Genomic DNA, 144,179 nt, shown 5'->3' with positions numbered 1-144,179 from the left:
AATACACCATTTTTGGCTATGGACAGTATCACAAGCCTTCCCTTAACACTTTAAACCCCTAAATTACCATTTCCCATTCCCTTAACAACCATTTACTCACCATTATTACTGGTACTCACCATTGAATAAGACTTAGTGATCCTGATATTTGTAAACATAATTATTCATTAACAATAATTATTTTTTGTTATTTATTTGCAAAAATTATTAGTTTGGCGATGACGTATGACATCATCGGATGGGAAAAACCATGGTATAGAAAAAACCCCGCAAAGTATTTTTTTAATTAATATTTTTTGAAAAAACATGGTATAGGCTCTTCGCGAAGTTCGAACCCGCGAAAATCGAGGGAACACTGTATACCTTCTCATGCTGTAAATATATTCAAGAATGATTTGTCAAGATTTACTACTGACTAGCATCTCCCTTAGTGTTGTTCTTTGGTATCTGTCCTGCAAATTTTAAATTGTCAATGCACAAATTAATGGCAACATATTTTTAAACTGCTGTTACTTTCACTTGCTTTTACCCCATATCAAGGGAGGGAGGGGAAAAAACACAGTTTCCTTCATCTGAAGGCAGTAGCAAAAAGTAAAGAAAGTTGACGTAAAATTGTAAACAGTCACATTCACATGATTTTTACTTAGCAAACTTTGTTGAACAACCAAGTTGTCAGAGCCATTTGTGATTACTGAAAGAGGACTACTCATACAGTCTGATTTGCACATTTTGAAAATTGCTTCAGAACGCAAGTCAATGCAGTATTTTTTTGCTATTTACATATAGTCATGCAAGTGACGGACACTTGTGCTCCCATGTGGCCAGTTCTAATTGGTAGTGGGACGCAGCCTGGGAGTTGGGGACCCATGGTTTATTCCCCCCCCCCTATGTGTGTGTGTGTGTGTAAGTGAGTGAGAGGGAGGGAGGGAGACAATATCATACAATGAGTCAAAAATGTTGTGTAAAACAATGTACCAAACATCTCATATAGAGGTAAGATAGGTAAACAAAATATTACTTCAGGCTAATAACATTGAGAGCAGCTTTGCAGTAATACATATAGCAATCTTATTTTCTCAATCATGTATACTATCATACCTATCTGCCCATATTCATGAAAAAGCCCATTTGAACATAAATTATTTTCTTTCTCCCCCTCTTTTTAAATTCTGTCTCCTGAGATTTGCATTATTGAAGGGAAAAAAAATCTCAAATTCAATTAATGAAATGAGTCTTAGTTGCTTTTAAATTCTTGATTGCACTAGTCCACTGTAAAATCAATTACTCTGTAATAAATAATCAGAAAACTAACAGCAGGACAAATGTGATAAAAAAACAGAATATTTTTTCCATGTCCAGAAAAAAATCAGGTAAAGGTTCCTGAAAAAATATATGACTTTCCTGCAAGCAAACTTTGTGTGTTCCCCATACCGTAACAGTTTTTTTTTTAAAAAAAAAAAGATGTATGAATAAATTCAGTGTAACTGTTGCTTTCAAACTTTTCAAAGGAATTTACATATGCATAATGTGTATTTTGGGGATGGCAGAAAAAAAGATATTTTTTTCTGAACAGTTATAGAAAATTTTATAAAGCCTTAAAAGTATAGGCATAATGTTTGTACAGTATATTTGATCTAAGTTCGTTACAGGGATGAAAGAGAAATGTTTGATATTTATGTCAAATGCGACATAAATGTATGAGCATTTATAGTGTGAACATATTAATCTTCTGATTGCATGAAAATTCCTTTTCATTCCTACGATACTTAAATATGTTTATCATGTTATGCTGCTATACTCTGCCTTTTTTGCTAACATTTTCAAAGAGTGGTTTAGATTTTCATTTACTAGTGATGAATAGAAGTGTGAGCAAGCTGACAATCTCCCGTACACGCTGAATGCACAGTGACAGTCACACAGAGAGCTCTTTTCATTTGCAGCTTTCTAGAGTCATTTTAAGTTGATGTCGGTAGCCAATCAGCTTTCTCATCTCTGCTGACATCACTAACTAGCCAGTTCCCTCCAGCTGCAGAGAGCTTCAGTTTCTTTTTTTTTTTAAACTAAAATGGAGGCTGGTTTCTTGCCTTAAGGAGTACATCGCTTTCTCTGCTGAAGCCTAAATGTTGACATGTAATAAAGCTGGCAACAGAATGGTGGTAGAAGCAGCCAATTCAAATGGGCCGTTCCAGCCCGTGGCCCTTTTACATATTAGAGGTGAGTTATTTGTGTTTGAATGAATTGTAACCTTCTGTGAATAGCTATTGTGATTCTCGGGTAAGGAAAGCAGGAAGTCTTTTGTGGAAGAATCCATTTTTGTTTTGATGCAGATTTATTAAAGTTGCAAAATTAGACAGCAGGTTTATACTTTTATTTTTAAACGATTGAACAATTGGTTGGGCTGCTTGCAATGTTAAACAGGTTTTACTGCTTTCGACCCTGGTGCTCCCCTCCCCTCTTTCAAGCTCTGCTGATGTCAAAGGATGTGAAGTCACTATCTCTGTTTCTGAGGAGTGGATGAAAGAGAAGCTTGGACTCTTTAAGTTACATTACAGATTTTTCAGAAAATAGCACTTCTTTAAGACAAGCAAGTCATAATATACATAATAAAAATTATCTTTGTGTGTGCAATGACACTTTCTTTTTAACCAGCAATAGAGTTTGTCAAAGTGCTGAAAGACACTTTCCATTACATTATCAAAAAGATATAAAAGAAATCTCTTACGTGCAATTTGTCATTGATGGTGATTTTGTATTCTAGTCTATTATGCTGATTAGTAAAGGATGAGGATACATGTTGCTATTTTGGAATCTTAGCTATAGAACGCTGCATGTGGCAGAGTTACTAAATTTTCTTAGAATTATTTCCCATTTATTCTATTTAAAATACGAGATCAGGGATAGTTTTTGAAGATATGAGACGTTATAACAGTTCTCTGTTATAAATGTATACATTTACAGCATTGTTTATAGATGTTGTATAGATGTATACATTTACAGCATTGTTTTATAGATGTTTGAATTAATTAGAACAATGTTGTATTTATTTATTTATTTATTTATTTATTTATTATTTAGATTTGTATGCCGCCCCTCTCCGCAGATTGTTACTTTTTTGTTCCTTATATTTTCGATGTGTTCTGAAAAGGGAAGCTTTTAAAATGCTGGATATAAGGCTTATAGTGTGGAGTTTTCAAGAACTAAATTTACAATTTGAGTTCTGGATATTTTAATCCTATATTAAATTTTGAATGCCCATAATATGAAAATGCAAAAGGCAGTAATATTTCTGATATCCTGATCTTCAGATTTTAGTTTTCATTATTCATTTTCATGGAAAAATATATGTTTATATGTGATTCTGCTGAAGAAAACTAGTTATTCATGTTTATTTATTAACAAAGTTAATTCCAAATTTTAATGTGGTAGATATTTTTAAAAACCTTTGATGTCGGATTTTTATTTTAAAATCTGCAACACAGTATAAAACATTTTTCGAGAAGATAAAGTGTATTTTTGTTCCACTTCCCTAATAAGTTTCAAATACTTAATTTGAATTTCTTTCATAAACCTATTCTTTTAACCCTCTCCACCAGAATATGTACTATATTGTAATATGACCCTACAATTATAGTTAGCTTACTAAATTATTTTCTACATGTAGAATAATTGCTGCTGCACAAGTAGACCCACCCTCTTCTACTTGCAGCACAGAGGTATGACCTCAGATTCTACTCTCTAGTGAGTTTGGGGAGATAACATCTCGTAACAGTGTGAGGGAGCATGGTCACTGCTTATAGTGTCCATGTGGATACAGTTAGATTTCATCCACAGGTTGAAGTTAGCTGAAATAACCAAAATGCTGATGATATGAGATTAAAAAGTTGATCAAATTGTTGCCCAGGGAAAGGGCTTCATTTTTATTACCCAAGAATATGTAACTGCAGAGAAATTACTTTCTTTAAAGCAAATAAGCTATAAATTTTAGGTATTAAAAATATGGTTTGTTGATTCAAAAAATCTTTATTGTTTCCTGTTTCTATCCTACCATGTATTATGTAAATAAAATGTTTAACATAGAAAATATCTTGTTACAAGCATGTAATTTGTCACTAACAAATTTTCTCTGTAGTAACAGAATAGTTAACAGACAGACAAAAGCATATTTTTAAAAATAAGGAATTTTGCAGAATTTTGTGGATTGCTTGAAATGGATGTCTTTGTAATGGTTCATTTTAGGATTGGTAACTTTAGAAACAAACCCTGTGTGATGTGTCTGCTATGAATCTATTCTAGACAGATCCAATCCTCATGTAGATTTTCAGTTTGTGTACTGGGATAGAAGGAGAAAACACAATAATTGAAAATGCAGTTCTTTTGGAAGATAAACATCACTGATACATTTTGTACAATTTCTCATGTTTCTGCCATATTATAAAATAAGTAATGTCTACTGTTAATTAAGATTAATGGGATTTAATATATTAGAAGGACACTTTGGTTATACCTATGTAGATAGGGATAGTTTGGAGCAGAGGTCTTCAAACTTGGCAACTTGTAGACTTGTAGACTTCAATTCTGGGAGTTGTAGTCCACAAGTCTTAAAATTGCCAAGTTTGGAGACCCACCCGTTTAGAGAGCTATCAAGCCTCTATATTCATTGCTTGAAAGAAGGAGGAAAGCTTTGCTTCTAAATTTCCCACTTTTTGGGGGGGGGGGGATGTCCTGTAGAAGAAATGTTTATTCACTCGGGCGGGGGGAGTACTTATTATTAGGCTGGCATTTAAAGTAGACCCTTGGCAATCCTAACTACTGAGAATCAAGCTGCTTTCATATTCAGTATAGTTTTTAAAATTATTCCTCATCAAATGCTTCCTTTTTATTGCAGAAAAGCTTTTTTGTGATTGATTTTAAGTTTACTACGATTATATTTTTATTTTATATAAAATGCAGTACATTTAGACTCCACACACAACTATTCATAAATATTCTTATGGTTAGTGTTACTGAATTCTGATTTCTGCCATGCTGTGTTTGGTCCTGTGCCTTTTTCTATTCCAAAGTAACACACATTTAAACAAAAATACATTTTTGAATGAATAAACTACATAAAATAAATACAAAAATAAACATCTCACATACATATTTGGCAATAGCTTATATTAGAAAAAATACAAATGTCACAAAAAAGTGTACAGATTATCAAGTTTCTTAGAATGCTTCATGAAATAAGAAAGGGTGTTGATAGCTTTATCTATGAAGGGTAAGATTCTCTGGAAGTAAAATACGTGCACATGTACACACACACAGCGTCACATTCAACCATTGAAATGTAAACACATAGTTCAAATGTATATTTAATGAAATTGATGAAGATTACTATACTTGTAGGAAGTAGAGTGGGAAAAATAGCTTGTTCCTAGTTGCTTACAGAGGATTGGTATCAATTAAACTTACTGGTCATTTATCAGTTTGTGGTAATGTCAACTGTAGAATAGTCTGTATCAATGAGCTTGCTGAACTACATTGAAAAGGAATTTCATAAGCAATGTACATGATGCAATATTAATTGGGGAGCAAAGATGAAATTGCATCCTTATAGTAGTGGCAATTTAAAAATGAAAAACCAAATGCTACATAAAAAGCACTCACGTGACATTGGAAAACAAGGGATTTAAGTATTAAAAAGATAAGTATAAATACTTCTAAAATTGTTATAAGGTATTAAAATTTGTTTACTGTAAATTACAATTTGGTATTTTTATAAAATATTGTCCAATACAAGAATTCTTAATAGATTTAAATATCAGGTGTTATGTTCTATGCATGTTTTAATAAAACAATTTATCATGCCCTTTTGAAAATGTCTATTAAAAATGGGAAACATATTTACATAGGATGGTACAATCGGAAGGAAATTGCAAACAGTTTGCATTGCAGTTAAAGATGTTCCATTAATTTTGAATGTGTGTGTTTTTGTATTGGTAATAGTACATGGATTTGGTTGTGTATGGGTTTTTCCCCTTGGCCAGAAAATCATTACCATGGTAGGATGCTTTAAAAAGATCATACATATTCTGTCCCTTCCTCTCTCCATGATTAAGAAAAAAATAAAACAGATATCATTCTATGATTTATCATTAGCCAATTCTTTTTAAAGCAGTATAGTAAACTGGCAACATGCAGCTCACAGACTGAGTCTGCGGAGAGGTGCGGCATACAAATCTAAATAATAATAATAATAATAATAATAATAATAATAATAATAATAATAATGGTATACCAAGACCAGTTGAAGCTTCCAGGTTCTATTCAAGGGCAGGTCTATTTTTGTGGTAGTTAAGCCATGAAGTGACCTTCAGTATCTATCTAGAGAACTTCCTCAATGTAGGAGAGGGTGCAACTGGTATACCAGTTGAAACTGGCCACAGTTGACACCTGCTCATTGAGCAGAACTGTTAGTTCAGAAAGACACCCAGCTAGTGCTCTACTCTTGGATAGGGAAGTGGTATTCCATCCAGGATTAAAGATGGAATGTCACAAATCTGGGTGGCCCAAACACCTGTAAGCTACTCACTCAAGAGAACTAAGTGGGAGGAGAGTCCTGCCCATCTACACCATCTCATAGGCTTAAGGCAGTGTTTCCCAACCTTGGTAACTTGAAGATATTTGGACTTCAACTCCCAGAATTCCTCAGCCAGCATTCGCTGGCTGTGGAATTCTGGGAGTTGAAGTCCAAATATCTTCAAGTTACCAAGGTTGGGAAACACTGGCTTAAGGTATTAAGACAGAAAACTTCATGGTCTCACACTCTCTCCCCCTATGCTTTCAAACAACTGCTAATATTTTTAAGATTATTGCTAAAATATATTTTTTCTGAGCTTTTTTAGATTTCCCTTTGGACTTAAATAAATATTTTTATGACTTCAATAAATTTAGGATTTTACCAAGAACAAAGCCTTGGTTTGTACCCTAATAAGTAAATTGAAAAGAAAATAAATAGAAAGGGGATGATTGAATAACTGTTACAAACATCATGCTATTTAAATACAGATGAGATGGGTACTAGATGTATATATCAAAGATTAATAGGAATCGTGTTCAGGTTCCACAAATGGAGAGGCAAACAGTACGAAGATTTAAGGGAAAGTACTGTATGAGGGGAAAATATGCTTTTTCAAACAATGTATAAATACATTTAAAAGACAGATATGAAACTAAGAGAAGATCAGGAAATAAAATTTTAATTATCAAATGGAAACCAATAAGAGCAGTAATTTTAATATTTATTGTAATGTAGGAAAGAACTACTATGATTTTTAATGGGCTATTATTACTTGTTATTAGCAAATGGCATTGTTACAGAAGTCAGGAGACCAGAATATTATTGAAAAGTAATAGTTTGGCTTGCCTAGGCACCAGATTTTTTATAGGACATGTTTGTGTGGTTCCCAAGGTACACTGCAGGAGGGCGACCTGGCTTTGCACCAGAGGGAAACACCAGTTTCTCTTCCTGCAAGGTCACCCAAGGCCCATCTCATCCCACAGCTACCACACAAATGCGAAGGGTCAGAGCTATCAGGAATTGGATTGCCTGCCCAGAACACCCATTAGCTCCCCACTGAAGTGCTATCTAGTTATCTACTCGCATAGAACATGCTTTCTAACTGTTAGGTGGACAGAAGCTGAGGTGAGTGACGGGAGCTCACCCTGCCAGACAGTCTTAGGGCTTGAACCACCAAAGCTGAGATCTTCTCCAGCATCATTAAGCCACCACGCCTCTTTTAATAGGCTGAAATCAGGGGTGAAATTATTTTTCCCTACCGGTTCTGTGGGCGTGGCTTGGTGGGTGTGGCAGGGAAAGGATATTGCAAAATGTCCATTCCCACCCCATTCTGGGGCCAGCCAGAGGCGGCCAAATTACTCAAAGTTTCCACTACTGGTTCTCCAGAACCTGCTGAATTTCACCCCGGCTGAAATACATGGCAAAAATCATCAAAGATATAAGGCTGATGCATGAGAATAAAATATGTGGGGAAGTTCAAGAATCTTACAACATTATTATTATTATTATTATTATTATTATTATTATTATTATTATTTAGATTTATATGCTGCCCTTCTCCGAAGACTCGGGGGGGGGGGCTGACAAGATACAAAAACAATACGACAACAAATCTAATTAATTAAAAAATTACTACTAAAGTCCCATATATATTAAAATCAGTCAGCCAATTCTTTCACAACCACACATCACATTTCATAAATGGGGGGGGAGGGGGCTTGATCTAATTGCCCCATGTCTGGCGACATAAATGAGTCTTAAGACCTTTGCAAAAGGCGAGGGGGGGGGACAGTTCGAATCTCTGGAGAGAGCTGATTCCAGAGGGCCAGGGCCGCCACAGAGAAGGCTCTTCCCCTAGGCCCCACCAGATGACATTGTCTGGCCAACGGGACTTGGAGAAAGCCAACTCTGGGACCTAACCGGTCGCTGGGATTCATGCGGCAGAAGGCGCCCCGAGTCTTCGGAGAGGGGCGGCATACAAATCTAAGTAATAATAAATAAAATAAAATAATCTGGTTCAATGCCATGTAGGGCTTTATTTGTCATCACCAACACTTTGAATTGTGTCCGGAAACCAATTGGCAACCAGTGCAGTCCGTGGAGTGTTGGAGAAACATGGGTGTATCTAGGAAGACCCACGCTATGACCACTTGCGTGGCTGCATTCTGCACAATTTGAAGTTTCCGAACACTCTTAAGAGGTAGCGCCATGTAGAGAGCATTGCAGTAGTCAAATCTTTGTTATGAAAGGATGAGATTTTAAAAGTTCACAGGCTTTGAAGGAACACAACAATTATAAAATCAAACTAATCTGTGAGATGAAAATAATACAAGGCATTTCAAAATGCATGTTTAGATAGAGAATATTTTGAAGCAAAAAATTGTGATATAATTTAGAATATGCAGGTTGTGCTGAAATCATTAGTGTGATATTATGTAAAATTGAGAGAAGCATTCATTGCACTGTGATTTGATAAGACAGTTTAATGAAAAGTAATATCCCCAACATTATAAATTGCCAACCGACAGCAATACAGATGCACTTAAAGCTTCAGCATCTGCTCTTTCACTGCAGTTGGAAAGTTGTTATAAAAGTAAATTCAGGTAATGAAAAAAACTTTTTTCAAGAATTATTTTGATGTGCTCATTATTAAAACAATTTAATTTAATAAATAAAATACAGTGGTACCTCGGTACTCGACCACAATTCGTTCCAGAAGTGTGGTCGAGAACCGATTTGGTCGAGTACCAAATTTATTTATCCCATAGGAAATAATGGAAATGGATTTAATTGGTTCCCAGCCCCTGTTAACTCGCTGGGAACCAATTAAATCTATTTTCTTTATTTCCAATGGGATAAATAAATTCGCTACTCCAAGCTGCAGGAAAGGTGGGGGCTGCTGCAATCCCGGCAGCTTTGGGGGGCTCTTTTCCTCATTGCTTCCTTTTATTACCTATAAGCAGCTTCAAAAACTTTCTCCTTCCCTGTGGCTGCAACAGCGGCAGCTTCCCTTCCAGTAGTAACAGCGCCGGGAAGTCACGTAATGAAGGGAAGCTGCTAGAGCGGCAGCAACTGCTGAGATCGATCCGGCAGCTTCCCTTCATCACGTGACGTTCCCGGCGCTGTTGCTACTCAAAGGGAAGCCGCCGCTGTTGCAGCCACAGGGAAGGAGAAAGTTTTTGAAGCTGCTTACAGGTAAGAAGAGGAAGCAATGAGGAAAGGAGTCCCCAGAAGCTGCCAAGATTGCAGCAGCCCCCACCCTTCCTGCAGCTTGGAGCTCTTAGAGAGCTCCTCAGCCCCCTGAAGCTGCCGGGATTACAGCAGCCCCCACCCTTCCTGCAGCTTGGAGCTCTTAGAGAGCTCCTCAGCCCCCTGAAGCTGTCGGGATTACATTTCGGATAATGAACAAAATTTTCTCTGGCTGTTCGGTATCTGAATTTTTGTTCAGATACCGAAGCAAATTTTTGCCGAAAATTTTGTTCGTTATCCGAAATGTACGAGAAACGAAGCGTTCGAGTACCGAGGTATCACTGTATATTGAGGTGGTTTTCATTCATTTCCCATGGTATGCAATTTTTGTAGAACAGAGTTCCACCCCTAGAATCACACTGTAAAGAGGCCTCTTATACCATTAAATCCAACCAATATGCAAAAATGAAAATTGAAATCTCAACAGGTGGTTGCTCAGTTTTTGTTTAAATACATTTGATGAATAGGAGCTCACTAATACCCTTAGTAATATCTATGCAGATATTCACCAGGAATGATTGTCTCGAGTGTTTACTAAAAATTCTGGTCGTTCTAACTTGTTTTATCTTAAATTGTTATTTTCAGATCAATCTGATTTTATTTCTTTGGCTACAGCTAAGTAATATTCTAAGGCACAATTCCCAACCTTTCTGAATTGCAGACTGGCGGCTGCGGGGTGGGGGGGGCTGAGGGAAATGATCCAGTGCAAAGGGTGGGCAAGCGTGTGCATGTGCCCAATTCCATTTGCTGAAGCAGAAGGCACATGTGCCCAGCATGGATTTAAATTAAGTCGATTTAAATCGTAATTTTTAAAGAGAAACTGTCATCTCTGCTACTCCTCTGACCTACTGTTGACTTACCGACAGTCCCAAAGTTACAATAGAATATACACCCTCATGCTACATAGCTAAACTCCATTTTGTGCTGAATAAAATTATTTATGTACCTTAAATGGAAAACTATCTTTAGGTAGATTTTTACTTCAATAGCATTTTATTAAAATAAATTTGATAAAAAAATTTAAAAGTCCGATTTACATTTTTTTAAAATCCCAATTTTTTAATTTTAAAAAAGCATCCATTTTTATCCACCCTGCATGTACCTGCAAACGGAGCATGTGTGCATGTGCTCACCTGATATGCAAGTGGGGATGCACACTCTCACCACTTCAGGTGCCCCGGTTTTGAACAACTCCCAGCCTGGTAGTAGAGTGGGGGTTGGGGACCTCTGCTCTACAGTTTGCACATTATGCGATAGTATCTCTTCTAATCTTTCTTGTCTATTTTTGAACTACAATTTATTTTCTTTTTTATCCTAACTAATTGTGACCTTATTGTTTTATTTGGTGCTCAATGACTAAATAAAAACAGATTGATTGACACGCAGATAAAATTAATATAGAATTAAAAAAAGAATAATAATATTAAAATATAGTAAATAGAAAAATATAGAAAGAAAGATTAGATCTGTGATGGTTAGAATGCAGTGTTGCAGGCTAACTGCTGACTGCCAGCAGTTTGTCTCAAAGTTGATTCAGCCTTCCATCTTTCCAAGGTCGGTAAAATGAGGCCCAGGTTTTGGGGGGCAATGTGCTGTTTCTGTAAACTGCTTAGAGAGGGCTGTAAAGCATTATATATAGAAATATATTAAAAAGAAATATATATAAAGTAAAAGAGTTTATCTAGCAAAGAAAATGAAAATAAATTGCTATGCCATCTAGCTCATACTGTGCTTAAAGGATACTTCAGGGTACTTTATCAAATGTTTTGCTAAATTCAAAATGCATTTTGTCCACAGCTTTCCCACAGTTTGCTAAGGAAGTTACCAATCAAAATGAAGTAAGGCTTGACCAGCAAAATTTTGTCTTCATATTATTTTCAAGACACTTACAAATCCTACAAATCAATCACTTTGTTAATTGCTTAACGTAGTATTCATACTTATTTAATTACATACATATTAAGTTATTTCAAGTTTTTGGGCTATTAAGCCTTGGTTTGTTTTAATAGCCAGAGTTCCAGAGTTGATCAGTAATTACTAAATGTTCTGTTGCAGATATGTATTATAATTTATTAGGTATTTATTGAGATTGAATCTATCCTCCCACAGATTATGTTTTGTAAAGGCTTTAACAGTTGTTAATGGTTTAATGGTCTTTCATTGTTATGAGTTTGATCATTTTTATTTTTTTGTTTATTTAACTCTAACCTATCCGAAGTCACCTATATGAAATGGTTAGCTTTATTAATCAATATTTATTAGATATTCTTAGATTTTCCTTTGATGGCTCATTAAAATAATTAGATATTACCCTGCTTAGCTTCCAAGGCTACGTGGGGTCAGACAAGTGTTCATCAGCTGATGTGAAATGGCTTTAAAAAATTGGACTAAGTTGCAAGCTTTTAAAAATTTGTAGATGATTTTTTTGCCCATGATCTGTTAAATAAGAAATAAATGATAACTTTTGTTACATTGTATATTAAACTTTTATATTTTTTGTATTTTTAAAATCACAGTAGCCTAGTAAACATTTGCTAGATATTTTCCCTGTTCTTCTGAAATCACTAAAAATTTGTTTCTATACCAATCCAATTTGTTTACTTTGAAAAAGCAAGCCATTGTAGCGGTAGCATTCTGTCATGTAAAAGTAAAATGATCCTTCTTAGTATTTCTTATTGGAGAACTACGGGTTCTTATAATTCTAATATAAGAAAAGAAAATAGTTTTCTTATTTTATACATCTTAGGATTTCCACACTTGTAGACCATAGAAATATTTTGAAACAATATTGTCACCAGTTAGTATAAACACAAACATGTCCTTTTTTCCATGAATTGTCCCAAGTTCTATTCACTAGTAGTTTTTTCACATTTTCTTCCATTTAAAAACAATACAACCATCAGGTGGTAGCAACTTTAGATAATGCAGAAATGTTTTTTCTAACTAAATTTATATAAATTGAAAAACATTTAGTGGAATTTTTTTTAAAGTTTAATTTATTAATTCATGTATGGAATAAATAGTCCAGAGGAGAGGAGAGGAGAGCCAATTTGGGGTAGTGGTTAAAAAATGTTGATAGAAACTGAAAGACTATGAGATTTCCTTGCCTTAGTCGTAAAGCCAGCAGGTGGCTTTGGGCCATTCATTATTTCAGTCCTAAGAAGGAGGCAATAGCAAACCACTTCCAAAATCTTGCCAAGAAATCTGCAGTCAGTTGGCTAGGTCAGGGGTCGGCAGCCTACAGCTCTGGAACTGCATGGGGTTCTTTGGGCCCCCTGCTGTAGCTCCCTGTCCCATCATGGCTGGCCTCGACCTCTGCTCTTTCATCTGGCTTGAGAAGGTAAGGGCTACAGCGGGAATGGAGAAGCAGCCGGGGCTGCTGGTTGAGGAACATAGCCACTCTTGGCGGAGGCTCCTCTTCAGGCGATCCTCCTGCCCCTCTCGCAACTCCCTGGCTGGCTGTGGTGGAGCCAGGAGAAAGTGCATGCACAGGGAGGCTCTCCTCAAGTGAGGGCCAAAGCCTAGCAAAAGTGTGTGCGGAGAGTGGGCAGCTGCTCACTTTAAGGAGGGTCTTTGGATCCGGCTTCCTTCCTGTCCTGAGGATCTCGCCGTTGTCTTGCCATGTCCACCACCACCATGCAGTTCTTCGGTCGAGTAGGGAAGGTATAAGCTCCAACCCAAAGTGACAGAAAGTGAAGGCTGTCTTTGCTCCAGCGACCCTCCTCCCCCTCCTTCTCCTCTCATGCAGGGTGGGCTGGAGGGCACAGCAAGGCAATGGCCAGATACTTAGGGCAGGAGAAAAGCGGCCCTGTAGCTGCCTTCACACCACATTTGCATATAAGGCAGCCTTTGCTTCCTGCTGCTTCAGGCTGGAGCTTATGCCCTCCCCGCTCAGCTGAAAAGCTACATGGGGGACGGGACATGGCAAGGCAATCGCTGGATCCTTAGGCAGGAAAGAAGCCGTGTCCAAAGACCTTCCTTAAGCAAGCAGCCGCCCACCCTCTGTGTGCATCTTTGATGCTCTGGTGCTTGCTTGAGGGTCTCCCTTTACCTGCCAAAGCCAGATAGGGAGCCACAATAGGGGTACAAGGAGTGCCCAAAGGGAAGTCTCCGCCAGGGGTCCAGAGAGAAAAAAAGATGAGAGAGGGAGAGGCAAATGGGTGGGGAGGAAGGGGGAGAGATCGAAAGAAATATGAGAGGGAGGAGAGAGATTGGAGAAGGAGAAAGAGATAGAAACATAGAAGACTGATGGCAGAAAAAGACCTCATGGTCCATCTAGTCTGCCCTTATACTATTTCCTGTATTTTATCTTACAATGGATATATGTTTATCCCAGGCATTTTTAAATTCAGTTACTGTGGATTTACCAACCACGTCTGCTAGAAGTTTGTTCCAAGGATCTACTACTCTTTCAGTGAAATAATATTTTCTCACGTTGCTTTTGATCTTTCCCCCAACTAACTTCAGATTGTGTCCCCTTGTTCTTGTGTCCACTTTCCTATTAAAAACACTTCCCTCCTGAACCTTATTTAACCCTTTAACATATTTAAATGTTTCGATCATGTCCCCCCTTTTCCTTCTGTCCTCCAGACCAGCGTTTCCCAACCGCGAGACATCGTCAGGTGTGCCGCGGCGAGAGGCGGCGGAGGAGAGTGGGCGGATCGGGCGGGCAATGGGGCAGGGCGGAGAAGCCAGGGGTGCGTTTGGCCAGAGGCACCTACTGCCGCACCTCCCTGCCCCTGCCTCCCCACGGTGCCTCCGGCCAAACGCGCCCCTGGCTTCTCCGCCCTGCCCCATTGCCCGCCCGATCCGCCCACTCTCCTCCGCCGCCGCCTCCTGCCTTGGGGCGAGCAATCCGGGAGTCCGGGACTGTGTGGCTTTGCGCCATGAAGAGAAAATGGCCGACTTTTCCCTGCTGCCGTTTTCTCTTCATGGCGCAAAGCCACACAGTCCCAGACTCCCGGATCGCTCGCTTCTCCGGTCAGCAAAGCCATCTGCCCAGGAAAGCGCCGCGCTGGCTGGAGAAGCGAGCGATCCAGGAGTCCGGGACTGTGTGGCTTTGCGCCATGAAGAGAAAACGGCAGCAGGGAAAAGTCGGCCGTTTTCTCTTCATGGCGCAAAGCCACACAGTCCCGGACTCCCGGATCGCTCGCTTCTCCGGTCAGCAAAGCCATCTGCCCAGGAAAGCGCCGCGCTGGCCGGAGAAGCGAGCGATCCGGGAGTCCGGGACTGTGTGGCTTTGCGCCATGAAGAGAAAACGGCCGACTTTTCCCTGCTGCCGTTTTCTCTTCATGGCGCAAAGCCACACAGTCCCGGACTCCCAGATCGCTCGCTTCTCCGGTCAGCAAAACCATCTGCCCAGGAAAGCGCCGCGCTGGCCAGAGAAGCAAGCGATCCGGGAGTCCGGGACTGTGTGGCTTTCGGCCGGGCTAACGGGAGGCGGCGTGAGGCCGGGCGCTGGGGACGTCTGGGAGGGCGAGGAGGCTGATGGCTGCTGCGCACTCCACTCTCTCTCTGGCTCTCTCTCGCTCTTTCTTTTTCTCTCTGTTGCTGGCGTGGTGAACGAGAGAAAGAGAGAGAGAAAAAGGAGGGGAGAGAGAATGAGAGAAAGAAAGCAAGAGAAAGAGAGGGAAAGAAAGCAAGAGAGAGAGAGAAAGAAAGGGGGGAAGGAGGGAGAGAGAGGGAAAGACATAGAGGGAGGGAAGGAGGGAGAGAGAAAGAGAGCAAAAAAGAGAGGAAGAAAGAAAGAGGGATGGAGAGAAAGAAGGGAAGGAAGGAAGAGAGAGAAAGAGGGAGGGAGAAATAGAGTGAAATGGAGGAAGAGATTTTTTTTTGTCCAAACTTTTCTTTAGCCCCCCCGCCCCCCCCTTCAGTGTTCCCCAGAATTTTGAAAACATGAATAATGTGCCGCGGCTCAAAAAAGGTTGGGAAACACTGCTCCAGACTATACAGATTGAGTTCATTAAGTCTTTCCTGATACGTTTTATGCTTAAGACCTTCCACCATTCTTGTAGCCCATCTTTGGACCCGTTCAATTTTGTCAATATCTTTTTGTAGGTGAGGTCTCCAGAACTGAACACAGTATTCCAAATGTGGTCTCACCAGTGCTCTATATAAGGGGATCACAATCTCCCTCTTCCTGCTTGTTATACCTCTAGCTATGCAGCCAAGATGGAGAGAGATACTTGTTTCACATAGAAAAGAAATAAAACCACATGACTGGAGTAACTTGGAGCTGAACTTAAGTTGTTGGAATCTTTATTTTTTCATTTTTTGCTACATATACAATTCCTTTAAAGGACAATGCTGGCTCTACTGCTGTCTTCTAGTAATTAACCTTACTTAAAATAGTACAATGAGGATTATTCAATATTATTTACACAGAATTCAATGCAACTGAGGAACCCAAAGAGCGATGGAGCCCATGAAATGGCTTGTGTGATTTTTCATTGGGGTGAGGTGGGGTGGGTGTGATTTTATTATGTTAATTTCTTTGATTTTGTTTCTTAGTTTGATTGTTTTAAATGTGGTTTTATATTCTGTAAGCTGCTACTTGAATAGAGTGAGGGTGGCTATATAAATTCAATAAATAAATAAAGCAGGGGGTTGGACTAGAAGACCTCTGAGGTCCCTTCCAACTCCTATTCTCACATATATAATTGAAAGAGTAGAATTGATTGCACAATGTATCTTTTTGTCATCCTGGCAAAAGCAGTTAGTCCTGGAAAAACTGCTGAGTAGTCATTTTGTTCTATCCATTTTGCCATTCTTTTAGTAAAACAGTTGTTTAAAGAAAACATTTATTTGTGGAGTGATGTTTTTAATTAATATTAAATTAGACCATCTTATATACAGATGCTATACAATAGAAGTTGTTCTGGGATTGGGCGCAACATAAATTATATTCATAATAGACAGCCATAAGCACAAAAACAAAGCATAATGTATGGTACAGTAAATCTGATATTGTAATAATTTTCCATGATTATGTTTTATTATTATAATTGACAACGCTACCCTTATAGTTTTTATATTTCCTAAAATTGAATATGGAAACTTAACTTTAGTAATTTATGTTATAAAAATAGTATTTGTATTAAACAAGGTTTAGAAAGATGTGAAGAATACTCTTTAATTTCATTTTACATTTCTGTAAAATAAAGTTGTTAATTTTGTCTAAAACCTAGATTATTTGATCAAATATATATTGAATAAAACACAGTGGGTTCACAAAACAAGCTAGAAAATCAACAATACAATTTAAAGTGATTTGTTAACACTAGTTTCTCTTTATACTTAAGGATCTCAGAGCAAGCCAATTGTCATAAGAATGGTATTCTGTTCATAAATAGCTATCATTTAGCACCTTCTCTGTGATTACTAAACTCTTTGCTATCACTGGTCTCTTAGTAACAATGACGAAAGCAGCAACTGAATTTCACTTAGCATTGTATCTCCCACTTGTCTGTGCTTCTATGTTAAATTACTCTCAGACATTTTAAGCCACATCAAATATCTAAAATCTGAACAAACAGTAACAAAACCCTTTTAATGTAATGTTTAATTGACTTATAAATGTTTAATCATTTAATATTAATCTTAAAGTCATCAGTTACCAGTTACCCACTATAGTTTTGTCTTCTATTTATGCTTGAAGCCGTCAGTGTAGGAAGTATATTTCCTGCAATTTGAAGAAAATATGTTTTTTCAAATCTTTTCATTTTAAGCATGCAAAGCAGAATAGAATTTTCATGTTTACTTCTTATTAATATACAGTATTCTTATACAATAGTTATCTCTTACTTAAAGCCCTATTCATGACTATTTAAAAGTAATGTAAAGGTGTATTGTAAAAGATATTTTTACTTATTGGAATAAATTAGTAAATTGCATTTGTAGACTACGAATTCAAAGCAATGATGTAATTTCTATAAATGTCAGTTGCATAAAAATCTATTCCTAGCTTTTAAAAAAAAGAAATGGATCAAAACCTTAGGAATTCCTTTGAGGAGGTTTTTGCAAATGTATTAGTGATATAATTTTTAACTGATCTCCCTTCAAAAAAATAATGTTTATACAGCATATTCTTGTAGTTCCAAGATGCATTAGGAATACTGCCTTATGGCTAGAGACAGAGTTGGCTTCTATGAATGACAGAGCCTTGTATTATCTCATTAATACCTGGTTAACATTATTTTTTTCCCTTTAGTTCTAGTCTGAATGTTCTTAAAGACCATTTTAAATGAACTTGGCTTAACAAAATTTTAGATTCCATGTCTTCTACTGGAGACTATTTGCCCATTACAATTTGAAAATGCCAGGAATTACCTTAAGCAGTGTTGCCAGATTATTGATTTCCAAACTAGTTAAATCTAATCCTCCCAGTCTGTAGATTTTTATCACATGGGCATGTGCCATCAACTTATCATTCCTCCATTCTAATTCTGAAATTTTCCAGGTCTTCATGATAGTCAGTTTTAATGAACTACTTTCCATACATCCATGGGGGCTTTTTAAAAACATCCCTGTACATCTGTGCCTAATACCACATAGGGACAACTCCATAGAGCCCCTGAACCACATATTCTTTTTTTGTTCTTTTTTTTACAGAGAATGTCTGATGTCGTTTTTATTCTAAATAAATACTTGCCAGAGACTACAATGCTTACGTCTTGTTGTTTCTTCTTCCTCCTCTTTCTTTTTCTTCATCCTTCTTTCTCCTCCCTTCTCCTCCTGATACTTTAACACTTAAGCTTCATGTCTGAGTGATGTATGACAATTAAAACAATAGCAACTCCATTTTTTCTCCCATGGATAGAACAGATCATCATAACTGAGCTCTTCCATAATATTGCCACAGCATTTTGCAGCTGATTTCAATGAAAGTCCTAATATTTTGTTAGGGGGGAACACAATAGCAGTATTCTAGTATTTGAGAGGCTGCCACAAAGGGGTTGGGGATCAATTTATTTTCCAAAGTACCAGAGAGCAGGACAAGAAATAATGGGTGAAAATTAATCAGGAAAGAAGCAACCTGGAATGAAGGAGAAATTTCTTAACTACAGTTAACCAGTGGAACCACTTGCCTTCAAAAATTGTGGGTGCTTCATCACTGGAAGTTTTTAAGAAGAGACTGGTATAGGGTAGTGATGGCTAACCTTTTTTTCCTCGGGTACCGAAATAGTGCACGTAAGCGCTATTGCATGGGTACATGTGCCCGCACCAAGTCTCCCATTTCCTGACTTCCAGTGGGCCCGGTAGACCCATTTTTCACCCTCCCCAGGCTCCAGAGGCTTCCATGAAGCCTCCTGCCTCCCTGGAGGCCCTCCGGAAGCCAAAAAGGCCCTCCCAGAGCCTCCATGCAAGCCAAAAATCAGCTGGTAAGGCACCCACATGTGCGCTGGAGCTGAGCTAGGGCAACGACTCAGATGCCAGCAGATATGGCTCTGCGTGCCACCTGTGGCACACATGCCATAGATTAGCCATCATGGGTATAACATTTAACATTTTGTCTATCATGAGGAAGAGAGAGAGAGGTGAGAAAAGTAAAAATAAGGAAAAGACTTACATAAAATCAAAACAACAAATCACCCAACAAGAAGAAAAGATACAAGACAAGGAACTAGAAGGAGCAACAGCTATGGAGTTAACAGATCCAAGGGATATGAGGATACAGTGGTACCTCGTCTTACAAACTTAATTCGTTCCGTGATGAGGTACGTAAGAAGAAAAGTTTGTAAGATGAAACAATGTTTCCCATAGGAATCAATGTAAAGGTGAATAATGCATGCAAGCCTATTAGGAAAATCCAAAACATTAAGGCTTTTTTTTTTTTTTTTTAAAGGCCGGCAGACGAAGCTGAGGCGAACGGAGTGGGGGGAGGGACAGCGAGAGGTGGCAAAAGTTGGCAGTCCCAACAAAGCAAGGCAAAAAGAGCCTCTCTTGAGCTCCATGAGTCTTTGCCTCCTGTTTCTGTCCACTCCACTGTGCTCATCTCCCCCATACCTTTCTCCTCTCTTGAGCTCCATGAGTCCCTGCCTCCCGTTTTTGACCCCCCACTGTACTCATCTCCCCCACACCTTTCCCCTCTCTTGAGCTCCATGAGTCCCTGCCTCCTGTTTTTGGTCCCCCCACCACTCCGCTCATCTCCCCCACACCTTTCTCCTCTCTTGAGCTCCATGAGTCCCTGCCTCCCGTTTTTGACCCCCCACTGTACTCATCTCCCCCACACCTTTCCCCTCTCTTGAGCTCCATGAGTCCCTGCCTCCTGTTTTTGGTCCCCCCACCACTCCGCTCATCTCCCCCACACCTTTCTCCTCTCTTGAGCTCCATGAGTCCCTGCCTCCCGTTTTTGACCCCCCACTGTGCTCATCTCCCCCATACCTTTCTCCTCTCTTGAGCTCCATAAGTCCCTGCCTCCCGTTTTTGACCCCCCACTGTACTCATCTCCCCCACACCTTTCCCCTCTCTTGAGCTCCATGAGTCCCTGCCTCCTGTTTTTGGTCCCCCCACCACTCCGCTCATCTCCCCCACACCTTACTCCTCTCTTGAGCTCCATGAGTCCCTGTCTCCCGTTTTTGTCCACCCCACTGTGCTCATTTCCCCCATACCTTTCTCCTCTCTTGAGCTCCATGAGTCCCTGCCTCCCGTTTTTGTTTCCCCCCACTGTGCTCATTTCCCCCATACCTTTCTCCTCTCTTGAGCTCCATGAGTCCCTGCCTCCCGTTTTTGTTTCCCCCCACTGTGCTCATTTCCCCCACACCTTTCTCCTCTCTTGAGCTCTGTGAGTCCCTGCCTCCCGTTTTTGTTTCCCCCCACTGTGCTCATTTCCCCCACACCTTTCTCCTCTCTTGAGCTCCATGAGTCCCTGCCTCCCGTTTTTGTCCACCCCACTGTGCTCATTTCCCCCATACTGTTTGGAAGGGGGGAGTTTGTTGCTGGGATTCAAAGCAGCACTGGCAAAAATGAAGGGGAGCCTCAGGGAAATCCCAGCAATGCAAGAACAGGCGCTTTGGGTGGCAACGGAAGTCCAGAGGCAGGGATTCCCAGGGAAATCCCAGCGCTTCGGGGTATCCCAGCGGCGGCAGCTCAGGTTCGTAAGGTGAAAATAGTTCGGAAGAAGAGGCAAAAAAATCTTAAGCTTATCACAAAAAGTTTGTATGAAGAGTGGTTCGTAAGATGAGGTATCACTGTAACTAGATCAGCTAAGACTTTAAAATAAAATGGAAACTATGGATGGCAAGATCAAGATGATTTCTATGAATATAAATCGATTGAATTTAGCTACAAAAAGGAAGATAATTTTTAATAAATTAAGGAAAACAAAAATGGACATTATTTGCTTGCAAAAGTACATATTAGAAAGCAACACAAAAAATTATTAGAATGCGAGAGACTGGGAGAACTATATTCAACTTTAGCAGACCAAAGCAAAAAAGGAGTTGTACTGTATATACAAAAAAAAGTCATTGCACTTTTTATGGAGTGTTCTATGTGATGGGTATAACAAGTATCAACTTTCTAGGTCATGTAATAGAATTTTAAATTGGTCAAATTTCAGATTAGGTGAGGTATACTGTAAATGATGAATATTTCATCTAAATACCAATTAAAATTAGATAAATATACCCAGGGAAAGAAGACTATAGTGTGTATTTATAAGCATTAAACAAAATGTCAAGAACTGAATGAGTTTGTCTTCAGTAAATCTTGTTATATTTACTATAATGCAAAGATTTACAAGCAAAAATTTAACAATTTTAAAATCTTTTCAGATGTTCCCCCCGCTGAGCAAGAAAAACTTTTTATTCAGAAATTGCGACAATGTTGTGTCCTTTTCGACTTCGTTTCCGATCCACTAAGTGACCTAAAGTGGAAAGAAGTAAAGCGAGCAGCTTTAAGTGAAATGGTAGAGTACATCACACATAATCGCAATGTAATTACTGAGCCCATTTACCCAGAAGTAGTACATATGGTAAGTTATTTAAACTTAAATAAACATTTTTAAAAACCGTTCCTTTTGACTTACTGTATTCTGCTAAACAGATTTCTCACATGTAACAATAACAGAAGAGGCTGGGCTTTTGGAAACATATAGTATTATACATTCAAATAGGTACTAAATAATTAACTTCCAATAACAGTTTATGTTCAATTATTAGTACCAGTATGAAGAGTGGAGTGTTTGTTTTGGTCCTGTAGATCCTATTGTTAATTTCATTAGAATTTGTGTGGTACATAGATTCCTCTGGGAGGGGCAATTTAATTAATTAATTTTCTAAATTTATCATAAATGCAAAGTCAGTGTTTAAGTTTATCATTGACCCTGCTCTTGTTAGATAGATAGATAGATAGATAGATAGATAGATAGATAGATAGATAGATAGATAGATAGATAGATAGATAGATAGATAGATTAGATAGATAATCTGCATTTATTACAGGACTATTATAACACAGCTTTAACACTAGCATAATGGCATTGAAATCCCACTTCAGAAATTATGGCCAAGAGATTGATCCCAAACTTAAAAACAGGTCCTTGAATTTCGGTTATCTCCAATAGCAGTCTGGCACACTATTTTGAATAATTTTTGAACAGTTTTCATAGGCAATCTCATGCAGGGCACTTTTAAAGAACTTGTGTATTACAACAACTAGAATTTATTTTGGTATCACTGCAGCCAGATGCTCTTTGTCTAGAAAGTGGTGAGATGCTATCCAGAGTTAGCAGATAAAAGTTTTTCATACTACCACTGCTTTGGCACATTGCTATTCTCCGTCTTCCAGAGTGGTTCTTAAGTGGACAATATAGTTCAATTCAATTTAAATTATATATCAGGAACGAACAATCTGGAAACCACATACAGTATTGATCTTCCTGTTAATGCCCCCATAGAGATCTACTGATCATATTGCCAAAATAGTGTGACTTTTCTTTAGAGGAAATGACACTGGAACAAAAAGATGGAATCCATTCATTTAGTCTGAATAGAAACATAGAAGTCTGACGGCAGAAAAAGACCTCATGGTCCATCTAGTCTGCCCTTATACTATTTTCTGTATTTTATCTTAGGATGGATATATGTTTATCCCAGGCATGTTTAAATTCAGTTACTGTGGATTTATCTACCACGTTTGCTGGAAGTTTATTCCAAGGATCTACTACTCTTTCAGTAAAATAATATTTTCTCATGAATGAACTAAACAAATGGATTAAACTCCGAAGACCCTCAAGATGCTCATTATCTCTTCGGAAGTTGATGCACAGTAGAAAGCCAGTACTAAGGCACTGATATACTGCAGTTCAAAACTTAGTAAATTTTATTAGGAAGATGATCTGCTATGGATAATTTTTGAAGATTATGGATCTTCATCTGCCATTTTTAATCTAATTATTACCTACAAATTCATATTAAAATGAGATTTTAACCAGGGAGTTTCCATATTTCAGCTTAGGATGAAGTGCTGCTCTCAATGAATGCTATTCTAATGAGCACAAGAATAATTCTTAATACGAATTAACTTTAGTGGAGAAAGAGATATTTTGTGCAACAAAAATTAAAACAGATCATTAACAAAATCTTTCAATTTTCTTTTAAAGCAAATCGATGTAGCTTCGTCACTTCTAAATTATGCTTTTCTTCTAGTTAACTGTGTTCTGAACTGACATTTAATTTCTTTTTTTTCTAAATAGACGTTTTCTTCTTAAGGTTCTGGGTTCTTTAATAAATTAGAATTTTCTCATAAACTTAAAAGTTTCTGTAATAGAGAAGCTATCATACATTTGTATTTGCTTAGTTGTTTTAAAAAATATTTATGCAATAAAATATTTTTTTTAATTGGGGTTTTTTAAATTACTTTTGCTTAATCAAATGTGATTTTAGTTTGCAGTTAACATGTTTCGTACACTACCCCCTTCATCCAATCCAACGGGAGCAGAATTTGACCCAGAGGAAGATGAACCAACTTTAGAAGCTGCCTGGCCTCACTTACAGGTAGAACTGAAATACATACTTTCATTCTAACTCAGGAATGACAAAATTAGTACAAATTGTGGAATGAACATGTAAATCTAGATATTGAATTTTTTCATCTGGTTGGGTCTAAAGTCTGCATATAAACACTGCTGTTTCATTATGCAGTTAGATTAATGTTTAAATAAGTAAAATATTAGCATGTTTTAATGCCGTGTTATATCTTAATGACATAATTTTGAGATTTAAGCTTTAAACATAGGTAAGATTTATGGTACCTGTGCTTCATTGGACAGATGGTATAAATGCAAGTGTAAACATTCCTATAATTTTAAGTAAAATAGTACTTTGGGTTTCACGTCAAACTCATTGATCCACTGTGATAACCCATGATTAAAAGGTCAACCTTTTTTCTCTTCCAGTCTCATAGTTACTTTCCCTTTTAAATAAATTTTCCTAAAGTGGCATCTCCCAGATTGTTTAAATTCAGTTTCCATAGGTTTTAAACTTCATAATGAATACCCTTTCTAGTGCTGAATTCTGGAATTTCTAATCCCAAAATCTCTGGCAAGTGTTAAGTACCCTTAAGTCTTAAGTGCAGCAAAGTAGTAAATTCACACCAACTACAGTAGCAATAACATTTTTACATTAAAATACATTGGGAAATCCATCTAGCTTTTATTTATATATAATTTTTATCCTCACATAATATTTGTTAAAACCAATTCCAGCATATCCCAGATACATGTATTGCCCCTAGTTAAATCTCTGTTGGAGAATGTACATTTTGACATTCATCTTCCAACATTTTATCTATAATTCAGAGTAGTCACTTCATGTTAATTGGCTCATAACTGCAAACATCATGAAATTAATATGGTAAATATTTATTGGGAAATGGAATGGCTCAATTTACTATGAACAACTTCCTGCCAAGCCTGAGGAAAATGAATAGTTCAAGATCGTTTATGATCTAAAAACAAAACAAAACGGAAGAACATAGAAAGTTGAAGGAATTAATCTTGCACATACAGATAGTCCTCAACTTATGACCATAACTGAGCCCAAAATTTATATCGCTAAGTGAAAAAAATTTTAAGTAAGTTTTGCTCCATTTTTTTTACTTTTCTTGCCACATTAGTTAAGTGAATCACTGCAGTTGTTAAATTAGTAACATGGTTGTTAAGTGATTATGGTTTTTCCATTGACTTTGCTTGTCAGAAAGTCACAAAAGGGGATCTCCTAAGCCAGGGTCACTGCAACCGTCATAAATGTGAGTCAGTTGTCAAGCATTCAACTGTAAATCATATGACCATGGGGATAAGTGTAAAATGGTCATAAGTGTGAAAAATGGTGATGTCACTTTTTTCAGTGCCATTGTGACTAAAGGAACTGTTGTAAGTCGAGGACTACTTGTATTAATCTTGATATGATTTTCAGTCTTTCTTGGAAAGTGTTTAAAACTTAGTATTGTCTTAACAGTTTTTCAAAATTCAAGTTGATTTATATTGTAAAACTAATTTTTATTTTTGTGAATCTTTTTCAGCTTGTATATGAATTTTTCTTAAGATTTTTAGAATCTCCAGATTTCCAAGCTAATATAGCTAAGAAATATATTGATCAGAAGTTTGTATTGCAGGTGAGGTTAAAAAAGAATATATCTTCAAACTTTAAGTTCCATTTAATTTGAAATGGATTAAGCAAATAAATGTTCATCTTTTGCAGCTTTTAGAGCTTTTTGACAGTGAGGATCCTCGTGAAAGAGATTTTCTTAAGACTACTCTGCACAGAATATATGGAAAATTCTTAGGCCTAAGAGCTTACATCAGGAAGCAAATTAACAACATATTTTATAGGTATGTCTATATTCTGTGCTGATGCTCAGTAATAAATAAAGCATTTTAATCATATTACAACTTTTTTGGTAAAAAAACAAAAATGTTCTTAAAATCAAACAAGTATAAAATTCAGTAAATGTCTGGTCAATTCTATAGGTAGTAATGTAATTTTCTTTCTAAAAGGCAGGCTAAAGCACTTATTTACTTAAAATTCCATTACTTTTAATAATACAGTGGTACCTCAAGATACGAACCCCTCGTCTTACGAACAACTCGTGATACTAACCCGGGGTTCAGAAAAAATTTGCCTCTTCTTACGAACTTTTTTCGAGTTACGAACCGGCGTTCGGAGACTGCTGGGAAGCCGCGCGGCTGTTTTAAAAGGTGACAGCCGGGCGGCGGGGCTTCCCAGAAGCCTCCCGAACGCCGGTTCGTAACTCGAACTAAGTTCGTAAGAAGAGGCAAAATTTTTCTGAACCCCGGGTTCGGTTCGGGAGGTTGCTGGGAAGCCCCCCAGCCCGGCTGTCACCTTTTAAAACAGCCGCGCCGCTTCCCAGCTGTCTCCCGAAGCCGAACGCGGAAGTTCGGGCTTTGGCGTTCGGCTACTGGAGACAGCTGGGAAGCGGCGCGGCTGTTTTAAAAGGTGACAGCCGGGCGGCGGGGCTTCCCAGAAGCCTCCCGAACGCCGGTTCGTAACTCGAACAAAGTTTGTAAGAAGAGGCAAAAATTTTCTGAACCCCGGGTTCGGTTCGGGGGGGTGCTGGGAAGCCCCCCAGGCCGGCTGCGACCTTTTAAAAGAGCCGCGCCGCTTCCCAGCTGTCTCCTGAAGCCGAACGCGGAAGTTCGGCTTTGCCGTTCGGCTTCAGGAGACAGATGGGAAGCGGCGCGGCTCTTTTAAAAGGTCGCAGCCGGCCTGGGGGGCTTCCCAGCACCACCCCGAACCCCGAACAGGCCGGCTGTCACCTTTTAAAACAGCCGCGCGGCTTCCCAGCAGTCGCCGAAAGCCGGTTTTTTGGTTGCACAGATTAATTGACTTTACATTGTTTCCTATGGGAAACAATGTTTCATCTTACGAACCTTTCATCTTACGAACCTCCTCCTTGCACCAATTAAGTTCGTATCATGAGGTATTACTGTATTGCATTACATTTTGGTATGTGAATTAATAGAAGGATAATTTTTAATGTATAGAAGATATGTATAGACCATGCATTGCAGAACACTTTACAAACAGTTGTTCATTCAAAGCTGTAGAAGCACTATATTTTATCATTTTTCTTTTGTACATTTTCCCCATTCCCAAAGTTTTTCCAAAATAGAACATATGGCAGAACCCTTTTAAAGAAAGTAGTTCCAGCTGTGCCACAGCTTTTGCCAGTCATCTATAAAACACAGAGGTACCAGCTGCAGTTAAATGAGATAGAAATGATAAAGTGTTCTTTCTGTGAGCCAGCTTTTGTCTATGTATGAAAGACAGAAGTAAAGATTTCTACTGAAAGAAGGAATGTCAGTTGTAATTATGACAATAATGCTTGAATATACAATGTCTTCCCATCAATGTCCTTGTTTGAAGAAAGATTTAAACTGAAATGGGATATACAACTAACTAAAGATAATAATCACATGATTAGGAGGCTAGGTTCTAGAAAGCTAATGCTTCAATTATAAGATTTGATTAGGTTAAATCTTCTCAAACTTTTACTTTGGAATGGCTTTTACCTGTCTGGTTCCAGTGTCTTCAAATGAGTACTCTGGTATTTTAAAAGCTGCAGAAAGAAGGAAAATGTACTAAACTTGTCATCACATAAAAATTGTTGGACTCTATTTACAAATTATTAATACACTCACTCAAAGCAAACTAAATACTGCATTAAATCAATGCAGAATGTAAATGTTGTAATAGTATGCCACAATGGGACTTTCAGTGGAAGAAATTACATCAAATATCATAGAGAAAACTAATGTTTTTTCACTGATATATTGCTCCAATTCTGATTGTTAAAGTAGACCGTTTTCTAACAAATTTATTTATTTATTTATTTATTTATTATTTAGATTTGTATGCCGCCCCTCTCCGCAGACTCGGGGCGGCTCACAGCAAAATACAGCAAATCATGACAAATCCAAATAAATTTAAAATATTTAAAAATATTTAAAAAGAACCCCATTTACTAACAAACACACACACAAACATACCATGCATAAATTAAACATGCCCGGGGGAGGTGTTTCAGTTCCCCCATGCCTGACGGCAAAGGTGGATTTTAAGGAGTTTACAGAAGGCAGGGAGAGTAGGGGCAGTTCTAATCTCAGGGGGGAGTTGGTTCCAGAGAGTCGGGGCCGCCACAGAGAAGGCTCTTCCCCTGGGGCCCGCCAACCGACATTGTTTAGTTGACGGGACCCGGAGAAGGCCCACTCTGTGGGACCTAATCGGTCGCTGGGATTCATGCGGCAGAAGGCAGTCTCGGAGATATATAATGATCACTTCAGATTATTCTTCCATCTTGGCAACAATTTTTCAGCAATTTTAGAAAATTATATATACTAGACTGAAGCAAATGTTAGAAGTTATATTCCTTTTTCAAACTGCAATATTAAATTTTTCCCATATATTCCCACAAAATACTCTGACTTTTAAAGCTAACTACTGATTTAGCCTTTGTTTTATGGGGAAAAAATTAGTTCAACAGTTGAAAAAAAATCTTAAGTCAAATAGCATCTCCTATAGTAAAATTTGCCACAGATATGTATCAGCATGTTACCAAAAATGTTTTCATAAAGAAAACACTATTTTTGAAGTAATAACAGAAAAAACTACTTAGGTTTTAACAGAAAAAAATAACTTTTAATTTGTTTTAAAAATTATCTTCTTTGATATATACACTTTAGATCAGATCTGGGCAAGGGGCGGCCACCGCTGTCTGTGACCGGTCCGCGGAGGTCGGGGTCCACTCCAGTGTGAGGATGAAAGAGCTCACCGTGTCTGCCAAGACTCCTCCGGTTCCTGCTTTCCTGATGAATCATGAAGAAAGCAGGAACCGGAGGAGTCCCAGCAGACATTCATCCTCGCACTGGAGCAGACCCCGACCTCCTACTGAGAGCAGCCGAGCACAGAAACCACGCAAACACTCCAGCGTAGTGACTGTAGTGCACCATGTTGCCGTAAAGCAAACAGTTAGGGGTCTGTAGAGTGGGTCTGGATGTTTAGGTTAGGTCAGGCCAGGGTCTGGGTCTTTACAGTATTGGGTAGAACTGAGTTAATTATATTAGTTCGGCCTTCTAAAACCATCCCAATTTCTCATGCGGCCCCATGGCAAAATTAATTGCCCACCCCTGCTTTAGATCTTAACTTTCCATGAAATAATTAAAATTGTTCAAAATAATGAGAGGACTCAGGATGACTTAGGTCAAGAAAAAGAAAAAAAAACTATATTCAGTGACTCAAAGCATACTTATGTATATTAAGAATAAAAATGGAAATAAAAATAAGAAACTTAGACATAGCCATACAAATAAAGAAAAAACCTAAAAGGTAAAAGAAAAATAATAAACCCTCCCAAAAATTACTTGTGGAAAAGATGAACTTACAGTATGTTAATTACATTTATTTTCTCTTTCTTATTGAGCTGCTAAAAAACAATAGAATAGAATAGAATTCTTGATTGGCCAAATGTGATTGGACACACAAGGAATTTGTCTTTGGTGCATATGTGTACATAAAAGATACTGTACATTTGTCAAGAATCATGAGGTACAACACTTAATCTCCAACCTACCCTTTGTGGGAAAGGTTGTAGAGAAAGTGGTGGTACTCCAGCCCCTACGGTCATTGGATGATACGTGCTTCAGACTTGGCTTTGGTCACTGTAATGGATGATCTCTGGTGAGCCTGAGATGCGGGTCATTCCTCTTTCTTAGTGCTACTTGACTTCTCAGCTGCTTTCAATACCGTTGACCATGGTATCCTTTTTCAGGATAGGAGTTGAAACAATTTATGTCCAGGATGCAAGGGGTCAGTAAATATTTTCACCGCCCTCTTTTTGACTCGTGCAGTGTGCAGGTCCTCAACGGAAGGCAGGTTGGCACCAATTGTTTTTTCTGCAGTTCTGATTATCCTCTGAAGTCTTTGTTGATCTCATTGGATTGCAGAACAGAACCAGACAATTAAGGTGCAGATGAAAGAACTGTTCATTAAAAATGGCAAACAAAAATGATATTTATATCTTCTAGTGAGTTTTTATGTTTGGGGAGGAAATTGCCTCATGGGGGGGGCACCCTCCCCCTTCTATCTTGCCTGTCAGGGAAGAATTATCCCCATCAGTGTAAGTTAATTCCCAGTTTCTGGTTGTTACAAGGCTAGTTCCTGAGAAATCTGCTCCATCTGAAGAGGTTATTGACTCAGCTGATAGATTATGATTTATGTGGTTCACATACAGTTATTAACTCCAGAGCTTCCATTAGAGCAGTGTTTCCCAACCGGTGTGCCGCGGCACACTGGTGTGCTGCGAGACATGGTCAGGTGTGCCGCGAGGCGGAGGCCAGCAAAGGTTGTTTTGAAAGTCGCCCCCCTCGCGCGCATGGCTTCTCCTCGCTAATAGCGGCGGGCAATAGCCGGGGGAGGGGCGGCTTCTGCAAATGGGAGCTCCAGGGCTGAGGCTTCCACTTGTGGCTGTTCCCGCCCGATCCGTCCTTCTCTCCGGCTTTCTTGGGGCGCGGCTCCTCCCACAGCTGTGGCTGCAGCGGCGCTGGCGATCCGTCCGCTAGCCGCTCCGAGCGCTGTGGGAACGCCCACCCCTCTCACAGTCCCGCTCGGTCTTCTCAGCCACCTACATGCTGCGGGAAGCCCGGGAAAACCAAGCAGAGCGCCCAGGCCAGGCAGAAGAATGCCACCGCCTTGCTATCCCGCTTCTCTCTGGCCATGCGGTTGCAGAAGCAAGCTCTCCCCCCTCACACGCACACTTTCGGCTGGGCAGGGGGCGAAGCCGACCCCCCCGGCTGCCGGCGAAGGAGGCTCGCTCGAGCCTCATAAAGGAGGCAGATTCAGGCAAAGAGCCCGGCGCAACGGGCGCAGCGTTGGAAAGCGAGCAGGCGGTGGGGGCGCTTCGCTTCTGCCTTCCTCAGGCGCTTTTTTTGGGCTCCGCGTCCGGTGAGTTTCTGCCTGGCCTTGCCTACTTAATGCGGCGGGAGAGATGCTAATTCCCATCCCAAACAGTCCGTATTTTCCCTCAGGAGTGGGTGGGCGTTTTGTCCCTGGCACCACGTCAGCAGCATCAGGAGGACAACAGATGACTAATCCCGCCAGAGAACAAGAGAGAGAAAGCATGAGAGAGAAAGAAAATAAGAGAGAGAACGAGAGAGAGCAAAAGAGAGAGAGAGGTGCTTCTTGAAGCATATGGTAAAAAGCACCCAAATAATAAGAAAAAACCCCCAGCCCACACCTGTTTTTGAAAAGAATAAAAGAGGAAAAAAACCCAGCCCTCAACTGGTTTTGGAAATGGTTCGAGTGTGTATACACACACACGCATAAAGGGGGGAGAGAGACAGGGATGGAAAAAGAGGAGAAGTGAGAGGGAGAAGGAATGAGGGGAAAAGGGAGGAAGAGAGAGAAATGAGAAACATGAGAGAGAAAAGGGGGAAAGACAGGAGAAGTACCCAGAAATGAGAGAGCGGTATAAATTTGAGGAGGGATGATTGATGATTGACTGTATTTATAAGAGGATGTTACATGGGATTGTATATATGAGGGGGTTATTTATGTATGTGTTTGTTTGTTTGTTTATTTGTTTGTTTGTTTATTTATTTATTTATTTATTTATTTATTTGTTTATTTATTAGATTTGTGTCATTTTGGTTGGTGGTGTGCCCCAGGATTTTGTAAATGTAAAAAATGTGCCGCGGCTCAAAAAAGGTTGAAAATCACTGCATTAGAGGAAGAGAGCCAAGAGAGTTATCAAACATTGAATGATTACTTTAATGCAATAAGCAGAAGTTACAATATAGGTGCTTAACACTGATACTATTTGTATACCCACTAAAACCCTCATTGTGTATTGGACAAAATCAATCAATCAATAAATATACTCCAACAAAAGTTAATTATCAGTTAAAAGGAAATGAAAAATGGAATATACAAGTAAAAAGCCTAATGAACTTCCCTGATTTGCCTTCCAAACTAGTTAGCAAATATAAAGAATTTAATCAAATTTGTGAGACAAAACAATTTTTTTCTTTATCCTATGATTTTTTTTTGCTTGCCTTTGTTGGAAACCAATCTTAATGCAGCTGCCAAATATTTAAAGATAACAGTTGAAATGCATTCTGATGCCAAAATGCAATAATAGACATCAATAACTATGTAAGTTTAAAACTCCCCCTTCCCCCCAATGTATTTGAAAGAAGATAATCAGTTCAGCAGCAACAGCAAAGAGAGGTTAAATATGTCTCCGGTGATTGTAGTTTTGGGGATTTATTTTTTTCCCTTTTTAGGAATTTAAAATTGTATTTGAGATTGCTAGAAGCCTTACCTTCCTTAAATCATTGCCCCAAATGTCTGCTTCTAGACCTATATGCAAAGAAATGGCAGCAGATATAAAATAAATACAATCATGAAATAGTATCTCTGCTTTCCTCTATTTTTCAGTTTATTCTTTTAAAAAAGGAAATACAGGTAGTCCTCTTTTATTTCCATTTTTATTAGTTTATAGAACAAAATACAAAGATAAAATACAGAAATATGAAAGCAAATAATAGGACACCATGGGGACAAAAAGGAGGGGGAAAGGTGAGGGGGAGGGAGGGAGAAAATAAAAGTGTTGACTTGCTACTCCCTCTGTTGTAGTAGAATAAAGCATTAGCATCAAAACTTTTTACTTTTCCAAAACTACATAGTCATGTCTATAACAACAAATCAGTAACACCCCCCCCCCAAAATAATTCCCACCTCAAAACACAAAATCCAGAAGCAGTCTCCATGTAGTCTTCGATTTACAACCATTCAAAGTTACAACAGCACTGACAAAAGTGAGTTTTGGCATGACCATTGCAGCATCCCATGGTCATGTGATCAAAATCCAGCCGCTCGGCAACCAAGTCACATTTATGACCATTGCATTGTCCTGGGGTCATATGATAACTTTTGCAAACTTCTGACATGCAAAGTCAGTGGGGGAACCAGAATCGCTTAACAATCTTAACTGCAATGATTCTTCTCCCACTTAACTGTGGAAAGAAAGGTCATAAAATGGGGCAAAGCTCATTTAACAAATGTCTCACTTAACAAAAACTTTGGATTCAGTTGTGGTTGTAAGTCGAGGACTACCGGTATAAGCCAGCCAGGTATACATCAATGTATGTCTGCATTTAGCACATGCTTTATTTTTGCAAAAAGGGTGAGTAGTTAATCCTATTTAAGATGCTAATTTTTATTACATTTTGAGCCTTGAAAGTCGAGGCATTACATATGCACTCATGTATTTTTTTTCTGTTCAAATCCTGGTTCATAATTTTTAAAAAAATTTCCTAATTAGGACCAAATCCATTTTTAGTGCCTCTTCCTTGTATTTTACTAGTAGTGGTATTTCCCACACTGGTTCTATTCTTGGCTATTATCATCTGGTGGAATTTGATTCAAATTATTCTGTTTTAATTTTGAGCTCTGAAAATAACACTTAATTTCTTCCACACTAAGTGTTATATCTTTTTATTCTTAATGAATTTATTTTATTCTCCTTGTCTACACTGAGAGCATATACACTTAAGACAAATTCCTTATGTGTCCAATCACACTTGGCCAATAAACAATTCTACGTAGTCTGCATAGTATTCATTATTTGTATTAAAGATTTTTATTTTATTTTTCCTAATGCTCTTTGGATGCTCCTCAAAAAGGAGCTGGTCCTTCAATTATCTTTTCAAAAATATAGCATTTTTATTTACTATAGCTATATATTCAGATTATGATTTGATAATACGTAATTATGTCCTTGCACTCCAAAATCTATTTCCATTAATGTTATAACTATCAGAAATCTTTGATTTCTAATCTAGAAACAATTTCCATTGTGTTCAGAGTGTTTTATTCAAAACAAATTAGTACTGGATTATAATCTAACTTCTATTCTCTAATTCCATTTTAGTCAGACAAATTGAAAAATCTAGTTTATTGATATCCCTTGTTTTCCTTGAATTTAAGATAACCTTATGTAACACTGTGTATATTTGTCTGATACCTTTCCCTTTGTTTTCCTAACTCTCCTCAATTATAATTTTAAAAAATAATACAAAATTCAATTGAATAAACATTCTGAATCTACAAATATGCACAATATTGTTTTAAATTGATGAAAGTAAGTTGTGTTTGTGCCTTTCATCCAACTAAGCATATTGTTGAATACATTGCACCATTGATGATAATGAATTTGTTTTCTCAGGTTTATTTATGAGACAGAACATCACAACGGCATAGCAGAATTACTGGAAATATTGGGAAGGTAAACTGCTTAATAGTTATGCTTCATAATAAGTATTGCTGCTTAAATGTAAAGATTTCTGGGTTGTATAAAGGGTAACAATGGATCTTGGACTGAACAAAACAATAAACAGTTTGCATAGTTTGCCCAGTCAACGAAGCGGTGGAAGTGATGTGCCGGTGCCTGGAGGCTGTTGGGGCCTGGATGGGTGTCAACAGACTCAAACTCAACCCGGATAAGACGGAGTGGCTGTGGGTTCTGCCTCCCAAGGACAATCCCATCTGTCCGTCCATCACCCTGGGGGGGGAATCATTGCCCCCCTCAGAGAGGGTCCGCAACTTGGGCGTCCTCCTCGATCCACAGCTCACATTAGAAAACCATCTCTCAGCTGTGGCGAGGGGGGCGTTTGCCCAGGTTCGCCTGGTGCACCAGTTGCGGCCCTATCTGGACCAGGACTCATTGCTCACAGTCACTCATGCCCTCATCACCTCGAGGTTCGACTACTGTAATGCTCTCTACATGGGGCTACCTCTGAAAAGTGTTCGGAAACTTCAGATCGTGCAGAATGCAGCTGCGAGAGCAGTCATGGGCTTACCTAGGTATGCCCATGTTTCACCATCACTCCGCAGTCTGCATTGGCTGCCGATCAGTTTCCGGTCACAATTCAAAGTGTTGGTTATGACCTTTAAAGCCCTTCATGGCATTGGACCAGAATATCTCCGAGACCGCCTCCTGCCGCACGAATCCCAGCGACCGATTAGGTCCCACAGAGTGGGCCTTCTCCGGGTCCTGTCAACGAAACAATGTCAGTTGGCGGGCCCCAGGGGAAGAGCCTTCTCTGTGGCGGCACCGGCCCTCTGGAACCAACTCCCCCCGGAGATTAGAACTGCCCCTACTCTTCCTGCCTTCCGTAAACTCCTTAAAACCCACCTTTGCCGTCAGGCATGGGGGAACTGAAACATCTCCCCTGGGCATGTTTAATTTATATATGGTATGCTTGTGTGTATGTCTGTTAGTATATGGGGTCTTTCTTAAATCTTTAAATATTTTAAATTGTCAGATTATTTATGATTTGTTTCCACGTGTTGTGAGCCGTCCCGAGTCTTCAGAGAGGGGCGGCATACAAATCTAAGTAATAAATAAATAAATAAATAGTTTCTGTCAGTTGTAACTGAAAAAGTCTGTCGCTGAGGGTAGTGCATTAGCAAATAATTCCTGTCGCTGAGGGTAGTGCACTAGCAAATAATTCCTAAATTGTTGTCGTTATTTGGATAGCTATATTGTAAGCTATTTGAGAAGTCTAACAAAGGCACTTGAACAGAAGCACATCTTAAAGCTAATGAATGAAAGGAATATGTTTTTCTTTTTAAAAAATGAAATTGAAATGCAGCAACACAATAGATTTTCTAATTCTAAAATACTTTTTTCTTCTTCAGTATAATCAATGGATTTGCCTTACCATTAAAAGAAGAGCACAAAATTTTCCTTCTCAAGGTATTACTACCTTTGCACAAAGTAAAATCACTCAGTGTCTATCATCCACAGGTAAATAGTTTGATGTGTGCTTGTTTTCGTATTATTGATAAATTACAAAACTGCAAATTTTAAGTAAGAAACTATGAAATAAAATGATTTTTCATTCTGAAAATGTGTGTTTTCTTATGGTGGTTTTTTCACTTAATTATTAAATTGCTTTGTTTAAGCTGAAGATTTTTTAAATTTTTAAGCATTTGAAACTTTCTCAAGAAAACTATGCATATGCACTTGGATAAGTAGTAAAATGCTTCTTACTGGGTGTTTTCTCTGTCTTTGGTCCTTAAAAATAAAAAAAACAGGAGTGGTGCAGTAATCGAGAGCTAAAGATCCTTGCTTCCCACTCGGAATGTTAAAAGTTCAATCTTAGGCAGCGACTAGGGCAGTGATGGCGAACCTTTTTCCCCCTCTGGTGCCAAAAGTGCGTGTGCGTGTGTTATCGCGCATGTATGAGTGTTCACACCCATAATTCAATGCCTGGGGATGGCAAAAAGGGAGGCCCTCTGGAGGCCTGAAACAGCCCATTTCCCAAACTCTGGTGGGCCCATCTTTTGCTCTCCCCAGGGTCCAGGGGCAAAAATGCTCTCCCTCATCCCCCCCAGAGACTCTTCGGAAGCTGAAATACCCTCCCAGAGCCTCTGGGTAAGCTGAAAAGCAGCTGGCTGGCACGCACATACATAATGGAGCTGAGATAGGGTAACAGCTTGCATGCCAGCATATATGCCCACATTATTATTGTTGTTGTTATTGTTATTATTGTTGTTATTATTATTTATTAGATTTGTATGCCGCCCCTCTCCGGAGTCTCGGAGCGGCTTACAACAATATATAGTACAAATCTAATGGTTAAAAAAGGACAGTTTAAAACCCTTATTATAAAAACAGTCATGCATCCCAAACAAACCATACGTAAAATGAAACGGCCCGGGGGAATCAATTTCCCCATGCCTGACGGCAGAGATGGGTTTTTAGGAGTTTGCGAAAGGCTAGGAGGGTAGGGGCAGTTCTGCTCTCTGGAGGGAGTTGGTTCCAGAGGGTCAGGGCCACCACAGAAAAGGCTCTTCCCGTGGGCCCCGCCAGATGACATTGTTTCATCGACTGGACCCGGAGAAGGCCAACTCTGTGGGACCTAATCGGTTGCTGGGATTCGTGTGGCAGAAGGGGAACCTGTGTCCGCCGTGCCATAGGTGCACCATCACTGGACTAGGGCGCAAAGAGAACATACCTGCTTTGATGTCAGGAGAAGCATCTGGCCAGTTAACACTCAACTCCATTTCAGTCACCCTGACTCCATCCTGGTAAAAGGGATTAAAGTCATAAAAAGAAAAAAAACCTGCAATAACAAGCATTGCATTTTTCTAACAAGAAGCAAAGTGATCTGCATATTTCTACAGCCATAGTTTCACATACTAATGATTACCTGTAGAATATAATTGAGATCTAAATTTCTCAATTTCGAGCTTTAATTGCTAATGCGGAACATTGAAATGTCTAGAACCTGGAATATTAAATGAGTTCTGTTGTTGAGGTCTGACATATACACTCATAATCCCAGAAAAAGAGGAGGCCACAGCATCACTACATGAGCAGAATAAAGTTTCTTACTTTACTATCCTTATCTGGGGCCTCAAAAATATTACTTTAGAAAAATCTATGCAGTTACAATATATGTTATTTGTACATGCCATTACTTTTTTGATAGTCATTTTTTTTATTTTTCCCAGGCATTTTTAAAGAGTAATTAGTTGTTTGTGGTTTTAGATTTTTTCTCCACTGATGACTTTACTTCTATTTTTCAGATATTTTTAGTGTTATATTTTTCAAACATTCACTAAAAATTTATCTGAACTATAGATGATTTTTTTGTCTTTTGGGTTTGAAATTCTGTTTTTTATATATTCACCCTAGATAAACGTTCTATATTAATATGTTAGATTGAGCCACAACTTGATAACATTATTATCTTCTCTCAATTTAGCTGGCTTACTGCGTAGTTCAGTTTTTAGAAAAGGACAGCACACTTACTGAGCCAGTAAGTCTAGTTTTTCTTCTTCTTATTAAAATATTATCTAATTATTTAAACAACGTATTTTTAAAATTGTGATCTTATTACTTTGGCATCTGCAACAGCTAACTTGCACAGTGCACTATTTGTATCATATGTTCGGAATGTTACACCTTGAACAATTTAAACAGAAAGACAATGTGCCTTTAAATAATTTAAAATTGAATAATTTGTGGACTGTTTACAGTTAGAATTTACAGAATAATATTTGTATATATAGTTCTGTTTTTAATCTACTATAAAAGTGGTCATATTAATTAGCAAATATAGAGACATATTTCATTTTAAAATTCCTTATTCTGGATTGTATTGTTTCAGAAGAAAATGTAAATTAAAAAGGACAGCAGAATAATAAAAGTATTTTTATTATTTCATAATAACTTACCTTAGAGAAATTTCATATTATTTTAAATCATGAATATATTGTTTTAATTTCTTATTAAGCATTGAAGGTCTAAATGGCAACATAACCTAAAGCAGCAACAATGCTTTATTCTTTGGCTTTGTTGTTTATGTTTCTGCATGGAAGCTATACTGTATTATTATTATGAGTTTTTACTTCACTGTTGAGCCAGTTTTGTCTAATGGTTAGGGCAGTAGACTAGAAATTATGAAACCATGCAGTCTAGTTCTGCCTTAAGCCTGAAAGCTGGCTAGGTGATCTTGGAGCAGTAACCCTTTCTCACAGTTTTGTTGTAGAAAAAATGGAGGATGGAATATTATATACAGTATATTCATCATCTTAAGTTATTTCTAAATCTAATAAAGACATAATACAAATAAATATACATAGAAATAAGTATTGTTTACACAAGCAATAAGCCATTGAGTATTTCTTGAATTATTAGTTATTATTAATTACTGATTTTAAATACTGTACTATTTGGAGATTTTAAAAGAATTAATAGAATCTCAATCTCAAGAAGCCCCACTCACTATGATATACAGTGTTCCCTCGGTTTCCACGGGGGATGCGTTCCGAGATCGCCCGCGAAAGTTGAATTTCCGCGAAGTAGAGATGCGGAAGTAAATACACTATTTTTGGCTATGAACAGTATCACAAGCCTTCCCTTAACACTTTAAACCCCTAAATTACAATTTCCCATTCCCTTAGCAACCATTTAGATTATTACTCACCATGTTTCTTTATTAAAGTTTATTAAAAATAATATTTATTAAAGGTGGACGAAAGTTTGGTGATGACATATGATGTCATCGGGCGGGAAAAACCGTGGAATAGGGGAAAAACAGCAAAGTATTTTTTAATTAATATTTTTGAAAAACCGTGGTATAGACTTTTCGCGAAGTTCGAACCCGTGAAAATCGAGGGAACACTGTATTTCGTTTAACTGCACATACACAGAAAAGTTCTACATAAGAAAATATTAATTTCTCACTTGAATAAAGAATACTCTTTCTTTGACATCACTCTTTAAAAATTTCAAAACTTTGTTCAGTCATGTTAGCTGAAGTTTGTACTACAACCTAACTCAGTCAAAAGATAAAAGTTTCCTTGTCATGCCCTATTCGCTGGTTATAGGAATATGTATTATATATAACATTAATTATATATAAGAGTAATATTTGAAGCAAGCAAATAAAAACCTAGATATTTGCATATTTTATTTTCAGGTGGTGATGGCACTACTCAAATACTGGCCAAAGACTCATAGTCCAAAAGAAGTTATGTTTTTAAATGAATTAGAAGAAATTTTAGATGTTATTGAACCAACTGAATTTGTGAAGGTTATGGAACCTCTTTTCAGGCAGCTAGCAAAGTGCGTCTCGAGTCCACACTTTCAGGTTGGTCATTTTAATACATTTAATTCTGAGGTGTTTTTTTTTAATTAACATGGCATGCCAATAGTGAGTTATTGTCACTTTGAATTACAGGTAGTCCACCGATAGTAACTTGTTCAATGACTGTTTGAACTTGCAACAGTGATGCATGACTGGTCGTTACAACTGACCCTTAATGTTCTTGGTGGTGTATTAGGCCTGCAGTCACATGATTATGATCTGTGTGCTCAGGAACCAGCTCAGATCTCTGACCAGAACAGCCATCTTGCAGGCAAAGAATCATGATTTGTGTTATATCTGGCCGGTTTCCCACAAGTAAAGGACAATGGGGAAGCTGGCAGGAAGTCTGAGGTCATGATCACGTGAGACCTTGCTTAAAGCAGGTAACTGGAGGTTGCTGAAACTGCTGTCACTAAGTGGCATGATCACATTATAAAGTGCTTTATGACTACAACACCTAGTGACAGAAATACTGATCCCAATTATTATAGTTAACTGAGAACTACCTGTAATCTTTATAAATATATTGCAATATAGCATGATGCAGCTTTTCCAAGACAACTCATGGCAGAAAAGGTGTTAGATCGGATGTTATAAGTTGTGAAGGCCTCTTCTGTGACATTAGCAAAAGGATATTGTCAAAATATAGTTCTGATATTTCTGTGAGCATTAAATAGTTGAGTAGTGGTAGTTCTAGCAACTACCAATCACATTATCTAGGCCCTCAACAGTCAGGATTCAGGCCTGGCTACAGCAGGGAAACTGCTTTGGTTGTGCTGACGGGTGATCTCTGGCAGGTCCGGGACAGGGGCTTGTCCTCTGTCCTGGTGTTTCTTGACCTCTCAGCAGCTTTCGATACCATCGGCCATGGTATCCTTCTACGCTGGCTGCAGGGGTTGGGGATGGGAGGCACTGTTCTGCAGTGGTTCTCCTCCTACCTCTCCGGTCGGTCGCAGTTGGTGTTAGTGGGGAGGTCAGAGGTCAACCTCTAGGTCTCTCCCTTGCGGGGTGCCTCAGGGGTCGGTCCTCTCCCCCCTGCTCTTTAATATCTACATGAAACCGCTGGATGAGATCATCCAAGGGCATGGGGGTGAGGTATCATCAGTATGCTGATGATACCCAGTTATACATCTCCACCCCATGTCCAGTCAGCGAAGCAGTGGAAGTGATGTGCCGGTGCATGGAGGCTGTTATGGTCTGGATGGGTGTCAACAGGCTCAAGCTCAACCCTGACAAGACAGAGTGGCTGTGGGTTTTACCTCCCCAGGATAATTCCATCTGTCCATCCATTACCCTGGGGGGGGGGTTATTGACCCCCCTCAGAGAGGGTCCGCAACTTGGGCGTCCTCCTTGATCCACAGCTAACATTAGAACACCATCTTTCGGCTATGGCAAGGAGGGCATTTTCACAGGTTCGCCTGGTGCACCAGTTGAAGACCCATCTATGTCACCAGGCATGGGGGAATTGAGTTTATGTATGGTTTGATTGTGTTGTATGGTTTTAATGATGGGTTTTAGATGTTTTTAAATATTGGATTTGTTATGTTATCATTGTTGTGAGCCACCCCGAGTCTGTGGAGAGGGGCGGCATACAAATCTAATAAATTATTAAATTATTATTATTATTATTATTATTATTATTATTATTATTATTATTATTATTATTATTATATCACCACATATACAGTAAAAGTTGCATGCAGAGAACAGATGAGCTGCAAGAAATGCAGAAATCTTAAATAAGATTAAAGCACAATTGCATCATCAAAAAGATAATAGACATTCTGTGGTTTGTGTAAATTGCTAAATGGCTATCTCATTATCTTAGGTGGCAGAACGAGCACTATACTACTGGAATAATGAATATATTATGAGCTTAATCAGTGACAATGCAGCTAAGATTTTACCTATCATGTTTCCATCCTTGTATCGAAATTCAAAGACTCACTGGAACAAGTAAGAATCTTTCTGTTTTATATTTCTTGATACCTAAATCTAACACAGCTCAGTTGGAAGACTTTTTATAAATTATGGTAGTGTTTGCATAGTGCCCTAGAATTTCCCATGTATATACAATCAGTGAAACTATATATTACATCTTATAAAGGACTGAACAAATGTGCAGATCCTTCCATGTGAAATTTGTTCTGAATTTTCAGCTCACCTTTTTCAAGAGCTGACAGATTAAAACAGACAGATTAACAAGGGTTGGAAGGGACTTGATGGATCTAGTCCAAATTCTTGCCCAAGTTTGACATCGGTACAATATACAAAAGACTTAAGTATTAGATTAACATGAGAGCATTTCTATACCACTATCTGCCAAATCTCAATATACATAGGTAATACAAATGTGCGCTTGTGCAACCTAACCCCCAAATCCAAATACACTATTTAAAAAATATTATATTTATTAATTTTATTTAAAGGTTTTTAGGCCATTCCATCAATCAACTCTGGCATACAACCCCTCAGATCTATAATTTGTTTTACAGTATAACAAAGGAATTATTTTTTGGTGGATAATAGGTTATGTGGATAAGAATGTAGATAGAATTTTCAGCCATAAAATAATGTTTTATGTAGAAGAGAGGAAATAAAATAGTTTTCCCCTATAAGCTTCAAATAAACTTAAGAATTACCTATAGGATAATCAAGGATACTGAATAAATCTACCATTAGAAAATACAAAGTAAGTAAGCAGTATAATTATTACAGGTTTGCTTTTGCGACTATATGGGATTATTTGATCAAAATGATTTAACTTCTCTGAAGTGATTGTAGTCCGACTTTTATATTTTCAACATCAGTTCCTAAATTTCTATATTATTTTGATATATGAGTTGATGAAGCAACTTAATTCTTTCCCCCCAAATATGTTTATAATGGAATATAGACTTACAGATTGTATAGTTGTGTTCTTTGAGAATTTTTATCTTGACGTATTTATAATGTATATTTCAGTTAGTTATTTTTACATTGTCAGTATAATCAAGTTACACGACAACTAATTTGTTGGGGTTGAATATATCTTTTCTGCAAAAGTTACTGTGTGGAATTTTGCTTTATGCAAAATTATGCCAGATGTCAATTTTAAACTTATCTGCATGTTAATATGGGGTAAAAATAGGAGTTTGTTTTACTAATAAAAATAATAGATTGCTTTGTTCTCTGTGATCCACACCAATAGATTATGTGTCTGCTCAAATCACCATTTGAACTTCCCAGAGTTTGAACTTCTTGTGGTAGCTTCATCTTCCTGTCCAATTCCATAGAGTAATCATATTTCACATTAATCTTTTATATTCTTTTTTCTTAAACATAAGATCAATATGTATCATGCAGTGATTTTTTCATACAATGGATATAAAAAAATCTAAACACCCCTGTTAAAATACTTTTTGAGATATAAAAAAAAGAGACCAAGATAAATCACCTCAAATTTTTTTCTACATTTAATATAACATGTAAGCTGTGCAATTCAATTGAAAAACAAACTGGAAATCTTTTGGGAGGAAAATAATAATAAAAACATACAACAACATAGTTGCTTAAGTGTGTATACCCAAACTAGTATTTTCATTAAAACACATTTTGATTTTATGTCAGAATTCAGTCTCTTGGACTGGTAGGTAGGGACCTTTCAACCTTGGGAATCTTTGCCCATTTTTACTTGCAAAAATGGTCAAATCTGTCAGATTGTGAGGACATCTCCTATGCCCAATTTTCTTCAGCTCACAGATTTTTAATTCCCTAAGTTTGATCTTCTGGTAAACCATTCTTTTGTTGATTTGGAGGTATGGTTTAGGTCAGGGATAGGCAAAGTTGGCTCTTCTATGATTTGTGGACTTCAACTCAAAGAATTACTGAGCCAATCATGCAAGCTGAGGAATTCTGGGAGTTGAAGTCCACATGTCATAGAAGAGCCCACTTTGCCTACCCTTGTTAGGTCATTGTTGTGTTGTATTCACGTTCAACATCCTAGCAGAGGCCTAAGGATTTTGTGCCAGAATTGACTGATATATGGATCTGATCATAATTCCTTTCACCTTGACTAAAGCCCTACTTCCATCTGAAAAAAGCAGCCTCAAAACATTATACCGTTACCACCATGCTTCACTGTGGGTGTGGTGTACTTTTGGTGATGTGCAATGTTGTTTTTGCACCAAACACACTTTTTGCAATAATGGCCAACCTTGGTTTCATCAAATCACAACATATTTTTCTATCTGCTTTTGTCAGACTTTGTACAGGTTTTTGCAAAATGTAAGCAAGCATAGATGTTTTTCTTTGTAAGCAGATGTTCCCATCTTGCCACCCTACCCCACAGCCCAGACATATGAAGAAGATGGGAGATTGTTTCACATATGGTACACAACCAGTATTTGCCAGATTTTTCTGTAGCTACTTTAATGTTGTTGTAGGCCTCTTAGCACTCTCTCAGTCTTCCTCTTTTTTTCATCAATAATGGAGGGACATTCAGTTCTTGGTAATGTCACTGTTGCATATTTTCTCACTTGTTCATGTCTGTTTTCATTGTGTCCCATGGTATATCCAATACCCTGGAAAAAAAATTGTATCCTTCTGACTAACACCTTCCAACATTGAGATCTCTTTGATGCTTTCTAAAGACTTTGCAGACTCTAGCTTTTGTACATCTTCTGATATACTACATATGTTTTAATCCTCATACTTGATGTATTCCTTCTATGAGAGCCAATTTAGTTAAAGGCACTGAATTAAGGATCACTAGCAGACTACAGGTTCTAGTCCTGCCTTAGACACAGTAGTCAACCGAATGTCTTTGGACCAGTCATTTACTTTCAGTCCTAGAAAGATGGCATACTATTTCCAGAAAGATTTGGCAGAAAAACTTCATGGACGTCTATTTTTATTAAAAGTGAAAAAAGCCAGTTTGACTTTTGTTTCATTAATAATTTTCCTAATTTTGATTGCTGAATACTACTTCTATGAATATGGTAGTTCTATATTTTCTGGTATGTTAGCCAAATTTTTATAAAATTGTTCTTTTTTCTTGCTATTTACCACTTATAATTTATCTAGAATTTATCCTAAGAAACGTTTAACCATCCACATGAATAAGTGAGTTCTGTATCACATGTTCAGACCCATCTTATTTTATCTTTTATAGCAAGCTACGTAAATCTTGAGTCAGAATTTTCTTGCAAAGTCAATCTCAAAATTAAATTTGTTTTAGATAATTATTTGACTGTCCTTTCCATTCTCAGTCATTATTTTAGAACATCACTCCACATCCTGAATGTCCTTCGAGGATTTGCTTCTAACTTTTGAGAGGTTTCAAGGAGCCTCATGTCAATTCTTTTGTTATTAGAAAGCAGACAAAAGTTTACTATTGCCTCTTTAAATTAGTCATAGACATGATGAGGCATATTGGTATAAAAATCTTTCCTCTGAAAGGGAGGTTGAATTTGAAAACGTGTTTTTTTTAATCTACAAATCTCTGAACCACTTCCCATATTCAGAGATGCAGCTTACTATTCCCCCACTGGTGTGAATTTCAGAGACCATGACGAAGAAGATCTAGTTACTGATCTGAATTGTGGTTCTTCAAGTGGTCTTCTGTGAATTCACACAGCCTACTATCCATCCCTGTTAGGTGCTGTGCATCACTGATTCTGAGGATATCTCCACAGCAACTAACAGAATCAGCAGAAACCATTCCCAGTGCATATGTAGTGGGCAAGATGGCAGTTTCCTGCCAAACATTCTAACTCTGGGATATGTTCAACTGCACAGATGCAGAACACATTGGTGTGTATTCACAGAATTCGTAAGTATTATATTCCTCATTGAATCTTTAGTTTCTGTGTGCCACTTTTAGCTAATAGAAATACCCACTTGCTTTGGGGGCTTTTAGTGAATATATGCACTGCAAATCCTGAATCTGTTTTGAATCTCTCGTTTTCCTTTGTAGGACAATACATGGCTTGATTTACAATGCTCTGAAACTCTTCATGGAAATGAACCAAAAATTGTTTGATGATTGCACTCAGCAATTTAAAGCAGAAAAACTTAAGTGAGTTTCTTCTTAACGTGTTCTCATCTTGTGAAAACTTTCTGCTGTGTTTGTTATAAATTTTGTATTGCATTTCTGTGGATATAGGTAGTCCTCAACTTACGATCACAATTGAACCCCAAATTTCTGTTGCTAAGCAAAACATTTGTTAAGTGAGTTTTGCCCATTTTATGACTTTCTTGCCACAATTGTTAAGTGAATCACTGCAGTTGCTAAGTTAATAACATGGTTGTTAGGTGAATCTGGCTTCTTCTTTGACTGTGCTTGTCAGAAGAATACAAAAGGGGATCACATGACCCTGAGAGACTGCAACCATCATGAATATAAGTCCGTTGGCAAGCATCTGAATTTTAATCAAGTGACCACAAGAGTGTTGCAAAGGTCATAAATGTGAAAAATAGTCATAAGTCACTTTTTCAAGTGCTGTAAGTTTGATTGGTCATTAAATGTACTGCTGTAAGTCGAGGACTATCTGTGCACACTATTTACTCAATGGTAAGTAAAACTAGTCTTGATTCAAAATGGAATGCCTTTGAGATAAAATTCTTTTTTAAAAGGTGAAGTTATATTTTTAACATCTTATTTTCACATCAGAATCCCTCTGTGAGATGGTCCCTAAATGTCAAATAAATAAACAAATAGATAAAAGTGTGAGATTTTTTTCTTATTAATTTCCAAAATCCAAAAAAAATACATTGTGAGAAAACATCTAATCTGTCACCAGGATTGCCAGGATTCTAGTTTGCCAAACAATCTCATCTGCTTTTTTATGCTTTCCCATATTAAAAATAGTAGTAAAACAAGCAATCCATTTGCAAAAAGTATTACTCTTCTTGGCTTCCAAGTTCAAAATCTTTGGAGAATAGAATTCAAATAATTTGTTATGCTATATGAATAAAGAATAAAGTAATACATTCTTCAGAATCTTCAAAGAAAATTTTGAGCGTATTCAGAATGAATCAGAATAGAGTTGTAAATATTTCTTAAATATATTGATTTATTATATAATATAAATATTGCTTAAAACTAAACAAAGTTTTGCTTGAAAGATATAGCCAATGGCTTGATACTATAAGCGTCAGTTTTTGTTCAAAAGTAAAGAGGAATTTAACAATAGAAACAGCAAAAGCACTTAAACCTGTATACCGCTTCCCAGTGCTTTACAGCCCTCTCTAAGCGGTTTTACAGTGTCATCATATTGCCCTCAACAATCTGGGTCCTCATTTTACCAACCTTGGAAGGATGGAAGGCTGAGTCAACCTTGAGCCAGTGAGATTTGAACTGTCAAATTGCAGACAGCTGGCAGGCAGCAGAAGTATCTGTAAAAATATAAACTTGTCGAAGAATGTCTTTTAAAAATTCAGATTAATATGAATTGTTGTATTTTTTTTTCATTTTCCTGGCTTCGCATGCTTCATACTTTTAAGTTATGAAAATATGGAAAGTGGAGAGGAAGCAACAAATCAGAGCAATTGTATAGCTGATTATAAGAATGGTTTCTCTCTCTGCTCCCCCACATATGTGTTTATGTGTTTTGTATTTGTATTTGTATTTATTTAGATTTGTATGCCGCCCCTCTCCGCAGACTCGTTTTGTTTGTAATCTCTGCTTCTTGCCCTTTTTTCTCTGGGATTATTGTCTATCCATAATTCTATTATCTATTGCCGCCTTGTTCTATTTATAATGTATGCAACATTTCAAAAAGAATAAATGGAAAAGTTTCCATATTTCCTATCATGTTTAATGTTAATTTAATTCCTTTATATTCATTAAACATTGCCTAGTATATGTGAATGTTCCTTTTCTCTCCTAGGGAAAAGCTAAAAATGAAGGAAAGGGAAGAAGCGTGGGTCAAAATAGAAAATCTAGCCAAATCACATCCTCAGGTAAGGCACTCTGAGGATGAATAACATTTATTTACTCTTTTTTAATGTACAAATATAGCTTCATATTTATATACTTTAATGACTTCCATTGACCATAGGAACCATATGATACCCTAGAATCCCACCCCCCAAAAACTCCATAAAGACATATTTCACCATTCTGGCTCTGCAGCATCTGGAATTCCAAATATCATTTGATCCTAGCTGCACATAGGATAAATCTATAACCATAGCAATTCTTAGTTATTTTCCATTATTTCTTTATTGTCCTAATTAGTAATGACTAACAAAATCATTTTCCATTATTAAATAACCTTTAAAAGCCATCAGAGTTGATGGCAATGAAATTCCATAAATTAAATGCTCTTTGCATTTCTTCCTTTTAATCTCTTACATTTTATTTCTGATTTGAAGCTAAAATCCTCTGTTAACATTTCTGGCAATGAAGTGCCTGAATTGTAGCTTCTAACAATTTTAAGGATCTGAGATATTCTATTTAAAAAAATCTGATATAACTTTTTGTATTTGGTTAGTACTCAGTATATAGTGACACCTCTCTAGTGAGCAGTCCTGTTGCAATGGAAACAGATGGGCCTTTAATTGAAGACTTGCAGGTGCTGAAAAAGGGAGTGAAGGAAGATACTTGTCTGGTAAGCATATACAGGTAGTCCTCCAGTTAAGATAGCATTTGGAACTGGAATTTCTGTAACTAAGCAATGCACTTGTAAAGTGTGACATCACCTGACCACTTCACTTAGCTATGGTAATCCCTGTATTATTGCCATTATTAAAGGAGGGTTATGGGTCATTCAGTGAACACCTCCCTGCAACTTCCTACTGGCTTCCAAGGACCAGAGTCAGTGGAAAAGCCAGCAGGAAGGTGCAAGTCTGAGCTAGTTTGCAAAAAGGCTAGCAAAGAAGTAAGTGGCTGCTGCGGGGTAAGAAAGGATGGGCAAATGGTGGGGGAGGCGTGGCGCAAGCACAGCAGGGTTTGAATGGCTATTGGCAGGTGGAAGAAGATGCAAAGTGAAAGGAGCAGTGGGCATGGGGTGGCTGCTGCTGGATGTGTGCAGATAGTGGAGGGCGGGAAAACACGCATGCAAGGCTTGCGGTGGCTGCTGCTGGGTGTGTGAGTATAGCAGGGAGGTGCAGCATGAGCTCAGCAAGACTTGGGATGCTACTGTCAGATAGGGGATGCTTACCAGTGCATGAGGGTGCATGAGTAACTGGGAAAGGGTGCCCAAGTGACCAGGAAAGTGTAGTGGAAATGTGTTAAAGTTCAGGGAGGATGCATGGATGGGGGAGATTTACCCATGTAACTTGCGACATTTCCTGCCAGTTTTCCTTCTGACTTTGCATGTGGGGAAGACTGCAGGAAAGTCGCAAATCGTGATCAGGTGACTTATGGGATGCTGCAATTGTTATAAGTGCAAACTGGTTGCCATGTCCCTGGACCACGATCAGGTGACTGCAAGGGTGATCAGATGGCTGGAACTTTTAGGATCAGTCATAATTACCGCTCTTTCAACACAGTTATAACTAAATGAGCGGTTGTTAACTGAGGACTACCTGTAGAGAGAGAGAAATAGCTAGCTTCTTCCAAGTATGATTAAGAAATATTTACTCATGAATTGTACAATTTGTCTCAGAAATTGCAAGAAATTGAAATGAGCAGAATAATTTTAGTAATTTGTAAATTATCACTTCGTTTGCTTGTTAGCAAAATGGTTTTAATACATGCTAAATTTGATCCCACTTTTGTATTTGAATTGAATAATTGTATATTTATGCTATTGCTTTGCCATCTTTTCTTTTTAGTAGTAGTATGTTAATTTATAACATACTATTTCTAAGAAGAAAAGATGGCAAACATCATCATATTAGCTGAACTTTTAACAAATAAGTACTAAAATAAATGCTTCTAATGGGTATATGGTGTTCCCTCGATTTTCACGGGTTAGAACTTCGCGAATAGCCTATAGCACGGTTTTTCAAAAAATATTAATTAAAAAATACTTCACGGGTTTTTTTCTATACCACGGTTTTTCCTGCCCGATGACATCATACGTCATCGCCAAACTAATAATTTTTGCAAATAAATAACAAAAAAAATAATTATTGTTAATAAATAATTATGTTTATAAATATCAGGATCACTAAGTGTCTTATTCAATGGTGAGTACCAGTATTAATGATGAGTAAATGGTTGTTAAGGGAATGGGAAATGGTAATTTAGGGGTTTAAAGTGTTAAGGGAAGGCTTGTGATACTGTCCATAGCCAAAAATTGTGTATTTACTTCCGCATCTCTACTTCGCGAAAATTCGACTTTCGCAGGCGGTCTCGGAACGCATCCCCCGCAGAAATCGAGGGAACACTGTAACCTTACTTAAAGGCTTGTCAAACAATAGCAAAACAAAAAAACCCAGTCAAGAATTCCAGGCCTGGGGCCTTGGTAATATTCATGTCTCTTAAAATTCTTAGAGGCAAAAAAAGGTTAAAAATACACCCATAACTACTGAAACATGACTGTTATGTGTACATGGGGCTATTGAATAAATCATTATTTTAAAGCACTTCAAAACTCTAGTTTGTGTTTCACTTGTTGACTGATTGTAAATGTGATATCTGAACATGAATATGTGGTTTGATTTTCTCAGGAGGCAGGGGATATCATTAGATTTGTACTTTGTCATCACAGGTATATGTGTTACCTGTTTTTCACCATGCTTATTGATTGTTCAAAAACAATCAGTTAAAGAGTTAAAGAGCATGCAACTAAAACACATTCTTAAATTATGGTTTTTAATGCTATAAGACTTTGTGAGTCTTATTGGAGTGCAGCTTTATAACAATATTTATTGAAAGAATATTAAATATTAAAGAGCCATAGTGGGGCTGTGGTTAGAATGCAGTACTGCAGGCTACTTCTGCCAACTGCCAGCTGCCAGTCATTTGACTGGCATTCAAGGTTGACTCAGCCTTCCATCCTTCCGTGGTCAGTAAAATATGCTGACTCTGTAAACTGTTTAGAGAAGGCTGTGAAGCAGTATATCAGTCTAAGTGCTATTGCTATTTAAATATTTATTTAACATTTGGTAAATGGGAAATAAAACTTAGATGTGTGGTGGCTCAGGCTAAGACACTGAGCTTGTCGATCAGAACTAAACAATGTCGCTTGGCGGGACCCAGGGGAAGAGCCTTCTCTGTGGCAGCCCCGGCCCTCACAACTCCCCCCCAGAGATTAGAATTGCTCCCACCCTCCTTGCCTTTCGTAAACTTCGTAAAACCCACCTCTGCCGCCAGGCATGGGGGAATTGAGATACTATTTCCCCCTAGGCCTTTACAATTTTATGCATGGTATGTCTGTATGTATGTTTGGTTTTACAATAAGGGTTTTAAACTGTTTTAATATTGGATTTTCATATGCTGTTTACTACTGTTGTTAGCCGCCCCGAGTCTTCGGAGAGGGGCAGCATACAAATCCAATAAAATCAAAATCAAATGATAACGCATTATGAGGTGACCTTCCATTACTTGTCCCAGCTTCTGCCAACCTAGCAGTCCGAAAGCGTGTAAAATATGCAAGTAGAAAAATAGGGACCACTTTGATGGGAAGGTAACAGTACTCCCTGTGTCTTTGACATTGAGTCATGCCAACCACATGACTACTGAGATGTCTTCGGACAGCGCTGGCTATTCGGCTTACAAACTGAGATGAGCACACACACACAGAGCCGGAAACTACTAGCACACATACGCGGGGGAACCTTTACCTTTTAAATAAAACTTGTGAGTGCAACTTCATGCAAGTTACACTTGTATGTAGCCAACAAACAGAATACCAGTGCAGAGCATGAGAATAAAGATTTAAGTATAGGAGAGAAGAAACAGATGCTTGTAATCTCTGTTGCTTGGGCGCATTGGCTCAAATAGTTCCTATTGAGAGGATCTGATAACGTATCTGCCACCACTTTAGTTACCGGGCCTTGAATTTGCACTCCCCTGCCCTCTTCAGTCATTTCATGTATTTTGTGGCTATCATGAGACTAGGAAAAGTCCCAGCTGACAGATATAGCAAATGCTCCATCCTAAACCTGAACGACTTATACTACTTTGTGACCAAATGCTACACAATTCTGGCCATAATATATACTGCTCAAAAAAATAAAGGGAATACTCAAATAACGCATCCAAGATCTGAATGAATGAAATATTCTCATTGAATACTTTGTTCTGCAGAAAGTTGAATGTGCACAATAACATGTGAAATTGATTGTCGATCAGTGTTGCTTCCTAAGTGGACAGTTTGATTTCACAGGAGTTTGATTTACCTGGAGTTATATTGTGTTGTTTAAGTGTTCCCTTTATTTTTTTGAGCAGTGTATCTCACTATAGTCCTGCTAAATGTACCAGAGTCATTCGGGGCATCCATTACCTCTCAAAAGTTTACATCATCTACATCACAGATCTTCCAACTTGGCCACTTTAAGACTCGTGGACTTCAACTCCCAGAATTCTCCAGCCAGGTATGCTGGCTAGAGAATTCTGGAAGTTGAAGTCCACGAGTTTTAAAGTTGTCAAGTTTGGGGACCCCTGATCTACATTATATAGGTACATATAAGTAGTCCTTGCTTAGCAACCACAATTGGGGCCAGCAACATGGGTATAAACTAAATCATAGTCTGTAATTGTATCATGATAATAGTGTGAATGTACCCCAAGGACTTGCGTTCATACAGTATGGATTCCTGGTTAATATAATCAGTGCTTCATTGGGAAAGGCGTAAGATCCCTTTGCTTGCAGACCATGCCCTCCATATATCTTGACAGAAGATTTTGTAAACTGTCTGTTGGACAACACCTCTATCCTTGTGCTTTTGTTCAGGCGGAGGACATTATCCATAATGATAATGATAATCTCATTTAAGATTACTGACAGCAGGTGAATTCAAGTGATTGAACCTTGGAAAATTCAACTATCTTCTTGCAGTGATGTTTCCAACTATCAGCAACAGAGTTGTGAAACCTTAGAAATAAATATTTAAATTCGTAATTGTAGCTTTGGCTTTGTTTTGTTGTGATCATCTTATATCTAATACTCTCATTCAACAGTATTTTACTGTTTTATTGTATTTTATGACACACTGTATAGTATTACCTGTGGCTACAACAATAAGCTTACTTTATATGGCATAGATAGAGCAAATAAACTTTGTACTGAAGGGCTTTCTGGAGAATCAATCTCAGAAACAATTTCAGGGGAATGCCATAGAAGGTATGGCAAAATCCAAAAATTACAGGAGACCAAGTCTTTTTGTTCTACTGAAATCTGCGTTCTTTTACTGCTTTCTCATTCTTGTTTAAAACAAAACAAGTTTCAATGTTTGATTTTAACTTTTTATGTTTTAACTTAGATGTAACTGTAAGCCACCCAGAATTACCCTATGGTGGCCCATACATTTTATTAATAAATAAATAAAAACCAGGCACTTTTTCGTGTAGGAAATTTGTTTAAACATTGCTTTTTTGATTTCAGGAACACACTGAGCAAAAAAGGGAACGTGCTGTAGTACGGCGCAAGTCTGAATTGCCTCAGGATATCTATACCATGAAAGCCTTGGAGTCTCATTGCCGAGCTGAGGATCTACTATCACAGGATGGGCATTAGACTAGTCAAGTGATATCTTATTTGGAGAAAAACAATTTTTTTCTGGACTCTGTTCCGCAGTAGAGAACTTACCTTTTTTTGTGCCATACTGATCAGTTACACACAAGTCAAAGCTTTTGTTCAACCCCATTCTGTTAGGCAATAATTTCAATACAGTGTAAACAGCTCAAGATAAGTAGTTCAAACAATGGTGAATTACCTAATTCTGTAATCAGAAACTTGAGTTGATTAGTATTAAAAGACATTTTCTTGGTGCTGTTGGCATAGTACCAACCAGTGGGAAGCATGCATTTTCTCCAGTTATTGTTGAAAGGAGAGCAAATGATCAAGCACTGCTGCTGAGCAACCATTCAGATATTTCAGGCCTCTTCAAACATAATTATTTGTTTGTATATTAAAAGCAGCTCTATATAGAAAAAGGCATGAAACGATAATGTCTATCATATTTCATATCCGTACATGTGCTAGTAAATTTAAATCGGTTGCAGTTTCAGGTTTTTGTCCATAATATCCATGTGCATACAATGAAATGCATGTGTGACAATCGACACAGAAGTTCCATGTTTTTTCCTATTTCGATCAGCTTATAATGAGGATACAATGAAGTGACCTTGCATGGCTTTTCTTATGTAAGTCCACTGAAATAATGAAGGTTGCACAAGACCAGTGCCAGATGATTGGAGCCTATTTTCTTTCTCTCTTTCCTCTGTCCATCTCTGCCTGCCATTAGTACCATGGCAATGGTCAAATTTCACAATTCATATATAACTATTGAGCATTTTATAAATCTGGGGACAAAAATATCCGAAGAGAAAAAAAATTGCATTACTACCTTGACATATTCTGGCAGTTTGGAAAGTTATTAATTCTTTATTACAGAATGGTAATATTCATGACAATCTTAATCACGTCTAATTTCTAGAGAAATGGTTAAATCCAAATTTGGTTCCAGATAAAAGACACTGTTGGTCGAGTACTTTGTATGGATTGAAGCCATATTTGCTGGTCCGTTAGCATGAAGTACAAAATTAATATTTTGAAACTGAGCTGATAGAGATGTTTTGCTCCTAAAAATAAAAATATGTCTGCCTTGGCTAAAAGTAAATAGCATTTTTAAAGTAATTGCATATATTATTTTTTTTGTTTCAGAATTATTATTTATGAAAATGGCTTTCCAGTTTTTATTCTTTTTAAAAATATATTTAGTGTATGGAATATGTTAGCTGCTAGGAATCGTTACAGACAACAGGACATAGATTATTTTGGATACATTTCCCTGGATGTTAATGTTTAGAAAGATGCATCTTAGAAAATTTAGCATAGACAAATTCCCTCTAATGGCATTCCAACATTTGCATATACCTATTTTAAAAGCTGAGAAGTTATCTATAGTAATTCTGCTGTCGGTATATATTTTTATGAAATAAAGATCTAGAACATGCACACCTCAAGAAAAAAAGAAAACCCATCTGCATTACTGCTGATCTTCCACTGCTGCTATGTATTCCAAAACATTGCTTGCATGTTATGAGTTTTCTTTTATCTCTTCTAGATGGGAAAGCACAAATAAATTTTCAAAAAAATGTATTGTGCTTTGTCTTTAATATTTGATTGCTCTCAGGGTAGCCAGTATTTTAGACTTTAGTATCTCAAGAGCAGTTTCAGATCAATTTGAATTAGTTTTTTCCCCCCTTATTTCTATCACTAACAAAAGTTGCAATTTCTTTAAAATAGTTATTTTACCTAATATATCTTGATCCATGACAAATACTTTACAAAGCAGACATTTTGGGACCAGGGCCTGGTTGGTCTCAAATATGAAATGTCCAAGGTATATTGTGAAAATTAAGAATAGATCATATCAGGTGAGAATGATGGGAATTAGTGATAAGAAAAAAAAAACAATGTAAAGACCACTCCAAGCTTCAGACAAAATACCTATTTTTTGTGAAAATAATACCTGTTAAACTTGAAAATAAGTAATATGCTTTGCCATAATGAAATACAAATAATTAAAAGCAGTTTAAATGTGTCTTCTCCATTTTGATGAGGGGAAGAGTGCTTTTATAATTGCATAAAGCAATGTCTGTATGTATTTTGATATGCCATTGTTTGAACTTCCCATCTTTAGCTGATAATTTATCAAATATCTTCTTTATAATTTGGCTGTTCAGTAGGCTCACGAAAGAGGGTTTTGAAAAGAAGCAGTCTAATTTTAACCTGGGGAATGGGGGATTGAGAAAATATTGTATATCAATGTTTGGTTGACCGTGTAACGCTCAGCATATAAGATCTTTCACTGTCTAAATTTTACTTTTGCTCTTTACTGAAGATAAACATTCACCAAAAATTAACTATTCTGGAGCAGGTAGCATTATTGCCATCATAATTTGTTCTAGAAATATCAGGCTAGTTCACAAACTTGCCTAAGCAATACTAAGATTTAGTAGTATTCATTTGTTTGGCTTCCTTCTTATCACCATGTTATGCTCTATACAAGTTATGTATTAAATTATTGTTAAAATAAATACATCCCAAATGAAGTGTACAAATAAAAAAGGTTTTGGTGATTGTTACTCTTCATAAAGTTCAGTGTTACCTATCTTCCCATGTTCTCCAGAATCTTATGCCTGTACATCAGGAATGTCAAAAGAATATTACAAGTGTCTTCTTTTGTGTGGCTTTAGTATGGTTTCATTTTAATATTGTACATACATTGTACTTTGTTTTATTGTAATGAGTAATAAAAATGTAGACTTCATATTTTGTACAGAATGGTCCTATGTACAGAATAAAACATTCCTAGAAATATTTAAAAAATAGGTAAGTGGCACAATTTTTCTTTATACCTGTATCTTTATGCTTTAGTGGAATGCTATGTTAATGTACCAACATATTTTTAATATTTTGTAATTTGGATTTTTTTGTTCAGACATTGTTTATGGAAAAACTTCATACACCTGCCATTTAATATGCTTTTTATCTAGTTTTTAAATTCTACAAATGGTGTATTCTATGGATTAAATAAAGAAGATATGGAATTTTACCTGCTCATCATAACACTGCTTTTAGCTGTAATATAGAACATTGTAAAGTGAATGTGGATTACATAAGCGTCTAAGACATACTGAGCAAACATCCAATTTTATAGAATATCCACTCAAACTTCCATATGTTCTTACAGCAGTGGACAAATCTGTACAGGTGGTAGCCATAAGAAAATTATTCTTAGAAATAAATAAAATATAAACTGACAGCAAACCACACTCCTTACTAGCACTGATGACATTACCTAGTTTGGGTAATAAAATGTTTGCAAGAAAACAAGCAAGTCAGAGAGCACCACGGACTCCTCATTTCAACTCTGAGCTACAAATATTCTGCTTTACTAGAATAATATTCCGCATAATAAAGTAAACGAGACAACTTTCCAGACAACTTTCTATCAGGTTTCTCCTATAGCCCCAATATTGACTGCAAAAAAAAAATACTATTATCCTGATCCCACTGAATTGATCCACTGGTAATTCTGGAAGATGAGGAAATTTGTTCCATCAACTAACAGAAAAATTTTGACTGGCATCCTGTCTGATTAATACCGCTTACCCACCTCTGTTGTCAGCCATGGGGGAATTGAGATACTCCTTTCCCCCCCAGGCCTATACAATTTATGCATGGTATGTTTGTGTGTATGTTTGGTTTTTTAATAAGAGTTTTTAGTTATTTTAAATATTAGATTTGTCATATGCTGTTTTATTATTGTTGTTAGCCGCCCCGAGTCTACAGAGAGGGGTGGCATACAAATCTAATTAATTAATAAATGTGAGCCATATAAACCATTGTCTGAAAAATATGGAATGCATTTTTCTTCAGTTAAACTCAAGATAGCTGACATAAATTTTTCTGTCAAGGTTTCAGGCGCATCCGAAGAAACAATGTTAAATAGAGACTATTGATTGTTACCTATTGCAATTTTTATTCTTCTAACCCTTCTCAAATTGTCTGAGACTTATAGGGTTTCTAGCAGCTATTCAGTATTTTTGTATAAACACAATATGTTTATATACCTTAGTTTAAAATATGATCTGTCTTCTACTTCCCAGAATTAGATAAAGAGAACCAAATTAAGCAAATGTCAAAATTATACACCACTATATCTTGAGGACATCAAATTGTAAAAAACTAGTAATAAACCAATATTCAAATAGACAAATTATTTGTCATATACTTTAGAGGTAAAAAATGGCCATCTGTTAATGTCTACAGTGACTTAGATGATGTATGCACTGCTTCTATAAAATAGTATATTGAAGTCTTCAGACTTAGCATATTCCCCAAGTTTTGGAAAACCTAATGTGGGTTATAGGGTCATGGATACTATTTTATGAAACTTTGCACACTAAAATTTCAGTTTTTCACTATTTTCGTACAAAGAGAATATGAAGCATTTTCATAACTGCCTTTATAGTATGTCTTCCTCTATTAAGAGGAAATGCATGATGGGTTATACCCTCCAGCTTTTGAAATGCAGCATCACTTAATTTTCCTATTCCTATCTTCCCCTCCCACCCAAACACAACAGGTTGTCAAGGCTCTAGATTATCTTTACAGAAGAAAACTGCAGTAGCTGTTGAATGGAGAGTAAATAAATACTGCTCCTCTGTCTGAGTGAAGTGCTATTATACGTAACCAATGACCTGAATAGCAAGTAAATTCTCAGGACATTTATTGTCATAATTTGTGCATTTCAGGATAGCAGTATACAGTGATCCCTCGAGTATCGCGAGGGTTACGTTCCAAGACCCCTCGCGCTATTCGATTTTTCGCAATATAGTGGTGCGGAAGTAAAAACACCATCTGCGCATGCGCGCCCTTTTTCCATGGCCGCGCATGCGCAGATGGTGTTTTTACTTCCGCACCTGGGAAGACCCAGGGAAGGTTCCTTCCGCCCCCCAGCAGCTGATCTGCTCGGCAGCGCCGCAGCAGCGAGGAGCCGAAGATCGGGGTTTCCCCGCCGCCCACGCAAAGGGGAAACCCCGATCTTCGGTTCCTCGCTGCTGCCGCACCCGCCACTTGTCCGCCCGCCGCTTGTCCGCCGCCTGCCCGCCCGCCCGCTGCTTGTCCGCCCGCCGCCTGCCCGCCGCTTGTCCGCCGCCTCGCTTGTCCGCCCGCCGCTTGTCCGCCGCCTGCCCGCCCGCCTCGCTTGTCCGCCCGCCGCTTGTCCGCTGCCTGCCTGCCTGCAGCAGCAGCGAGCAGATGAAGATCGGGGTTTCCCCGCCGCCCACGCAAAGGGGAAAGCCCGATTCGGCTCCTCGCTGCTGCCGCCGAGCAGATCAGCTGCTGGGCGGCCGCAGCAAGCAGACGAAGATCCGGGTTTCCCTGCCGCCCACGCAAAGGGGAAAGCCCGATTCAGCTCCTCGCTGCTGCCGCCGAGCAGATCAGCTGCTGGGCGGCCGCAGCAGCAGCGAGCAGATGAAGATCCGGATTTCCCAGCCGCCCACGCAAAGGGGAAATCCTGGCTCCTCGCTGATGCGCCCGCCCGCCCGCCCACCGCCCGCCTGCAAGAGGGGGAGAGATAGAGAAAGAGAGAGAAGGAAAGAAAGAGATGAGAGAGGGAGGAAGAGAATGTGAGAGAGGAAGAAGCAAGATAGAGAAAGAGAGAAAGAAAGATGAGAAAGGAAGGAAGAGAGTGACGTCATCGGGTGGAAAAATCGCGATATAGCGTTTCGCGAAGTACGAGATCGCGAAAATCGAGGGATCACTATTTTTATTATTGCATTGGTGTACCACACCATGTACAGTGGTACCTCTACTTAAGAACCGTGACCAGGTTCTTAAGTAGAAAAGTTTGTAAGTAGAAGCAATTTTTCCCATAGGAATCAATGTAAAAGCAAATAATGTGTGCAAACCTATTAGAAAAGAAATAAAAGCTCAGAATTTGGGTGGGAGGAGGAGGAGGAGGAAGAGGAGGAGGACAGTCGCCGCCCAGAGCGAAGGAAGTGTTTTCTCTGGGCGTTGGTAGAGGTTTATTCCCTCTTCAAGCTCCCAGAGAAAGGAAAATGCTTCGTTCACTCTGGACTGCCAAAACCTCTTTAAGCGCCACCAAAAGGCTCCTCTGGCAGCTGAGAAAAGCCCAAGATGGCCAGGATTAAAGGGGGAATGGCAAGAAACTGGCTGGGCCTTCGTGCCGCTCTCAAATTTCCTGGGAAAATTTTCTGGGCTTGAATTCTTAAGAAGAAAATGGTTAAGAAGAGGCAAAAAAATCTTGAACACCCGGTTCTTATCTAGAAAAGTTCTTAAGTAGAGGCGTTCTTAAGTATAGGTATCACTGTACTACAGAGAAGGCTTATGCAGTGGCATCTTGGTACTCAACTGCTTTGAAACTCAGAATTTGGCACTCAATTTGTTTGTTTATTTTTATTTGTTTATTTATTTGACTTCTATGCTGCCCAGTCCCAAAGGATTCATTTTGACATGAAAATGTTGTCCCTACGCTCATTATCTATTTGGTACTCAATGCATAAGCTAGAGCTTGTCGGTGTTGGCTGCCTTGTGACTCCCTACATTATTCCTTATAAGAAAAAACTGCTTGGTACTCATCATTTTTGGTATTCATCATGCCTCCCAGAACCACCTAATGATAAGTACTTAGCTAGGTAGCACTGTATGTATGCTTAAACTGATAAAAATTATTAGATTACTATAAAAGATTAAACAAAAGCCAAGGGTAGTGATTCTACATGAATAAGATGGGCTAGTGTCCCACCTAAAAATAATTAAAAGTGACAATGAATTAGGAGAGTCAAATGAAAGAAAAAGTATAAAAAACAATCACACTGTTTTGAGTGTGGAGAGTTTCCAACTACTGGAATTGTCGTATTGCAAAATCTTGATGGCACAGAAAAAGTCAAATGGTACTTTAGCTTGTAACATACATGAACCATTATTCAGAAAATATATATTTGAAAATATTTTCTATGTGAATTAAAATCCTTTTCTGAAATCCTGTCTATTGATAACAAGCTGTGCAATTTTTCATACAATGGGTTTATTATGCTACTGTTTCTTCACATAATATTTTATTGAACTTGTATGCTGCCTGACTCCAAACAACTTATGGCTAACATTGAAACAATTTTCAACAATTTAAAAAAGAAAAACAATAGCAACGATTCTCTGCCACTGGGCCCATAACCAATGTTGGCTTGTCTCAGCTAGTCTATGAAACCTTCGACAACACCAAGCAGATAATTTTAACAGAGCGTGGATGTGTGATAAAGCCAAGACACAGACTTAGTTAAATAAGTATTATTTACATATATACAAAATATAAACAATCCAGAATACGCACGAAGCAAATACAGAATAATACGCACAGAGCAATTACAAGATTAGCACAAAGCAAAACACAATATAAATAAGCACAAAGCTAAAATACAAGCACGAAAACAACTGCCCCTTCTCTCAGGCAAAAGTAAAGTAAAGGACCAAGCAAAATAATGAGCTTTTATAGCCTCAATGAGGAAGTGACGAAACAGCCTTGAAGAGTAACTCTTCAAGTACAAGTTAACTCTTTAAGTGCACATTAACCCTTTAAATACAAGTTTGGTACAGTTTACAATATGCAGTTTACAATGGCAATCCCTAACACATATGTACTCCTGTACTAACAGGCTGGAATCACACATCATTGTAAAACAAGAAGGAAAACGGCTCAGCACAATGAATAAACCTCAATTTTGTGATTTATAAACCAAAATTTACAACTTATATTACTGGGTTGATCCAGCCAATAGGTATTTATAGTATTTAGAAAAAGTTTTTCATTTAGCATTATATATAGATGTGACGTTCCTTCAATATACCAGGGTGATCCAACAGAAAAAACATAGCCCCTCCCTGGTACAAAGTTGAAGGGATCAGATCTGGTGGCCTAGAGGTTAATTCAAGGCAGAAGGCCCAGGATCAAACCCCAGTAAGGGTGTGGCTAGCTGATGAGGCCAGAACAAGGTCGAAATAGCGCTATCCTAGTCTCCCTTAATTTTATTTTACAGTATACATATATAAACATGTATATATATATGTGTGTGTATGTATGTATGTGTGTGTGTGTGTATATATTGCTCAAAAACACATTTTCAGTGGTGATAAGGTCAACAGTAGATGATAGAAAGAACATACTGAATATTTCAGTGGTGGGTTCTGAATAAGTTTGCCACCAGTTCGAGTGGGTGTGCAACACTTCTGCACATGCACAAAAGCATCCCTGGTGGGTGGGCGGAGCCTCCTGCCGCCAGCACTACCAGTTCTAAGAACTGATCCGAACCGGGAGCAACCCACCACTAGATATATGGATTGGAGCCACCATAAAAGCTTTTATTAACTTAATAGAATATTACTATAGATTAATTTATTCAAGCCAACCAATGAATGTCGAAGAACAAGTTCTCCACTCTTCTTTTCTGCGGAAGTTATAAGATGATAATCCATGTTTATTTCTATTCCTGATCATATATTTACAACATGAAATGTAAAGAAAATGGGTATCTTACCTGTTGCTAGGACATCGTGCAAAGCATTTATTTTTATTTTCAGGCAATAATGTGTTTGTTTTAAAGATGTTTGAAATATTAAACACCCATAACATATGTAGAGGAGAAAAATGAGTAAGCAGCTGTGCAGAACTAAAACAATTTGTGTAAAAAATGCAACTGGTTTGCAAACTGCACATGAATTATTGATGTCGTTTTATTCTTGGATTTGCAAATCAGACCTCAAGGGAACTCTGGATAATGGATACAGAGATTTCTGTCTCTAAGTAACTAGCTTATGAAACTGACTTTATGACAGCAGGACTTGTAAAATTAACTATCTGTGACAGCTTCATTCACAACTGCGGTGGAATTTCATACTGACGTATAGAAGGTATAAATCTGTTACAACACAATATATAATATACTGTATAAGAGTTAAATATAAATATACTGTTCAAAAAAATAAAGGGAACACTCAAATAACACATCCTAGATCTGAATGAATGGAATATTCTCATTTAATACTTTGTTCTGTACAAAGTTGAATGTGCACAACAGCATATGAAATTGTCAATCAGTGTTGCTTCCTAAGTGAACAGCTTGATTTCACAGAAGCTTGATCTACTTGGAGTTATACTGTGTTGTTTAAGTGTTCCCTTTATTTTTTTGAGCAGTGTATATATGAAAATCTAATGGATGTGTGTATGTACAGTATGTTCCAGCATAACCATAACTCTGGAATACCTTGAACAATTTTAACCAAACACTGGGTTATCAGCGAGTGCTGTATAAAAGTCCAATGAGAGTTCCCAAATGATGCTCCCAAGTATGAATTAAGTGTCACAAATAATTGTGCTACAAGTTAATTCAGAAATATGTTCCACCTTTAATGAAGTTCTCTAATCAGTGGTTAATTACTATTTGATAGTTGCAAGAATATCTGGTGCTCTTCCAGTCATTATATTGCAGTTCAGGAAGAAACTAAAGGCTTCTCCACATACAGCAAGCAAGTTCCAAAGCTTTTCCTAGCTTGTTAACCTTCACTGTGATATTGAGCAATTGCTATGAATTAGGGGGGACCGGTCATTTGTGGAGAAGGACTTCCTTCATCTTCATCAAGTTATCTCAAGGAATACTACATGAAGATTGTGTGCTAGGACCACACAACTGTCCCAACCTTAAGTGATGCAATTACATTTTTCAAAATCCATTAAGGGTTAACCCTTGTTTTAGCCTATTCAGCATATGAATGAACTTAAGGAACTTACTGTGAGATGTGAGTTTGGCTGAAGTTAAAAGCTAACAGGTACAGCTGCCTGATCTACAGGGCGTAAGTGTTTCTCCTACAACCCATAGGAAAGTCCAGAATACAGTGGAACCCCGACATAAGAGCTGCTCTACTTAAGAGCAACTCGAGATAAGAGCTGGGAGGGGAGAGATATTTTTGTTCTACTTACAAGCCCAAATTCGAGATACAAGCGCCAAGGAGCTGTCTCCTGAAGCCAAACGCTAACTTCCGCGTTCGGCTTCAGGAGACAGCTGCGAAGCGGCGCGCGTGTTTTAAAAGGTTGCAGCCGGCCTGGGGGGCTCGGGGGGGTGCTTGCAGCTTTCTTTCTTGCTCTTTTTCTTTCTCTCTTTTACCTTCCCTTCCTCTATTTCTTCTTTTCTTTCTCCTTCCCACCTTCTTCCCTCCCTCCCTTCACTCATTCCTCTCTTACTCTTCCCTTTCATAAGTTTCCTTGCTTCCTTCCTCTGTTCCTGTCCCTTCCCCCTTTCTTTCTTTCTTTCTTGCTCTTTTTCTTTCTCTCTTTTACCTTCCCTTCCTCTATTTCTTCTTTTCTTTCTCCTTCCCACCTTCTTCCCTCCCTCCCTCCCTCCCTTCACTCATTCCTCTCTTACTCTCCCCTTTCATAAGTTTCCTTGCTTCCTTCCTCTGTTCCTGTCCCTTCCCTCTTTCCTTCCTTCCTTCCCACCCTCCGTCCATTCATTCACCCATTCCTCTCTTGATCGCTTAAAGCCGGTCCCTGGTGCAAAAAGGGTTGGGGACCTCTGTCCTACAGGATTGGGTGGCAGAGAAGTTGAACATATGTAAATTTAAAAGTTTAAGAAAGTTTACAAGTTAAGTGAAAGAAACTTCATTATTCATTTATATGTACATGTACATTTCTTCATTAAAAACATGTCTTTCTGCATAATTTAGACTAACTTTGTGAGTTTTTTGAGGGCTGGAACCAATTAAAATTATTTACATTAATTCCTATGGGGAAAAGTCGTTCAAGATAAGAGCTGCTCGACTTAAGAGCCCAGGTCCGGAACGAATTAAACTCGTATCTCGAGGTACCACTGTATAAAAGAAACAGTTGCGACATAAGTGGAAACTGAAGCGATTCCCACATTCCTATAACTAAAATGCAGACTTGAAAAACTAGCATGCTAAGCATTTTGCAATATTTCCCTTAGCATGGTTTTATTATGTCATCGGAAACAAATTAAATAATGCCTCGGGAAGAATTAATGTGTTATATGTCTTACTATGTTTTATTAAAATTTTATTTTGTTAATATATAATATATATTATAAAATAATATATGTTATAATATAATAAAATTCGTTTGTTTGTTTGTTTGTACTTATATACTATCCAACTCCCGAAGGACTCTGGCCAGCTCACAGCAAAATACAAATAATGCAATATAAAACCACTAAAAACAATTCAGAATAATTTAAAATCAACAATTAAAACAGTTAAAAAACGATTCATGTCTCTAGAGGCTTAAAGAGACATATTAAAAACAATGTCCAGTAATTAAGAAATGTTGGAACACAATTAGCAACTGGAGTCTACAGAGAGGGGCGGCATACAAATCTAATAAATATAATAATAATAATAGTAAATATAATAATAATAATAATAATAATAATAATAATAATAATAATAATAATAATAATAATAATAATAAAGGAAATGTTAGGATACAAGTTAGAACTAAAGCCAGAAACTTACCTTCTAGGAATAATGAGAGGACAACATACAAAAATGAACTACTACTTTATAACACATATTAACGGCCGATAGGTTAGCACTTGCACAAACATAGAAGAATGAAAACCCCACAGAGACAATAGTTATAAAGAAAATGTTGGATTGTGCAGAAATGAGCAGGCTTACTATAGAATTGCAGAACGAGCAAAGGAAAGAATTTTATACCGTGTGGGGAAAAATGTATACATGGCTTGAAAATAAATTAATAGTTACAAGAGTTTTGTGTAAATATTACAAAAAGACCAATACTTAAATAAACTAGTGATGAGATACATTGAAATGGTTATGTTGATGCTACAGAAATGCAAGTGAACAGTTACTTGAAAGATTTATTAATGTCTTTCATGTGTTTGTATTGTTTATTATTGGTTTAAAAATTAATTAAAAATTAAAAACAATGTCTTATTATACATTACAATTAGGATTTTACAAATCCTATGAAATGCTATATATACTGCTCAAAAAATAATAATAAAGGAACACTTAAACAACACAATATAACTCCAAGTAAATCAAATTTATGTGAAATCAAACTGTCCACTTAGGAAGCAACACTAATTGACAATCAATTTCACATGCTGTTATGCGCATTCAACTTTGTACAGAACAAAGTATTTAATGAGAATATTTCATTCATTCAGACGTAGGATGTGTTATTTAAGCGTTCCCTTTATTTTTTTTGAGCAGTATACAGTACAGTATATACAAATACAAACTCGCTCGCCAAGGAGCCAATCGAACTACGCCGCAGAGAAATCCCGGTCTTCCGAGCCGCAATCATTTCCGACTACACTTCCCAGGATCCTCCGGGCGGGGCTGCCGCGAGGAAGGCGTGGTTAAAAGAGCGGCGTCGTGGACGAGGCGGTGCTCAGTGCGAAGTTTCCGAACTCCGCTGCAGGGAGACTCGGGCAGCGCTTCTAGAAGTGCCCTCTGCCCATCTTCTCTTACAGCCCAGGAAGCTCAGCGGCCATGTCCGATTCGGGTGGCGGCGGCGGGGAGGACGGCGGCGGCTTAGAAGCGGCCGGCTCGGCGGTGCAAAATGTGGCGGACGTGTCGGTGCTGCAGAAGCACCTGCGCAAGCTGGTGCCGCTTCTGCTGGAAGACGGCGGGGAGGCCCCGGCCGCCCTCGAAGCGGCTCTGGAGGAGAAGGGCGCCGTGGAACAGATGCGAAAGTTCCTCTCGGACCCGCAAGTCCACGCAGTCTTGGTGGAGCGCTCCACCCTCAAGGGTGAGTCAACCCGCGGCGGGGAGGCCGCACTGCGTCCAGATGGGCTGCCGAAGGAACGGGCGGAAGAGAGCGGGGAAAGAAGCGACGAGCGGGGGGTCTCGGCCGGCCAGCGGTGAAGCCGCAGCTGCGCGGGGTCGAAAAGGATGGAGAGGGTGTGGCCGCGGGCTGTCAAAATGGCGGCCCGGCTTGTTTGCTCCTTTGTCTGAATCGTCGGCCGGGGAGCTACTTCCACCCGGTCAGCAGCCGCTTCCCTTGAGAGGCTCTCGTGTGGTGGTGCTGCTCCCTTTAATTAGTGGCCGTTCGGCTTTTTGCAGCCCTGACATCCATATTAGCACTAAGAAGAAGCCCGTCGCCGCCCTGGCCTGAAAGAAAAGTGTCTCTGCTTCTCCCAGTTCTCGCCCCGGCCTTGAAAGATTGGCAAAAGTGTGTGTGTGTGTGTGTGTGTGTGTGTGTGTGTGTGTGTGTGTGTGTGTGTGTCTGCCGCTTCGATCCATGGATAATTAAATATTTCCCAAGGCCTTAAGTGATTGAGCCCAGCTGACATAATAATCAGGGGTGGACAAATCGGCCATGTTTGTTTTATCAATTACTATAAATCAATATTTTATCAGATCCTAAGAAGCTGATTTATCCGCCAGGTTATTTTCACCTCCCACTGTGGAAATACACTGCTAAAAAAAATAAAGGGTACACTTAAACAACACAATATAATTCCAGGCAAATCAAACTGTCCACTTGGGAAGCAACACTGATTGACAATCAATTTCACATGCTGTTGTACACATTCAGCTTTGTACAGAACGAACTATTCCATGAGAATATTCCATTCATTCAGATCTAGGATGAGTGTTCCCTTTATTTTTTGAGCAGTATATTTGCTCTGTATGGCAGTAACGTTTTGCCATTGGCTGACAATCCATTGCCATCTTCTTTATAATGCTTCATACATGGAAACAGGTTGTTTTCCCTGTAAATTTGGGGCACAAAACCATCCAGGAGAGTTACTTTGATTTGCCAAACCTGAGACCAAGCAATCTGCTCATCACTTACTTTTAGGTGTGTCAAAGGATTCTGCCTTCCTTGAAGGAGAATGAAATCCTTGAAGTAGAATGATTCTGCCTTCCTTGGAGGCAGAATGAGTATAACAATTGGATCAATGTGTGAGTAGCTAAGGTGCAAGAGAAAAAGGACAATAGTTCCTATTTTGGAATGAACTTTTAATAAACCACTCAGTATTATATTCCTTACAGTGAGAATAGTGTCATCAAATAGCTAGCAAAGGAAACAATTTGATTTGCTTTATGAATGTAATACAGTATAATGTAATCAATGTAATAATAATAATAATTTATTAGATTTGTATGCCACCCCTCTCCGAAGACTAATATGCTAGAATCAGTCACTGACCATTCCACTGTAACACTTCTTTAATAGATGAGTTGAAATACCTGTATTTTGCACAATAATCTCCATTATATATATAGATAGATATATGTATATATATGTAACATTTTTGATGAATTGAAAATGAAGGGAGACTAGTATAGCTATTTCAAGACAAAAGGAAGCATTAAGTTCCTCCAATATTTGGGTATGCCAGGGTGATTCAACAGAAATGTATATGTGTGTGTGCATGCGTGCGTATTTTCATTGTAAATTATTTAACTTCAAGATCAAGAAATGTTTGGGAAAACATACTGTTTTCTTAATAATATTTTGCATTTCCTAATAAATACAAAAATGTTCACAAGATGGAACACCAATAAGGCCCCACAGCATTATTGAATATGTACTTAGCAGTTTAAATGTAGATTTCCATGGCTTACAGATAATTAAAAGTATATAACTATAGTATAAACACAAAACTTCCATAGGTGAAATTCAATTTCTTTGTCAAAAAAATTATTAGTTTTATAAAAGGTAAGATTAAAAATAATATAAATCTAAATTCACACATTGTCACAGAATAGTATGGAAGCTTAGTTGAAGAGGTGAATTTTAAACTTTCTAAAAATGAAAATATTAATGAGCAAATACAATTACTAATTGATTAAATTTGATACCTTGGGAGTGGCAAGGAAGAATGCCATCCAAATATCTCCAACTTCTTTAAGCAGGTTTAGAAGTCATTCAACAATACCTAATCATTTGCAATATTTAAAATACTGATAGGTATTATTGGAATTTCAGGAAATAATTTAGAATATTTTTGCTTTATATAAAAATACTAATTACTTCAGTAAACACATGGTTTCTTCTAATGTTCTTTATAGTCTAAGAATTGTACAACTCTTTGTAAACACTTATTCAATTCCATTCCATTCATTGTTAATTCTGCAAAACCTCTAAATTAGTGGTAGGATTCATTTTGTGGCTAAGTATATTTGAAAGATATTTGGGTATTTTCCAAAGTGAGTGGTAGATTCTTTATGGTCTTTTACAAATAAAATAAATTTGATAAAGTTATTATAGATCTTGTAAGTAGATTTACAGATTTTGTTGGAACTGTCTTGTGCACTACATTTTAAAATCATTGTAATAATACAACTTGATTATTTGTGTTACTAAGACACCCTTCTCATTTCCATTTGAATGAAAAGTAAGGAATTTTTAGCTTTAGGTCCTTTTTGATAATTGAGAACTAGCCCTTTTTGAGATATGTTGTGCAGTAATTGCTAATATCACTTAAGTGATATCAACTAGCATTTAATGATAATCAAAACAGTGCATTTTAATTGATAATTCTGTTCATTACACTACTGACAAATAGCTATACAAAAAGTCTTGACTGTGTTTTTTTCTTTTTTGCAATTTAATAAAATTTATAATTTGAAAATGCTGCAGAATAAGTTAAGAATAATATCTTGCAAATATCTTAAGTTTATCAAGCAATTCTAAATTGTATGAACCAAATTACTGACTTGAGATATAAACCAATTATGTAAAGTTTAAGTTACAAATTCTGGTATTATATTCACTCAGTGTTGTATTTTCAAAGGGACAGTCATGGTAGCTAACAAATACAGTGTTCCCTCGATTTTCGCGGGTTCGAACTTTGCGAAAAGTCTATACCACGGTTTTTCAAAAATATTAATTAAAAAATACTTCGCCGGTTTTTTCCCTATACCACGGTTTTTCCCACCCGATGACGTCATATGTCATCACCAAACTTTCGTCTGCTTTTAATAAATATTTTTTTAAATAAACTTTAATAAATAAACATGGTGAGTAATAATCTAAATGGTTGCTAAGGGAATAGAAAATTGCAATTTAGGGGTTTAAAATGTTAAGGGAAGGTTTGTGATACTGTTCATAGCCAAAAATAGTGTATTTACTTCCGCATCTCTACTTCGCGGAAATTCGACTTTCGCGGACGGTCTCGGAACGCATCCCCCGTGGAAATCGAGGGAACCCTGTATTTAGAAGTTATTACATCAGTTAAAAACTGAAATATTTTGTCAGTAATTAGAGCATTTAGGCCAATCATGAAACCCTTTGTAGCAGTTTTCCTAGTCTGGGAACAATATAGGAAAAGAGTCTTCTCTTTTAACCCAGATAGATGCTACCGTATTCTGATAAAAGCATTTTAATGTCCACAAAGGATCATAATCGGACATAGTTCCTCAAATAACCAGGCTTAAACCGTTTTGTGTATTAAAAATTAATGACCACACCTTAAGTTATGACCAGTAAGCAATTAGTATGCATTGCAAATACTTCACTACTAGAGACTCATGTAATCCTTATTTATAATAGTTAAACCAGTCCCTGCATTTTGCAGTCATTGTGGTTTTCTGAGACTTTTCAGGAGTAATCTGATAATCAAGATGGTATTTTTGGAAAAATAATATTTTTTTTATCTGAATGACACCAGAATTTATTTCTCTTTTTAAATAAATTTCATCATTTATTTTATTTCATTAAAAATAAAAATTTGATTTAGAATAAGTTATAAAGCAGAAATAATAGCAAATTATATTGGAGCACTTTAAAGAACAGTCTGTTTTTAGACACAAAGTATGTTGATTTCTGACCAAAAGATGATAACATTTTGAGCAAAACAATGGAGACTCCTTATACTCCCTGGAAAGGTTATGTCCTTGATCTTACAAGAATTGGTTTGTTTGTTTGTTTTTCTCCTTTCTAAAACACAAAAGTCCAGTAAATCTTGCTAAAAGTATTTTAGCTTTTTAATAAAAGAATAAGAACATTTGTCAATTATGTCAACTAAATCCTAGATACTATGAAAAATGCTGACAGTTCACAAGTATCAATTTTCTATAGAGATGTATTTGTTCAAACTCATTACTCTTTCTTTCTGTTTCCCATTTGGGTGTGTCTCTCAGAGAGCACGTCACTGTGCTGCATTGCAGTGGTGTCATTACTACAGCATTGTCAGCTAAGAAATAGATAATCGAGTCCCATTTTTCTTAAGATACTGTATATTGTTTCCCTGTATGTTTATAAAGAATCCTCTAATGTTTGGGAGAATTATAGTTTCTTTTAAGTGTAAATGTTATTTGTATTGAATCTAATTAGAGTTAGAATTCTGCAGAAAATTCTTTATTTGTAAACTGTCATAGTTCAGATGCAAAAATGTTTAGTGAAAAGCCAATGTATGTAAAATAGTATAAATAACAGCAATAAACAATTCTAATTTTAGGAATCTTCATTTCCGGAGCCTTGCCTCCCCCCCCCCCCCCCAAACTTCCCAATCTCTTTTAGCACTTTCCTGACTTTTACACTTTTCTGAATTTAAGCCAGTACAAAGCAAGAAAAAATATTAGTCTTCAGTTTTGAAGAGATAGTATGACCCCAAGTTTTAAATTTTAAAATTACTGATACATACTTGCTTTCTATGTATGAGGTAATCGAAAGTGTTGTTTTCTGCAGTGGGTGTTCAATGATCTTTTTTAAAAAAAAAAATCACATGACTTCCTGTATTTTTTTGTTTTCTAATGTTTCCTTTTCTCCTTTGTTTTCGTTTTCATATATCATAATAAAAATGTATTAGTGGAGAATCTGATGCTAGTAAGGTTTCTTAATTCTTTGCAGAGGATGTTGGCGATGAAGGAGAAGAAGAAAAAGAATGTATTTCTTATGGAATAAGCACTGATATTCATTATGGTATAAAATCAAACAGGTCAGTAAATATGTCCTGTAAATAGGCTGGTCAGTATGAAGTCTGTGCCTTTAAATATGTCTAACATACATGCCTACTTGAAAAGGAGAAATCAGTACTCGACACAGATCATAAATAAATGGAATTAAATTTTAAAAATCAGGATTATTCTCCTCCTTTCCCATTTGAAGAGTGAATTTACAGATTGGTTGTACTCTCATCACTTAGCCTTAAATTTAGATTTCTCATGCCAGTATTGTAGTTAGATGATTCTATGAAGCATATTTCACTTTCTGACAAAAAAAGGTTGAAAGTGCCAGTCATTACAGACAGTATGTCATATGAGTAATGTTCTTAATTTCCCGTAAGGCCTGAATTGAAAAGAGATAAGTGTCCTGTAATCAGAAACTACATTTATTTGGGTTGTTTGGTTTTGGGTCCAAGGCTGAAAGGAATTATATAGTCACTGGAAAGAATAGGGACAGGATGCTCAATCCCCTCCTTTTTCAATGGGAGTCAATTGCTTAGTAAAACAGTTAAGCACATCAAAGGCTTACATAACTATTTAAGGGTTTTATTTTTCTCAGAAATTGAAATTTTGCAACTTACTAATAATTTGATGCTGAATTGTGCTATTATAGTATAATCTTAGGTTGCAGCACATGCATCGTGTGGAAATTCATGTTAGGATAGCTTTCTTGCCTGATCCTGGTTTAAATACTCTTTTAATAGTTTAATTTTTATGTCCAGACTACCAGAAAATACTAGAAACATAGAAGATTGACTGCAGAAAAAGACCTCACGGTCCATCTAGTCTGCCCTTATACTATTTCTTGTATTTTATCTTAGGATGGATATATGTTTATCCCAGGCATGTTTAAATTCAGTTATTGTGGATTTACCAACCACGTCTGCTGGAAGTTTGTTCCAAGGATCTACTACTCTTTCAGTTAAAATAGTATTTTCTCAGGTTGCTTCTGGTCTTTCCCCCAACTAACCTCAGATTGTGCCCTCTTGTTCTTGTGTTCACTTTCCTATTGAAAACACTTCCCTCCTGAACCTTATTTAACTCTTTAACATATTTAAATGTTTCGATCATGTCCCCCCTTTCCCTTCTGTCCTCCACACTATACAGGTTGAGTTCATTAAGTCTTTCCTGATAAGTTTTATGCTTAAGACCTTCCACCATTTTTGTAGCCAGCGCTCTATACAACGGGATCACCATCTCCCTCTTCCTGCTTGTTATACCTCTAGCTATGCAGCCAAGCATCCTACTTGCTTTTCCTACTGCCCGACCACACTGCTCACCCATTTTGAGACTGTCAGAAATCACTACCCCTAAATCCTTCTCTTCTGAAGTTTTTGCTAGCACAGAACTGCCAATACAATACTCAGATTGAGGATTCCTTTTCCCCAAGTGCATTATTTTACATTTGGAAACATTAAACTGCAGTTTCCATTGCTTTGAACACTTATCTAGTAAAGCTAAATCATTTGCCATATTACAGACACCTCCAGGAATATCAACCCTATTGCACACTTTAGAGTCATCAGCAAACAGGCAAACCTTCCCTACCAAACCTTCCCCTATGTCACTCACAAAGATATTAAAAAGAATAGGACCCAGAACAGACCCTTGTGGCACACCGCTTGTACTATGGTTCTAAAATAGGTGGGAAGTCAAAACCTCCCCAGAAGGCAGTGACAAACCACTTCTATACTATGGCCAAGAAAATTGCATGAACCTGTTCATGGAATCAGTAGATTAGACATGGATTTGAGTCTAAATTACTTATCATCAGGCAAAATGTTGTCATTAGACCTGTGGCCTTTCAGGTAATTTGGTAGGATTTTATTGTTTCAGTTTTGTTGAATGCCACCCGGTCACTTGCTTGTGAGCTGGGCATACATATAAATTGATTGATTGATTGATTGATTGACAGACAGATAGACAGACTGACAATATAAAAATAAGTTCTGTACTACTATAAAAGTATTTAACCTATGTTTAGGTTTTGATAATATATTTGGTATTGTTATTAGCTAATTAAGTACTTGTTTGCAGGGGAAACAATTTTTTAAAAAAATTTAAACTGCCAAGAAATTGAAAGTCCTCATGTTAAACTAAGTAAATGCTCACTAATTTTTATTTTTTATTTGTAATCTATATAGTTTGGCTTTCATTAAGCGGACACCAGTAATTGATGCGGACAAGCCTGTGTCATGCCAGCTCAGAGTTCTCACTCTTAGCGAAGATTCTCCCTATGAAACTTTGCATTCCTTCATTAGCAATGCTGTTGCTCCGTTCTTCAAGTCCTACATCAGAGAATCTGGCAAAGCAGATAGGTAACTACTTTAGTTGGTACAATTTGTATTTCTATTTATTCATTCATTCATTCCTTTATTTATTTATTTTGTCAAGCATACATATGTGATTATGTATATGATATACAGTATGTATATGATATGTGTATATGATATGATTTTTTTGGTATTGTGTTTTTATATGCTGTAAGCCGCCCTGAATCCCCGGAGAGGGGCGGCATATTATTATTATTATTATTATTATTATTATTATTATTATATAAATCCAATTAATTAATTATATAAAAAGTATAAATATGGTTGTGAATATATAAAATGTATAAACATAGTTATGAATGCATGAGATGTTTACAAGTACATGGGGACATTAGGACAGAAATGGTAGGCATGTTGGTGCGCTTATGCACACCCCTTACACATCTCTTAGGAATGGGGTGAGGTCAATAGTAGACTGTTTAAGGTTAACATTTAGAGGATTTGGGGGAAAAACCACAGTCAAATAGTGCATTCCAAGCATTGACCATTCTGTTGTTGAAGTTGTAACGTCTGCAATCAATTTTGGAGCAGTTTACCTTAAGTTTTTATCTATTGTATGCTTGTGTATTGTTGCGGTTGAAGCTGAAATAGTCATTGATAGCTAGGATATTGTAGCAGACAATTTTGTGTGCTACACTTAGGTCAGATCGAAGGTGGTGTAGTTCTAAATTGTCCAAGCCTAGAACTTCAAGTCTTGTGACATAAGGTATTCTCTTGCGAACGGAGGAGTATTCTTCTTGTGAAATGAGTGGATTTTTAAAAAATACAGTAAGGTAATGTGGAAAATTTGATAGTGAAGGTCCTAATTGTTAGAAGACATTTTAAGAGTATATTTGAAAGATTGATGCTTCGAGCTGCATTTAATGTTCCTCCCGTGGGTTCTTTTAGGAAAGCGATAACTTTTTGAAGTGTGTGATTCCCTGTGGAAACATTGTAACAGTAGTTAATTAAGTGGCACATCTCATTCCTTTATCAAGTTTATTTTAAATTGTAGTAATATCTTACCTTACGTTTGTGTTGGTGGCAAATGTATTCTGAATTGTGTGCAAATGTCTGGGCTAGCGCAGGAGTTCATGGCCACCATAACAGCCATGGACCTGACTCAAGTAGTACAGGGTCCGGCTCATGAGAGAGGACACGCACTCGACATGGTATTCCTCTCTGAGCAACTGAGTAATGGTCTAAGGAGCTTAGAACTAACGTGGCCTCCAGGAAGGACGTCTTCGTGATGTCAAAGCTCCACCCATGGAATTCCCTATTGGGATTCCCCACCTCCGTTTGAGCCTCCAGATCAGCCGAAAACGCTGCCGCTGATCGCAAAAACAGTGCTCCGCTGGGCGGCGGCGCCCGGCTGTAACCTTCTGAAATAGTCGGGCGCTTCTCGGCAGCCTCCAGAACCCGAACCCGAACTTTTGCTGAACTTCTGTGTTCGGCATTCAGGAGAACACCCAGAAGCGCCTGGCTTTTTCAGAAGGTGACAGACGGGCGGCGGCGCTTCTCCCGAACGCCAAACCCGGACGTTCGGCAAAAGTTTGGGTCTGGAGGCCGCCGAGAAGCGCCCGGCTATTTCAGAAGGTTACAACTGGGCAGTGCTGCCCAGCGGAGCGCCATTTTTGCGATTGGCGGCGGGTTTGTAAGGCGAAAAAAGTTCATAAGAGGAGGCAAAAAATTTCTGAACCCGGGGTTCGTATCTCCAAAAGTTCATATCACGAGGGGTTCGTATCACGAGGTACCACTGTACTGGGCTTTTTGGGCTTTTTAATGTAAAATTGTTATTTTAAACTTTAATATTAGATTTGTTACTGTATATTGTTTTTATCACTGCTGTGAGCCGCCCCGAGTCTGCGGAGAGGGGCGGCATACAAATCTTAATAATAATAATAATAATAATAATAATAATAATAATAATAATAATAATAATAAATGTATATGTCTTAATTACATATGTAGATTTTCATTTACCCTGCTTTGTATTTATCTTAAGGGATGGGGATAAAATGGCTCCCTCAGTTGAGAAAAAAATCGCAGAACTTGAAATGGGACTTCTGCATTTGCAGCAGAATATTGAAATACCAGAGATTAGTTTACCAATTCATCCAATTATCACTAATGTTGCCAAGCAATGCTATGAACGTGGCGAAAAACCAAAGGTTACAGATTTTGGTGATAAAGTTGAAGACCCAACTTTTCTCAACCAACTACAATCTGGAGTTAACCGCTGGATTAGAGAAATCCAAAAGGTAAATTGGAAAATGTATTAGTATTATACTTTATTCATTAAACATAAAGCTCAGTCAACTGAACATTCAAAAATGTATCACAAATACCATTGACTGGTGCTAATGTTTGATACGGGTTGCTGCCAGCATCCTAGGTATTAACCAAGTATCTTAAAATATATGATGTTCCAAGTAGTGCAGTACTTTGCAGTTCCGCTGGTGTTATTGCAGGAAGTGCCCGATGACAATGGGTATCACAGATACTTGTATCATCCATAGCCTTCTAGTTTTAGTGGCCAGCTCACGATATTTCTTGATTTTTTCCCCAGTTCTTTTTCTTGGACTCTGGCGTCTCCTAGTATAGCGATATCAATAAACTGTACTCTTTGGCCCTCGTTGTTGTTGTTGTTGTGTAAAAATGTGAAAATACAGTTGCCACTTCTTTAGCTGGTGTTGGTCTTCATGCTAATCAACTTTCCCCCCCAAGAACCTAGGATAGCATAATATATTAGTGTAGTTTATATAGAGAGCCAAGCAGTGTGAGGTTTTTTTGTAATTTACAGAAATTTTGTCAATGTGTATAATTTCCAAAATTGCCATCCAATATATTTTAGTATGGCACCTAGTGTGCCAATAGACAGTGAGATCACCATGGCCAATTTGTGCTATAATATTTCAGTTTTCGGACCTTGATACTTTGTGATCTTATCCTATTCTTTGTCTTCTATTCTACTAAATTCTGATATTGCCACATTAACTCTCCACACTGTGTACTTTTCAGCCACAGTTAAATCTAGTGTGTTACCGGCCAAGATTTTATCAGTTTGTATTAATATATCCCACAATATTTTAACCACTTCATTTTAACTACTTTTTGAATTCTAGCAAATTTTTATTACTTGCATATAAGAAGTAAGTAAAGTTTTCTGCTATAATTGCTTTTCTGTTGGTATTCACAAGTTGATATTGTTCTGTTCACTATTTATATATTAAAGTGACTGAAGCAGAATAAGGAAAAGTATATCCATCACATAAAATTATGGGTTAATTCATTAAATATGCTTCTTCATTTTGTCTTTCTAGGTGACCAAATTAGATAGGGATCCTGCATCTGGTACCGCATTGCAAGAAATCAGCTTTTGGTTAAATTTGGAACGTGCACTTTACCGTATTCAGGAGAAGCGTGAAAGCCCTGAAGTTCTATTAACATTAGATATTTTGAAACATGGAAAACGTTTCCATGCTACTGTTAGCTTTGATACAGACACGGGTAAGAGCTACCCAGAAACAATTTGGCAGAAGTATTTTTTTTTACTGCTTTAGCACTTAAAAATATAAATCCAATCTTCATACTCGTGAATAGCATCCATGCAAGGGTTAATTCGATCTATTATCCAATCAGAATTGAGCCTGCAAATTAGATGACACACCTCGGCTGTGACTTCTGCTTTTAAGACTCAGTCGGTCGTTGGACATGGCTTTCAAAAGCTCCCATACTGATTGTTTTTTTGTTTGCTTGTCCCTTTAAAGGATTTATTTATTTTTTTGCTAAAGAGTGCTTGCCTTTTAATTCCAGTGAGAAGGACTTGCCTAATACTTCAGAAGACAGTTGTAGCGGTGGCAAGGCTAATAGTCCTAGCAGGAAAGCTTGCACAAGCGGCTCCTCCGCCCCACTGATCCTTTAATGAGCTGACCTTGAATTTTTTTGCTGCTGATTCAGCCCTCCGCCCATGGCTCTGCAGCTTTTGAAGCTCCCTGGGAACTCTGCACTTCTGAAGCTGAATTGATCCTGGAACGGTGAATCCGTTCCAATCCGCTGACCTTTTTTGACTGGCAAGGTGGCAGCACTCCTGGGGGCAGGGGGGGCAGGGTAAGTGCACAAGCTCGGTTCCTTGGTCGCCATTTTGTTTTTGGCTGCCATTTTATTTTTGGCCTTGTCAGTCAAGTTTGCTAACTGTTTGTAGGAACTAGATTAGCCTGCCAGATGAATTCTCCCCACAGTTTGTTTAGCCTCTGCCTGCTTCTACAGCTGGCTCATGACTCTTTTTCCCCTCCTTCCGCCCTCCTTTTTATTTTTGCTGCCTTATTTGCCTGTGCCACGTGAAGGGAGTCAAGATGGCATATGCCACTTCTTCCAGGGCAGCCATTCTGAGAGGGGATTTGGATCCTCGTTAAAGGATTTAAAGACACCTAAATCCTACCCAAATGGGGCTCAATAGGGCAGGGTGGGGGAATCACCCTTAAAAATAAAAAATAAAATAAAAAATCCTCAAGAAAGAAACTGGAGCTTCACCATCGAAGTGATGCTTGTCTTCTATGAAAGTAGCAGAAGTGGTGCTGTTTGACGCCACTGATGCTAATGCAATTGAGGAAGTAACGGAACTTTTTTTGCAAAACTTTTATTGGGTGGCTTCCTGGTCTTCGCCTTCTCTGTTCATACAACATTATAAGCTGGCTTCGTATGCTTTGGTGGAGGCAGCTTTTAGTCAGCAAGTTCTTCAGTGGGTTCGCTCAGACCGGGAATTGCAAGACAGGGCTGCTCCCTCCCATTAGGACAGCCAACTTTGGTATGTCCCTTGCATGGATGCTGTCTCCAGGGGCATGGATATGAGGCGTTGCTCTTACCTGATACGCTCCATCGTAGCCATGGAGACAGCATCCATCCCCTTCCATGTAGCAGCCAGCCTTGCCCTTCGATGGTTTTCTCAGCAACAGGAGCATCATGTCTGTCTGCATTAACACCTTCATCGAAAAGCAGAAGTCACAGAATAAGGAGGTGTGTCATCTAATTTTCAGACTCAGTCCTGATTGGATACTAGACAAGTTAACCCTTGCATGAATGCTATGAGATGGAGGGTATTAGGTAAGACAAATATCCATTTTCTCCTTTTTTTAACACCCAGGTCTGAAACAGGCATTGGAGACAGTTAATGATTATAATCCATTAATGAAAGACTTCCCTCTAAATGATTTGTTGTCTGCAACTGAACTGGATAAAATACGACAGGCATTGGTGGCAATATTCACTCACCTGAGAAAAATCAGAAATACAAAATATCCTATTCAAAGAGCTCTGCGCTTAGTGGAAGCCATTTCAAGAGACTTAAGTTCCCAGTTACTCAAAGTATTGGGCACACGAAAACTGATGCACGTTGCCTATGAAGAATTTGAGAAGGTAAGTCTTGCTTATATGCAGATACAATGAGGGAATAGGCAAAACATTAGGACAGAATATTAGCTTCATCTCAGAAGACTCACAGCTTATTTCCCATTGCACAAAAACCGTAGCATTGAAGCAAATTACTCATATTGACAGCGTGGTGATTCTGCATAACTTTTTGAAGGTAGCTTTCTCATAGATTTCAATTTAAAACATTCTGAAATTTTGGAGACATAATCAAACAGCCCTGAAATAATATTTGTTTCATAATGACTGATTACTTGTTGTGTCTCTCTGTAAATCAAGGAGACGGATTTTAAGTAAACTATGTAGTATATAATAAGCTAAAAAAAATACAAGATATATAAACTTCCTTTATTCAATATTATTTCAGGTCATGGTGGCATGCTTTGAAGTCTTCCAATCTTGGGATGATGAATATGAGAAACTTCAGGTCCTACTAAGAGACATTGTGAAAAGAAAGCGAGAAGAGAACTTGAAGATGGTATGGCGTATCAATCCTGCCCACAGAAAGCTGCAGGCTCGTCTTGACCAAATGAGGAAGTTTCGGAGACAACATGAACAACTAAGAGCAGTCATTGTCAGAGTCCTACGGCCTCAGGTAATTCATGTTGCCATTTTTGTTAAAATATTGATAGGTTTTCCAAATCATAAGCATGCATTTAATCTTGCAGATGTTTGTTTCATAGGCTTCTGTGAAGGCTCTTTTTAATTGAAAAGGGTATTACAAACCAGCTTTCCAAAAAATGGTTTGAATGGCCAAAAAAATAGGGATAAATATTGCAAAAATATAGTAAAATAGATGGTGAAAACTGACAGCAAACATGCTGGCATCTTGAATTTAAATGAATAGGACTTGGGGTTATCTTAAGAAACCTTGTTGAATATTAAGACCCATATTTATTTTGAGTATTAAAAGCCTACTTTTATGAATACTGGATGATAAATATTCTATTAATTGCTAGGTTACCGCTGTGGCCCAGCAAAATCAGGGAGACGTGCCTGAGCCTCAAGATATGAAAGTAGCAGAAGTGCTGTTTGATGCCGCTGATGCTAATGCAATTGAGGAAGTAAATCTTGCTTATGAGAACGTGAAAGAAGTAGATGGCTTGGATGTTTCCAAAGAAGGTACAGAAGCCTGGGAAGCTGCAATGAAGCGATATGATGAAAGAATCGATAGGGTTGAAACCCGCATTACTGCTCGTCTCAGAGATCAGCTTGGCACAGCCAAGAATGCCAATGAAATGTTCAGAATCTTCTCCAGATTTAATGCTCTATTTGTTCGGCCACATATTAGAGGTGCCATCCGTGAATACCAAACACAGTTAATCCAACGTGTGAAAGACGACATAGAATCACTTCATGACAAATTCAAAGTTCAGTATCCTCAAAGTCAAGCTTGTAAAATGAGTCACGTTCGAGATTTGCCTCCTGTCGCAGGATCTATAATCTGGGCTAAACAGATTGACAGGCAACTTACAGCTTACATGAAGCGTGTTGAAGATGTTCTTGGAAAGGGCTGGGAGAACCATGTAGAAGGACAGAAGCTGAAGCAAGATGGAGACAGTTTCCGTATGAAGCTCAACACTCAAGAAATATTTGATGATTGGGCTCGGAAGGTTCAGCAGCGAAACCTTGGTGTCTCTGGTCGCATTTTTACCATTGAGAGTACTCGTGTGAGAGGCAGAACAGGAAATGTCCTCAAGCTGAAGGTTAACTTCCTCCCAGAAATTATTACACTATCCAAAGAAGTCCGTAACCTCAAGTGGCTTGGATTTCGGGTCCCTCTTGCAATAGTCAACAAAGCTCACCAAGCCAATCAGCTCTATCCTTTCGCCATCTCTTTGATTGAGAGTGTTCGCACATACGAACGTACTTGTGAAAAAGTAGAAGAGCGAAATACCATTTCTCTCTTGGTTGCGGGTCTTAAAAAAGAAGTGCAGGCTTTGATTGCAGAGGGCATTGCACTGGTGTGGGAATCTTACAAGCTTGATCCTTACGTTCAGCGATTGGCAGAGACAGTCTTCAACTTCCAGGAAAAGGTTAGTTTATTGTCATAGTTGTTTGAAGTTTTGGGTTTTAAATGGATGAGTGACCCATTAATGTTTCAACAAGAGCAAAATGTAAGATTGAGAGCAGGAAATAATCTTTTATAAAACCTCATTCCATGTTTTGTTTCTGCAGGCATTTCTCTAGAGACCAAAAAAATAGATATATCAATTCCTAAATATACTAAAAAAGCTAGATGACTTAGCTGATACAATTTATGCTACTTTTTTTTCCTTCCTGTAACTGCAGGATCCACTTTTTAGATTAACAAAGTGTTGTCATGATAGCCTGGCGTCATGGGCTGGTAGAGGGCCAAAATCATCCAGCCGGCTTTCATGCCTAAAGTAGGACTTAGAATTAGTCTCCTGGTTTCTACCCCAGTGCCTTAACCACTAGATCAGTGGTTCCCAACCTTTTTTTGGCTATACCCTACCTAAGTATCTCTAAACTCCTGATCCCCCCCACGCGCAACATGATTCTTACTATTCAAAAAGTGAACTCCTACTCACATGGAGAAAGTCTAAAAAGCCATTAACTTGGTTTAGAGAAGGTTCCAATTGCCCCCATTAAAAAGAAAATTGCCCCTCTGTGGGGTGTGGGCCCCACTTTGGGAACCAGGGCACTAGACCAAATTAGGTCTGTAAATTATGATGATGTTATCCATTCAGTCAACTCTTGGCGATTCTATAGGCCAGATCTCTGCACACCACCTGATCTTGCACCGTGTCTATTGAGTTTTTCTATACTCTATAGTGTCAGCTTTGATGGTGACAAGCCACCATGTTCTTTGACAGCCTGGTTTCCTTTTACCGCTTACTCTTCCAAACATAATTGCTTTGTCCTATGACTATAAAATTGTTATGTAATTACCAAGTTTGGGGGTGGGGGAAGGTTTGTTAAATACTAAGTGCTTATTTTCTATCTTCTAGGTGGATGACTTGCTTATCATTGAAGAGAAAATAGACCTGGAAGTCAGATCCTTGGAAACATGCATGTATGACAACAAAACATTCTCTGAAATTTTGAACAGAGTTCAGAAGGCTGTGGATGATCTGAATCTTCATTCCTATTCCAATTTGCCCATTTGGGTGAATAAGTTAGATATGGAGGTAAGCTTCCTAAACTCTCTGGCTTATATGTTGGGAAGGAATCTGAAAAGCTGGTTGAAGTACACATTTCTTTTTATTTCCTTTCTATTCAGTTGCTAAATTCCAAGTTGATACACTTACCTGAAAATAGCCCTCAATATAGCTCAATAAAGCGTATCTGCAAACATACGTAATAGTACAATGTTACTTAAGCTTAAATCTTTTAAAAATCCAATCTGTTTTCGTATGATAATACTATTTTTATCAGTTTTTCTGTTCAGATGATAACATGCTTAAATGCATATTGAAAAATGACAAGGTTCTACGAGATAAAAGACAATAGGAATTGAACAAACAATTGATTCTAGAAATATGCTTTTCCTTGGTTATTAAGCACTCTACTAAAACTGTTAAGCTATGTGATCCAGCATAGCAATGGGAAGGATATATTGTGCTGGTGGTAAATGGAGGTTCCTAAAATTATTTTGAATGGAGAAGCTGAAAAATTATTATACTGTCACAAACAAGCAGAGCACCCAGATCTTGATCACACGACCATGGGGATGCTGCAGTGGTGGTAAATGTGAGGACTGGCTATAGAATTACTTTTTTTGTACCATCATAACTTCAAACAGTTGTTAAAAATGGCAGTCACAGACCTAAGTCTTCATGACACCATGTATTATATGAACTCTGTCTAACTCGCCCTTCTGTTGCATATTCTGTAACCTTTCAGTGGAACCATTGGCAAACAAGTTTCATTTAAAATATGAATAAAAATAAGCACTGTTGTCAAGTGATACAATTGTTGGACATATTTGCATCGTAGATTGAGAGAATACTAGGCGTTCGTCTGCAAGCTGGCTTGAGAGCGTGGACACAAGTACTCCTTGGTCAAGCTGATGACAAAGCTGAAGTAGATATGGATACAGATGCTCCACAAGTCAGTCATAAACCAGGTGGAGAACCTAAAATCAAAGTAAGTGAAGTTTTCACTTGAAACTATATCTGTGCAGTTTTAATAATATTGGTATCTGTTGAAGAACACCAGTAGTGATTTTGTTGAAGTGTATTCATATTTGCAGAAATGCAGTAAATATAATTCAGAGAAGCTATCTTCTAGAGTTTTACTAAAAAAATTCTACCTTATGAGCGTCACATTGGCAATTTATTAAAGTTTGGGGATTAGTGAAAAATGGGATGCCCATGTTCTTCTATGACTAATCAGTAGTTAATGATTTTAATAGTTTTTTCCCCAACTTTTAATCTGGTTTCCAGCATGTGGATTATGTTTATTTCTTTTTGTGTACCTCCTATTTATTCTCTTGTTGTCTTTATCTCACTGAACTTCCAGAGTTCAGTTTTTCTATTGGAACATCAGACAAATAAGATAAATGAATATATGTTTCATAGTCAAAAAAGACAGGTCTCTGTCCTAAAGTCCTTTTCATGTGAATATTTGCAATTTGTGAAAGAATAGAAGAATAAAGTGGTGGGATAAGTAAAAAAAACAAGTTGACTCTAGTTCTTAGGCTTTGCACACATTAAACAGTTAATGAAATAATTTCATATATCAGTTTTGAGATAGTTTGAAGTAATTTATCTGGGCAACGTGGTCTATCACATTGTAACAGAGGAGGGTTCAAACTGGTTCTCCGGAACTGGTAGTGACCCGCTGGTGATGTCATAATGTCATCACATAATCTGTTTAGTCAGTGCAGGTCTGTGGGCGCTGCCATCTTTTTTAAAATTTAATTTTTAAATTTTTATTTATTTTGTCTTCTGAGTATGTGCAGAAGCCATGTTTCTGGCACTGTGCATACTTTTGCCATCTTGTTTTTGGCTTCCCCACCCTACCCGACCCCCCCGGATTTTTCGGCACTGCACACGCACACCCATGAGGCATGCCCACATAGCATGCCCATGTAGCATAGGAGGAAGCGAAGCAGCACTGAGTTAAGTTAGAACCCACCTCTGATGGTAACCTCTTCTCCAACTACAGTGATCCCTCATTTTTCACGGGGGATGTGCTCCAAGACCACCCGTGAAAAACAAATTTCTGTGAAGTAGAGGAAATATATTTTTTAATGTATTTAACAAGTATTTGGACTTTTAAAACCCACCATTTGCATTAAACAGTCATTCTATAATGTTTCTAAGCTGGAACTACATGTGATATCCTACCAGTAGTACTGTAGAAGAGTTTTATTAATTTTTAATTTAAAAATTAAGTTTAACATTTTTAATGGATTTAAACCCCCTTTGAAAACCCATAAAATAGCAAATCCGCAAAAGATGAACCGTGAAGTAGCGAGGGATTACTGTTTAACATTGGAAAGGTTTTAAAATGAATATTATATCTTTTACCTATTATAGCAAAACTGAACATGGCTTTATACTTTTACAGAATGTTGTACATGAACTACGAATAACCAATCAGGTTAACATTGGAAAGGTTTTAAAATGAATATTATATCTTTTACCTATTATAGCAAAACTGAACATGGCTTTATACTTTTACAGAATGTTGTACATGAACTACGAATAACCAATCAGGTGATCTACTTGAATCCACCAATTGAAGACTGCCGATACAAACTCTTCCAAGAATTGTTTGCTTGGAAGACAATAATACTCTCACTTCCTAGAATCCAAAGTCAAAGATACCAGGTAAAACACATGAAGACATACACATACATTTCAATCAAAGAATTCAAAGAATTCGTGAGACATTCAAGAATTTTGGTGAAATTGCTAATTGTTCTAAATTGTTCTGTATTTAATTCTGGATCTGCTTAGGTTGGTGTGCACTATGAGTTATCAGAAGAAGAAAAGTTTTATCGTAATGCTTTGACAAGGATGCCAGATGGTCCTTCAGCTCTGGAGGAAGCTTATTCTGCTGTCAAGGGAATTGTAACAGAGGTGGAGCAATATGTTAAGGTAGGATTGTAGTTTGTTTCTCGGTAGTTCATTTTGAGATAATGTATTAGTATTCTGTGTGATTGACTGATGTCTAGATTGATTATTTATTGCTGAATGTTCTGCCTTTATGCTCTTATCATATACATTAATTTTATAGGTTTGAGAATTTATATTTTGTTTTTGAAAGACTTTAAATTCATAAAAGTAGTTTTCTAATTTCAGAAATTATGACTTCTTTCTTAAAATTGCTTAAGTTTTCTTTCTGTGTGTGCTTGGTTTGTAGGTTTGGCTGCAGTACCAGTGTTTATGGGACATGCAAGCTGAAAATATCTATAACAGACTTGGAGAAGATTTAAACAAGTGGCAAGCGCTGTTGGTTCAAATCAGAAAAGCCAGAGGAACCTTTGACAATGCAGAAACTAGAAAAGAATTTGGGCCTGTTATCATAGATTATGGAAAGGTAAACAGTTCCAAACATGCTATTGAGTAATATTGTTCTTTTGTTAATTTAGTAGCTAATGAGACTATAAAGTAAATTTTGAAAGTCAAAAACATAAATATTGCTGGGTATTTTTAGTTACTTTCCCTTAACGTATGCCAAAAAAATGGGAATAAGGAAATGCAATATAAATATAAAAGTAGATTTTTTGCTATAGAGATAGAACCATATAGAATAAAAGTATCATTATCTTCATTGTGTAGGTTCAATCTAAAGTGAACTTGAAGTATGACTCCTGGCATAAAGAAGTTCTCAGCAAATTTGGTCAAATGCTGGGCCAAAACATGACAGAATTCCATTCTCAGATTTCCAAGGTAAGAATATTCTATAATAAATATGTTTGTGATTTATTATATTAAGTTACCCTATACAAAAACAAAAAGAATAGGTAAACTAATTGATCTCATGTAATACTCTACTTACAGGTAGAGTTGTCTTTTTCCATAGTTTTTATTGCATTAGGAATCTTAGGGTGGGAGAAACATTAGCAACAGTGGCATCCCCTTTCTGAGCTATCAATTTTTAGAGCAGGCTTCACTGTTGTAAATTACTCTGTTTCCTGATATAATGATAGCTTTGTGCTTTATTCCATTTCTTGTAGTCACGTCAAGAATTGGAGCAACATTCAGTGGATACAGCTAGCACATCTGATGCTGTCACTTTTATCACATATGTTCAGTCCCTGAAACGCAAAATCAAGCAATTTGAGAAACAAGTTGAGGTAAGCTTGTTTGGCATATTTTTTTTAAAAAAAAGTTTTGAAAGGATACATCCTGATTATAAATTCTTTGTCAATTTAGACTTTAAAAATATACCTTTTCAACTAATTAAAATGATTAAGTGCTTTAAATTATAGTAGCAGCTGCGAATTTAAAATAACAGCTTAGGTATCTTTTGATCTTATCATATATCTTCTTTTTTCTGACCATATAGCTGTACCGTAATGGCCAGCGCTTGCTTGAGAAGCAGAGATTCCAGTTTCCTTCATCCTGGTTGTATATTGACAACATTGAAGGAGAATGGGGTGCTTTCAATGATATTATGCGACGAAAGGATTCTGCCATTCAGCAACAAGTAGCAAATTTGCAGATGAAGATTGTTCAAGAAGATCGAGCTGTGGAAACCCGCACTGTGGACTTATTGACAGACTGGGAGAAAACAAAGCCTGTAACAGTAAGTTTCCATTAATTCAAGCAGTTCTTTTTATCTTTTAGCTGAAATATATGCATTTGGAGATCTATTTATTATTTTCACTCCATATATTTTCATGGATTTAATATTGTTTTGGTGATACTTCTTATGATATCACAAACCTATAATTAATTTTGCTGATCTGGTTGAACATGGTGATTGAAACAATAGACCTAATACAATGTTCTTACTACCTGAGAAGTATGCATTATTTCAAATACACACCACGTTCCCTGTGTAGAATTCCACAATACTTAATAGTATCCTAGGAATACATAAGATATATCCCGAAATTAGTTAAGGGTGTTTTATAGCAGCTGTAAGGCTAAAATATGATAGAAAGTGCCAATGTCAAATTATGCAATAGTGACTTCTAAAGTAGCATATTTTAAATTTTGTATTAAGAAGTTTTGTAACTTCTTTCTTAAGGGCAACCTACGTCCAGAAGAAGCTCTCCAAGCACTTACCATCTATGAAGGAAAATTTGGAAGATTGAAAGATGACCGTGAAAAATGCGCCAAAGCCAAAGAAGCTCTGGAGCTTACTGATACAGGACTTCTCAGTGGCAGTGAAGAACGTGTCCAGGTAAGAAAAATCACAGTTTGAATTCCAAGAATTAGAACATGAATGTTTTACAGTTAATAAGATTCAAACTAGAAACACATATAAATATATGCCCTGCTATAATTACGGTGGTTCTTCAGAAATCATATATTTTATCACTGAATATATACCTATTTTAATGTATGCTTATGTTTAACTTTTTCATCACAGGTTGCCTTAGAAGAGCTACAGGACCTTAAAGGAGTCTGGTCTGAACTTTCAAAAGTTTGGGAACAGATTGATCAAATGAAGGAACAACCTTGGGTTTCTGTACAACCCCGAAAGGTATTACTTCAGCTATTCATGTGTGGGAAAACATTCATTAGAACAAATTGGATAATATCTAGGAACTTTACTATGCCTATTAAGAGTCCACAAGAATAAATCACTGAACTTAAAATATTTTATTAAAAATAAATAAAACTTCAGTAACTTTTTTTCTATTATTCAACCACATTAGAAACTAAGAATCTCTGGAGATAACCTATTGTTGCATGTCTCCATGCTAGTTTATTTTAAGTTCCTTCTTCCATCAAAATTGTATTTTTTAGTATAGTGTTATACATATTTAATATGAATATTAGTTGGGAATGGTATTGAACATTGCACCCATTTTTCGTGGTTACACCCTTCTATTAATTTTTACTACATCGCTTATTGCCTATCATTTTCTTTTTTCTTTTTAATATTTTCATTACTATGAACTGTTCTGATCATTGAATGAAATGTGGCATATCCATGTCAAAATAATGTTTAAACAAGCACAGGCTGGAGCCAGGACATTGATGGGTATGGTTTTGTTTGATGTGTTGATAATATATTTTAGGGGCCTTGACTCAGTTTTTTTTAATTGAATTGCTGTAGTTTGGTTATGTTCACCTATCTTCCCAGAGTTATATGGGTAGTTGAATGATTATAATAATTTGTTAAATGAAATTAAATAAAATAAAAAAATAGAAGTGGCACTACAGTGATCCCCCGCTCGTTGCGAGGGTTCCGTTCCAGGACCCCCCGCAACGAGCGGGTTTTCGCGAAGTAGCGCTGCGGAAGTAAAAACACCATCTGCGCATGTGCAGATGGTGTTTTTAACTTCCGCAGCGCTAGTGAGGAGCCGAAGATTGGGGGCGGCGGGGCTGTTTTAAAACATCGCTGCCGACATGGGGGGCTCGCTAGCACCCCCCTCACCCCCAACCCAGGTTTGGGGGGGTGCTAGCGAGCCCCCCATGTCGGCGGGGACGTTTTAAAACACCCGCGCGGCTTTCCAATGAGTCCCGAAGACAAACGCGGAAGTTTGACGTTTGTCTTCGGGACTCATTGGAAAGCCGGGCGGGTGTTTTAAAAGGTCCCCGCCGACATGGGGGGCTCGCTAGCACTCCCCCAAACCCGGGTAGGGTTGGGGGTGCGAAATGACTTGGAGGAATGTGAAGCTGAAACCGGCCAATTTGGATTTCCCATTCCTCCAAGTCACTTCGCCGCTCGTGTCCTGGCTAAACCGGGCAGCAGGAGACAGGCTTTGAGTTTTGGCTGCGGGGCGAGGGAGTTAGGAAAGTCCTACTTCTCCCCCCGCAGCCAAAAACTCAAAGCCTGTCTCCTGTTGCCCGGTTTAGCCAGGACACGAGCGGCGAAATGACTTGGAGGAATGTGAAGCTCATTCCTCCAAGTCATTTCGCCGCTCGTGTCCTGGCTAAACCGGGCAGCAGGAGACAGGCTTTGAGTTTTGGCTGCGGGGCGAGGGAGTTAGGAAAGTCCTACTTCTCCCCCCGCAGCCAAAACTCAAAGCCTGTCTCCTGCTGCCCGGTTTAGCCAGGACACGAGCGGCGAAATGACTTGGAGGAATGTGAAGCTGAAACCGGCCGGTTTGGACTTCCCATTTCTCCAAGTCACTTCGCCGCTCGTGTCCTGGCTAAACCGGGCAGCAGGAGACAGGCTTTGAGTTTTGGCTGCGGGGCGAGGGAGTTAGGAAAGTCCTACTTCTACCCCCGCAGCCAAAAACTCAAAGCCTGTCTCCTGTTGCCCGGTTTAGCCAGGACACGAGCGGCGAAATGACTTGGAGGAATGTGAAGCTGAAACCGGCCGGTTTCAGCTTCACATTCCTCCAAGTCATTTCGCCGCTCGTGTCCTGGCTAAACCGGGCAGCAGGAGACAGGCGGTGGGCTGGGAGCCGCAGGCGAAAGGAGCTCGGGCATTGTTCTCCGGACCCCGCCCGCAGCCTGGAGAGGGAAAGGGCCGCCGCGGGGCTGAGCGGGCGGGGTCCGGAGAACAATGCCTGGCGCCGCGCTCCAATGCCCGAGCTCCTTTCGCCTGCGGCTCCCAGCCCACCGCCTCGCTGGTTGGCTTCTCCTCCTGCTCAGCCTCGCCTCGGCCTTTGTGCGCGGCTTGTCCCGACAGCCCCCCACCCCAGCACTTTGAATCCAGCAGCTTCTGCTGGATACGGGCGGTGGGTGGGACGAGCGGCGCGGAAGCCAGGGATTGTGGCAGCTCGCCCCCCCATCGCCCGTATCCAGCAGAAGCGGCGGGATTCAAAGTGCTGGGGTGGGGGGTGTCCCGACAGCCCCCCACCCCAGCACTTTGAATCCAGCAGCTTCTGCTGGATACGGGCGGTGGGTGGGACGAGCGGCGCGGAAGCCAGGGGCTGTGGCAGCTCGCCCCGCCCATCGCCCATATCCAGCAGAAGCGGCGGGATTCAAAGGGATTCAAGGCTAACTTCTGCGCTTGGCTTGAGGACTCAGCTGGGAAGCGGTACGGGTGTTTTAAAAGGTCTCCGCCGGCATGGGGGGCTTCCTACCACCCCCCCAACCCCCAACCCGGGTTTGGGGGGGTGCTAAGAAGCCCCCCATGCCGGCGGAGACCTTTTAAAACACCCATGCCGCTTCCCAACTGAGTCCCGAAGCCAAACGAACCCGGGTGGCCGGGCGAAGGGCGGGCGAACGGAGGGCGAGCGGGTGCTGGGGGGGGGCTTCTCGCCCTCCCGCCAGCAAGAGGGGAAAGACCCAGGGAAGCCGCCCAGCAGCTGATCTGCCCGGCGGGGAACACCATCTACGCATGCGTGGCCGTAGGAAAAAAGGGCGCACATGCGCAGATGGTGTTTTTACTTCCGGGTTGAAAAATCGCGATGTAGCCCATTCGCAATGGTCGGGGACGCAATAACCGGGGGATCACTGTATTACCAAAAAGAAAAAGGTGGTTTTAAAAAATGAAGAGCTGCTTTATGAAATGAAACACATTACATATATACATACAGTTTATTACAAGAGCATTATTTTGATATCACCTCTGTTTTATTGGTTTGTATGTTAGATAAGATGTCAGCTCCTTCTTTTCAAAAAGACGGGAACTGGATGATTTGAGTTACCGTAACTTTAATTAAGGGGGGGGGGAAGCCAGATGTAATTTTAGAGTTCTTTAAGCTACAACTTTAGTGTACCCCTTGTCTTGCAAAGTTCCCTAAGACTCCAGAGTAGATTTTGAAAATTGGTTTGGTATATTCGGTTTCTACCAGTTTGACAGTGCTAGATAACAATCATAAGAAGTAGGGTTATATTAAGAAATTTTATAGTGAATTAATATAATCATTTATTTTTACAAACAATAGGTATACAGCTGGCCAGCATCACAGATAAAAATTCCTTTACTTTAAAATATGTTAATAAGTATGTAATGAAGCATGAATTCATAGACTTCAAGATATGCAATTTTTTCCAAATTGTTCTTGTTTCGACAGCTTCGCCAAAGTTTAGATGGCTTACTAAACCAGCTGAAAAATTTTCCTGCTCGGCTACGTCAGTATGCATCCTATGAATACGTTCAGAGACTTCTGAAGGGTTACATGAAGGTAAGGTTGCCTTTGAAAAGCTACTTCAATGTAGCAGTATGTTGATTTTAAAAGAATGATTTTATGCTTTTTTCTTCCAGATAAATATGTTGGTAATTGAGCTGAAATCAGAAGCTCTTAAGGATCGTCACTGGAAACAATTGATGAAGAGGCTACATGTCAATTGGGTGGTTTCTGAACTAACTCTGGGGCAGATTTGGGATGTTGATTTGCAGAAGAATGAATTGATTGTGAAAGATGTGCTACTTGTTGCACAAGGAGAGATGGCACTGGAAGAATTCTTGAAACAGGTAGCAATTCATTTTTAATTTCTATACCATTCCATAGATTTTCAATTTATAGTCTAGTGATTTTAATAAAAATATGAATGAATAGTATTTTGTATCAGGATTTTGCAAAGACATTTTGTAGACTTTACTACTCTGAGCTCTAGATCTCATTGCTTTATTTAAAGATACGTGAAGTATGGAACACCTATGAATTGGACTTGGTCAATTATCAAAACAAATGCCGTTTGATTCGTGGTTGGGATGACCTCTTCAACAAAGTCAAAGAGCACATCAACAGTGTATCTGCAATGAAGCTTTCTCCATACTACAAGGTAATGACTAGCTATATTTATTTTATTGTCTCCATATCACAGTATTTTAGAACATTATATGTTAAACCATGCTTCAATTTATTCTTGAAAAAGTTTACAAACATAAGCACAATGTGCAAGCTTCTATACAAAACTATCTATAGATTATGCTCATTGGCAGAATACCCAGTAGCCCCAATAGCAGTAAAATGTGGCAGCTAGGCTACTCACAGTGAATGACAGACAATTTTTTCCTATCATGCTTCATAGCTTGAATGATTTTATTGCCCAGCTACATGAATATCTGCTTGTGTCACTAGTCTGCCTTTTTTTAAAGATCTGTAAGAGAAACATCATCATTTGCAAAGCTTGTTTAATAAAATGTAGCAAAAGCGCTACATATTTTGAAAAACAAATTATGTTGGCTGTTTAACATTCTAATTTCGGTCTTGAAATGCAATTTTTAAAAGTGAACATTTGCTTATTGTATTTTATTGTATATCCCATTGTGATCTTTATTGGAGAAACAATCAATACTTTTACTGACTAAATATTAATTGTTTTATTGTGACTCATAAATTAATAGATGCCTTAATTGCTAGTTTCAACTGTGAATGTTTCATTAGTTGAAGCTTATTATTTATTTCTAGGTATTTGAAGAAGATGCCCTTAGCTGGGAAGACAAACTGAATCGAATTATGGCACTATTTGATGTCTGGATTGATGTCCAGAGACGATGGGTTTACTTGGAAGGCATCTTCACAGGTAGTGCTGATATCAAACATCTGCTGCCAATTGAAACTGGCAGGTTCCAAAGGTAAATGGCCTGACCCCGATTTTGGATGTAAACATGAGAATGTTAAAATATTGTGTTTAAGTTTGGAGTTTTTAATGGAACAATTCAATAGTAGTAATTTTATCATCATTGCAACGATGTCTACATAGTTGCCTGTAAAGTCTACTTGGAAACGAACTAATTACAAAATGGTTCTTGGTATTGGCTATATTAACATTGGTATTGCAGAAGCTGTATTAGCTTCCAATAAGTTTCTGGGTGCAGTTGAAAATGCTGATTTTGAGCTATAAAATCCTAAATGGCTTGATACCTAGATATTTGCAGAATTGTATTCTCATCATCCTATATCAGTGATGGCAAACGTATGGCACGAGTGCCACAGGTGGCACAAAGAGCCATATCTCCTGGCACATGAGCTGTTGCCCTAGCTCAGCTCCAACGTGTATGTGTGTGCCAGCCAGCTGTTTTTTTGGCTCACACAAAGGCTCTGAGAGGGCATATTTGGTTTCCAGAGCGCTTCCAGGAGGATGGGGGAGGGCATTTTTACCTGGGAAGCCTTTGGAGCCTGGGGAGAGCGAAACACAAGCATATTGTGCCTACCAGAAGTTGGAAAAAAGGCCATTTCCAGTCTCTAGAGCAGTGATTTTCAACCTTTTTTGAGCCGTGGCACATTTTTTACATTTACGAAACCCTGGGGCACATGGAGCGGGGGAGGGGGGTAAAAAAAGTTTGGACAAGAAAATTCTCTCTCTCTCTTCCTCCCCTTTGCTCTATTTCTTTCTCCCTCCCTCTTTCTCTCCCTTCCTTCCTCTTTCTTTCTTTCTCTCCATCCCTTTCTCTTCCTTCCTCTCTTTTTCTCTCTCTCTCTCCCTCTCTACGTCCCTCTGTCTTTCTCTCTCTCCTTCCCTCCCTCTCTTTCCTTCTCTCTCTCTTGCTTTCTTTCTCCCTCTCTCTCTCTCTCTCTGTCTTGCTTTCTTTCTCTCTTGTTCTCTTTCTCTCTCGCTCGCTCTTTCTCTCTCTTGCTTTCTTTCTCTCTCTCTCTTGCTTTATTTTTCTCTTGCTTTCTCTCTCTCTTTCTTTCTGAGCTTCGCGGCACACCTGACCATGTCTCGCGGCACACTAGTGTGCCACGGCACACTAGTGTGCCACGGCACACTGGTTGAAAAACACTGCTCTAGAGGGCCTCCGGGGGGTGGGGGAAGCTGTTTTTGCCCTCCCCAGGCATTGAATTATGGGTGTGGGCACTTGCACATGCACGATAGTGTGCATGCATGCTCTTTCATCATCACTGTCCTATATAAACCTGTTCTTCTATGGAATTATCACAGAAGAAGCTACTGGTTGTTCCCAGTGTCTATAATGTTTTGATTATGTACTAATTTCTATAGACCAGCCTCCCCTTAGATCAGTTGTTAGCATTCCATCAGGTTTATGTAACAATGGGTAGTCCTCACTTACCAAAAACTCATTCAGTGACTATCTGAACTTATGATGAAAGTAGAGATTTATGACTCATCTGATCCCAATTCAGGTACTTTGTAACCAGTGTACATTTATGATGGTTGAAGTATCTCTGGGTCATGTGATCAACATTTGCGACCTTCAGAGCAGGATTCACCAAGCAAAATCAATGGGGAAGACTGCAGGAAGTGGCAAATTGTAGTCATGTGACAGCACATTTAATGACCATAACCAGAATTGAGGTCACTTAACATCACATTTATTGATTATGCCACTTAAGTTGACAATCCCTATTGCAGTTGGTAAGGACTGGCTGCATTTTTAGATCAAATTATTTTAATTTTGGTTTATTCACTGTAGACAATTTTATATTACATCATGCTCACTTGTTAACTGTTCTGAATCTTTGGCAGATTCAGATTCAGCAGTATAAAAATATAAGTAAATAAAGTGGAATGTCTTGTGCATCAGCATTCTCTTCTCTTGGCTTTTCAGCATCAGCACAGAATTTCTGGCTCTGATGAAAAAGGTATCAAAATCTCCCTTGGTGATGGATGTTTTGAATATTCAGGGGGTACAGAGATCTCTGGAAAGATTAGCAGACTTGCTTGGAAAGATCCAAAAAGCTTTGGGAGAATACCTGGAGAGAGAGAGGGCTTCTTTCCCTCGGTAAGCAATTTAGTTCAGAATTAATTGTCCATCTACATAAGCGTAAATGACTCCTAGATTCAATAAGCAAGTTTTTCTTTTGCTTTGATTGATCAATTTGCCAAAAAAAAAAAAAAATCACAGATGGTTTGGGTCTGAACATTATTGTTTTGATGTGTGGATCTATTGAAATACTAAACTTTATTTTTAAGGTTCTATTTCGTTGGGGATGAAGATTTGCTTGAAATAATTGGAAACAGCAAAAACGTAGCAAAACTGCAGAAACATTTCAAGAAGATGTTTGCTGGCGTGTCGAGCATTATCCTCAATGAAGACAGCTCTATTGTTCTGGGAATATCGTCACGTGAGGGAGAAGAGGTATAAATGTGTTTTCTGGATCTGATGACATAAAACATTTTTCTCTTAAAACCAATAAAAAGCTTACAATTCTGTTTGCAGGTGATATTCAAAACTCCTGTGTCAATCACTGAGCATCCCAAGATCAACGAGTGGCTCACCCTTGTTGAAAAAGAAATGAGAGTAACACTTGCTAAACTTCTTGCTGAGTCAGAAACAGAAATTGAGATCTTCGGCAAGGCAACATCAATTGATCCAGCTACCTACATCTCATGGATTGACAAATATCAGGTATTTATTTATTACTTGCAGCATTATAAGAAGATAAAATGCTTTGAGAGAAAGGAAGCCAAAAAATAACCAGTAACACTTAGACCAGGGGTGGGTTCCTCTTACCTGCCTACCAGTGCGTTGGGCGTGCATCATGATTCGCACCCTTGCTGCGTCCATGCACGCATGTGCATTCCCACCGCATAATTTTGCTTCCATTAATGCACAAGAAACAAAAAAGTGCTGAAATATTGCAAGGGGATTCACGCGCACAAGTTTGATTTCGGTGAATTTTTACTTCCACACATGCGCGAAAGCAAAAAAATTGGTGAAATCATACGCCTGTGTCTCCTCACAAGACTTTGCTTCCATACATGCGCAGGAATCAAAGTAAAACCAAAATTTTAAAAAAGATGGTGCTGCACAACAAACAGGCAAAGACTGCACCAGAGCCATCGCATGCAAATTGCGCAATCCACGTGGCGCCAGCGGAACGGAGGCACACAGATAAGAACCCACCACTGATTAGATGTACTTTTTTAAAAAAATCTCTAGGCCCAACTCGTCGTACTTTCAGCTCAGATTGCCTGGTCAGAAAACGTGGAATCTGCTTTGAACAGCATTGGAGGAGGTGGCGATAGTAGCCCTCTGCACTCTGTGCTGACCAACGTCGAAGCGACCCTGACTGTGCTCGCAGATTCTGTACTGATGGAGCAGCCTCCACTCCGCAGAAGAAAACTGGAACACCTGGTATGCCATCATCTTAACTAATTGCCGCTTGGCCAGACATGTTACTTTACATATGCATTTCATGATCTAATAAAGTTTTAATTATGCAAACATACTAAGATTGATTATTGCTTTTTCAAAAGATCACCGAATTGGTTCACCAAAGAGATGTTACAAGATCATTGATCAAGAGCAAAATTGACAACTCCAAATCATTTGAGTGGTTGAGCCAGATGAGGTTCTACTTTGATCCTAAACAAACTGACGTACTGCAGCAACTATCCATTCAGATGGCTAATGCCAAGTTCAACTATGGCTTTGAGTACCTTGGAGTCCAAGATAAACTGGTGCAGACTCCTCTCACTGATCGTTGTTACCTGACAATGACACAAGCTTTGGAGGCCAGGCTGGGGGGATCTCCCTTTGGTAAATTGTTGCTCACACATTCTTTTCTTGTCAAGATTATGCTGCTATTTTAGACCAGGAGTAATCTACCTCTTTTATATCTGAACAGGACCTGCTGGAACTGGTAAAACAGAATCTGTTAAAGCTCTTGGACATCAGCTTGGACGATTTGTTCTTGTTTTCAACTGTGATGAAACATTTGATTTCCAGGTATGATTTCTTTTATGAGCCTAAAATTTAGTGCAGGAGATCCTATATATGTCTATAATTAACAAAAACTCAGACCATATAATGATTTTGCCTGTTAAAAACCATGGGCAAAACACCCGATTTTATAGATGATGAGTTACATCTAACACCTTACCGTTCCTTTTCAATTTCATAGACTGAATATACATGTTTCTTTTCTCCTTATCTCTATAGGCAATGGGCCGCATCTTTGTAGGCCTCTGTCAAGTAGGTGCATGGGGATGCTTTGATGAGTTCAACAGACTTGAAGAACGAATGCTTTCTGCTGTTTCTCAGCAAGTCCAGTGTATTCAGGAAGCCTTGCGAGAACACAGCAATCCAAACTATGACAAATGTATGTATTTGAAAAAGAAAATTTATTTTTTGCAGTGCTTTAGAAGGTTTTCAAGTATATACTGTATTTTTCGGAATATAAGACACAATGGAGTATAAGACGCACCTTGCTTTTGAGGGAGGAAAGTAGGGAAAAGAATCTATGAAGCAGGTATTCATTTGGCTGGCATTTTTAGTCTGTTCAGCTTCAGCACATTATTTTATCCCCTGATTAGGGCCAAAAAAAAACCCTTTTTCAGAGGGAGTAGGAATTAAAATAAGCCTGCAAAGACTTAGGGCAGGAAAAACTGCTTCAGGGGGAGTGGGAATAAAAATAAATGCTGCCAGCCAGGAAGGTGTTATCACCTAGTTAGGGCTGGAGGAAAAAGCTTCGTAAAAACTACATTCAGAGTATAAGACGCACCCAAATTTTCAGCCTCTTTTAGGGAGGAAAAGGATGCATCTTGTACTCTGTAAAATACAGTAGTTTTTATATTTCAATTCGGTTATTTTATGAAATATAATTACATTTCTTGAAACACTATTAATTTTTTTTAATCCATTGGTTTGTAATATAATATAGCAATACAGTAATACCCCGGTTATTGCGTCCCCGACCATTGCGAACAGGGTAATTTGCGATTTTTCAACCCGGAAGTCAAAACACCATCTGCGCATGTGTGCCCTTTTTTTCTATGGGCACGCATGCGTAAATGGCGCCCGGCAGATCAGCTGCTGGGCGGCTTCCCTGGGTCTTCCCCCTCTTGCTGGCGGGAGGGCGAGCAGCGGGCATCAGCAAGGAGTTTCCCCACCGCCCACGCAAACTCCTCGCTGCCGCCCGCCCTTCGCCCGCCCACGCCGTTCATTCTCGCCGCTTTCGAGCTGAGTCCTGAAGCGAATTCGCTCCAGGACTCAGCTGGAAAGCGGCGAGAGCCAGCGCGGAGAAGCCGTTCGCTGGCGCTGGCTGTCGGCGCTTTTGAGCTGAGTCCTGAAGCGAATTCGCTCCAGGACTCAGCTGGAAAGCGGCGAGAGCCAGCGCGGAGAAGCCGTTCGCTGGCGCTGGCTGTCGGCGCTTTTGAGCTGAGTCCTGAAGCGAATTCGCTCCAGGACTCAGCTCGAAAGCGGCAAGAGCCAGCGCGGAGAAGCCGTTCGCTGGCGCTGGCTGTCGGCGCTTTTGAGCTGAGTCCTGAAGCGAATTCGCTCCAGGACTCAGCTCGAAAGCGGCGCCAGCCAGCGCCAGCGAAAGGCTTGTCCGCCGCCTGCCTGCCCACTAGCGAGGAGCCGAAGATTGGGGGCGGCGCGGCTGTTTTAAAATGTCGCCGCCGGCATGGGGGGCTTGCCAGCACCCCCCCGGACCCCCAACCCGGGTTTGGGGGGCTGCTAGGAAGCCCCCCATGCCGGCGGCGACGTTTTAAAACAGCCGCGCCGCCCCCAATCTTCGGCTCCTCGCTAGCGCTGCGGGAGTAAAAACACCATCTGCACATGCGCAGATGGTGTTTTTACTTCCGCAGCGCTACTTCGCGAAAACCCGCTCGTTGCGGGGGGTCCTGGAACGGAACCCTCGCAACGAGCGGGGGATCACTGTATACGTATTTATAAAACTTTGTGAAAAGGGATAATTTATTCAAGAAAAAATGCTGTGTAGTGAGAGTAAAAAGAAAGGAAACTATTACACCATCTAGAACACAGGTGTCAAACTCATGTCACGGCGGTGTCATGTGATGTACTGGGACTTTTCCCTTCCTCACTAAACCAAGCATCAGTGTGGCCAGCACATGACTAGTCCAGTTTGCAGGCCAGATGTTTGACAGTCCTGATCCGGGGGGGGGGGGGATCTTAGAAAAAGAAAAAAGCCACTATAATCCAGCCTGGGATGGGCTGTGCCTAGAAAGATGGGACAAAAATGAGAATCCAGATTATTCTGCTGTCCAAATAGACTGGTAGAAATGTCACCAAGTTTATAAAAGAGCCAGAAAACAAACTGATTGGTTTTTTTCCTCTTAAATATAGAAAAAATAAGGTTACTTAAACAAGTGTATGCCAAAAATACATCAAATTAGTTAGCTGTTCCCCTTGTATTTACTATATCATTATCTTTCTACGGGTATACATTTCTCATAGTCACCCATGCCTTAAGTCACCTTCCATTGTGATTACTGCTTTATAATCTATGTAGGGCTGCCCTTGACCATCCAGAAGCTGCAAGCAGTCTAAAATGCAGTGGCACACAGTTTTGAGTGTCTTGCCTGAGTATCACTATGCTATGTGAGCTGCATTGGCTTCCAGTTGCTTTCTGGGTGCAATTGAAGGTCCTGGTTATCACCAATAAACCCGTGTGGCTCAGGACCAGGTTACTTGTGGGACTGCCTCTCCCTGAGAATATATGCCTTTCCAAATATGTTAAATAGGATTGGTATATTCCAGGTCCACTCCCTTAAATGTTGCTTTCTAATGATACCGTGGACAGCCTTCCACCAGAGATGAGAGGTATCCCTATCCTTTTAGCTTTCTGTGAACACCTGGCTCTTCCCTTATACATTGAGCTGTGAGGATCTTTGGTCTAGAGATGCGGAAGTAAATGCACAATTTTTGGCTATGGACAGTATCACAAGCCATCCCTTAACACTTTAAACCCCTAAATTACCATTTCCCATTCCCTTAACCATTTACTCACCATTATTACTGGTACTCACCATTGAATAAGACACTTAGTGATCCTGATATTTATAAACATAATTATTTATTAGCAATTTTTTGTTTGTTATTTGCAAACAACATTAGTTTGGTGATAACGAATGACATCATCGGGTGGGGAAAATCATGGTATAGAAAAAAACCCGCAAAGTATTTTTTAATTAATATTTTTTGAAAAACCGTGGTATAGGCTATTCGCGAAGTTTGAACCCGCGAAAATCAAGGGAACACTGTATATACAAATATTTATATATATATATATAAATAAATTACTCATACACATTACGCATACGCATACCGGTAATCTTCCCCAGCCTTTCTGGATTCTTTTTCTGTCAGTTTTGAAAGGTGTAGAGCTGAAAAGGGTACTTACTGACAGCTGTTTGCTTTCAGCTGCTGCCCCCATTACATGTGAATTGCTGAACAAACAAGTAAAAGTGAGCCCAGATATGGCAATCTTCATCACAATGAACCCTGGCTATGCTGGTCGATCAAATCTTCCAGACAACTTGAAGAAACTGTTTCGTAGTTTGGCCATGACAAAGCCTGATCGTCAACTGATTGCTCAGGTTATGTTGTATTCCCAAGGATTTCGGACAGCTGAAGTGCTTGCCAACAAGATTGTCCCCTTCTTTAAGTAAGTATCATTGTTAACAGAGGGATGTAGGATGATTTATTCTTGGATAACTATGTTAAATCAGATGCTGGCATTACTGTACTTAACATTCTTATTTTACTATATGTAGATTATATTATATAAAGAAGTAGCTCAAAAAAGCTAACTAATTATCTACGTTGCTATGTATTTTCTAGAGACAGATGAAAGTACCTGAACTATTTAATAAAACAGTTGAAACATTATGAAGTAATGTTCTAGAATGTGATAATGTGTCTTCATCTCTAAAGCCAATGTTTTTATTTAAACATAGTGGTGAGAGTGACATCTTTTTAACTTTAGACTGTGTGATGAGCAGCTTTCTTCTCAAAGCCATTATGATTTTGGTTTGAGAGCTTTGAAAAGTGTACTGATCAGTGCGGGAAATGTTAAAAGGGAACGAATTCAGAGAATAAAACGAGAGAAGGAAGAGCGTGGTGAAGTTGTTGATGAAGGAGAAATTGCTGAAAATTTACCTGAACAGGAGGTATGCCCTGTACTTTATATTGAGTAGTTAATGCACTCTACAGTTATGTAAGATACTTACATAGAAACATAGAAACATAGAAGACTGACGGCAGAAAAAGACCTCTTGGTCCATCTAGTCTGCCCTTTTACTATTTCCTGTATTTTATCTTAGGATGGATATATGTTTATCCCAGGCATGTTTAAATTCAGTTACTGTGGATTTCCCAACCACGTCTGCTGGAAGTTTGTTCCAAGGATCTACTACTCTTTCAGTAAAATAATATTTTCTCATGTTGCCTTTGATCTTTCCCCCAACTAACTTCAGATTGTGTCCCCTTGTTCTTGTGTTCACTTTCCTGTTAAAAACACTTCCTCCTGAACCCTATTTAACCCTTTAACATATTTAAATGTTTCGATCATGTCCCCCCTTTTCCTTCTGTCTTCCAGACTATACAGATTGAGTTCATTCAGTCTTTCCTGATACGTTTTATACTTAAGACCTTCCACCATTCTTGTAGCCCGTCTTTGGACCCGTTCAATTTTGTCAATATCTTTTTGTAGGTGAGGTCTCCAGAACTGAACACAGTACTCCAAATCTGGTCTCACCAGCGCTCTATATAAGGGGATCACAATCTCCCTCTTCCTGCTTGTTATACCCCTAGCTATGCAACCAAGCATCCTACTTGCCTTTCCTACCGCCCGACCACACTGTTCACCCATTTTGAGACTGTCAGAAATCACTACCCCTAAATCCTTCTCTTCTGAAGTTTTTGCTAACACAGAACTGCCAATGCAATACTCAGATTTAGGATTCCTTTTCCCCAAGTGCATTATTTTACATTTGGAAACATTAAACTGCAGTTTCCATTGCTTTGACCATTTATCTAGTAACGCTAAATCATTTACCATATTACAGACCCCTCCAGGAATATCAACCCTATTGCACACTTTAGAGTCATCGGCAAATAGGCAAACCTTCCCTACCAAACCTTCCCCTATGTCACTCACAAACATATTAAAAAGAATAGGACCCAGAACAGACCCTTGTGGCACACCGCTTGTAACCTGACTCTGCTCAGAATACTCGCCATTAACAATAACTCTCTGATGTCTATGCTTCAGCCAGCTTGAAATCCACTGAACTATCCAGGGATTAAGTCCAATCTTCACTAATTTATCTATCAGCTCTTTATGTGGAACCGTATCAAAGGCTTTGCTGAAGTCCAGATAGGCAATATCCACGGCACCACCTTGATCCAACACCTTTGTGACATAGTCAAAGAACTCAATGAGATTAGTCTGACACGATTTGCCTTCAGTAAAGCCATGCTGATTTGGGTCCAATAAGTTATTGTTTTTTAGATGCTGATTTATCCTCTTTTTGAGTAGAGTCTCCATCATTTTAACTACAACTGATGTCAAGCTAACTGGCCTGTAGTTACCAGCTTCTTCTCTACTGCCCTTCTTGTGGATAGGCACAACACTGGCCATTCTCCAATCCTCAGGAACATCTCCTGTTAACAGGGATTTGTTAAACAAATCAGTCAGGGGGGTAGCAATGATAGATCTGAGTTCTTTAAGAACTCTGGGGTGGATGCCATCTGGACCCATTGCCTTATTTATCTTTAATCTTTCAAGTTCTTCTAAGACATCGGCTTCTAAGATCACTGGAGCTGAATCCGTACAGCTGGAAGCAATGCTATATCCCTCTATAGTATTATTATTATTTTGTAAGGTGTCTTTTGAGAAAACTGAACAGAAGTAGCTATTGAAATGGTCAGCGATCTCCTTATTCCCATCAATGTATGTATTATTCCCGGTACTAAGCTTTGTGATGCTGCAGTTTTTCTTCTTCCTATCACTAATATATCTGAAGAAGGTTTTATCCCCCTTCTTTACAGATTTTGCTATTTCTTCCTCTTTTGAGGCTTTAGCAGCATATATTATCTGTTTCGCCTCCTTCTGTCTCATTTTATACACCTCTCTATCAGCTATACTTCCAGACTCTTTATACCTCCTATAGGCAGCCTTTTTTTCATTGACTATAGCCCTTACATCATTGCTAAACCATAGCGGTTTCTTCTTCCTTTTACCTTTAGTTACTTGCTTTACATAAAGTCTTGTGGCTTTTAAGATGGCCTTTTTTAATACAGTCCACTGGGTGCTTGCTCCTGCCATTTTATCCCTCCCCTTTAATTCATTATTTAAATATTCCCCCATTGCATTAAAATTTGTTTTTCTGAAATCCAATACTTTGGTTGCAGTATAGGATTGCTCACCATCAGTTTTTACATCAAACCACAAACATAGATGGTCACTGCAACCTAAATTTGTTATAAATACTGTTCCTTAAATGCAAAAACATAACAAGGATTTAGAATTAATTTGGATTGCAATTAATATTCAGTACAAGTATTCATAACATTTCGCGTTCAGTTCATTTTGAATTCAAAACTCAGATTGAAGCGCAGAACAACTGTTACTTGGTTTTGAGCTTTACACACTTCAAATACAAAGTAGCTGGCCTATGTTTGAAATTTTACAAAACGATTAAAAGAGCACATTATTGTTTTCCACTTGAAATAGATCCCATTTTTGCATACAGTACTATTTGTATTCTTAATTATCTCAACTGCTATAAATGTTAATTTAATCAGTAAATAACAGTCACAGCAATTTGTTTAAATAAAAACCAACCAACCACCACACAAATAATATTTGATAGTATTTCAAGTTATCTTTAAAAAAAACAAAGAAAATACAATGTCCAGTTTATACTTCAGTATAGTAACTCTACCATATCCAGTCTTTGAATTGTGCACTCTTAAGTAACTACTTTGCTTCTTAGTTTGTCTAATAAATGTTTTTCCCATGTAGATTCTGATCCAGAGTGTCTGTGAAACTATGGTGCCTAAACTGGTTGCAGAAGATATACCACTGCTTTTCAGCCTCTTGTCAGATGTGTTCCCTGGCATTCAGTATCATCGAGGAGAAATGACTGCACTGAGAGAAGAACTTAAGAAAGTCTGTCAGGAAATGTACCTCACATATGGCGATGGAGAAGATATTGGTTGCATGTGGGTGGAAAAGGTAGGGCTTCACCACTATTACTGACAATATGATATAAAATCCTATGATATTTGGCTGAAAATAGTCCTCTAAAAACTTAAACAAGACTATTGTAACTGTTGTCATTCTAGATTAAAGATCTTCCCCCATTCTACTCCTTTTTTTAGGTTCTTCAGCTCTATCAAATTACCCAGATCAACCATGGCTTGATGATGGTTGGTCCTTCTGGAAGTGGAAAGAGCATGGCTTGGAGAGTACTTCTGAAAGCCCTGGAGAGACTAGAAGGGGTAGAAGGTGTTGCACATATAATTGACCCCAAAGCTATCAGCAAAGACCATCTCTATGGTACTTTGGATCCCAACACCAGAGAGTGGACAGATGGGTTGTTTACCCATGTCTTGAGAAAGTAAGTGTGAAATATGTCAGATGTAATGAAAGTGAACAGAAAATATTTAAATTGATTCAACATTTGCCTAACTTGTACTACATTCTTACCTTATTTAGAATTATAGATAATGTGAGAGGGGAACTACAAAAACGACAGTGGATTATCTTTGATGGAGATGTTGATCCTGAGTGGGTTGAAAATTTGAATTCTGTTCTGGATGACAATAAGTTGCTGACATTACCAAATGGAGAACGTCTCAGTCTTCCCCCAAATGTAAGCCTATCTACAGTAAATTCATATTTAAGATTTTATCTTAGGATGGATATATGTTTATCCCAGGCATGTTTAAATTCAGTTACTGTGGATTTATCTACCACGTCTGCTGGAAGTTTGTTCCAAGGATCTACTACTCTTTCAGTAAAATAATATTTTCTCATGTTGCTTTTGATCTTTCCCCCAACTAACTTCAGATTCTGTCCCCTTGTTCTTGTGTTCACTTTCCTATTATTTGCATGCAATTTAATGAGCTAAATATGTATCAGAATATTGACTCAATCCTTTTACAGCAGCATGCTGATGTATTCTGCTTAGAAAAAGAAATCGAAGGTGAAACCCTTTCTGAATTTCAAATATCAAAGTGCAAAAGAAGATAACTTCAGAGTTACTCAACTTGTAGGAAAGCAACACTGATAATTTGATTAAAAAGAGAAGAGGAATCAAATGAACCACTGAAATCATACAATGCTCCTAGTCTACTGCAGTTAGTCTTTTTATTGTTCAACTGCAATTTAACAAGTGAAAATGATCACTTAACATCTATAAAGCTAGATTTATGAATACAAGCTAATGAATGTGGGAAATCTACATTATTCCCCAATTTATATGCAGATAGTCCTTGCTTAATGATAATTTGAATGGTCATTAATTATTATAATTAGTATAATCAATGACCATTTAACCATTTGAAATAGCAATGAGATTGAACAGAGGAACCTAGAACCGATTCTCAAAGTTACAACTGTTGTAATGTCTCCACGGGCAAATGATTGTGGTCTGTGCACTTGGCAACCCGTTTGCGTTTACAATTGTTTGCCAAGGATCCCGTGATCATGTGATTGCCATTTGTAATCCATCCTGACAACTTCTCCAGAAAGTCAGAAGGGAAACTGGCAGGAAGGATCGCAGGCCACTGCCACCTGCCAGTAGGGATCTCCCTGATTTATGGAGATTGGTTGTGAAGGGTCCATGTCAAAATCCAAGCAGTATTTTGGCACAGAGCATTCGCAGCACAGTGCGTTCACAATCAGACCCCAATCATTTGTGAAGGATTTACAGTCTCGGAGCAGGGAGGCAGCGCTATAAGGTAAGGAGGATGGGAGGCCTCGGTGGTGGCAGAAGCCCTGGGAGGCCTGGTGCAGGGTGTGCACTAGTATTGAGCCGGGGTGGCACAGCAGGTAGAGTGCTGAACTGCAGGCCACTGAAGCTGACTGTAAATCTGTAGGTCAGCGGTTCAAATCTCATCACCGGCTCAAGGTTGACTCAGCCTTCCATCCTTCCGAGGTGGGTAAAATGAGGACCCAGATTGTGGGGGCAATAGGCTGGCTCTGTTAAACAGTGCTATTGCTAACATGTTGTTGGCCGCCCTGAGTCTGAGGAGAAGGGAGTCATAAAAATCGAATAAATTAATTAATTATTAATTAATTTACCCATTCGAGCTGAATTCCTGCTTGACTTTTGATGGAGAGAAATTTTAGCTTGTGAACAGGGAGAGACTTGCATGTGACCTGCACCAGGCCTCCCAGGATCTTCCCTGAGGCATTCCACTCACCTTACCTGGGACTCCATCTGCTTAATGATTTATGAAATCACTTAACAACCAGAACATGAGGTGTTAAGATTGCAGTTGTTGAGCAACTGTGATGTCCTGCTTAGAAACATAGAAGATTGATGGCAGAAAAAGACCTCAAGGTCCATCTAGTCTGCCCTTATACTATTTCCTGTATTTTATCTTAGGATTAATATATGTTTATCCCAGGCATATTTAAATTCAGTTACTGTGGATTTACCAACCACATCTGCTGGAATTTCATTCCAAGCATCTACTACTCTTTCAGTAAAATAATATTTTCTCACGTTGCTTCTGATCTTTCCCCCAACTAACCTCAGATTGTGTCCCCTTGTTCCTTGTGTTCACTTTCCTATTAAAAACACTTCCCCTCCTGAACCTTATTTAACCCTTTAACATATTTAAATGTTCTGATCATGCCCCCCCCCTTTCCCTTCTGTCCTCCAGACTATACAGATTGAGTTCATTAAGTCTTTCATGATAAGTTTTGTGCTTAAGACCTTCCACCATTTTTGTAGCCCATCTTTGTACCCGTTCAATTTTATCAATATCTTTTCTACTTCATGATCACTTTAGTCATTGACCAAGATTCTGGTCCCAGTTGTGGCACAAGTAATTGCACAGATTTAATCAGTGCACATATATCACAATCAATAAAACTTTGATCTCGAATTCCTGCTTGAAACCTTTACCTACAGAAATAAACAAGACTCTTCAAAGAGGCATCCCTGTTGTTTCTTTTATCTGGGTTTCTGTAGAAATTCCAACCAGTTAATTCTGAGGCTGTGGGAAGATATTAAATCACACTATTTCCTATCTAGTAAAACAGAGAGGGGCTTAGGCAGTGTCTAGCATATATATCTGTTCCTTGTGAACATTTAGATTCTGTGTCCAGGTTGAGTCTGCTTTCAGAATGTCTACAATCCTCCTAGCATGTACAGTCTGGAGTACTGTACTGTATATGCAATTTGGCTTCCCAGTATCTGGAAACAAAGCTCTCCCATTGCATTTACTGCAGTAGCCTTCAATTGCCCATGCCAGGAGACTCTTTCTCTGATTCTTTGCTTTTTGTTTACCTTAAATTCAAAAGGAGGGCAGAGGGTAGTTGAAGAAGGGTGTTGTGAATAAAGAGACTGGTTTAAATGTTTTCAGAAATCATCCTTTTGGGGTTTTTTCCATAGGTGCGCATCATGTTTGAAGTTCAGGATTTGAAATATGCCACTCTAGCCACAGTGTCACGGTGCGGCATGGTTTGGTTCAGCGAAGATGTTTTAAGTACTGACATGATTTTCAATAATTTCTTGGCCCGACTGAGAAGTATTCCTCTGGACGAAGGTGAAGAAGAAGCTCAGCGCAGGAGAAAGGGAAAAGAAGACGAAAGTGATGAAACGGCATCTCCAATGCTGCAGGTAAACCTAGGGATTTAGATTTCCTTGACTTCACTACACAGATGAATAATTGTTTAGCTATGTTTTCTGGAATGGTAATTTCTAGCTTTAATGTTACTAAAATGGTTCATTGACAGATTCAAAGAGATGCAGCTACAATTATGCAGCCATACTTCACATCTAATGGATTGGTGACAAAGGCCCTTGAACATGCTTTTAAACTGGAGCACATTATGGACCTCACCCGACTGCGATGTCTCGGTTCCCTCTTTTCCATGCTTCACCAAGCGTGCCGCAACGTAGCACAGTATAATGCCAACCACCCAGACTTTCCAATGCAAATAGACCAGCTAGAACGCTACATCCAGGTAAAGCTGCATTGGTTACCAGTTGGTCTCCAGATGCAATTTAAAGTGTTGGTCATGACCTATAAAGCCCCATATGGCTTAGGATCAGGTTACTTATGGGACCGTCTTCTGCCTCGCATATCCTAGCGGCCGATTAGGTCCCACAGAGTTGGCCTTTTCCAGGTTCTGTCAGCTAAGCAATGTCAGCTGGCGGGGCCTAGGGGAAGAGCCTTCTCTGTGGCTGCCCTGGCCCTCTGGAACCACCTCCCTCCAGTGATCCACACCTCCTGGCCTTTTGCAAGGTTTTAAAAACTTACCTTTGCCGGCAGGCCTGGGGCCGTTGAGCTTAACATCTCACTTCAGTCGACAATATGATTGCTTGGTTATAGTTAGAATGTGAATGCCTGGTTTTTATATCTTTGGGGTTTTAATATTAGTTTTAGGTTTGGGTTTATTTTGCTATTTTTTGTATTGTATTTTATAATCATTTATCTAAGCCGCCCTAAGCAGCATAGAAATCCAACCAAATAAAATAAATAAATAAATAAATTAAATAAAAACTTTTTTGCCACCTCACCCACTCATTGAAAAGTTATAATCCTGAGGCAATAAAATTGCCAGGCTTTTTAAACTCTTGCTGCTGTCTTCCATGCGTTTCTTAAGTACAATTTTGTTTCCTCACATCAACACTGATGATTTACTGTCATTTCAGAGATACCTAGTGTATGCAATACTGTGGTCATTCTCGGGAGACAGCCGTCTGAAAATGAGAGCAGAGCTAGGTGAATATATCAGAAGAATTACAACAGTGCCCCTGCCTTCTGCACCAAATATACCCATAATTGATTATGAGGTAAAGGCAATTATATTCTTATTGTACTTTTTTTTAAACATCAACCTTACTCTGAGTGGTGTTCTGATTATAATGCTTGGAGGGGAAATGTAATCAGTACCAAAAATCAAATACAGGTAGTCCTCAACCTATGACCATTTGTTCAGAGACCATTTGAAGTTAAGACTGTGCTGAATGAATAGTGGTATATTCTCGGAATTCCAGCCATCCCATCACCCTAAAGCTCATAGGTAAGAAAGTGAAGACAAAGGGAAATATTTCTTCACCCAGAGGGTTGTTGGTTTATGGAATTCACTTCCAGAAGAGGTCATGACAGCTGTCAGCCTTGATAGCTTCAAGGCAGGATTAGACAGATTCGTGGATGCCAAGTGTATCGGTGGTTATTGAAATGGATGTCCATGTACCGCCCCTATGTTTGTTGAGGCAGGCAGGATTCCCTTTGTACCATTTGTTGGGGGTCAGGGGAAAAGGAGGGTTTTGCCTTCTCTTTCTGCTCAAGATCCCCATGTACAATTGGTGGGCCACTGTGTGACACAGAATGCTGGACTCGATGGGCTTTGGCCTGATTCAGCATGGCTCTTCTTATGTTCTTAGGTTCACCTCACGGTCACATGATTGTGATCTTGGCTCTTGTCAAAAGGTTTGATAGCAATGATCTACAAACAGTGATCCACAAAAGGTCAATGGGGAAACCAGCAGGGAAGTCTCAAGTCACTGGGAGAGTCTCCCCAACCCCGTAGCCTTTTCCAGCCCCTCTGCATTCATGCTGATTATCCATGCACCCGGGTTATTCATAGATCTCTAACTTCGTCATACCTCCCTGGTACTCTTGTTCATTCCCTCACATTCTCATACACCCTTCCCAAACCTGGCCATCCCTCCTTCACACAGCTTTCTCAACCTGCAGTGTGCCTCCCATGCAGCCCCATAGACCTTTCTTTTCATGTACTCTCTCACGAATCCTTCACATATCTTCCCCGGCCCTCCCCCTCTTCCTCAGACACTCTCCCCGATCTGCGTCTGTCACACAGTTCTGCACACCCTCCCTGACATTGTGCCTCTTTCACACCTCCTTATGTATCCTCCCCTGCTCTCCCTTATTCCCTCCCTTGCTCCCTTTCCTATTCAGAAGTAGCCACTTACCTACTTTCAGAAAGGGAGTCACAGCTACTTGGAAGCTTCCTTATAAACTTCAGTTGTAGGAAGAGGTTTGGTTGTAAAGAAGACCACAGGAAGTTGATTTACCTCATGATTGTGGAATTCGATTAACGACAGCAACAGGGACTGCTGTCAGTTCCAGAAATTCTTTACCACCCTCTCTCTTAGCAATAGGAATTCCAGTGCCTATTGCTATCATAAGTGAAGGACTATTGCAAGTAACTCCAAAGGCCTAGCAACACTATACAAAATATTTGTTACTTAATTTAAATGCATATTTCTGTCTATTGAGATTATGCACTTAATGAAATTAAGTTTTGATATTAAAAACACATACATTCCTGGATTTGTTACTTAACCATTATAAAATGGTATATGAGAGTAAGTAATAATTCTAAAGAAAAATACATTGCATTGGTCATTTTTTGTCTTATCTTAATGACATGTCCTCTACACCAGTGTTTTTCAACCAGTGTGCCGAGGCACACTAGTGTGCCGTGAGACATGGTCAGGTGTGCCGCAAAGCTCAGAGAGAGAAAGAAAGCAAGAGAGAGAGAAAGAAAGCAAGAGAGAGAGAGAGAAGGAAAGCAAAAGAGAGGAAGAGCGACGAGAGAGAAAGAGAACAAGAGAGAGAAAGAAAGCAAGAGAGAGAGAAAGAGAACAAGAGAAAGAAAGCAAGAGAGAGAGAAAGAAAGCAAGAGAGAGAGAGAAAGAGAGGGAGGGAAGGAGAGAGAGAGAAAGACATAGAGGAAGGTAGGGAGAGAGAGAGAAAGAGAGCAAAAAAGAGAGGAAGGAAGAGAAAGAAAGAGGGGATGGGGAGAGAAAAAGAAAGAGGAAGGAAGGGAGAGAAAGAGGGAGAGAGAAATAGAGTGAAAGGGAGGAAGAGAGAGAGAGAGAAAAAAAATTTGTCCAAACTTTTTTTAGCCCCACCCCGCTCAATGTGCCCCAGGGTTTCGTAAATGTAAAAAATGTGCCGCGGCTCAAAAAAGGTTGAAAATCACTGCTCTACACAGACAATAATGCCTCCTCAAAACTGGGAGTCATCCAAGTACATTTTGTGTGGAATCATTTTAAAAGCTTTTTCAATTTGTTGATAAATTATTGGTGACATTTCTTAATTTTTGAACAATTAAAAGTTCCAGTTAGAGTTAAAATCTACAAAAACAGAAAGTACCAGATTCTTTTTTTCTTTGTATAGGTCTCCATCACTGGTGAATGGGTGCCTTGGCAGTCAAAGGTCCCACAGATCGAAGTTGAGACTCACAAAGTTGCAGCTCCTGATGTTGTTGTGCCAACACTTGACACTGTCCGCCATGAAGCATTGCTGTATACTTGGCTTGCAGAGCACAAACCCCTGGTACTCTGTGGCCCACCAGGATCTGGAAAGACCATGACTCTCTTTAGTGCACTCAGGGCCTTGCCTGACATGGAGGTATTTCCCCATTCTGAATGTTTGAGAATATTTTAGTGAACTACTCTTCCTTCCAGCAGAACAAGAGAAATACAATTCTTTAATCACAAAGTATTAGTTCCAATAGCGATTGAGAGCTTGTTCCAGAGCTCCATTCGCTTCATAACAGAAAACTGGATGTCCTTGATTATCTCAGTGGATAAATTTTGAGATACTGTATACTGATCATTAATCACTTCAAGTTTTAAAGTAAAACCGGCATTCTTAATTAGAATAAAAAAGAGGCGATATTGCTGATTTAAGAAAGACTGTTATGACCTGTTCTACATGCCCATTTAACACAATATACTATTGGTTATAATTATAATAACCAAATCATTTTCAAAGGACATTGTAAGCAAATACAGAATACCACCACAATATGAATTAATATAGCCTTGTATATGATATATAAAATCAACACTGTCAGCCATTCCTCAAAAACAAGACTTTTAAAACCTACACCTAGCTAAAAAAAATTATTTTGGAATAGTCAGCCATCAACAACAGATTGCAGCATTTTCTAAAACGATACTCAGGCGAAAGAATTTTTGGTTCTTATTTTTATTTCCTGTTCTCAAATTGCTTTTGTCTTCCCAGGTGGTTGGCTTGAATTTCTCCAGTGCTACCACTCCAGAACTACTCCTGAAAACATTTGATCACTATTGTGAGTACAGGCGTACACCTAATGGTGTGGTCCTAGCTCCAGTTCAGCTGGGGAAATGGTTGGTACTCTTCTGTGATGAAATCAACCTGCCAGATATGGATAAATATGGCACACAGAGGGTCATATCCTTTATCAGACAGGCAAGTATTAATAAGTGGAAAAAAATTACATTTTTTGTAAATCAGGATTAAATTGCAACACGAGGCAATTTATGGGATAGAATTAAAAGTAGAAAGATGTGAAGAAAAGTGTAAAGTTTATACTAAATGGTCTAATAAAAAAAAATATTTTTTCTCCAATTTTTCTGCTTTTCTCCATGCTTTGCATATAATATGTTTCCCAGAAGGGAACAGCATGACATGTCCATCTCTTTTCTAACCAAGACTCTTAACTTTATCAGATGGTAGAGCATGGAGGTTTCTACCGCACATCAGATCAGACCTGGGTGAAATTGGAACGAATTCAATTTGTTGGAGCTTGCAACCCACCTACAGATCCTGGAAGAAAGCCTCTTTCACATAGGTAATATAAAAGAATATGCATGTTCATGCCAACTTAGTGTCAGGTTTCCAAGTGATGAAACCCATGCAAAAAAAGAAAAGAGCAGAGTCCATCTTCTCAACAATTCCTTTTATTTAGATTGACATCAAATTGGCAAAGACTGGTGTAATTCCAGTTCTGACCCAAACCGGAATTACACTACATAATATTGTAAATTAGAAACACCCCATCAAAGTCACTTTCTCAAATAGCACTCAGTCCACATTAACCAGCATCTTGAATCTCCACCTTCTGGGCTCACCAGGACCAGCGTCTTTTTCCACAGGGAAAAGAATCAAAGAACCAAAACAATCCCACTATCTCTTCACTCCTTCTCCCTCCCCCCTTAAGAATTTGGCAAGCCCGAAAACTCCTTACATAAGAAAGAGAAAGTAAAGGAACAAATGAGAATATTACCTAAATACAATGGCTACACCTATGTCAATTCCGAGCTCAATACTTAGTCTGATAGGGTTTGTATAAAACACAACAGTTTTAAACAATGAACATTTTAATGGCACTCAACGGGAGGAATCAATAGCATATCTAACATCCTCCGAATGCTTTCTTCCACAGCCAAGTTTTTGTTCTCTATCTAATATTACAGTACCTGTGCCCTTGTGGGTACAATAAAGTTTCCTTGACAAATGTAGAGGTGATTTGCCATTGTCTCCTTCCTAGGGCTGAGAGAAAGTGATTGGCTCAAGGTTAACCAACTGACTTGTCTAAGGTGGGACTAGAACTCATGATCTCTTAGTTTCTAGTTTGATTGATTACACCAAACTGGCTCTCTAGTCTAATAAAATACTATTAGATGATTTTCCTAAATCAATCCCTTTGAATATCTTTTCAGATTCTTGCGCCATGTTCCTGTTGTATATGTGGACTACCCTGGACCAGCTTCTCTCACTCAGATTTATGGCACTTTCAATCGTGCTATGTTGAGACTTATTCCATCTCTCCGTACATATGCAGAGCCCCTCACTGCTGCAATGGTTGAGTTCTACACAATGTCACAGGTAACAAGGCCGAAGGCTTTTCACAGCTTTAAATTATAAAAAGATTGGTAAAATATGATAATTGGCACTCACCATGTAATTTTTTCCCCACACAGGAAAGGTTTACTCAAGATACTCAGCCACACTATATCTATTCACCTCGTGAAATGACTCGGTGGGTGCGAGGTATCTTTGAGGCTCTGAGACCACTGGAAACATTACCTGTTGAAGGACTCATTCGAATTTGGGCACATGAAGCCTTGCGTCTATTCCAGGACAGGTAATTATAAATCTCTGGGATAGGATAAATTTCCTCTTCGTAAGGATGCAAAGTTACGTGTTAATTTTTATTAATTTGCTAATATATTAGAGTTAAGACTCAATAAAACTTACGGAGGTTATAGCAGATAAATATTCTGTACTATTCTGTTTAAAATAATTTTTTAAAATTATAGGCATGTCATTGTAGATGGATTCCCTGAGAAAAGATAAAGGATAAAATCTAAAGGTTTTCTAGAAAATGCATGCTGTCAAAACCTTTCCTTCATTTTTTAAAGTTTTTTTTCTAGAATCTTTCCTGCAAGGTAATTGGTGAGCAGACTATTGTGAGGATTGTCTCCAGCCTTCTTCCTTCTTCTCAGAGCTCTGTTACGCTTTTATTTCCCTACTTTTATCCTGGTTAAGTCCTGTCTGCTTCCTCTCTCAATGTTCTGTGTTTATCCAGGCTTGTGGAAGATGAGGAAAGACGATGGACTGATGAAAATATTGATATGGTTGCTCTGAAGCACTTCCCCAATATAGACAAGGAGAAAGCCATGTGCAGGCCCATTCTGTACAGCAACTGGCTTTCAAAGGTAAGAGAAAAACATATCTGTGATTTAGTTGTACAATGTTCAGTTTATGACATGGACATATCTTAGGGCATGGAGAATCTTCACTGTAAATAGGCATTTTTAACTAAACACAATTAGGTATACTTAATAGATCTAAAATTGCCATTTTCTGTATCTGCCATTGATACAGAAGTTTAAAAATGTGTGTGGAAAATTTTTCACTTATTTAGTTAGTCAAGAAGGATAAGAACGACAGTTAATCCTGTTCTGGTTGAGGCCACTAGAAGAACAAAAACCAGAACTTTATATGTCCCTTGACACCCGAAGCAGATTAAAAATAAAATAAAAAAGAAGTCTGTTCTCCTTAACAGATACAGTACATGCCATGTAAACTTCATTTAGGCAGCTTCTTTGGTGAACAGAACGTAAAGATCTTTTTAGTTTTAATGTGGTATGTGGGTATGACCAGTTTTACTCTGAAGTGTTTGCAAAACTGATCCTGTGTAGCTGAACATGATACTTGACAGTCATGTTAAAATTTAAATTTAAGTAACTATTTCACTCATATCTTTAAGGGGGAAAGTTTCACCTAAATGGAAATATGGCTCAAGATTTAATTTTATATTAAAGTGGTTTTATCTTTTTCTGTGTATAGAATGAATAAACTGTGATATTTTTTTAGGATTGTTCAGAATTTCAATGCTACCTCTTTATTATTTCCATTTGTTTTGCATCAGTACTTTTCTTGCAGCATCATGATTGGGAAATAAATGTTACATCCCTGCCAGCTTTGTTTACTTTGGGGGGAAACTCAAGACAATGATTGCTTAATATGAAACAGTTATTAGTAGGGAAACAAGCACCTTCACATACGAACATTTTATGCATCTTAAGATACTATCCCAAGCATAGTCAGATTCAGCATTTATATAATTGTGTGTGCATACAAAACTATTTGTTCTATTTTTTGTTAGGACTATATCCCAGTTGATCAAGAGGAGTTAAGAGATTATGTGAAAGCAAGACTGAAAGTTTTCTATGAAGAAGAACTCGATGTACCACTTGTTTTATTCAATGAAGTGTTAGATCATGTGCTACGAATTGATAGGTATGTATATTACTAAGAAAAATGTACGGTATATTAGTAAGCTAATGTGATTTTCATTTTGAGAAGAAATTTTATTTAATGCTTTGTTGGCACTGAACACTAGAGAAGAATCTCCAATAATGTTACCTTTGTAATGGGAAAAGGTTTATAAAATATCATAAGACTATAATTGCGTGTATGTTCATCTGTAGGAAAAATCCATTGAATGTAATGAATAAATAATTCCAGCAAAGGGAAATGGGTTGTAGTGGTAGCCTGAATTATATTCACTAAATGAAATATCTTTTCAGGATCTTCCGCCAACCTCAGGGGCACTTACTTCTCATTGGTGTCAGTGGAGCAGGAAAAACAACTCTGTCTCGATTTGTGGCATGGATGAATGGCCTAAGTGTCTACCAAATTAAGGTTGTTACAACCACTCTTTCAAATAGTAAAACTGAAAGCATTTTATGTTACTTTCCTTTTATAGAGTACATGTAAGCAAAAATTGACCCACAATTGTGATTCACAGGTGCACAGAAAGTACACTGGGGAAGATTTCGATGAAGATCTAAGAACGGTATTAAGACGATCTGGCTGCAAGAATGAGAAAATTGCATTCATAATGGATGAATCAAATGTACTTGATTCTGGATTTCTGGAGAGAATGAACACTCTTCTAGCCAATGGAGAGGTAACTTAATGAAAAGCTTAGAGAAAAGCTGGATCTAGATTTCTGTATTTTAAAAATGGGAAAAGCTGTTGTCCCATCAGTTACTGTGATCAGTTGAAATTTAATCTCTGAGCTAAAGACCAAGTCTGCAGTAAAACAGTTGTTTAACTGTATGAATTTGTGTTTCCAGAAGTTGGAATCCAGTCCTTCTCAAAGACTTTCCAGAATCAATTAGTTTTTTAATGTGCATTTTCTCAATGCAGGTCCCTGGACTGTTTGAAGGAGATGAATATGCCACACTTATGACTCAGTGTAAGGAAGGAGCTCAGAAGGAAGGCTTAATGTTGGATTCACACGAAGAACTTTATAAGTGGTTCACTAGTCAAGTGATCCGAAATCTCCACGTAGTCTTTACCATGAATCCATCTTCAGAAGGGTTGAAAGATAGAGCAGCTACATCTCCAGCTCTTTTCAATAGGTAATGCACCATTAATATACTATGAATGAATAATTTTCATTAATTTGTTTCAAAAGGTGGTAATGAGGACCCGGATCGTGGGGGCAATAGCCTAGCTCTGTTAAAAAAGTGCTATTGCTAACATGTTGTAAGCCGCCCTGAGTCTAAGGAGAAGGGCGGCATAAAAATTGAATAAATAAAATAAATAAATAAATGTTGTCATCCTGTTTTAGGTGTGTTTTGAACTGGTTTGGAGACTGGTCCACTGAGGCACTTTATCAAGTTGGTAAAGAATTCACCAGCAAAATGGATCTTGAGAAACCAAATTACATTGTGCCTGATTACATGCCAGTTGTCTATGACAAGCTGCCACAGCCACCATCACACAGAGAAGCTATTGTAAACAGCTGTGTGTTTGTTCATCAAACACTTCATCAGGTAAGTTCAGCTCTTCATTTTGATACATCTTTTTGTGCTCTGTTGGACAATAGGGTGCAATCCTAGAAGAAGATAACTGAAATTTTAAAACCTACTGATTCATACCAACATTTTATTTGATGGCAGGCTAACGCTCGACTAGCAAAACGAGGTGGCAGAACAATGGCCATCACTCCTCGTCATTATTTGGACTTCATCAACCATTATGCAAATTTATTCAATGAAAAGAGAAGTGAACTGGAAGAGCAGCAGATGCATTTGAATGTTGGACTCAGGAAAATCAAGGAAACTGTGGATCAGGTAGAAACCTAAATGAAGGGCAATTGTGGGGGAGGGGAAATCATTCTTGACAATCCCTAGAAGTTATTAGGGCACTTTTCATTAATACACATTGACATTATTGAGAATCCCTTACCTATGGTACCGGGCCAGAATATCTCAGAGACCGCCTTCTGCCGCACGAATCCCAGCGACCAGTTAGGTCCCACAGAGTGGGTCTTCTTCGGGCCCCGTCAACCAAACAATGTCGCTTGGTGGGACCCAGAGGAAGAGCCTTCTCTGTGGTGGCCCCGACCCTCTGGAACCAACTCCCCCCAGAGATTAGAATTGCCCCCAACCTCCTTGCCTTTCGTAAGCTGCTTAAAACCCACCTCTGCCACCAGGCATGGGGGAACTAAGATGCACTTTCCCCCTAGGCCTTCACAATTTTATGTATGGTATGTTTGTATGTATGATTGGTTTTTATATAATGGGTTTTTAACTGCTTTTTTAGTATTGGATTTTGTTGTACTGTTTTACTGCTGTTGTTAGCCGCTCCGAGTCTGCGGAGAGGGGCGGCATACAAATCCAATAAATAATAATAAAAAATAATAATAATAATTTTCCAGGTAGAGGAACTGCGCCGTGATTTAAGAATAAAAAGCCAGGAGCTTGAAGTGAAGAATGCAGCAGCTAATGATAAATTAAAAAAGATGGTGAAAGATCAACAAGAAGCTGAGAAGAAAAAGGTGAGGACTGTGATTGGTTTAATAATACGAAAATAACTACCATGTGCATGGTTGAGATTCTAATGCACTTTGTATAACTTTCCTTAGGTTATGAGCCAAGAAATTCAAGAACAGTTACACAAACAACAAGAAGGCATTGCAGATAAGCAGATGAGTGTGAAAGAAGATTTGGATAAAGTAGAGCCTGCAGTTATTGAGGCTCAGAATGGTAGGCTGATATCATGAAAATGGGGGCAGAGGGAGCAATTATACATATATATATATCAGCTTGGGTCTGCAGCATGCTCTGTTGTCTGCTATTCAACAAACTCTTTCAGTAATTGCTTGGTTTTTGGTATATCATCTCTCACAGAATGGGAGCAAAGAAAACAATATTACATTCTAAGCTTAAATCTTTGGGATAATAATTGGAACAAACAGTAATCATGTTCTCCTTTGACTGCACGCAAAGCTTTTCAGAATACCTGCTTATATTGCCACTTAGCTATTATACCTATTGATGGCTTTATTATGAGTTAAAAATACAAAATATTAGAATGTAACATAACATGACTTTAAAGAAAAAGGAAGATGGCTACAGTGAAAGCTACTAGACCGTTAGATGGTTCATGATAGCTGATGGTATATCTGAAAAGTGATAAAAGTGATTTTTCCCCTCTGTGCTTTAGGGGCACTATTAGTGGTAACAGAAAATCTTATTGATTTTACCCATTAATTATTTGTTTAAATTTAAATTAATTTGTATGTATGTAAAATTAAAATAGTTCAAATCATCTCTGAATTTGCTTTTCGCTGTTTTCTCTGAAATCATTTTTCTTTCATGCCTGGCTGATTGGGTTTGTTCCTACTTAGCTGTTAAATCAATAAAGAAGCAACATCTGGTGGAGGTCCGTTCTATGGCAAACCCACCTGCGGCAGTGAAGCTGGCACTAGAATCGATCTGTCTGCTTTTGGGTGAAAGTACAACTGATTGGAAACAGATACGTTCCATCATAATGAGGGAAAACTTCATCCCAACCATTGTAAACTTTTCTGCTGAGGAGATCAGGTGAATAATTTGGAAATGTATTTTAGCTGCTTCTGGGATCGGAATGAAATTGTTCACAGAGACTTTTGAAAGATGACCTGAGTCCTCGGAAAGGGGCGGGATAAAAATCCAATAAATAATAATAAAAATAATAAAAATATTACGATACAAATACAAAATATGAGGAACTGGTGTAAATAAATCTTTTAGGGAAAAAGAGTCATTTCTTGCCTTCCCTATGTAACCTGTATCAGGTTGAGGAAGGCTGCCTGAGGACTGAGATCTATTAAAGTGAAGACCAGTGTTTGGACCAGCCCATATATTGTTACAACAGTGACAAAATTGCAGTCTTTGAACTAAATTTCATTCTAATAAAGGAGAATCTCTTTCTCCATTCCCATCAGCAGCCTGAAGTGTGTGTTGCATGCTCAGTGCTTTTTTCCATCCCTTAAATAGCCGTGAGCTCTATAAAGAAACAGCATCTTATTGAAGTAAGAACCATGGCTAATCCACCTCCTGCAGTAAAACTGGCTTTAGAATCAATCTGTCTCTTGTTGGGTGAGGAGACAAGTGACTGGAAAAAGATCAGGACAGTTATTCTCAAAGATAATTTCATCAGCAGCATTGTCAACTTCAATATCGAAGATATAAGGTATTTGTAGTTTTAGCTCTACTTAATGTGGTGATGGTGATAGTCGCACAATTGGAACTTGTATATTGAATGAATATTTGCCTGTATGTGCCTTTAAACTCTTGCTCTTCTAGTGATGCCATCCGAGAGAAGATGAAGAAGAACTATTTATCAAACCCAAGCTACAATTATGAAATTGTGAACAGAGCTTCTCTGGCTTGTGGACCCATGGTGAAATGGGCTATTGCACAGGTAAATAATCTTTTATCTGAGTAATTGTATTTTCAAAATAAAAGGATATAAACTGGAGCTGTAGGGGGGTGGGTTGGTTCCTGGAAACTGTTAAAACAGTAAAGAGGATTTCCTACTTTGTAGGAAAAGTAGTTTAGGATTAAAAAAAGAAACAAATGAAAATGCTAATTAAGATAGGACCAAAATAAAGAAAAAGGCTACAATTTTAAAAAATGGAAAACAATACCAAGCAGGATTTGTCAAATATTTGTAGGACAGAAAGGAAAGTACTCTTTCAGTACCATTCAGAACTGGTAAAGAGATTCTCCCTGTTCTGCTCTGTTCTATTCTGTTCCAGGTCAATCCTATTCCTATTTCTATTCTATTCATTTATTTCAATTTTCTATAGTCAATGCTGAAGTACATCGAGCTTTCTTAAGCATTCCTACCGTCAAAATCAAAGGGCGAAGTTGCAGACTTAGATTTTTTGGGGGGGGGTGTCTTCTCTAATTTTTCCTCCCCACAGCAATCCATAGCTCCGCATACATCTTCAAAATCTGTGGATACCCCCAGCTGATGTGTTTGGACCAGCCCTGTTGATGTGTTTCTATGGTAGAGGAAGAATTCCTCCCCTTCAGTTTCACAAACAAAAAGTATTTTAATTTCAGTTAAATTAATCAGTTGGATTTCATTTTAGCAACTTTCTCACATCAGACTATTGACATGAGGGTTTATGGAGGTTTGTAAAATCCCAAATTGTGTGAAATTGAGTGCCTGGTCTTTTTTTCCCCTAGTTGAACTATGCTGACATGTTGAAGCGAGTAGAGCCCCTGAGGAATGAGCTGCAGAAACTGGAAGACGATGCCAAAGACAACCAACAGAAGGCCAATGAAGTTGAGCAGATGATTAGAGACCTGGAAACCAGCATTGCTCGCTACAAGGAAGAGTATGCTGTACTGATTTCTGAAGCTCAGGCTATTAAGGCTGATCTAGCTGCTGTGGAAGCAAAGGTGAAACCGGCACTTTTTGTTAAATATTTGTTCATTTTTGTTGAGTTCCGATTAGCCCAAAGTCAAGAGTTTCACTTTTCTTGTGAGCACTAAATTCCATTTAATAAATTGCCACCATGAATCTTAGACCCTTGTTTTGACTTCTATACTGTTGTGTCAGTATAGGTAGTCTTCACTTAATATTCGTTCAGCAACCATTCAGTGTTAATGACAATACTGAACAAAAGGACTTCAAAGATGCTCAAAGCTTCAGCCCCCATGATCATGTGAACAAAATTTGGGCACCTGGTAACCAGCTCACACTTAAAATCAGGTTGTAGTGTCCCACAAAAATATGATCGCTATTTATGTGATCTTCCCACAAGCAAATTCAATGGAAAAGCTTGCAGGTCACAAATCAGTTCAGTAAGTCTCCCCATACCATTGGCTTTTCTTCGCTCACATAATTTAGGTCCCCCTTCCCCTCCTTTGCTTGCATACACACCCGGTCTCTTACACTGACACCTCTCTTTCCCCCCCATCCACCCAATTTGTTTGTGGTCTGCACCAAGCCTTCCAGGCCCTCCCCTCCTACCTTTGCACTCCCACATTTCTTACCTGGGACATAAAAGCCTACATATCTCAGTTACTGATCAGAGGCCTCTTTGAAAAAATAGAAAACTAATGGCGAAATGTCATATTGATGCTCATCACAGTTTATGATATGTTGCAGAAATTTTTTCAACTGTGATTACAATTTCTTAGTTTCCCTGGAGCTCTATGCTTTCCTCTTGTTTCTCTCTTACCTCCCATTTCCCACTGATATTGTGTTAGAGCCATGTTTTTAATGAAGGTGCCCTGAAATGACATCAAAAATTTTGAGTGGGTTTTTTTTTTGTTTAAATATATCCATTGCTTCACTTCCAGGTAAATCGTAGCACAGCTCTTTTGAAGAGTTTGTCTGCTGAACGTGAAAGATGGGAGAAAACAAGTGAAACCTTCAAGAATCAGATGTCCACAATTGCAGGAGACTGTTTGCTCTCAGGAGCATTTATTGCTTACGCTGGTTATTTTGACCAGCAGATGCGACAAAACCTGTTCACAACATGGTCCCATCACTTGCAACAGGCAAACATTCAGGTAAAAATAATTCATGGATGATAAAATTATTCACCACCCCATTTATTACAAATACAGTGATACCTTGTCTTACAAACTTAATTGGTTCCGGGACGAGGTTCTTAAGGTGAAAAGTTTGTAAGATGAAACAATGTTTCCCATAGGAATCAATGGAAAAGCGATTAATGCGTGCAAGCCCAAAATTAACCCGTTTTGCCAACCGAAGCACCCGTTTTTGCGCTGCTGGGATTCCCCTGAGGCTCCACTCCATGGGAAACCCCACCTCCAGACTTCCGTGTTTTTGTGATGCTGCAGATCCTAGCAGCACAAAAACGGGCGCTTCGCTGGCAACAGAAGTCCGGAGGTGGGGTTTCCCAGCGAGGGGAGCCTCAGCAAAATTGCAGCATCGCAAAAACACGGAAGTCCTCAAAACCCCACCTCCAGACCTCTGTGTTTTTGCAATGCTGTGATTTCACTGAGGCTCCCCTCGCTGGGATGCCCTGACTCCGGACTTCTGTTGCCAGTGAAGCACCCGTTTTTGCACTGCTGGGATTCCCCTGCAGCATCACAAAAACACAGAAGTCTGGAGGTAGGGTTTCCCATGGAGGGGAGCCTCAGGGAATCCCAGCAGCACAAAAATAGGTGCTTTGCTGGCAACGGAAGTCCGGAGCCAGGGCATCCCAGCGGCGGCGGTGGGTTTGTAAGGTGAAAATAGTTTGTAAGAAGAGGCAAAAAAATCTTAAACCCCGGGTTTGTATCTCGAAAAGTTTGTATGACGAGGCGTTTGTAAGACGAGGTATCACTGTAGTTGAGTCAATACATTTATTAACCCACAGATATGTGTCAATTCTCGGCTTCTCTTGAGTAAATCCTAATGCTCATTTTACAGTTCCGTACAGATATTGCTAGAACAGAATACTTGTCGAATGCAGATGAACGTCTTCGCTGGCAGGCAAGCTCTCTCCCTGCAGATGACTTGTGCACAGAAAATGCAATTATGCTCAAAAGATTTAACAGGTACTGTACTTTTCATCAGGCAAATTTTCATCCAAAAAACTGTACAGAAAAATATTATTTTAACACTTGTGGTAATTACTCCTGCCTAAACCTTTGTTCCAGTGATTTTATGATTTTCAGCTATTTCTAGGGGAAAGAACATTAGTTTTGCTATAATCTTAGGACAGAACATTGTATAAATATTCTGATACTGTGGCATTTCCAAAAATCTTCTGATGTAATTGGAGAGAATGGCTAATAATTGTAAGGATCTTTTCCCCTAAAATTAGCATTGGGAGTAATACAATATACAATATATCTCATATATCATGAAAGAAAATCATTCACAGAGAAATACGTTCCAAAAACATTTTGTGCATAACCACACCACTGTTTTAATAAACCAGTGACACTGGTTTTAGTAAAGAAAAATATGCCCCCGAAGTATCTCTTACATAAGATGAAAATTTTGGATGAGAATTTGTATAAATTCTCATCCAAAAAGTTACCAGCAATTTTAAGATATCCCCCTTCCCATATGATTAATGGTTTAAAAAAAAAGTTCAAAATAAGATATCAATCAGTTCAAGCACTGTTTAAGAATAATTACAAAATGTCTAGGCTACTTGAAAGATTTATAAGATGGGTAAAATCAAGTATTCATTAGGCGTGTAAAGATTGTGTTCTAACAGATTAGACATTAGCATAGTTTAAAATGGAATTTTCAAATATATATCTTACATGTTTTGAATAAGTATTCACTATTTCTGCTCAAAATTTCCTGAGTGGGAGTCAGACAATATTTGACTGTAATATACCTGTTATAAGGGCAAGATCCAATAGAATATCAGATTAAATAGAACATTGGAAGCTCAAAGAAATAAAATGTAAAAGTAACAAGAATTATTTTTATGTAAATAATGAAGCTTTTATAGTTTAGTTTCTAGCATACATCATGAATTCGAATCATGAATTTAGTGCCATAGCACTGGCATTGAAAAAAATATCTAATATAAGTGTTAAAATACCTTTAAAAAAATGATTCCAATGAATATATAGAGTAAAATATCCTTCTGTTACCTTCTTTAAAAACTTAATAAGAAATTACATTTTAGGTATCCCTTAATTATTGATCCTTCGGGCCAAGCTACAGAATTCATCATGAATGAATACAAGGACCGTAAAATAACTCGTACTAGCTTTTTGGATGATGCGTTCAGAAAGAATTTGGAAAGTGCTCTGCGATTTGGTAATCCTCTGCTTGTCCAGGTTTGTTGCTGTTGCATGTTTTGCCTTCAAAAACTAAGGAAAATTCATGTAATTTTTACTTTTATGAAATTAACAGCACTTATCTGTAATTCAAATGCAAAAAATATGCAAGTACAATTGGTAAAATGAAATCCATATAATAAATTGAAAAGCATAAGATTTACAGTTATCTGAATCTACCTCATTAAAGCACTGAATTAAAAAGCACTTAGCAACCAGTACTAATAAAAGACATTGATGCCCCCTTTTGTCCTAAACCTGTGACACACAGGTGACACAAGGAGCCATAGTGGAGGGCATGCGAGATATTGCCTATATTAACTCAAGCGTGCACGAGAGTGCTGGCCAGCTGATTTTTGGCCTTGGCAAAGACCATTTTGCCCTCTGGACACTTTAGGAAAGCTTCCCTGCAGCCCCAGAGTGTGAAAAAACAGCCCAATTGGTGCTGTTTTTCACACTCTGGGACTTCAGGAAACTTCCTTGAATCCTCCAGAGTGCAAAAAAACCAGCACAATGGGCAAACTGGAAGTCTGTTTTTCCAAACTTCCGTTTTGCCTGATTTTTCATATCCCAGGCTTCAGTGAGTCCTGTGTGCATGAGCAGGGCTGGGCGGGGGATTGTGTGCATGCACGAGGACAGCGGGGGAGGTATGTAGGTGGGAGGAAAGGGGTGTGGGAACATGCAACATGCTAGCACACACACACACACACACACACACACACACCCTTTTTGGCACGGAACCAAAAAAGGTTCGCCATTGCTGTCCTAGGCCATATTACTTCTGAACTTATTTAAAATTGCTACCCTAAAATTAGTGCTGATTCTTGTAATTGGTAAGCAAAATTTAGGTTGTAGAATAAATATATCTTACAATAGTTTTCATTAGTGAACAGTTATTGAAATTATCACATTGAAATATGTAAACAGCTCTGAACCAAAATTTTTGGGTTGTCAAACCATAAAATCTTGGTTGGAGTGTTGTGATTGGAATCCCTCCCCTTATATTCACACATGCTGCGAACAAGCAACCCACTACAAAAGATGCATGGCTTGGATCATGATGTCACAACCTTCATCATGCCTGTTTTCCTTTCCATGTACAGTATATTTATATCTACATTTTTTAAAAGATTCAGCTTATTAAAATGGTAAATTTCTCTAAAAAATATGAGCCTGAATTTAAGACACATACAGTCTTCATTAATTTATTATCAGCAAATTTGAATAAATAGTTTATTCTAAAGAAAAATCTAGTTTTCTTCAAAGTAAATAGAGTATCTGAAGAAAATTTAGGTAATCCTTGACTTATTACCTAGGCCCAGAATTTTGGTCACTAAGCAGTGCAGTTGTTAAGCAAGTTATAGCTTTCTTTCAGAAACTAGTTTAAGAGTAGTTCTACTTGATTCCATGTATGCCAAATCACTTTGTCATTTTGTCTAGGATGTGGAAAGCTATGACCCTGTTCTGAATCCTGTGCTGAACCGTGAAGTCCGTAGAACTGGTGGTCGAGTTCTTATCACTTTGGGAGATCAAGATATTGATTTATCACCATCGTTTGTAATATTCCTCTCCACCAGAGATCCAACAGTAAGTAATAAACTTGTTTTGCAAGGCCAGTAGTTGATGGCAGTGGATAGGAGAGGCTACTTAAAGGTTACATTGAACGTTTTGTGTTTTATAGGTTGAGTTTCCACCAGATCTCTGTTCTCGTGTGACATTTGTCAACTTCACAGTAACTCGTAGCAGTTTACAGAGTCAATGCCTGAATGAGGTACTGAAAGCTGAAAGACCAGATGTGGATGATAAACGTTCTGATCTCCTCAAACTTCAAGGTACAGTCACTGAAAAACCGAATTCCCAACCTTTTTCAGCATCTAGAGAGCAGCAGAAAGAAAGGAATGGAATTTTGTTTCTCTTCTATAGCAGGATCAATTTTATTAGCAAATAATTGATAATTACAATTTTACAAAATTGAGACTCAGTTCTATTGAATATGGCTACCAGAGCAGAACTCAAAAACTTTGTTTTTTATTAATTAAGGGAGCAGATCTCATTTCCTTGTTAAGTCTTTTTTTAAAGCCATTATTTTCCTAGACAAACTTCCATAACTAAAAAAAACCCCTTCATTATTAATATTTATTTGCACAGCTACATTATGCTTCTAAACAAATTTAAATTTACTTAGGCAAGATGCTTAAAATTACTCTTATAAGGTAAACCCAGAGTTCAGATTAAATATAATGTGTGTGTGTGTGTGTGTGTGTGTGTGTGTGTGTGTGTACACGTACGTATGTACGTACGTATTTTATATGCTTTTCTCTATCCAAAATGACTCTGGGCGGCACATAAACTTAAATAAATATAGGAATTTCACAGCAATTGTCAGTTCAGACTCAAATTATTCTCATCTCTATTAAAAAGTAAAACTCATGAATACTGTTTTGCTGTTACTTTGTGTCTTCTCTGTTAAAAGGTAAACTGGTCAGAATGTGATTCAAGTTTTGTTTAAGGTTCTGTGTTATTCTTTAAGGTGAATTCCAGCTACGTTTGCGGCAGCTAGAAAAATCTCTTCTCCAAGCCCTCAATGAAGTAAAAGGACGTATTTTGGATGATGATACCATCATAACCACTTTGGAGAACTTAAAGAAAGAGGCAGCTGAGGTTACTAGAAAAGTGGAAGAAACAGATATTGTCATGCAAGAGGTAGAAACAGTGTCTCAGCAATACCTCCCACTCTCTACTGCATGCAGCAGCATTTATTTCACAATGGAGTCATTGAAGCAGGTACAAGTGGTTGAATTTGGTTTCCTTTTCTCCGATTTTTTTTAACGTTACAAGATGTCATTTCCGTTCAAGTTAACATGTTGCTTTTAACACTTATTCCATTTGAATTCTACCTTAGATACACTTCTTGTATCAGTATTCTCTTCAGTTTTTCCTGGATATCTATCATAATGTCCTATATGAGAACCCAAATTTGAGAGGAATTACAGATCATACCCAACGTCTTTCTATTATCACAAAAGATCTGTTCCAGGTTAAGTAAAAGCATTTTGTATTTCAGAACATTTCAGGTGTGTTTTTTTTCCTGTTCACAAACATTTTACAAAGCTGATCTTCCTAATTTTATATTTCTAGGTGGCATTCAATAGAGTTGCTCGTGGCATGCTACATCAGGATCACATAACCTTTGCAATGCTGTTGGCTAGAATAAAACTGAAAGGCACTATAGGGTAAGCAAATTCACGTACGAAACAAAAGTTAAGGAATTTCATGAAAAGAAAAACTAAAAGCACTCCAAAAGTCAGGTTAAAGTTATATCCAGCAATAGCATTTATAGATTTAAAGTTAATTCGTGCAACTTAAGATGACAGGAAAATACAGGAAATTCCACATCTTTCTTCAAATCAACAAAAATAATGTCAGAAAGGCCAATTTAAATATGCTGTAAAAAAACTGAATGAAAAGCACGGTTTATCTAAATCTCTTGCAAAAAATTATTTGTCAATTTTAAACTGCTATATATTCAACAGACATACGCAGAACTAATAATTTTCCCAGGTTCTTATACACATCATTAATCCAAAGAATTAGAGAACAGTTAGCTTTCTCTATCTTTGAGAGAATTGTTCTCAGTGTGATTTTCTTCTGTTTCAATTGAAGGGAGCCTACATACGATGCAGAATTCCAGCATTTCCTAAGAGGGAAAGAAATTGTACTCACCAATACGATTCTCCCGAAAATTAGTGGCCTGACGTTAGAACAGTTGGAAGCTATGATGAGGCTAAGCTTTCTTTCTTCATTTAAGGACCTTGTATCAAAAATCAAATCTGATGATGTAAGACTACTTTTTAATATGTCTAAACTATTGAATTTTAAAGTGAATTACAGTATTAATGCAAATAAGAACATTTCATTCTCTTTAGGTCAGTGTGTGTGTATGTGTGTGTGTACATACATACATACATACATACATACATACATACATACATACATACATACATACAGCTTATATCCAACTTCACTTCATACACATTGTTACCAATATGTGGGTTGGATAGCTTATGCTGATTGAGCTCTATATTAATCAGGAAATAATATCACTATGTATAAAAAGGTCTCATACAGGGAACATATTCTTTAGGGAAATATGACATCCTGAACCTGTCTTAATGTGAAGAAACTCATTGGTCTTAGATCTATTACAAGATTCTTACGTATTGCTCAGAAATAATCATTTTTAACTGAATCTGACCTACAGCAATTCTGCATTTGGCTGGATAGCAGTTCACCAGAGCAGGCCGTACCCCATCTTTGGACAGAAGACAAAACTGCAAGTAAGTTCATATTTCTTCCATCTCAGTTTTTCTTTCTTAGATGTATGTGGAACACTCACCAGAAGAAATTGCAGGAAGAAGACAAACATATAATGTCAGGAAAAAGATAATATCAATTTGTTAAAAATAGTGAAATTATTGATTTTGATGTTTGATTTTGAATTCTGAAAAATAATTCTTTAAAATAGTATATTAATATATCAGCAAGTAATGTCTGGTTTTGAAGGTGGCATAAAGGGTCACTTGACAATAGGAAATACATAATTCAGGACCATTCAGATTTATTAATAGCCTACAATAAAGCTGTTATCAATAGAAAAGCAGGTTCATTATCTTTATAATGTTAGTGCACTTAAGAGTGAATTCTGATGGAGTCAACATGGATTTTTAGTCTATGGATTTGGAATTGGTGAATTTCTGACTCTGAATGAAACAGTATTTTCCTTAGAGGAATAGGTATGTAGAGTTGGTGTTCTGATTCATCTGTCACTCAAGGGTTGGTGGGCTTAGAAAACATTTAGCCAAACACAATATCTAGTAGTAGGTTATGTAAAATACTATAGAACCTCTTAGAGCAGCACTAGACAATATTTGCAGGATTGCAAGCTTTCATGTAGTTTCGTAGTTTTCTAGAAAGCTAGAGAGCAGCTCTCAGGAATAGTGGACCTATGTCTTTAACCTGAATTTTTTACAGAAGGTTATCTCTCCCTAAACAATCTGAAATCAAATTGCACAATTTCATTGGGAGGTCGGCAGGGTGGAGGAGAATTAAAGTTGAAAGCAGTTTTATTCCTACATGTCCTTTTTTCTTGGAGAGAAAGAAACAGAAACCTATTGGTCATGTTGCCATCATCTTAATCTTGAATTGCCTAGAACAATCGAAATATAAAACATAAACCTTTTATTATTTTTCTCTTTTCTACATCTCAGCAACCATTGGACAAGCCATTCACCGCTTACTTTTGATCCAAGCTTTCCGCCCTGATCGTTTATTGGCAATGGCACATCACTTTGTTTCCACAAATCTTGGAGAAAATTTTATGTCCATTATGGAGCAGCCTTTGGACCTGTCACAGATTGTAGATTGCGAGGCAAGTAAACATTTTAATTATAACCTATCCACCCACCCAGCTTGGTCCCCAGAATCAGAATGACACAGATGGTGTTTTAAAGTCTGCTGTTAAAATAAATGTTATACTGAATGCTGATTTTGAAATTTTATTTGAATGACTTTTTTGTAGTGATACAACGTAAGAGAAGTATAAGTATTAAAAAGTGGCCAGGATCTAGAGGCTCTAACTCATTCTATCTACCCAAATGGTTTTTGAGCTTTCTGCCCTTTCTGGCACTTTTGACATTTCAGGGTTGAGATTTTTTCAGTAGTAGAAAACTGCAAACTACGTAGCAAACCTTGGAGCAGAGAGAACTGTTCCTGTGAAGCAAACGTACCTGATTTTTCCCTTTTCTTTCCTATTCCTGGATTTTAGGTGAAGCCTAACACACCTGTCTTGATGTGCTCTGTACCTGGCTATGATGCTAGTGGACATGTTGAAGACCTTGCTGCAGAGCAAAATACACAGATCACCTCTATTGCTATTGGTAACATTTTCATACATTTTGTCATATCAAATGTTGCAGAACATTTTCAGAATACACATTTCTAAACATGGCGATGTTGTGCTTTTAGGTTCTGCTGAAGGATTTAACCAAGCTGATAAAGCGATCAATACAGCGGTGAAGTCAGGCAGGTGGGTTCTTCTTAATGCTATGATTTGCATTGGATCAATTTTGGGTGTGTGTGATAGAGACTTCTAAAGCATTAATCTCTTTGGGGGTTCTTTTTTAAATATATATTTCAGGTGGGTCATGTTGAAGAATGTCCACTTGGCACCTGGATGGCTGATGCAACTGGAAAAGAAGCTGCATTCCCTTAAACCTCATGCATGCTTTAGATTGTTCCTTACAATGGAGATAAATCCCAAAGTAAGCAATCAGGATTAAAAAAAACCCATTACATTTCTTTTCTAAATTCTGCTATTGTAAACAGGTTGCTTATCCGCATTTTTTGAGATTTCTATCCTGCTATGCATAATTCATTTTCTCTTTATTAAATGAGAGAAATTAGTACTTATTTGTGTGTGCAAAATTTAGTGACAACTGATTTTAATATGGAACCAACCTCAAAATACTTTGTTCACTCCTTTGGATGTTTTTGTTGTCTAATTCGTATTAGATCTTGATCTCCCATCAAGTTATGTGATTTTTATGTCTGTTATTCCATGCTATGGTGATAAATTAAAAGTTCAGCACAATGGAATCATTTTAATTTGTCTAGCACAGGGGTAGGCAAAGTTGGCTCTTCTATGACTTGTGGACTTCAACTCCCAGAATTCCTGAGCTAATCATGCTAGCTCAGGAATTCTGGGAGTTGAAGTCCACATGTCATAGAAGAGCCAACTTTGCCTACCCCTGATCTAGTATTACAAGTTTGGGAGCAAAGAGCATTTTCCCCATTAAAAGATTATTAAAAGTGCTCCATTGTCCTTACTCATGAGATTGGAGACTATATAAATCTGATTAATACTGTACATGTCTCACTATACATTTGGATAATGTATTTTATGCTCAGGTGCCAGTCAACCTGTTACGTGCTGGAAGAATTTTTGTCTTTGAGCCACCACCTGGCGTAAAGGCCAATATGCTGAGAACCTTTAGCAGCATCCCTGTGTCTAGAATGTGCAAGGTAAGTTTTAAAGCTAATTACTCAAAATTTCAATAATAAAATAGGTTTTACTTTTAAAAAAGTGCTAGTGAATGAATCCATTAAGAAGCTTTACTCTTGAGTAGCTGTTGCTGATCTTGTAACAGTTTCCATTTGCTTTGTAGATACAAATGCCATTTTATATTCTAACCAGTAAAGATCAGACTGCTTTGAGCTTGGAGAAATAACAAAAGTAAAGTAAATATCATTTGTTTAGAAGATAAATAAACACGTGATTTGACTTGTGTTATTATCCTCTTCTAAAAGCCCTTTCTGTATCTAAAAGTAAAATAAAATACAGGAAGTAAGGAAAAGAGTTGATTCTTTCATCTGAAATAAAAGATGCAGAATTCAAAAATATGTTCAATCTCGAACAAAGTTTTACTGTGTTCTGTTAAATAGGGGTTTTTTCTCCCCATTGAACTCAAATAAAAACCCATTGGTTTTTCTCCTCTCTAGTCACCAAATGAGCGTGCACGTCTCTATTTCCTTCTGGCGTGGTTCCATGCTATTATTCAAGAGCGTCTGCGATATGCTCCTCTTGGCTGGTCAAAAAAATATGAATTTGGAGAATCTGATTTAAGATCTGCCTGTGATACAGTAGATACGTGGCTTGATGATACAGCAAAGGTAAGTGAATTCCCATCTTATTCCTTTGTGTAAAGAAAATTCTACTGCTTAAAAAGGATAACTGCAATAATTTTGAGCTAGCCCAATGATATGAACAGTTTTGATTATATCTTACCTTTTGTTCAAGCAACAGAAGGAAGTATATATCATTCCTATATTGGATTTAACATCACCCATATCCATTGTATTTGAGTGAAACTATGGGCTTTTGTTTATATAATTCATATATTAGTCCACCCCCACCAGTTATCAGTAAAGTATTTATCAGTAAAGTATTTAAGGATACTTTATCAGTAAAATATTTAAGGATCAAGGAAAATAACAGCAAACCAGTAAAAATAATTAATTACCATAACCAAGCTAAGGCAGCCCAAATGTCATTAACATCCAGAAGCTCTACAGATGCTGAGACCTTATTTCAGGAGACAAAATCTTCTAATCATGGGTCAGTAGTATTTTATTAAACTAGCTCTTGTTAATACTACTGTCCTTGTAGACTTTATGATGTGTTAGCTGTTCCTTTTACAACAAAGATGTCTCCAATGTCAGGGTCGTCAGAACATCTCGCCTGACAAGATCCCATGGTCTGCCCTGAAGACACTGATGGCTCAGTCAATTTATGGTGGCCGCATCGATAACGAATTTGACCAGCGGTTATTGAACACTTTCCTGGAGCGACTCTTCACTACACGCAGCTTTGACAGTGAATTCAAGTTGGCTTCCAAAGTTGATGGGCATAAAGCTATTCAGATGCCAGATGGAATCCGGTATTGACATTTTCTTTCTAAAACTTAAGCATGGTTTAAATGTGGGTTATTGCATCATTCCTTGTTGTTATGAATATCTTGGTCACAATATGACATTGCTGATTTGACAGACGTGAAGAATTTGTACAGTGGGTGGAATTGCTGCCAGATACGCAAACTCCCTCCTGGCTTGGATTACCAAATAATGCTGAGAAAGTTCTTCTCACCACACAAGGTAATCATCTTGCTTCATCCTTATAAGCAATAACGTTACGTATACACTGCTCAAAAAAATAAAGGGAACACTTAAACAACACAATATAACTCCAAGTAAATCAAACTTCTGTGAAATCAAACTGTTCACTTAGAAAGCAATATTGATTGACAATCAATTTCACATCTGCTGTGCACGTTCAACTTTGTACAGAACAAGTATTCAGTGAGAATATTTCATTCATTCAGATCTAGGATGTGTTCTTTGAGTGTTCCCTTTATATATTTATTTTTTGAGCAGTATATAAAACAATTTTCTGCATGTTGGAATAATGGAATAAGAAGCATCTTAGTAGATTTTAAAAAAAAACAATCACGTACAGTATAATGGTGTATATTTAGAAACCACTTCAATGAGATATGTATGTTGAAAATTTGTACTTAAAATGGATAATCAAATGGAATGAATTATAAAAATCAAGATAATAGCATATTCAGCCTATGAAAAGTTTAAATCTACAAATCTCATTAGAAAGATGCTCATTAGCCGCTCTGAGTCCTTTTTGGAGTGAGTGGCATATAAATACAAATAATGAATGAATGAATGAAGTGGCAGCTCTGGCCCTTTGGAATCAACTCCCTCCAGAGATTCACACCACCCCAACCCTCTTGGTCTTTCATAAAGTTTTAAAGACTCACTTCTGCCGGCAGGTTTGGGACCGTTGAACATCAGCATCCTGATTCCGCCACATGTATGATTGTAATGAAATGAATGTAGATGATTGTTTTCTTAAAATTGAGGTTTTAAGATTAGATTTAGATTACTTTTAATGTTTGGGTTTCTTTACATATTCCTTGCATTTTTTTCTGTTTTGTAAGCCACCATGATTCTACGAAGAAGAGTGGCCTAGAAATCCAAATAAATAATAAATTATAAGAAAATAAAATGCATAGCCATATACAAATAGTATATGATAAAACAGCTGAAGAGTTTTGCAGTTTGCATTTTAAAAAACTGAATTATGCTTTAATTAAACAGAAGTGGTAAACTTAAGACATAATAGCAACACATATGTTAAAGATCTCTCTAAAATGTTGAAGCATTTCACTGTGACAAAGGGACAGTAGTAACTTTGTCTTATTCCTTTCAGGGATTGATATGATCAGTAAAATGCTGAAAATGCAGATGTTGGAGGATGAAGATGATTTAGCATATGCAGAGACAGAGAAGAAAGCACGAACGGATTCCACATCAGACGGTCGCCCTTCCTGGATGCGAACGCTGCACACTACAGCTTCCAACTGGCTCCATCTCATCCCACAGACTCTGAACCATCTAAAACGAACTGTGGACAACATTAAGGTAAGAGCTTGTCATTTATTTTATTGCAACATTATTCCTTGGAGGATTGTACAAAAGTTTCATTTTAAGAATGGAACTTCATAAAATGGGAATCCCATTTGGAAGGCAGAACTGCTTTTTTTCAGCATGAAATGGACTATTTCAAACTTGAGGGTTTCAAGTACAATTTTTTTTGCACATCTGTACCAGGGTAAATTTCAGCAGGTTCTGACAGGTTCTAAAAAACCTGTCGCAGAAATTTGAGTAGTTTGGAGAACCGGCAAATATCACCTCTGGCTAGCCCCAGTGGGGAGGGGGGGCTGGAGATTTTGCAGTATCCTTCTCCTTGGAATGGGGTGGGAATGGAGATTTTGCAGTATCCTTCCCCTGCCATACCCACAGACCTAGTAGGGAAACATTTCAAATTTCACCCCTGATCTATACTGTAAAAGAACCAGAAGCAATATACAGAAACACAGGGTGATTCTCCATGCAGGAAGGCTTTAACTCTAATTTGCACATTTCCACCTATTTAGAGGAGTTTATTTATTTACAAATATCCTCTTCCATGCTACAAGAAAGCAGAGGAATCAGAGATAATAGTGCCACGTGTTAAAAAACAGAACTGTTAAAATTATTCTCCAAGACAGTCAAACATTTAAGAAACATACACCTCTCATTACATTTGCCAGGCTTCCTTCAGTAATATAAAATCATCTTTTCAAATTCTGTTAAAAGAAAAATCTAAACCACACAACAATAAAAAAAAACTAAACAGTTCATGAAAATAAAAATGCTTAAAAACAACAACAAAAGGGGAGGGAACAACCCAAAAAAATCACATTATATTTATAGACACTGCTTTACAAAAGCTATCATATAATCCTGAATTATAACCAGGTACAAATATTATTTTAAAATATCATAAAATATGCAGGAAAAAACATTGCTTCATTCTTTGATTAGTAGAAAATGGAGCATTTTCCAGAACAGACAAGATACACATTCCCTATAAAATATATCTTTTTTTTTTCCTGAAACCAAGGATCCATTATTCAGATTCTTTGAAAGAGAAGTGAAAATGGGAGCAAAACTCCTTCAGGATGTTCGTCAAGATCTTGCAGATGTAGTTCAAGTGTGTGAAGGAAAGAAGAAACAGACCAATTATCTTCGGATGCTTATTAATGAATTGGTAAAAGGTAGGCTTTTCCACATCTTGTACACTAAAAAAATAGCATCCTGCTAGTTATGAAAGGTCTATAAAAGCTTGTTTTACACTGAGGGGTAGATTAATCCAAATTCTTGGAGTTTTTATGAAATTAAACAAGATGAGAAAAAACTAGTAGTAATATTAGTGCAGACTTAGTAAATAGTTTGACAGTGTTGAGGGAATTATTTGTTTAGCAGAGTGATGGCGTTGGGAGAAAAAACTGTTCTTGTGTCTAGTTGTCTTGGTGTGCAGTGCTCTGTAGCAATGTTTTGAGGGTAGGAGTTGAAACAATTTGTGTCCAGGATGCGAGAGGTCAGCAAATACTTTCACAGCCCTCTTTTTGACTCGTGCTGTCTCATGCATTCTCAATCTCTGCTAATCGAATGACTTTCAGCCAAAAATGTGAAAATAATAGAATAGGTCCAAGCAGATAAATATTTACAGCATAAGATTTGCAGCCAAATCTTCAAATAAATTGATTCCACATTTCGAAAACAACTTTTAGTTTACAAGACATAATTATTCAGAGGTTACATATAATATCACATTCCAGAGGGGAGGCTGCCTCTGAAATTTGAAATTTTGGCCTTTCTATTTACAAAAAATACACTTTTTTTCCTTTTAGGTATATTGCCTCATAGCTGGTCTCACTATACAGTGCCTGCTGGCATGACAGTGATACAGTGGGTGTCTGACTTCAGTGAACGAATTAAACAGCTGCAGAATATCTCGCAGGCCGCAGCTTCAGGTGGTGCAAAGGAACTAAAGGTAGATTGGAATTGATTTTCTTTTAAGTGCAGTACTGTTCATCCCAAAATGCTTCAAAGAGGTAGAACATATCCGTTTGACTGAAGTTTTACTATTGGAACAAGTATATTTAATGCTTGAATGAGACAGGAAATAAAAATTGTAAGAATCCTTTAAAATGTGCTACTGTAAAAGACTATGATAACAGATCTCCCAATTCTGGCTTCAATTTCTGAAATACATATGTCATAGAGGCACAGGACAATCAAAGTTAATCAAAATGCCCTTGAGTCGGTAAGGATAACCCATCAATTGCATTTTTTTTTTAAAAAAAATAAATTTTTTATTGATTTTATAGGTTTACAATAAACAAACATATAACAGTGCACAGTGCATGTGCCCATCACCAAACAACACACACACCCCGTCACCCCCACCACCCCTATAGGAGGATTCAAAGACTTTTAAGTTATTTGTCTATCTATTGATCCTTGGCTCTATCTTGAACGCTTTTTTTACTAAAAGAGTGATTGTAGTTTATTTTTCGTATTTACATCACAGATTCTACTTAACATATAATCTTTTACCTTGTTCCATCGCACCATCAGCTTCTCTAGTTTATTCTCATCAAAATTATTTAATCTTATTTCCATAATTTCAAAATGTATGTAATCCACCATGTACCAATACCAATTCTGTAGTGTCCATTTTGTAGAGTCTTTCCACCCTAATACTATCACCGCTTGAGCACTTTCCAATGCTACAGTTTTAATTTCTTTAGATTCTCCTAGTTCCCTATACTTAATTAAAATTGCTGTTTCTTTTGTAATTATCCAATTAATGTTTAACATTTAATTAATTTCATTCTGGACTACCTTCCAGAATTTCTGTATTTCTATACATTCCCAGATCATGTGCATAAAGATTCCTTTTTTCTGGCATCCATGCCAGCATTTACCTTTCTCTTTCCCCTGGAAGTATGCAAGTTGTGCAGGTGTATAATACCACTTATGTAAGATTTTTCTTCTCATCTCTTTAACTCTCGTGTTTTTAATCTTATATATGTTTACTATTATTTCTTCCATTTCTCTTTCGTCTATTTGTAAGTCATCCTGCCAACATCTTGTTAAACTTTTAACTACTTCTTCTTGCCTCTGCAATAGCATTCTATATATGTTACTGGCTTGTCCTTTACTTTCATTTATCTTTACCCTTATTATTTTTTCCAAGCTATTTTCTTCTCGTAAGAAGGCTTCTTTATTCTCACTTTTATTTAAACATGTACATATTGCATTAATCTGCAACCATTGCTGTTTACCGATCAACCATTCCAATCTAGTTCTACTAACTCTTCCATCTTTCTCATATAACTGTTCCATTCTCATTACCCCTTTACTATTTAATATTTTAATAATTCTAATTAAATTAGCCTCATCCCCTATATTCAGTGCATGCAACGTTGATAGCTTGGATAACTTTATTCCACTTGTCCTCTGCCATTTAAGCCATATTTCTAAACATGCTTTAAAAGAATCACTTAGGGTACTGGTTTCAATTCTATTCCAACTTTTAAATAATAATTCTTTATTATTTATATTATTAATTTCTCTTTCTAATTCTACCCATTTCTTTTCCCCCCATAACTGTAGCTCGATTAACCTTTCAATTTGAAATGCATTTCTATATAATACTAGAGATGGGCTTCCCCAACCTCCTTCTTTTTCTTGTGCATACTGCCAATGCTTCCTTATTCTAGATTTTTTCTCTCCTTCAATCCAAAAGTTTAGTCTATTATCCCATTCTCTTAATTTTGCCTCAGGAAAACTGCCCGGTAAAACTTGAAACAAATACATCATCTTTGGTATTATCATCATCTTAAGGGCCCTTGAGTCGGTAAGGATAACCCATCAATTGCATATTTTCCCGAAAACCACTTTATTCTTTCCATCCTAAAACAGTTCTGATCACTGTTGTGGTTAGACAGAACAATCACATTGTCAAAAAACTTATGTTTTTACAAATTATGCTGCTTAAATGTAAAATCTATATTAGATTTAGATACCATTTGTCTCACTAAGTAACTAGTTTACAGGTAAAAGTCGGTAGGCTCTCCAGGTTCGGACCAATTCGCCCGAACTGGTAGTGATCCGCTGATGATGTCACAATGACATCACAACCGGTTCGGTCGGTGCCAGGCCATGGGCGCTATCATCCTTTTTGGAATTTTGTTTTACTTTTTTTTTAATTTATTTTCTTCTGAGCATGTGCAGAAGTCGAGTTTCTGGCACTGTGCATGCAGTCGCCATCTTATTTTCAGATTCTAATTAAAATTTGCCTATTAGTATTGATTTCATGCAACATCCATCGCATTAACCTACTTGCACATTTGTTCCACAGAACATCCACGTCTGCCTGGGAGGCCTGTTTGTACCCGAGGCCTACATTACTGCTACAAGGCAATATGTAGCTCAAGCTAATAGCTGGTCCCTGGAAGAACTCTGCCTGGAAGTCAATGTAACTACCACTCAGAATGCGGTATTGGATGCCTGCAGTTTTGGAGTAACTGGTTAGTTGTTCCCAGGTTTTTTTCTTTGTTTGTTTCTCCAGTTAGGAGAAAGCAAACTTGTTAAGCTATATGTGCCTTATGTTGGTGACTGGTTTCCAGGAATATGGGAAGAGGGAAACAGCCTCAGTCCCAAGTGGCTGCTAAGAAATCATTTTCTCTTTAGAAGCTTCCTGAGCAAATAGTCCAAACGAAGGTGAGTGTCTATGGGTTAGTCACCGCCATCTTACAAGATGGTTATTAATGTAGAATGTGAAGATAACGAATGAACAACATACATTGAACTCATTTGAGTAACTGAATAAATATATGAAATCTGTTGCATGCTCTTTCAGTCGATACTTTTCAACCACTTTAAATTGGACAAAGTGAAACTGAACTGAAAATTGCTGTCGTAAAATGTTCTTATGAAATGCTTCTAACCTCATTCTTAGATGTTGAATTGGTTCCTTCGGTTAGTTGAAATGAATATGTAAACATATATTAGCCACACACGCTCATAGGTGAAATGGTAAATTTGAACATTGCAGAGTTTTAGTGTACTTCTGTGCCATTTCAAATAGCATTCTCTTACTTCCTTTGCAGGACTGAAACTTCAAGGAGCCACTTGTAATAACAACAAGTTGTCACTTTCCAATTCTATTTCAACTGTACTGCCCATAACTCAACTTCGCTGGATTAAACAGACAAATGCTGATAAAAAGTCTAATGTGGTAAGAAAAGCCTTTTCACTTATGCTTTTCAGCTAGGCATGCATTCTCCTTGTGTATTTCCATGCTCCTAACCAACTTCTGAACTTATTTTACAGGTGACCCTGCCTGTTTATCTGAACTTTACTCGGGCTGATCTGATCTTCACGGTTGACTTTGAAATTGCTACCAAGGAAGATCCTCGTAGCTTCTATGAGCGTGGGGTGGCTGTCCTGTGCACTGAGTAAAATGATCCTATATTAAATGTTGAATTAATAATTAAATGCAACTTTACAGCATTATTTCTAGTTTGTACTTTCTTCAACAGATCCACTATAAATGAACAGCTAAGATAATAGTAATTAATTATATTCTGTAATGCAAGAAGGCATTCAAACCTGAGTTGATTTCATATACTAAACAGGAAAGAAGAAATCACATAACAGAACCTGTTTCTTGCCTACACCTCGGTTGAGTTTCAGAAAAAAAAATCCTGCACTTTTTAGATTTTATGTATTAAATTCATTAATTTAAGATATCCATTCATTGCCGTTTGTTTGTTGATACTCTCCAGTAGCAGTTTTACATTCATGTAATAAATGTATAACAAAAGCTAGAAGTAATAGGGCAAATATAAGACTTGGAACTTAATTATTTCCATTGGTCCAACTAATCTTGATTTTACTCTTCCAATAAAAGCTATGTTACAGGTTATACTTGATTCTGGGGTTACCTAGAAAGTAGTTGTTTATAATAAAAGCTCCTTTTAACTAAAAACGATGTAATGGATTTATGTGCTGTCCAATGGATTGCAAGGAACTTTTTTTCTCATTCAATTTGTTTCTTGCCTACTACTTGCTTTTCTATTACAATCATGTATCCTTTCTCTCCATTACATGGTTCCAACTCATTATAGGTGCCATTCAAAAAATATATATCAACTTTAAGGTAGCTGCTGCTTCCTCTGATTTTACAATCTTGAGCAGCAAGACAAAATAAGCTGTGGTCTAGTATTTGGGAACAATGCAGTGGCTCAGTGGTTAAGACACTGGGCTTGTCATCCAGCAGCCCAGATTCAAGACCCAAGCGCCATGTGACACAGTGAGCTCCCATTTTCAAAAGTATGCAAATAAAAGTAGATAAATAGGTACCATTTCCGTGGGAAGGTAACAGCACTTTGTGATGTCATGTTGGCCACATGACCACAGAAATGTCTTTGGGCAATACTGGGTCAATGGCCTTGAAGCGGGGATGAGTACCATCCCCTATAGTCAGCAATGGAGTAAAATCTGTAGAGACTCCTATTTGGAACACTATTGCCCTTTGTATAGAAATAGTACATGACCAGATGTTTACTCAGCCTGTTTTTAAAACCCTCAAGAGATAGAAAACTCAAATCTCCCATTGGCAGATATGAAAGGTTTTCTTCTTACATTTAATGATTAGTTAGCTGCATGTATGTAGAATTTAGCCTACCTGGCGGTAAAGAGACAGGAGGGATGGAGATATCTTATCTCCGGGGTGACAGAGGGCCAGAATATTCCGGTCGTGCTGGACTTAGGGGTTCAGATGGGCTTGTTACTCACGTGTGGGGTGCCTCAGGGGTTGGTCCTCTCCCCCCTGCTATTCAATATCTACATGAAACCACTGGGTGATTTTTCTCCAGCTTCTAGAGCAGGCCGTCCTTGCTTTTTGTTTCTTTTTGGCTCTTCAGATAATTTGTACTCTGACTCAACTGACATTTCAGAATTTGGTGTTCCAAACCAGGGCGGTTCTGATTTTGTAGCCTGTGGCATTTCAGATGAATTTTGTGGCAAATGGTATTTTCTTGCCTTTCCCTCTATGAACGGATCACTCAGAGATCATCCAAGGGCATGGGGTGAGGTATCATCAATATGCCGATGATACCCAGTTATACATCTCCACCCCATGTCCAGTCAATGAAGCAGTGGAAGTGATGAGCTTTGGAGGCTGTTGGGGCCTGGATGGGTGTCAGCAAGCTCAAGCTCAACCCAGACAAGACAGAGTGGCTGTGGGTCTTGCCTCCCAAGGACAATTTCATCTGTCCATCCATCACCCTGTGGAGGGAACTACTGACCCCCTCAGAGAGGGTTCGCAACTTGGGCGTCCTCCTCAATCCACTGCTGACATTAGAACATCATCTTTTGGCTGTGGCGAGGAGGGCATTTGGCCAGGTTCGCCTGGTGCACCATTTGCGGCCTCATCACCTCGAGGTTCGATTACTGCAATGCTTTCTACGTGAGGCTACCTTTGAAAAGTGTTTGGAAACTCCAGATCGTGCAGAACGCGACCGCCAGAGCTATCATGGGGCTTCCTAGATTCGCCCACGTTTCTACAACACTCCGCGGCCTGCATTGGCTGCCGATCAGTTTTCGGTCACAATTCAAAGTGTTGGTTATGACCTTTAAAGCCCTTTATGGCATTGGACCAGAGTACCTCCGGAACCGCCTGCTACCGCACGAATCCCAGCGACCGATAAGGTCCCACAGAGTTGGCCTTCTCCAGGTCCCGTCGACTAAACAATGTCGTTTGGCGGGCCCCAGGGGAAGAGCCTTCTCTGTGGTGGCCCCGGCCCTCTGGAATCAACTCCCCCCAGAGATGAGAACTGCCCCCACCCTCCTTGTCTTTCGTAAATTACTCAAGACCCACCTTTACCGCCAGGCATGGGGGAGTTGAGACACTTTCCCCCAGGCTTTTTATATTTATGTTTGGTATGTATGTGTTGTTTGGTTTTTTAAATATGATAGGGTTTTTATAGGCTTCTTTTTAATATTAGATTTGTTCCACCTTAATATTGTTTTTTACTATTGTTGTGAGCCGCCCCAAGTCTCTGGAGAGGGGCGACATACAAATCTAATAAATAATAATAATAATAATAATTTACAACTTTTTAATGCTCGTTGAGCTTGGTATGGCCTGTCAACTTTTTTGTTCAGTCATCTTTCATCTCTACCTAGGAATTCTGTGACTGAGAGATGAATTTGGAGTACAGTGTTCCCTCGATTTTCGCGGGTTCGAACTTCGCGGATAGCCTATACCACGGTTTTTCAAAAAATATTAATTAAAAAATACTTTGGGTTTTTTCCTATACCACGGTTTTTTTCCATCCAATGATGTCATACATCATCGCCAAACTAATAATTTTTGCAAATAAATAACAAATTTTTTTTATTGTTAATAAATAATTATGTTTATAAATATCAGGATCACTATTCAATGGTGAGTACCAGTAATAATGGTGAGTAAATGGTTGTTAAGGGAATGGGAAATGGTAATTTAGGGGTTTAAAGTGTTAAGGGATGGCTTGTGATATTGTCCATAGCCAAAAATGGTCTATTTACTTCCGCATCTCTACTTCGCGGAAATTCGACTTTTGCGGGCGGTCTCGGAACGCATCCCCCGCGGAATTCGAGGGAACACTGTATCTCCCTTTTGTCAGATATCTTCTTTACAATGATCTGTGTATGTCTGATTTAAATCAAGAAGGAAGGGCAGACCAAGAGTCAGATCCCCTTTGATTCATTCATAATTAAAGGTTCTTCTTCCTCAGCTTCCAAATATAAGAGACAAATATTTCTTATATTGACCTGATTGGAAGACATTCTTTCAGAAGAGTAAATTACTTGAAAATTTAAAAAACAAGATGAGGTGAGTTGCACAAATCTAATAAATAAAAAATACTTGAACATTTAAATTTCTATTTTTTTAATTATTTGTGCTCTTTGCAGTGGATATATTCAGCAGCATAAAATACCTGCTTATCCTGGTCAAATTCACATTCAGTTATACTAAATGAAGCCATTTGACACCTCAAATCACCCGCAACCTCTTTCTTAATTTTTCTCCAGCTTCTAGAGCAGGTCGTCTTTGCTTTTTGTTTCTTTTTGGCTCGTCAGATAATTTATACTCTGAATCAACTGACATTTCAGGATTTGGTGTTCCAAACCAGGGCGGTTCTAATTTTGTAGCCTGTGGCAGTTCAGATGAATTTTGTGGCAGATGGTATTTTCTTGCCTTTCCCTCTATGAACGGATCACTGAGAGAAACCAATGTTGAGTTATCCAAATCCAAATCACAGTCTGAGTTGCTTGAGAGTTCTTCATCGTCTCCATCGTAAGGATCCACAAACTAAAGCAAACAATTGTTATTCCGTATTTTTAACAGCAGACTGTTTTTAAGTTCTACATGCAAGATATAGTTTAGTTTAGTTTTATTAGATTTGTATGCCGCCCCTCTCCGAAGACTCGGGGCGGCTAACAACAATAAAGAAAACAATGTAACAAATCCAGTATTAAAAAGCAATCTAAAAAACCCCAATTTAAGAGACCAATCATACAAACAAGCATACCATGTATAAATTCTATAAGCCTAGGGGGAAGGGGGAAAAAATTTCAATTCCCCCATGCCTGACGACAGAGGTGGGTTTTAAGAAGCTTGCGAAAGGCAAGGAGGGTGGGGGCCATAGTTCCCTCTAAGCTGAGCAGTGAGCAATCGCTCACTTAAAAATCATCATCAACTCAGAGTTTTCCAAACCTGCCCAGAAGCCGAGAGGGAAAGAGTGAGAGGGAAGGAGAGAGAGAGGAAGAGAGGAGGAGAGAGAAACAGATAGAAAAAAGAGAGGAAGGAAAAGAAAAAAAAAGAATGGGAGTAAGGAAGAGAGAAAGAAAATCAAAATCTAGTTTGAAACTAGCTCAACTATTTAAGTGGCATTTTGATATTGATAGAGTTGCCCTATTATGAGCTCACTGTTATAGACACACAGTAGAGTATTTTATTTTGAAATACTCTGAGGCAAAACAGGGTGGGTTTTTTATTTGTTTGTTTGTTTGTTTAATATTTCTGTGCCGCCCAGTCCCGAA

The 144,179-nt window shown here is 38.2% G+C and overlaps 2 protein-coding genes across 8 annotated transcripts in view; both read left to right on the top strand.

Moving 5' to 3' along the window:
- Window positions 1-56,150, top strand: part of PPP2R5C (protein phosphatase 2 regulatory subunit B'gamma) — a 76,449-nt gene extending 20,299 nt beyond the window's left edge. The window contains exons 1-14 of one of the 5 annotated variants that reach the window (XM_070752159.1): window positions 2,048-2,214; window positions 21,586-21,785; window positions 23,698-23,808; window positions 25,334-25,426; window positions 25,513-25,643; window positions 34,055-34,114; window positions 35,530-35,638; window positions 37,605-37,658; window positions 39,324-39,494; window positions 41,320-41,447; window positions 45,448-45,549; window positions 47,363-47,435; window positions 47,969-48,085; window positions 52,973-56,150. In XM_070752159.1, the coding sequence (XP_070608260.1) occupies window positions 2,121-2,214; window positions 21,586-21,785; window positions 23,698-23,808; window positions 25,334-25,426; window positions 25,513-25,643; window positions 34,055-34,114; window positions 35,530-35,638; window positions 37,605-37,658; window positions 39,324-39,494; window positions 41,320-41,447; window positions 45,448-45,549; window positions 47,363-47,435; window positions 47,969-48,085; window positions 52,973-53,104 (1,575 nt within the window). In that variant the 5' untranslated portion in view covers window positions 2,048-2,120 and the 3' untranslated portion in view covers window positions 53,105-56,150. Of the gene's footprint in view, window positions 1-2,030; window positions 2,215-21,585; window positions 21,786-23,697; window positions 23,809-25,333; window positions 25,427-25,512; window positions 25,644-34,054; window positions 34,115-35,529; window positions 35,639-37,604; window positions 37,659-39,323; window positions 39,495-41,319; window positions 41,448-45,129; window positions 45,304-45,447; window positions 45,550-47,362; window positions 47,436-47,968; window positions 48,086-52,972 lie in introns of those variants that run through there. The other 4 variants (XM_070752137.1, XM_070752173.1, XM_070752148.1 and 1 more) reach the window with 4 other exon arrangements.
- Window positions 56,151-65,547: 9,397 nt separating this feature from the next.
- Window positions 65,548-140,076, top strand: DYNC1H1 (dynein cytoplasmic 1 heavy chain 1). 3 transcript variants are annotated; one of them, XM_070752123.1, is made up of 78 exons: window positions 65,548-65,909; window positions 70,965-71,052; window positions 73,204-73,377; window positions 75,377-75,632; window positions 76,695-76,881; window positions 78,515-78,786; window positions 79,166-79,393; window positions 79,758-80,834; window positions 81,771-81,950; window positions 82,759-82,908; window positions 84,453-84,599; window positions 84,729-84,869; window positions 85,135-85,311; window positions 85,554-85,664; window positions 85,952-86,071; window positions 86,284-86,523; window positions 86,971-87,126; window positions 87,316-87,429; window positions 90,866-90,976; window positions 91,057-91,266; window positions 91,431-91,577; window positions 92,207-92,373; window positions 94,309-94,482; window positions 94,674-94,839; window positions 94,921-95,109; window positions 95,644-95,838; window positions 95,961-96,243; window positions 96,332-96,432; window positions 96,646-96,805; window positions 99,871-100,114; window positions 100,436-100,619; window positions 103,478-103,690; window positions 103,837-104,075; window positions 104,174-104,330; window positions 107,085-107,312; window positions 107,429-107,659; window positions 108,351-108,491; window positions 110,848-111,081; window positions 111,700-111,906; window positions 112,167-112,288; window positions 113,160-113,325; window positions 113,421-113,584; window positions 114,029-114,158; window positions 115,112-115,245; window positions 115,536-115,650; window positions 115,757-115,918; window positions 116,161-116,375; window positions 116,588-116,792; window positions 116,919-117,092; window positions 117,680-117,799; window positions 117,887-118,007; window positions 118,652-118,847; window positions 119,592-119,709; window positions 120,483-120,698; window positions 121,605-121,817; window positions 122,686-122,813; window positions 123,908-124,061; window positions 125,502-125,648; window positions 125,743-125,893; window positions 126,592-126,845; window positions 126,964-127,098; window positions 127,200-127,294; window positions 127,725-127,899; window positions 128,323-128,398; window positions 129,329-129,489; window positions 129,886-129,997; window positions 130,086-130,146; window positions 130,258-130,381; window positions 131,028-131,141; window positions 131,619-131,789; window positions 132,339-132,556; window positions 132,667-132,770; window positions 133,900-134,111; window positions 135,136-135,289; window positions 135,926-136,068; window positions 138,445-138,613; window positions 139,196-139,323; window positions 139,419-140,076. In XM_070752123.1, exons 1-78 carry the CDS (start codon window positions 65,651-65,653, stop codon window positions 139,545-139,547), a joined length of 13,944 nt encoding a protein of 4,647 aa, XP_070608224.1. In that variant the 5' UTR covers window positions 65,548-65,650; the 3' UTR covers window positions 139,548-140,076. The 3 variants fall into 3 exon arrangements, with proteins under 3 accessions (XP_070608224.1, XP_070608218.1, XP_070608209.1); XM_070752117.1 differs by lacking the exon at window positions 118,652-118,847 and adding an exon at window positions 119,283-119,478 and having other exon boundaries at window positions 91,410-91,577; XM_070752108.1 differs by having other exon boundaries at window positions 91,410-91,577.
- The last annotated feature ends 4,103 nt before the right edge of the window (window positions 140,077-144,179 follow it).

The sequence above is a fragment of the Erythrolamprus reginae genome, chromosome 1, assembly GCF_031021105.1.
Source record: "Erythrolamprus reginae isolate rEryReg1 chromosome 1, rEryReg1.hap1, whole genome shotgun sequence".
In the NCBI taxonomy this organism is placed as follows: domain Eukaryota; kingdom Metazoa; phylum Chordata; class Lepidosauria; order Squamata; family Dipsadidae; genus Erythrolamprus; species Erythrolamprus reginae.
Note: the sequence above shows the minus strand (reverse complement) of the source record. Positions and strands in the feature narration are given on the sequence as shown.

Bases quoted from the DNA above. Each gene is read 5' to 3' on its own strand.
- DYNC1H1 (XM_070752117.1), top strand. From the start codon at position 65,651: ATGTCCGATTCGGGTGGCGGCGGCGGGGAGGACGGCGGCGGCTTAGAA. The intron at 114,159-115,111 runs GTAAGAGAAAAA...ATTTTTTGTTAG, and splicing joins ACAGCAACTGGCTTTCAAAG to GACTATATCCCAGTTGATCA. The intron at 117,800-117,886 runs GTGAGGACTGTG...AACTTTCCTTAG, and splicing joins AAGAAGCTGAGAAGAAAAAG to GTTATGAGCCAAGAAATTCA.